This window comes from Daucus carota, chromosome 1 (assembly GCF_001625215.2).
Source record: "Daucus carota subsp. sativus chromosome 1, DH1 v3.0, whole genome shotgun sequence".
NCBI classification, from domain to species: Eukaryota; Viridiplantae; Streptophyta; class Magnoliopsida; order Apiales; family Apiaceae; genus Daucus; species Daucus carota.
In genome coordinates this window covers 36,479,089-36,623,267 of record NC_030381.2, presented here as the reverse complement: position 1 = coordinate 36,623,267, position 144,179 = coordinate 36,479,089, and the positions used below count along the sequence as shown (strand labels likewise).

Genomic DNA, 144,179 nt, shown 5'->3' with positions numbered 1-144,179 from the left:
ACCCATGTTTGCATCAACAATGCCAAACTCTACCGCTTTGTAGAAGTAAAAAAAATAATGATTTCTGTTGGAAAATTCAATTTTACAAGGATATATTAAAAAATACGTTTTATAGCATATTCTGCAATTTCACAATAACTTTTTATTCATAACTTTTTATGATTATATTTTTAAAATCCATAAATTGTTATGGGTGTTTAAAGTGCGGAAAAGCTTTGAGGTTTAAATGGCTAATTATTACTTTTACTCAAATTTAAATATTTAGCTAACCCGGTGGGATACTACAGTGAAACTGAGAATACAAGATACTCCAATTTTTTAATTTAAAAGAAAAAGATCTTCTTAACCAGCACCAAGAGCATTCATGAATCTTTTTTATATTAGAGTCTTCAAACTCTAATATTTACCTCAATCACAAGCATGGTCTTCAAACTTTTTTATCATCATATTTGCCGGGATATAATTTTCCCTTTATTAGTTTTTATGTTTAATTTTGAAACGGGCAATTAATATGTATTGAGTGGGGACAAAATAAAGAATTTGTCAACTAGCTAGCTAGTGAAGGATTGTGGGATAAATTCAAATTTTTTTACAAGATGTTACTTTTGTATTTTGAATTTTTGAACCGTTATGTGTGACAATATAAGAGAGAGGATAAAGACGTTACAAAACAACCGTTAGTTTTTAATTTAATTTTATGGGGAGTTTGTTTTTAAAATTTTTTTGATCTCTTTTATAGAATATAAATCAAAAATAAATAAATATGTATAAAAACATATTGAAAAAATATAGCATATGATAACGTTCATATGTCAATTATGAGCGAGTATCTTTCAAAATTTATCTGAAATTAGGTGCATTTCATCTTAAATTAAGACATTCACTCAAATTAGTTTAAAAAAAAAGACATTTACTCAAATTTAAATATTTAGTTATCCAATGGCATGCTACATGTGAAACCGAGAATACAAGGTAAATCATAAACATAGTAGACACCATTCTTGGGTGAGAATATCCATTTTCTAATTTAAAGGAAAAAGATCTCCTTAACTAGCTAGCACCAAGAGCACTCATGGAATTTTTTTTATATTCGAGTCCATCTACACATCAACCACAAACATGGTCTTCAAAGTTTTTTATCATCGTCTTTGCCTCGATATAATTTTCACTTTCTTAGTTTTTATGTTGAATTTTTGATACTGGACAATTAGTATGTATTGAGTGGGGACAAAATAAAGAATTTGTCAACTAGTAAAGGATTGTGGGATAAATTTAAATTTCTTGACAAGATGTTACTTTTGTATTTTGAATTTTTGAACCGTTATGTGTGACAAAATAAGAAAGAGGATAAAGATGTTACAAAACAACCGTTAGTTTTTAATTTAATTTTTTGTGGAGTTTGTTTTTAAAATTTTTTTGATCTCTTTTATAGAATATAAATCAAAAATAAATAAATCAATTGGAGTCAAATGACATGATTATTTAGTAATATGAGAGATTTAATAAATTTTAAGTAATTTAATGATTTAAAATATTTATAAGATATTAGATTTTTTAGAAAAAAGGATAAGCCATAAAATAAAAACTATACAATTTTTTAATAGTATGATAATAATATATTTTTGAGAATTTTGAAACTTCCTAGCAATATACAAGCATGCATAAAGTCACTCCCCCAATGCCGTTATATACGCCCATTCCTCACTTGTACCATCCCTACACAAGTCTTCTTGAAACAAAACAAGCTCAAATTTCAAAAATTCCCAACAATGTCAGTATTGAACACACCAACACCTTCCCCTCCCAACCACTTCTCTCGAGTCCAAGGTAAAAGGAAGGAGAGGGGAATAACTGATATTTATAAGAGGGCGAAACGAGTTGTGGTGCCACGTGATGATTACAGTGATGTTAGGTGTAAGTTATGCCGGTCTGGGGATAAAGAGGAGGAAATTTTGCTATGTGATGGCTGCGATGATGGGTTTCATGTGATGTGTTTGAGACCTGTTGTTCTTCGAGTTCCGGAAGGATCCTGGTTTTGTGACGCTTGCAGTGATCAGCACTCCACTACCCCAAAAAGTATGTGTCAATTTCACTATATATGTAATATGTATATATGCCTTGTTTGTGTTATTCTATATAATTTGCTGAACAAAATGAAATATATGGGTAAGATATATGCATATATGTTATATATGGTTTAAGGTGGTCAATTGATTAAATTATAATTCATGGGTAGGAGGGTGTTGACATATACTCATGTTTGTGTCTGTAAGAAAATTTTACAATGAATCCTGGTGTTGATGAATGTGATCATTTTTGTTTATATTATTTTGCAGAATACACACACAGCCAGGTAAGGAACAAATTTTTTGGGATCACTGACTCTTCAATGAAGTATATTTCACCTGAAGGTAAATCTGTTCAATTCTATTAATCCATCACCATTATTATCTGTACATGTATTTTGTTAATTGGTGTTAATATCATAACTATTAAATTTGTTGATTAGGCTGTCGTGTTCAATTATGTGTATCAGAGTGTACTCCATGGGATCTGTGATTATTTGCCTGTATGTGTTAGTCTCTCATTGCCATCATATACCAGATTATATTGATGTTTACAGCATTTTTCATATAGTTTCCATCATACAACACCTATTTTGTAAAGAACTATATTTTCTTTCAAAGTTTATAAAATTATACAATCCAAATGTATTATTTTGAGTAGTTATGAAAACTACATTTTTACTAAGGATATGATTTTGTACATAAATCTCTTATCATGAATTTATACAACCATGTAATTGTGGTATTTCTCACACTTAGCATTATGCATTAGTAACATCTTGTTGGATTTCCCCAATTGAGCAGAGTGTATTATAGTACATAGAGAAAAAGATAGGAGTCTCATTTTAGTACTAATCACTTTTGAAAATTCGATGTGTATTAAGAAACATAAATATCATAAATATTTTTATTCATCTCCATTTTATTGTTTTCATTCCTTATGAATGTGAACAACATAAAAATGAGAAGGAAAAAAAGCAAGTAACATCTTAAGGAATTCATCAATATATATTGCCAAAGGGATGAATGTACCTTAAAGAATTTTTGTAAAACTGAATTCGAGAAAGGACAACTAAAATGGGATGGAATGATTTGAAACCTTGATCATTTATCTTGTATGTCATTCCAATCTGATTATGTAGGTAGCATTCTAGTTCCAATGTTTAGAGTATAACTTACTATTCTATCATGTACAAATTGCCCGTCCCTTAATGTACATATTATGTTTTTGTAAACTTCCCACAATTTTTACAAAATTAGGATTTGGCAAAGATATGTCAAATGGATTAAATATTTTAGGTCATAATTGGCATAAAGATGATAATCTCTGAACGTATTTTTTTTTGAATAGAAGGGGCTACATGTGTATCACAGAAATTAATATATAACAGTACCCTTTTTGGGACCTTCCCATAGGCATATGGTTGGTGAATTTCCCACACTATTTTCTTGAAAAGGATTTCCCAAGATTTCTATCCTCGTCTCTGCAAAGACCTTAGCTAGTGTTAGGTGGTGGAAATATCATATGAAAAAGAATTTACAAATTTCAAAAGATGGTAAAGGTTTAAAGAGAGTTTTTCTATCTATTTACAATCCTGTATTGGTACTCAAATCTTTCATGTGGTAGGCTCTTTTGATAGTATTTCTTCTGGTTGTACAGCTTAAATTTACATTGACACGTAGGCCTAGCTTCTTGAAAAAAAAATATTGGTCAGAAGTAATTAAAAATTTTCTACTGCTTCAAGTAATTTTGGCAGGTTGGGTTAAGGACAAATTGAAATAACTACTTATAAAACCCTCATTTCGGTAGAATCCTTTATACTTTCTATTGGTTTTGCTAGTACTGCATTATAAATTGTTCTTTCTTCTACGTTGTCTGATTGCCTGAGACATGCTTAAAAAAATTTAGTCTTCACCTTGTATTTCTTGTTCCAAATATTATTAATTCCAAGATTTGTTATTGGACAGAACTTTAGAAGAACTCCGGTGTATCTCCACTATTTTAACCATTCCTGTCATATATAAATGACATGCCAAAATTAATCTCTTATTTATTATTACATATTGGTCATTGCTTAAACATATAATTAATTAGCTTTCAGATCCAATAGGTTTAATCTAGTGCCAATAACTAATGTGTAATTTCGTTCTTCCCTTGTTTAGAAATTGTTTCATGTCTACCCTTGACATTAATGTCATCATAAATTAATTGAATAGTTATCTAATACATATATTGTTACTATAACGTTCTAGTTGCTAGAAGACCGAGAAAACGAAATTGTTGGCAGAAGACACAAAATAAATGGACAAAACTACTCCCATACATTCCGTCAAACAATCCAGAGCGTAGGAAGATGCAAATGGAAACTCTACATTCTGCTTTGAAAGGAAAAAAATTGGAATTCAGTAACGAACTGACATACCCGCAGAGCATGGCCCCTAGACATGCCAATCAGTCTAAGTTTGAAACCGACAACATGCAGGTGAAAAACATTTAAATTCCCACTCTTGAATTAATAATAAATTTAATATTCTATGTTTAAGTTCTTTTTAAAAATATATCCCCTTGATGAATGTATTTTAATTTTATGACATTTCTGGCGTGGTTAGGTTTTGTCGAAAGAAAATCTTCGGACAATGGCGAAATGTAAAGAGATGCACAAAAGAGGGAAATGTCCCCCACTTAAAGTTGTCTACGATGCACATGAAGGGTATAAATATTTTTTGACAGGTTACTGGCAAGCTATTATTATGCATACTGAATAAACATTATGTTTCTTCTCTAGGTTCGTTGTTCAAGCTGATGGTCCGATCAAGCCAATGACCTTCATCACCGAGTATGTTGGTGATGTAGATTATGTGAAAAATAGGGAGGAAGATGAATGTGATAGCTTAATGACCCTTCTTGTAAACAAAGATGCATCAAGGAGTCTTCTTATTTGCCCAGATAAGCGTGCAAATATAGCTCGCTTCATCAGCGGCATCAATAACCGATCAAAGTAAGTACTGTATTTTGTTTTCTTTAGAATTTATTATATATGCTCCTGTCAACTTAGACATGCACTTGGGTGGTTTTAATTTTTACTCTATTGTATTATTAGTTGAACATTAAAATTGATTTTTAACACATAATCGACATGTTTTTCTACTATATGAATAATGATCTAATACATATCAAGTATTAATTGGTACATCCTTAAAGCAGGGAGGGTAACAAGAAGAAGAACCTCAAATCTGTGAGGTATAGTGTTCATGGAGAATGTCGTGTCTTCCTGGTGGCAATTCGGCATATTGCAGAGGGTGAAAGACTTTATTACAATTATAATGGACAAGAGGACGCATATCCAACGGATCATTTTATTTAAGAGGCATTCCATGTGCAATCATCAATTTTTTAATATACTCATACATGTACTTTTTTCTCTGCTAGATCCTTTTAGTTTATGGTATGTAGCTAGTACCTAGTAACGTTTAATCACTAGCATCACTACCAAAAGATATAATGATGAAATATATTTGTAATGAAATATATTTGTATTAGAGTCCATCTACAACTCAACTACAATCATGCTCTTCAAACTTCTTAACTATCTTTTTTGTGCCGATATATTTGTTCATTGACTAGTTGTAACTTTGGTATGTTAAATTTTTTAACGGTTATGTGTGACAAAGTAAGAAAGTGGAAAAAGACAGCCAAAATAAGGGCTATTTTTGTTTTTCTTTTTGTGCAATTTCATTTCAAAATTAAGTTACCTGCTTCTTTTTTTAGGATTATACGGTATGTGTTCAAAATAAAAAAATATATACAAAAGAATTTATTCAAAAAAATTAGTGTATGAGACGATTGGTACGTCAATTATGAGAATGGTTTAAAATTTATTTAAAATTAGGTGCATGTTATCATCTTTTTCCATAATATTATTTTATAAAACAAAGTATGTCATGTTAAACAATATTTTTGTTGGACAATATTAGTTTTTATGATAATGACTTACGGGTTTAATTTTTTTAGTTTTAGTTCCCATATATGACGTTTATGTTCCCTCTCCTCACAAAGGTAATCCTCTGGTAGATTAATTTATTATGAAGGGCATGGGGACCGAATTAGATATATTTAAACCTTTATAGAACGAAATATATGAATAGTCTTGAAATAGATTAAGAATCTTTTCATAATTTGAAGATTATGTCAATATTCCAATATAAAAATTAGAAAATAACATTGAAGATCTTAGATTCACCCGTCATCCAGATATGTTTTTTTATATGAAAATGAGAGATTTAATAAACCTTAAGTGATTTGATAAATTTATAAATTTTTGAAATAGTAGATTTTTTTGGAAAAAAGATTAAGACATAAAATAAGAAATATTATTTTTGATAAACGCTTTTGACTTTTTCAAGAAGTGTGATTTTGTATTTTCGACTTTTGGTGGTACTGTTTTCTTTTAAGTTTCATACATACCGTTCCATTTCCTAAAAGTGAGTCAATATTAAATTATAACCGTATTAACGGTTTGTTTCATACCCCATGATACCCTTCCATTTCTTGTTATGCTGTAAGAAAAAATGCAGGTAAAAAAAAGCTTTGTTATGGAAATTAGATAGCTGTTTGATAACCTTTTTTTTTAATATTTTCACACTTTCAGTTATAATATAAAAAATAATGTTTTTGATGATTTTCGATCGTGAAATCTATGACAGCTTCTGGTAAAAGCTGAAAAGCAGTTTTTTGCAAAAGTATGGGAGGAATCCCCTTTCCTAAAAACAGCTTTTCACTAAATATGGTATTCAGAAAAACTTATTTTTGGAATTCCTGTTGTACACCTTTTCGGCAAATAGCTTTTACCCATGTTTGCATCAACAATGCCAAACTCTACCGCTTTGTAGAAGTAAAAAAAATAATGATTTCTGTTGGAAAATTCAATTTTACAAGGATATATTAAAAAATACGTTTTATAGCATATTCTGCAATTTCACAATAACTTTTTATTCATAACTTTTTATGATTATATTTTTAAAATCCATAAATTGTTATGGGTGTTTAAAGTGCGGAAAAGCTTTGAGGTTTAAATGGCTAATTATTACTTTTACTCAAATTTAAATATTTAGCTAACCCGGTGGGATACTACAGTGAAACTGAGAATACAAGATACTCCAATTTTTTAATTTAAAAGAAAAAGATCTTCTTAACCAGCACCAAGAGCATTCATGAATCTTTTTTATATTAGAGTCTTCAAACTCTAATATTTACCTCAATCACAAGCATGGTCTTCAAACTTTTTTATCATCATATTTGCCGGGATATAATTTTCCCTTTATTAGTTTTTATGTTTAATTTTGAAACGGGCAATTAATATGTATTGAGTGGGGACAAAATAAAGAATTTGTCAACTAGCTAGCTAGTGAAGGATTGTGGGATAAATTCAAATTTTTTTACAAGATGTTACTTTTGTATTTTGAATTTTTGAACCGTTATGTGTGACAATATAAGAGAGAGGATAAAGACGTTACAAAACAACCGTTAGTTTTTAATTTAATTTTATGGGGAGTTTGTTTTTAAAATTTTTTTGATCTCTTTTATAGAATATAAATCAAAAATAAATAAATATGTATAAAAACATATTGAAAAAATATAGCATATGATAACGTTCATATGTCAATTATGAGCGAGTATCTTTCAAAATTTATCTGAAATTAGGTGCATTTCATCTTAAATTAAGACATTCACTCAAATTAGTTTAAAAAAAAAGACATTTACTCAAATTTAAATATTTAGTTATCCAATGGCATGCTACATGTGAAACCGAGAATACAAGGTAAATCATAAACATAGTAGACACCATTCTTGGGTGAGAATATCCATTTTCTAATTTAAAGGAAAAAGATCTCCTTAACTAGCTAGCACCAAGAGCACTCATGGAATTTTTTTTATATTCGAGTCCATCTACACATCAACCACAAACATGGTCTTCAAAGTTTTTTATCATCGTCTTTGCCTCGATATAATTTTCACTTTCTTAGTTTTTATGTTGAATTTTTGATACTGGACAATTAGTATGTATTGAGTGGGGACAAAATAAAGAATTTGTCAACTAGTAAAGGATTGTGGGATAAATTTAAATTTCTTGACAAGATGTTACTTTTGTATTTTGAATTTTTGAACCGTTATGTGTGACAAAATAAGAAAGAGGATAAAGATGTTACAAAACAACCGTTAGTTTTTAATTTAATTTTTTGTGGAGTTTGTTTTTAAAATTTTTTTGATCTCTTTTATAGAATATAAATCAAAAATAAATAAATCAATTGGAGTCAAATGACATGATTATTTAGTAATATGAGAGATTTAATAAATTTTAAGTAATTTAATGATTTAAAATATTTATAAGATATTAGATTTTTTAGAAAAAAGGATAAGCCATAAAATAAAAACTATACAATTTTTTAATAGTATGATAATAATATATTTTTGAGAATTTTGAAACTTCCTAGCAATATACAAGCATGCATAAAGTCACTCCCCCAATGCCGTTATATACGCCCATTCCTCACTTGTACCATCCCTACACAAGTCTTCTTGAAACAAAACAAGCTCAAATTCAAAAATTCCCAACAATGTCAGTATTGAACACACCAACACCTTCCCCTCCCAACCACTTCTCTCGAGTCCAAGGTAAAAGGAAGGAGAGGGGAATAACTGATATTTATAAGAGGGCGAAACGAGTTGTGGTGCCACGTGATGATTACAGTGATGTTAGGTGTAAGTTATGCCGGTCTGGGGATAAAGAGGAGGAAATTTTGCTATGTGATGGCTGCGATGATGGGTTTCATGTGATGTGTTTGAGACCTGTTGTTCTTCGAGTTCCGGAAGGATCCTGGTTTTGTGACGCTTGCAGTGATCAGCACTCCACTACCCCAAAAAGTATGTGTCAATTTCACTATATATGTAATATGTATATATGCCTTGTTTGTGTTATTCTATATAATTTGCTGAACAAAATGAAATATATGGGTAAGATATATGCATATATGTTATATATGGTTTAAGGTGGTCAATTGATTAAATTATAATTCATGGGTAGGAGGGTGTTGACATATACTCATGTTTGTGTCTGTAAGAAAATTTTACAATGAATCCTGGTGTTGATGAATGTGATCATTTTTGTTTATATTATTTTGCAGAATACACACACAGCCAGGTAAGGAACAAATTTTTTGGGATCACTGACTCTTCAATGAAGTATATTTCACCTGAAGGTAAATCTGTTCAATTCTATTAATCCATCACCATTATTATCTGTACATGTATTTTGTTAATTGGTGTTAATATCATAACTATTAAATTTGTTGATTAGGCTGTCGTGTTCAATTATGTGTATCAGAGTGTACTCCATGGGATCTGTGATTATTTGCCTGTATGTGTTAGTCTCTCATTGCCATCATATACCAGATTATATTGATGTTTACAGCATTTTTCATATAGTTTCCATCATACAACACCTATTTTGTAAAGAACTATATTTTCTTTCAAAGTTTATAAAATTATACAATCCAAATGTATTATTTTGAGTAGTTATGAAAACTACATTTTTACTAAGGATATGATTTTGTACATAAATCTCTTATCATGAATTTATACAACCATGTAATTGTGGTATTTCTCACACTTAGCATTATGCATTAGTAACATCTTGTTGGATTCCCCCAATTGAGCAGAGTGTATTATAGTACATAGAGAAAAAGATAGGAGTCTCATTTTAGTACTAATCACTTTTGAAAATTCGATGTGTATTAAGAAATATAAATATCATAAATATTTTTATTCATCTCCATTTTATTGTATTCATTCCTTATGAATGTGAACAACATAAAAATGAGAAGGAAAAAAAGCAAGTAACATCTTAAGGAATTCATAAATATATATTGCCAAAGGGATGAATGTACCTTAAAGAATTTTTGTAAAACTGATTTCGAGAAAGGACAACTAAAATGGGATGGAATGATTTGAAACCTTGATCATTTATATTATTATGTAGGTAGCATTATAGTTCCAATGTTTAGAGTATAACTTACTATTCTATCATGTAAAAATTGCCCGTCCCTTAATGTACATATTATGTTTTTATAAACTTCACACAATTTTTACAAAATTAGGATTTGGCAAAGATATGTCAAATGGATTAAATATTTATAGGTCATATTTGGCATAAAGATGATAATCTCTGAACATATTGTTTTTTTTGAATAAATCTATCCTCGCCTCTGCAAAGACCTTAGCTAGTGTTAGGTGGTGGAAATATCATATGAAAAAGAACTCACAAATTTCAAAAGATGGTAAAGGTTTAAAGAGGGTTTTTCTGTCTATTTACAATCCTGTATTGGTACTCAAATTTTTCATGTGGTAGGCTCTTTTGATAGTATCTATTCTGGTTGTACAACTTAAATTTACATTGACACGTAGGCCTAGCTTCTTGAAAAAAAAATATTGTTCAGAAGTAATTAAAAATTTTCTACTGCTTCAAGTAATTTTGGCAGGTTGGGTTAAGGACAAATTGAAATAACTACTTATAAAACCCTCATTTCGGTAGAATCCTTTATACTTTCTATTGGTTTTGCTAGTACTGCATTATAAATTGTTCTTTCTTCTACGTTGTCTGATTGCCTGAGACATGCTTAAAAAAATTTAGTCTTCACCTTGTATTTCTTGTTCCAAATATTATTAATTCCAAGATTTGTTATTGGACAGAACTTTAGAAGAACTCCGGTGTATCTCCACTATTTTAACCATTCCTGTCATATATAAATGACATGCCAAAATTAATCTCTTATTTATTATTACATATTGGTCATTGCTTAAACATATAATTAATTAGCTTTCAGATCCAATAGGTTTAATCTAGTGCCAATAACTAATGCGTAATTTCGTTCTTCCCTTGTTTAGAAATTGTTTCATGTCTACCCTTGACATTAATGTCATCATAAATTAATTGAATAGTTATCTAATACATATATTGTTACTATAACGTTCTAGTTGCTAGAAGACCGAGAAAACGAAATTGTTGGCGGAAGGCACAAAATAAATGGACAAAACTACTCCCATACATTCCGTCAAACAATCCAGAGCGTAGGAAGATGCAAATGGAAACTCTACATTCTGCTTTGAAAGAAAAAAAATTGGAATTCAGTAACGAACTGACATACCCGCAGAGCATGGCCCCTAGACATGCCAATCAGTCTAAGTTTGAAACCGACAACATGCAGGTGAAAAACATTTAAATTCCCACTCTTGAATTAATAATAAATTTAATATTCTATGTTTAAGTTCTTTTTAAAAATATATCCCCTTGATGAATGTATTTTAATTTTATGACATTTCTGGCGTGGTTAGGTTTTGTCGAAAGAAAATCTTCGGACAGTGGCGAAATGTAAAGAGATGCACAAAAGAGGGAAATGTCCCCCACTTAAAGTTGTCTACGATGCACATGAAGGGTATAAATATTTTTTGACAGGTTACTGGCAAGCTATTATTATGCATACTGAATAAACATTATGTTTCTTCTCTAGGTTCGTTGTTCAAGCTGATGGTCCGATCAAGCCAATGACCTTCATCACCGAGTATGTTGGTGATGTAGATTATGTGAAAAATAGGGAGGAAGATGAATGTGATAGCTTAATGACCCTTCTTGTAAACAAAGATGCATCAAGGAGTCTTCTTATTTGCCCAGATAAGCGTGCAAATATAGCTCGCTTCATCAGCGGCATCAATAACCGATCAAAGTAAGTACTGTATTTTGTTTTCTTTAGAATTTATTATATATGCTCCTGTCAACTTAGACATGCACTTGGGTGGTTTTAATTTTTACTCTATTGTATTATTAGTTGAACATTAAAATTGATTTTTAACACATAATCGACATGTTTTTCTACTATATGAATAATGATCTAATACATATCAAGTATTAATTGGTACATCCTTAAAGCAGGGAGGGTAACAAGAAGAAGAACCTCAAATCTGTGAGGTATAGTGTTCATGGAGAATGTCGTGTCTTCCTGGTGGCAATTCGGCATATTGCAGAGGGTGAAAGACTTTATTACAATTATAATGGACAAGAGAACGCATATCCAACGGATCATTTTATTTAAGAGGCATTCCATGTGCAATCATCAATTTTTTAATATACTCATACATGTACTTTTTTCTCTGCTAGATCCTTTTAGTTTATGGTATGTAGCTAGTACCTAGTAACGTTTAATCACTAGCATCACTACCAAAAGATATAATGATGAAATATATTTGTAATGAAATATATTTGTATTAGAGTCCATCTACAACTCAACTACAATCATGCTCTTCAAACTTCTTAACTATCTTTTTTGTGCCGATATATTTGTTCATTGACTAGTTGTAACTTTGGTATGTTAAATTTTTTAACGGTTATGTGTGACAAAGTAAGAAAGTGGAAAAAGACAGCCAAAATAAGGGCTATTTTTGTTTTTCTTTTTGTGCAATTTCATTTCAAAAATTAAGTTACCTGCTTCTTTTTTTAGGATTATACGGTATGTGTTCAAAATAAAAAAATATATACAAAAGAATTTATTCAAAAAAAATTAGTGTATGAGACGATTGGTACGTCAATTATGAGAATGGTTTAAAATTTATTTAAAATTAGGTGCATGTTATCATCTTTTTCCATAATATTATTTTATAAAACAAAGTATGTCATGTTAAACAATATTTTTGTTGGACAATATTAGTTTTTATGATAATGACTTACGGGTTTAATTTTTTTAGTTTTAGTTCCCATATATGACGTTTATGTTCCCTCTCCTCACAAAGGTAATCCTCTGGTAGATTAATTTATTATGAAGGGCATGGGGACCGAATTAGATATATTTAAACCTTTATAGAACGAAATATATGAATAGTCTTGAAATAGATTAAGAATCTTTTCATAATTTGAAGATTATGTCAATATTCCAATATAAAAATTAGAAAATAACATTGAAGATCTTAGATTCACCCGTCATCCAGATATGTTTTTTTATATGAAAATGAGAGATTTAATAAACCTTAAGTGATTTGATAAATTTATAAATTTTTGAAATAGTAGATTTTTTTGGAAAAAAAGATTAAGACATAAAATAAGAAATATTATTTTTGATAAACGCTTTTGACTTTTTCAAGAAGTGTGATTTTGTATTTTCGACTTTTGGTGGTACTGTTTTCTTTTAAGTTTCATACATACCGTTCCATTTCCTAAAAGTGAGTCAATATTAAATTATAACCGTATTAACGGTTTGTTTCATACCCCATGATACCCTTCCATTTCTTGTTATGCAGGTAAAAAAAAGCTTTGTTATGGAAATTAGATAGCTGTTTGATAACCTTTTTTTTTAATATTTTCACACTTTCAGTTATAATATAAAAAAATAATGTTTTTGATGATTTTCGATCGTGAAATCTATGACAGCTTCTGGTAAAAGCTGAAAAGCGGTTTTTTGCAAAAGTATGGGAGGAATCCCCTTTCCTAAAAACAGCTTTTCACTAAATATGGTATTCAGAAAAACTTATTTTTGGAATTCCTGTTGTACACCTTTTCGGCAAATAGCTTTTACCCATGTTTGCATCAACAATGCCAAACTCTACCGCTTTGTAGAAGTAAAAAAAATAATGATTTCTGTTGGAAAATTCAATTTTACAAGGATTTATTAAAAAATACGTTTTATAGCACATTCTGCAATTTCACAATAACTTTTTATTCATATATTTTTATGATTATATTTTTAAAATCCATAAATTGTTATGGGTGTTTAAAGTGCGGGAAAGCTTTGAGGTTTAAATGGCTAATTATTACTTTTACTCAAATTTAAATATTTAGCTAACCCGGTGGGATACTACACGTGAAACTGAGAATACAAGATACTCCAATTTTTTAATTTAAAAGAAAAAGATCTTCTTAACCAGCACCAAGAGCACTCATGAATCTTTTTTATATTAGAGTCTTCAAACTCTAATATTTACCTCAATCACAAGCATGGTCTTCAAACTTTTTTATCATCATATTTGCCGGGATATAATTTTCCCTTTATTAGTTTTTATGTTTAATTTTGAAACGGGCAATTAATATGTATTGAGTGGGGACAAAATAAAGAATTTGTCAACTAGCTAGCTAGTGAAGGATTGTGGGATAAATTCAAATTTTTTTACAAGATGTTACTTTTGTATTTTGAATTTTTGAACCGTTATGTGTGACAATATAAGAGAGAGGATAAAGACGTTACAAAACAACCGTTAGTTTTTAATTTAATTTTATGGGGAGTTTGTTTTTAAAATTTTTTTGATCTCTTTTATAGAATATAAATCAAAAATAAATAAATATGTATAAAAACATATTGAAAAAATATAGCATATGATAACGTTCATATGTCAATTATGAGCGAGTATCTTTCAAAATTTATCTGAAATTAGGTGCATTTCATCTTAAATTAAGACATTCACTCAAATTAGTTTAAAAAAAAAGACATTTACTCAAATTTAAATATTTAGTTATCCAATGGCATGCTACATGTGAAACCGAGAATACAAGGTAAATCATAAATATAGTAGACACCATTCTTGGGTGAGAATATCCATTTTCTAATTTAAAGGAAAAAGATCTCCTTAACTAGCTAGCACCAAGAGCACTCATGGAATTTTTTTTATATTCGAGTCCATCTACACATCAACCACAAACATGGTCTTCAAAGTTTTTTATCATCGTCTTTGCCTCGATATAATTTTCACTTTCTTAGTTTTTATGTTGAATTTTTGATACTGGACAATTAGTATGTATTGAGTGGGGACAAAATAAAGAATTTGTCAACTAGTAAAGGATTGTGGGATAAATTTAAATTTCTTGACAAGATGTTACTTTTGTATTTTGAATTTTTGAACCGTTATGTGTGACAAAATAAGAAAGAGGATAAAGATGTTACAAAACAACCGTTAGTTTTTAATTTAATTTTTTGTGGAGTTTGTTTTTAAAATTTTTTTGATCTCTTTTATAGAATATAAATCAAAAATAAATAAATCAATTGGAGTCAAATGACATGATTATTTAGTAATATGAGAGATTTAATAAATTTTAAGTAATTTAATGATTTAAAATATTTATAAGATATTAGATTTTTTAGAAAAAAGGATAAGCCATAAAATAAAAACTATACAATTTTTTAATAGTATGATAATAATATATTTTTGAGAATTTTGAAACTTCCTAGCAATATACAAGCATGCATAAAGTCACTCCCCCAATGCCGTTATATACGCCCATTCCTCACTTGTACCATCCCTACACAAGTCTTCTTGAAACAAAACAAGCTCAAATTCAAAATTCCCAACAATGTCAGTATTGAACACACCAACACCTTCCCCTCCCAACCACTTCTCTCGAGTCCAAGGTAAAAGGAAGGAGAGGGGAATAACTGATATTTATAAGAGGGCGAAACGAGTTGTGGTGCCACGTGATGATTACAGTGATGTTAGGTGTAAGTTATGCCGGTCTGGGGATAAAGAGGAGGAAATTTTGCTATGTGATGGCTGCGATGATGGGTTTCATGTGATGTGTTTGAGACCTGTTGTTCTTCGAGTTCCGGAAGGATCCTGGTTTTGTGACGCTTGCAGTGATCAGCACTCCACTACCCCAAAAAGTATGTGTCAATTTCACTATATATGTAATATGTATATATGCCTTGTTTGTGTTATTCTATATAATTTGCTGAACAAAATGAAATATATGGGTAAGATATATGCATATATGTTATATATGGTTTAAGGTGGTCAATTGATTAAATTATAATTCATGGGTAGGAGGGTGTTGACATATACTCATGTTTGTGTCTGTAAGAAAATTTTACAATGAATCCTGGTGTTGATGAATGTGATCATTTTTGTTTATATTATTTTGCAGAATACACACACAGCCAGGTAAGGAACAAATTTTTTGGGATCACTGACTCTTCAATGAAGTATATTTCACCTGAAGGTAAATCTGTTCAATTCTATTAATCCATCACCATTATTATCTGTACATGTATTTTGTTAATTGGTGTTAATATCATAACTATTAAATTTGTTGATTAGGCTGTCGTGTTCAATTATGTGTATCAGAGTGTACTCCATGGGATCTGTGATTATTTGCCTGTATGTGTTAGTCTCTCATTGCCATCATATACCAGATTATATTGATGTTTACAGCATTTTTCATATAGTTTCCATCATACAACACCTATTTTGTAAAGAACTATATTTTCTTTCAAAGTTTATAAAATTATACAATCCAAATGTATTATTTTGAGTAGTTATGAAAACTACATTTTTACTAAGGATATGATTTTGTACATAAATCTCTTATCATGAATTTATACAACCATGTAATTGTGGTATTTCTCACACTTAGCATTATGCATTAGTAACATCTTGTTGGATTCCCCCAATTGAGCAGAGTGTATTATAGTACATAGAGAAAAAGATAGGAGTCTCATTTTAGTACTAATCACTTTTGAAAATTCGATGTGTATTAAGAAACATAAATATCATAAATATTTTTATTCATCTCCATTTTATTGTATTCATTCCTTATGAATGTGAACAACATAAAAATGAGAAGGAAAAAAAGCAAGTAACATCTTAAGGAATTCATAAATATATATTGCCAAAGGGATGAATGTACCTTAAAGAATTTTTGTAAAACTGATTTCGAGAAAGGACAACTAAAATGGGATGGAATGATTTGAAACCTTGATCATTTATATTATTATGTAGATAGCATTATAGTTCCAATGTTTAGAGTATAACTTACTATTCTATCATGTAAAAATTGCCCGTCCCTTAATGTACATATTATGTTTTTATAAACTTCACACAATTTTTACAAAATTAGGATTTGGCAAAGATATGTCAAATGGATTAAATATTTATAGGTCATATTTGGCATAAAGATGATAATCTCTGAACATATTGTTTTTTTTGAATAAAAGGGGCTACATGTGTATCACAGAAATTAATATATAACAGTACCCTTTTTGGGACCTCCCCATAGGCATATGGTTGGTGAATTTCCCACACTATTTTCTTGAAAAGGATTTCCCAAGATTTCTATCCTCGCCTCTGCAAAGACCTTAGCTAGTGTTAGGTGGTGGAAATATCATATGAAAAAGAACTCACAAATTTCAAAAGATGGTAAAGGTTTAAAGAGGGTTTTTCTGTCTATTTACAATCCTGTATTGGTACTCAAATCTTTCATGTGGTAGGCTCTTTTGATAGTATCTATTCTGGTTGTACAACTTAAATTTACATTGACACGTAGGCCTAGCTTCTTGAAAAAATAATATTGGTCAGAAGTAATTAAAAATTTTCTACTGCTTCAAGTAATTTTGGCAGGTTGGGTTAAGGACAAATTGAAATAACTACTTATAAAACCCTCATTTCGGTAGAATCCTTTATACTTTCTATTGGTTTTGCTAGTACTGCATTATAAATTGTTCTTTTTTCTACGTTGTCTGATTGCCTGAGACATGCTTAAAAAAATTTAGTCTTCACCTTGTATTTCTTGTTCCAAATATTATTAATTCCAAGATTTGTTATTGGACAGAACTTTAGAAGAACTCCGGTGTATCTCCACTATTTTAACCATTCCTGTCATATATAAATGACATGCCAAAATTAATCTCTTATTTATTATTACATATTGGTCATTGCTTAAACATATAATTAATTAGCTTTCAGATCCAATAGGTTTAATCTAGTGCCAATAACTAATGTGTAATTTCGTTCTTCCCTTGTTTAGAAATTGTTTCATGTCTACCCTTGACATTAGTGTCATCATAAATTAATTGAATAGTTATCTAATACATATATTGTTACTATAACGTTTTAGTTGCTAGAAGACCGAGAAAACGAAATTGTTGGCGGAAGGCACAAAATAAATGGACAAAACTACTCCCATACATTCCGTCAAACAATCCAGAGCGTAGGAAGATGCAAATGGAAACTCTACATTCTGCTTTGAAAGAAAAAAAATTGGAATTCAGTAACGAACTGACATACCCGCAGAGCATGGCCCCTAGACATGCCAATCAGTCTAAGTTTGAAACCGACAACATGCAGGTGAAAAACATTTAAATTCCCACTCTTGAATTAATAATAAATTTAATATTCTATGTTTAAGTTCTTTTTAAAAATATATCCCCTTGATGAATGTATTTTAATTTTATGACATTTCTGGCGTGGTTAGGTTTTGTCGAAAGAAAATCTTCGGACAGTGGCGAAATGTAAAGAGATGCACAAAAGAGGGAAATGTCCCCCACTTAAAGTTGTCTACGATGCACATGAAGGGTATAAATATTTTTTGACAGGTTACTGGCAAGCTATTATTATGCATACTGAATAAACATTATGTTTCTTCTCTAGGTTCGTTGTTCAAGCTGATGGTCCGATCAAGCCAATGACCTTTATCACCGAGTATGTTGGTGATGTAGATTATGTGAAAAATAGGGAGGAAGATGAATGTGATAGCTTAATGACCCTTCTTGTAAACAAAGATGCATCAAGGAGTCTTCTTATTTGCCCAGATAAGCGTGCAAATATAGCTCGCTTCATCAGCGGCATCAATAATCGATCAAAGTAAGTACTGTATTTTGTTTTCTTTAGAATTTATTATATATGCTCCTGTCAACTTAGACATGCACTTGGGTGGTTTTAATTTTTACTCTATTGTATTATTAGTTGAACATTAAAATTGATTTTTAACACATAATCGACATGTTTTTCTACTATATGAATAATGATCTAATACATATCAAGTATTAATTGGTACATCCTTAAAGCAGGGAGGGTAACAAGAAGAAGAACCTCAAATCTGTGAGGTATAGTGTTCATGGAGAATGTCGTGTCTTTCTGGTGGCAATTCGGCATATTACAGAGGGTGAAAGACTTTATTACAATTATAATGGACAAGAGAACGCATATCCAACGGATCATTTTATTTAAGAGGCATTCCATGTGCAATCATCAATTTTTTAATATACTCATACATGTACTTTTTTCTCTGCTAGATCCTTTTAGTTTATGGTATGTAGCTAGTACCTAGTAACGTTTAATCACTAGCATAACTACCAAGAGATATAATGATGAAATATATTTGTAATGAAATATATTTGTATTAGAGTCCATCTACAACTCAACTACAATCATGCTCTTCAAACTTCTTAACTATCTTTTTTGTGCCTATATATTTGTTCATTGACTAGTTGTAACTTTGGTATGTTAAATTTTTTAACGGTTATGTGTGACAGAGTAAGAAAGTGGAAAAAGACAGCCAAAATAAGGGCTATTTTTGTTTTTCTTTTTGTGCAATTTCATTTCAAAAATTAAGTTACCTGCTTCTTTTTTTAGGATTCTTTTTTTAGGATTATACGGTATGTGTTCAAAATAAAAAAATATATACAAAAGAATTTATTCAAAAAAATTAGTGTATGAGACGATTGGTACGTCAATTATGAGAATGGTTTAAAATTTATTTAAAATTAGGTGCATGTTATCATCTTTTTCCATAATATTATTTTATAAAACAAAGTATGTCATGTTAAACAATATTTTTGTTGGACAATATTAGTTTTTATGATAATGACTTACGGGTTTAATTTTTTTAGTCCCCATATATGACGTTTATGTTCCCTCTTCTCACAAAGGTAATCCTCTGGTAGATTAATTTATTATGAAAGGAATGGGGACCGAATTAGATATATTTAAACCTTTATAGAACGAAATATATGAATAGTCTTGAAATAGATTAAGAATCTTCTCATAATTTGAAGATTATGTCAATATTCCAATATAAAAATTAGAAAATAACATTGAAGATCTTAGATTCACCCGTCATTCTGATATGTTTTTTTATATGAAAATGAGAGATTTAATAAACCTTAAGTGCTTTGATAAATATTATTATTGATAAACGCTTTTGTCTTTTTATGTGAGAATAAGACATAAAATAAGAAGTATTATTATTGATAAACGCTTTTGTCTTTTTCAAGAAGTGTAATTTTTATTTTTGACGTTTGGTGGTACCGTTTTCTTTTAAGTTTCATACACATGTGATGATACCCTTCCATTTCCTAAAAGTGAGTCAATATTAAATTATAACCGTATTAACGGTTTGTTACACACACATGATACCCTTCCATTTCCTAGAATATAAATACAAAATAAATAAATATGTATAACAAAAATTATTGAAAAAATAGCATATGATACCGTTCATATAATATAATATTTACGAAATAACTGTGAAGATCTTAGATTAAATATTATCAAGATCGATCGGAATCATCTGACATGATTATTTAGAAAAATGAGATATTTAATAAATTTCAAGTAATTTAATAATTTAAAATGTTTGTAAGATAGTAGAAGTTTGGAAAAAAAGTATAAGCCATAAAATAAAAATATTTTTTTTCATAAATACCTAAGTCTGAAATTATTTTTGCAAAAATACATACTACATCATTTTTAAATATTTTGCAAAAATACCAAACTTTTGAAAATATTTGCAAAAATAGTGTATGCAACCCGTTGCAACTACATGCAACAATATCCGCAACCAGATGCAACCACACTCGCAACCCCTGCGGGCCAATCAACTGAAGTTGCATTTGGTTGCATTTAGTTGCATACCGTATTTTGGCAAATATTTTTTAAAAAATTAGTATTTTTGCAATTTTTTCCAAAAGAAAGTAAAATCGCAAAAAAAAAACTTGAAAATGTGGTATTTTTGATAAATTCCCAAATAAAAACTATATAATTTTAAAATAGTATATATGATGATAATATATTTTTGAGAATTTTGAAACTTGCTAGCAATATACAAGCATAAAGTCACCCCCACTGCTGTTATATACGGCCGTTCCTCACTTGCACCGGCCTACACAAGTCTTCTAAAACAAAACGTGCACAAATCAAAATTTCCCAACAATGTCAGTATTGACCACACCAAAACCTTCCCCTCACAGCCACTTCTCTCAGTCCAAGGTAAAAGAAAGGACAGGAGTATAACTGATATTAATTTATAAGAGGGCGAAACGAGTTGTGGTGCCAGGTGATGATTACAATTATGTTAGGTGTACGTGTAAGTTATGCCGGTCTGGGGATAAAGAGGAGGAAATTTTGCTATGTGATGGGTGTTTGTTGTGCATTTGTACATGTATGTATGTGTTGGTCTCTCATTGCCATCATATGCTAGATTATATAGATATTTATAGCATTTTCATATATTTTCTATTGTACAAACCTATTTTGTATAGAATAATTTTTCTTATAAAATTATACAATATATCCATATGTGATATTTAGAATTATTATGAAAACGGATTTTTACTAAAGATATGATTTCGTACATAATTATTTTATCATGAATTTATACAACCATGCTGGTTTTATTGGTATTTCTTACACACTTAGCGCTATGCATGGGTAACATCTAGTTGGATGCCTCTATTAGAGTGTATTCTAGTACATAAAGAAAAAGATAGGAGTTCCATTGTAGTTAATCACTTTTGAAAATTCAATGTGTATTAAGAAATTTTAATATCAAAAATATTTTTATTCATCTCCAGTTTATTGTATATATTCCTTATGAATGTGTACAAAATTAAAAATGAGACAGAAAAATAAAATAGTATCATCTCAAAGAATTCACAAATATATGTTGCCATGAGATGAATCTAATTATGTAAAGTCGTTTGCGGAAAGGACAACTAAAATGGATGGAGTATTAGAAACCTTGATCATCTCATTCCAATCTCATTAATTAGGTATATCATTCTCATCTAATATTTATTGTATAACTTGTTATTTAATCACATGTGCATATTGGGTGTCCCTTAATAAAAATTATGTTTTTTTTAACTTTCCATATTTTTGAACAAGTAAGATTTGGTGAATGTATGTCAAATGAGTTAAATGTTTATATAGGTCATATTTGGCCCATTAAGCTCTTTTTTAAAAAATAACAATAACTATGTGGGCTCTTTTTCTAACTTCTTTTATCTTTTTGGGTAAAAAAGACATTATATTATAGTAGCACTAACAAACACCCATCAATCTAAACCACTACAAGAAAAGCGGCTGTTTTCGACCGGTTATTTTGTTCCTTAATAAAAATTTTGTTATTTCTAAACTTCTAATCATGTTCACTATATTTTGTTCACTTCCTCTTTTTCACGTGTTCTCTTCTATATATTTTTAGGGAATTGATAAATAAGCTCCAAACTTTACTATTTAAGCTCCATTTCAATTTTTTCCTTTACTCAAATAGCATAATCACCTATAATATGGATGAAACATGGGTAGAAAGCATGGGTAAATGTGGTATAAAATATGGAATTGGAGCTTAAATAGTAAAATGTGGAGCTTATTTATCAATTCCCTATTTTTAAGGCCTAAATTTTTAATTGGAAGATGTTGGTTTTACATGCATACCATCTTTTTAATATAATATGCTAATTGTCCAAACATTTTTTCTTTAAACTTAATATTGTTTTGAATAAAAAGGCAGTAGATGTGTGTGCGTATGTATATAACAGAAGAACCCATTTTAGTAGATGTGTGTGTGTAGGCATATGGTGATAAATTTCCCACAGTATTTTCTGAAAAACGATTTCCTAAAGATTTCTATCCTCGTCTGGAAATACCTTCAGGAAAAAGAACTTACAAATTTCAAAGATTTTCTTTCTATATACGATTCTGTATTTATACTCAAATCTTTTAAGTGATAGTCTCTTTTGGTGGTATGTATTCTAGTTAACTACTTAAATTTACATTGGCATGCAGACCTAACTGCTTATAAAGCTCTTTTTCTCAGAAGTAATTATAATTTTCCTACTACATCAAACTTATTTTGGCAGGTAAGATTAAGTAGGGTAAGTCTTATTTCCTGATATTCTATGGTTATCATATTCCTAATAATACAATTCAACAGTCATCGTTTGTGTGCTCTGCTAGATTCGAGCATAGACATATAGGTTTGATGTAAGCTTATCTGCCAAAATAAGTTTGGCAGGTAAGCTTAAGAAATAACTACTTATAAAACCCTTCTTTAGGCTTCCTATTGGTTTTGCTATTTCTGCATTTTTTATATCTTAATTGTCTTAGTAACACTTGTTCTTTCTTGTAAGTTGGCTGATTGCCAGAGACGGAAAAATTCTATCTTCACCTTACATTTCTTGTTCCAAATATTATTACTTCCAAGATTTGTTATTGGTCAGAAATTTTAAGAGAACCCTTGTGTATCTCCGCTATTTCAACCATTCCTGACGTATATAAATGCCATGCCAAAAATAATCTCTTATTCAATATTACATATTGGTCAATATTTAAACATATATCATTAATTAGTTTTGAGATCCAATAGGTTTAATCTAGTGCCAAATAACTAATGTGTAATTTCATTCTTCCCTTCTTTAGAATGTGTTTCCTATTTACCCTTGACATCAATCTCATCATAAATTAGTTGGATAGTTATCTTATACATATATTATTACTATAATGTTCTAGTTGCTAGAAGACCTAGAAAACGAAGTTGTTGGCATAAGGCACAGAAGAAATTATGGACAAAATTACTTCCATACATTCCGTCAAACGATCCAGAGCGTTGGAAGATGCAAATGGAACATTCTGCTTTGAAGGAAAAAAATTTGGAATTTAGTAATGAACTGACATACCCTAGCAGCTGGTCATTTGTTGAATCCAGGAATTAAGGTGGGCTATGCATCAAGCAAGGACTTGTATAAATGAAAAACTTGAAGTTACAAGCAGGCATAAAGCATATAAATAAATACCCTCAAAATAAGGTAGGCTGTAGAAATATGATAGTACACACATATATATATCAGTACTTGTCTTTGGTAGCCTATAAACAAGGCGTTTGTTTGCTGTAATTATATACTACAGTGAAGTGATAAAAAGAGCTGAAGCTCTCTGCATGTGTAAAATATACAAAAAGGCTGTAGCCTGAGTTTGTAACAAGAACGGTAGCTTTATCTACCAGAAAGAGTATGTTGTGTTTATTTTATTATTAAATCAATAATATACAATTTATCACATTTCTAACATTTAACATGGTGAACTCCCAGGGGTTGCTACATCTTTTGAGTTGGTATAGGAACCGCCGCCAGTACTATCTGCTACCCACGGAAACTTGCGGCTTCACTACTGCTCTTTGTCCCAAACACTGTTGCTTGCAGAGGCCAGGCAAGCTTGTTCCTTGTTTTACCAAAGGAAAAGTAAAAAATAAAAATCAAATTGGTGATGCGGAAAACCTGATGTAGGGTAAAAAACTGTTAGTGGAATTGGTTATCCAGCCTCGAAATAACTCCACTAGAATAATGTGTTACAAATTGATTTTTAGAAGATAACTCAAATGTATGCAATGTAGTTATCTTCTTATTCTCCTTTTTTTTTTTGACGAAAAGCGGATAATTTTTTCAAATACTGAAATTCAGCCGGGACAAACTCCCGAACTATCAATTACAACGTGATTGTGAAATAAAAAATGAGCTAAACAAATAACCGTTTTATTTTCAGATCGCTCAACACGTAGAATATTTAAATTCTTCAAACTAAAAAGTATTACAATCATATCTCGAATGCGTTGCAATTGAACTTCAAATAAGCATCATTTGTAGAGCCCGTAGAGCCCAATGTTCAGAACAATCACTTACACATTTTTAGAGTCATATTCTACATCTAACTCTTATTTATTACTCCAATTAGCTCCCCATATGCATGTAACTTCCCACCACCGTTTTCATCTTATCCCCGCTTCTATTTCCTTCGCACCGGTTTAAAGCTAATAATTATAAATTAAGGTGGATCAAAACCCAAATATCGATCATGCAAATTTTCAATATTATGTATTTAACATAATAATATAGTTTTTTAGTTAATTCATATTAAATATAATACTCAATAAAGTTAATTTTTATTTAGATATCGATGTTGTAAAGCCTTACCATTAATATCGTTTCATAATATTGAGTTATCAAAATGATTAATAAAGCCCCTATACTTATATACCCTAATGAAATTTGATTTATTAATCATATTCTCCTGTATTGTATTAACTGGTTGTGACATAATTATTATATTATATATATCAATGTAAATATGTTTTTTCAAAATTTTGTTGCACGTTTAATATGAACTCATTAAAAATAAATGAATATGAGATATTAATTTGTGATTATAGAGCATGATAAATTGAAACTAATAACGAGAGTGGTGGTGGTGGTTTTATTAAAAACAAACACTTGGAAGAAAATATATATTAATTATTTCCTCATTTTCAAAATAAATTCCAAATTTTTTATAATCATGATGATGTCATCACAAACTAGAAATTTGGTTGTACTAGTATTTTGATCTAAATATGAGAATAACTCATGGAAAAATAAAACAAAACCCGACGTTAAAGTTTTTCGAAGAAATTAGAAGAGGAAACTTAAGGAAATTTTCTAACCATAATTATGTAATATGTTTCATCAAATTCTGGTGATTACTTTGTGAAATTTTACCTATATTAGTCTCTGCCCCACCCACACTAACTTAACTTCAAACCTAGCAGCACAAAAACCATGGCCGATGAATTGTAATAGGAATATGGTAACGATAGTATATTAGAAGACGATCTCATTGTTCTCTTGGGGAAGGTAGATCATTCATAGATCGATATTATTGATTTCAATGCAAGTAATATTTTCAGATTAATAACATTCTGATAATTCCTTGAATTTCTATTTTGTTGCAGTGTATTATAAATATTATTTTCATAAATGAAAGAATACCCGTGAAAATCATAACAACGAACTAATTATTATCCTGTAATAAAAAACTTGATCCGTCTTGAATCTTTCTTACTATCCCAGATCATATAATGAATTCCAGCACTTGCCCTTCAAATGCAATTCTTGTTGTTTCCGTCTTCATTTTGTGTTTTGAAAATTCCCCAAGAGCAGATGGTAACAAAGAGATTCTCAGTTTGTGGCCAGGAATGAATCATTCACCTGTCACAATGCTCTGTACTTTTGAAAGATTTCTTCGTGATTTGCTAAATAATGCACCTCCTGAGAGAACAATTGACAACTGCTTAAAAACTACTTCCTAGCTAGTTAGCTAGATGATATAATATAACATACCCATACTCTTTTAGCAGGTTAATTACAAATTGCTTATGTATTATAGTACTTATTTTTTCTTGCCACACCCATACTCTTTCGGTAGATTAATTGCAAATTGCTTATATATGATAATACTTATATGTAAGGTTTAGGATATAATGCTCGATATTAAAAAATATAAGGATGCGAACATCTTAATATACAAGATATATATGATATATTTTGGTGGAACTTTTTATAATAATTTAATAAATTTGAACATTTGCATTAGAATATAATTATATTATATACTATTTTAGAATTATTGGAAAATATAAAAAAATAGAATAACTATAAATCTTTAAGGAAAAACCCTTCCTTTTAGTTATCCATTTTAGTGATAGTTTATATATTTTGACTAAAAAAAATCCATATGAAAGCCTAAGTTCGATTCATCCGGACATTAATTTCAAGTAATGTAATTACATGTAACATTCCAATAATACAATATTATCTTATTTCAAAATTATTAAAAAGATACACGTTAATCATAAATTGTTTGAGAATAATTGATGTTTTGCAAAGATCACAAGTTAATTAGTCTTTTATTTTTGTAGCGGGCTGGTTACTTTTTGTTTAATGTATGAATCTTCATATTCTTGAGAATATATTATAGATAGGACGCAAAACATGTCAATACAATCATTCCAAAGATACAACACCCAAAAGCCTAACCACAGAGAAGAATCAGGAAAACCATAACAACCGGGAGGATGTATCTAGAATCAGATAGCATGAAAACCTAGCTAAAACCAAACTAATAATAGAACAAATGTTAAGTGAAGTGCAAGAATCCCAAAAGATTCAAAAACTAACAATCTTCATGAATTTAGACCCGACAGAGTTCAGCTTTGCATGTTACTTGTTAGGATCTTCAAAACCAGCCATTTCCAGCAGCATTGGATCAACTTCCATCATCTCCTTACCAGAATCAAGATAGCGGTCAAACTGACCTTCAAGAATGAGAGCATCTGGATTTAAACAACTCCTCAGCCTCTTGCTTTTCATCAGGGCCGGCTCAAGACTCTTGGTGGTGTTATACAATCTGTGGAAAAACCAATAATACAATACGTGCGTTTGTGTGTGCGTGACAAAACAAAACCAGTAAGGAGACAAAGCAAAACGAAGGATACAAGAACGGAATCCGAGTCCAGTGCGTAACTGTCTCCTTAAAGCGTATTTCGCCCTCACCGTATGTGATGAACGATCGCCTCCCAGGATAAAACGGATTGAACGATGCAGTAAGCACCTTCGACGAACAAGAACAAGAACTGAAACTATCACCGACGCGGCTAGGGTTTTGGTGCGAGAGGCTGTGTATTTTTCGTGTATACAAACCCTAAACTATAATGAATATATATAGGCAATGCAAGACTTGTGCGCTACGCTTTGTAATTAATTAAAACGCGTTAATTAATTCACACGGTTATAAATTAAATCCGAAATCAAATCGAATTAATTTAAAACCAAACAATTAATCCGAAATCAATCAAATCGGAATTAATTTCTGTCAATTTAATTGAGCCCAAGCCCAGTGGAAAATTAAATTCAGCAAAACTAGTCCGTAATTCTTCGGGCCCAGATTTTGCTGCATTCGTGTCCGCAGGTCGCACACGCGGAAAAGCCCGAGGCTTGCGAAGCCACGAGATTTGCCTCGAAATCCCACAATTTGCACCCCCCCCTGCGCGCACGTAGGTGGTGGAGCATAACACACTAACACAAGTTAAACACTACAAGAGTGTTCTACTATATAAACCCATTAAAGGCCCATATTCTTTTCTATGTGGGATACTAGTTCTCTTTTCCATTTTTCCACTACCAAGGAAGCAACTTTGGATCATCACAACTCATCCATTCCTTAGTCGTTTTGAGTGAATAAACATGCATTGGAAAGTTCTCTCGGAGGAGAACATAATCCAAGCATAACCCGCCACGAGCACGTAGCCGAGCCTCACTCAAATTGGTGCTCAAAATGACAAATTTCCAACAATCTCCCACATGGGTGAGATTGATGATTTTCAGTAGCACACACCAGACAGACAGACACGGGGTTTGACTTTTGGTGATAGTTTCTGCGATCAGATATAGCATACGATAGGTAGAGAATGCTCCTTGAACCTTCGCTCGATTAAGCACATCGACTTTACTGGTAGACAGTGGACGTGCTTGTCCTTGAACTGTTCGACCGTTTGTGTAAACGATGATATACTTATCACTATATCCTTTCTGACTTGTTCAGTTCTCATGAGTATGTCCATTTTGGCCATGGAACATCGTCCTGGTTCTGCAGGAGTTTCTAAAGAATTGTGCCTTGCAATTCTCCTTTGAAGCGGCCCCACTTCTCTCCTACATAGGTGATCTTTATCTTATAGAGTAACCCGCGTTTACTCAACTGAATTCCATGCGTGTACCACTCCATGTATTCACCAAAGATCATTAAAAGCTCAAGGCTTAACCTCGTACCTTACGGGTCTCACTGTTTCTTCATCATAGGAACAGGCCAGGGGTTACCCCCACAGTGATTAGGTCATCATGATTTAGTTGTCCCATTGAACCAAGTTCTTGGGATCTCCAGTCAGCAATGGTTGGGTGTCCACCATGATGCCGTTAAGCTATAGGCTTAAGACCCATTCCTCTCGATGATTTCTCAACCACTTCTCTTGGCAACCCTTTGGTTAGCGGATCCGCAATATTATCCTTTGACGGTATATAGTCAATAGTGATAATTCCGGTTGAGATTAATTGTCTAATGGAACTATGTCGACGTCGTATATGACGGGACTTTCCATTATACATTGTGCTCTGTGCTCTGCCAATAGCGGATTGACTATCACAGTGTATCCCTATTGCAGTCACAGGCCTCGGCCATCTTGGAATATCCTCCAGAAATTGGCGTAGATATTCAGCCTCTTCAGCGCATTTATCTAAAGCCACAAACTCAGCTTCCATTGTGGAGTGAGTTATAACCGTTTGCTTGGAGGATTTCCATGATACTGCTGCTCCAGCTAGTGTAAACACGTAGCCACTCGTAGACTTTAGTGCCTTCTTGCTAGATATCCAGTTTGCGTCAGTATATCCTTCTAATACTGCTGGGTATCTGCCATAGTGCAATCCATAGTCTCGAGTTCCCCTTAGGTACCTTAGTACCCTTATGATCGCTTTCCAGTGATCATCTCCAGGATTACTCGTGAACCTACTCAACTTGCTAATTGAGTACGCAATGTCTGGTCTTGTACAACTCATTAAGTACATCAGACTTCCAATTATCCTAGAGTACTCCAACTGAGAGACCCCCTCACCTTTATTCTTGGATAGATGTAAAGTCATATCCACAGGTGTCCTAACTTTCTCAGTATCATCCTTAAGAAACTTCTCAAGGATCTTGTCAACGTAATGAGGTTGACTTAGTGCGAGACCCTCTGATGTTCTAGAAATTTGGATTCCTAGAATTACATTTGCGAGTCCCATGTCTTTCATGTCAAATCTTGATTTTAACATGTCCTTTGTGGATTTGATCACTTTTTCATTGCTTCCGGCAATAAGTAGATCATCCACATACAATGTCATCATGACATAACCGCTCTCGTCATCCTTGTAATAGGCACAACTATCACATTCGTTGATCTTGAAGTTGTGTGCTAACACGACCTCATCAAATTTCTCATGCCATTTCATAGGCGCTTGCTTCAAGCCATATAGTGATTTCACTAATTTACAGACTTTCCTTTCTTGCCCAGGGACAGCAAACCCTTCAGGTTGTTCCATATAGATTTCCTCATCTATATCCCCATTTAGAAAAGCTGTTTTCACATCCATCTGATGCACTGTTAAGTTTCGCATCGCGGCGATTGCAAACATCATCCTTATAGACGTGATTCTCGTCACAGGAGAATACGTATCAAAATAATCAAGGCCTTTATGTTGCTTGTATCCTTTGATTACAAGTCTGGCCTTATACTTATCAATGGTTCCGTCAGGTTTCAATTTCTTTTTGAAAACCCATTTGCTGCCTAGTGCTTTACAACCAGGTGGCAGGTCCACTAATTCCCAAGTGTGATTCTGTAATATAGAATCAATTTCGCTTTTGATGGCCTCTTTCCACATAGGTCCATCAGGTGAGGTGATTGCTTCCTTGTAGGTTTTCGGATCACCTTCTTCGAGCAAATAGGTCATGAAGTCTGACCCAAAAGATTTCTCCGTTCGTTGTCTTTTGCTCCTCCTCACAACCCCCACATTTTCATCATCACTTTCATCATTCTCATTTTCATCATCTACAGATTCATGAGTTCGTTTAGATGTCGTAGGGTGCTCGTTTCTTGGATTACAAGGAAACGTAGTCTCAAAGAATGAGGCATTTCTTGATTCCATGATCGTATTCTTTTGAATCTCAGGAATCTTAGAATCATACACAAGAAACCGATATGCTGTACTACGCGGAGGATATCCGATGAAGATACAATCCACGGTTTTCGGACCAATCTTCACCTTCTTAGGTGTAGGGATCAGTACCTTAGCAAGGCACCCCCACACTTTCAGGTGTTTGTAGCTCGGTTTCTTTTTCTCCCACATTTCATAAGGACTCACATCCTTATTCTTGCGCATCGTAATATTTAAAATATTATTTGCGCTTAAGATGGCTTCCCCCCACATCGATTGCGGAAGTCCAGAGCTTAGCAACATCGCATTCATCATCTCTTTGAGAGTGCGATTCTTCCTCTCAGCCACTCCATTTGACTGAGGGGAGTATGGTGCAGTGACCTCATGGATTATACCATGTTGTGAACAGAATTCCCCAAACGGTTCAACATATTCACCTCCACGATCGCTACGAATCCTTTTGATTTTCTCAGTTTGTTGTCTCTCGACTTCTTCCTTATAGATTTTAAATTTATCTATAGCTTCATCTTTGCTTTTCAGCAAATATACATAGCAGTATTTTGTACAATCATCTATGAATGTAATAAAATACTTATTTCCTCCTCTTGTTGGAGCGAATTTTAAATCACATATATCGCTATGTATTAGGTCCAGCACCTTGGTGTTTCTTTCCACACGTTTAAAAGATGATCTCGTTAATTTTGCCTCAACACAAGTTTCACACTTATGTTTTGAATCGATAGTTAATTTTGGTATGTATTCTTTTGCACTTAATCTTCGTAAAGTGTCATAATTCACATGTCCTAATCTAGCATGCCATAAATTAGGAGACTCAAGCAAGTAAGCAGAAGAATTCTTCATTTCATTATTTTCCTTAACGGATATTGCATTGAGCTTAAACAGCCCATCACTAGCATAGCCCTTGCCTACATACATACCACTCTTAGACAAAACAACTTTATCTGACTCTATTACAATGCGAAAGCCATGTTTACTCAACAGAGAACCGGACACAAGGTTCTTGCGAATATCAGGCACATAAAGTACATTCTTCAAAGTCAGATTCTTCCCAGAGGTCATCTTCAGAATCACCGTGCCTTCCCCTTCAATGGTAGAAGTCGCAGAGTTTCCCATGTAGAGCTTCTCACCAGCATCAGAAGCTACAAGGCTAGAGAAAGTCGCCTTGTCGGAGCAAATATGCCTAGATGCTCCTGTATCAATCCACCATTCTCGCGGATTAGATCCAACCAGGTTCACCTCAGAGACCGTAGCACAGAGGTCTATATCACCTATCTCCTTGGAGATATGATCAACCATGTTTGCTTCCTTCTTCTTGTTTGTCTTCTTAGGCTTCCTGCAGTCAGCAGACCTATGACCAACTTTATCACAATTGAAGCACTTTCCTTGGAACTTCGAAGGCTTCGAAACTCCTCCTTTGGGTGCCAGTTTAGCCCCTTTCCCGGAACTGGTCTTCTTGGACTTGGAGCTTTGTGCATGCTCCACCACATTTGCCTTTTCACCAACAATAGGCTTCTTTCCGGATCCCCTGTTCTTTTCTTCAATGCGAAGTCTAACAATCAGATCCTCCATAGTCATCTCCTTTCGCTTATGCTTAAGGTAGTTCTGAAAATCTTTCCATCCAGGAGGCAGCTTCTCTATCACAGCAGCAACTTGGAAAGATTCCGTGAGACCCATCCGCTCGGCATGCATCTCATGAATAATCAGCTGCAACTCTTGCACCTGACTATCAACAGTCTTGGAATCCACCATCTTGTAGTCAAGAAAGCGTCCAACAATCCACTTCTTGACCCCGGCATCTTCGGTTTTATACTTACGGTCAAGTGATTCCCATAAGTCCTTAGATGTGACCTTCGAACTGTACACATCATACAGCGGGCCAGTCAAACCATTAAGCACATAGTTCCGACAGATATAGTCGGAGTGCTTCCATGCATCAACGGCAAATACCGCCTGCGTATCGCTCTCAGCAGTGAGCATAGGTGTCTCTTCTCTCAGATAGCGAGACAAATTCAGTGTGGTCAGGTAGAACAACATCTTCTGCTGCCACTGTTTGAAGTTCGTTCCGTTGAACTTTTCCGGCCTTTCAGCGTGAGAGGTAGGCACATGAGGCACAGCTGGCGCAAAGGGCGCAACAGGCGCAACAGGCGCTGTATGCACAGCAGTCCCAATTGTGACAGCCCAAGAATCCGGGGGTCTGGATTCTGACGTCACCACATAAAACCCATTTTCAAACACTTTTGAAAACCCGTATTTTCTTTTTCTTTTAAAAGATAATGAAAATCAAAAGAATTTAAAACCGGGAAAATATTTGAAAAAGAACATAAATCAAATGATTTCAAAACCTGAATTTGTAACTTGAAAGTTATAATAAGAGAATTTCAAGAGAACATTTAAACTTTAATAAATGATTTGAAAGAGAACATTTAAACCCCCTAAAAGCAACAGGATCGCATCCAGGTTACAGTATTGAAATTAGAATCTACCACTATTATTACACAACATCTCTTACCAAATCAGATCATCTTCGATAAGAAGAATCACTGTCAACTATTCCAGCTTGCACCAACCTCATCAACTTTCCTGAACACTCCTCGACCACTGGATCCTCAACTCTGTCTCCTCGCCTAGCATTAGCCTTATTCACAATCTCAATCAATCATCTCATCTTTAAGCCTTTCTGAAATGGTCAAAAAGGAATAGCAAGGGTGAGCAACAAGGCTCAGCAAGTAATAATAAACAATGATAGTTCTGAAATGATATAATAGAAGTTCACGAGTTCAAGATATGAGAGGATTCAACCTGAGTTCATGGTATTGTATAGAATGATTTACAATACCTTGCAGCATTTAAACTGAGAAATTCAATCTTTCCAAAGAATTATTGAATTGGACTATCACATTTTAATTAAAACCAAGGTTAGGCAGCTGATCAGTTCCGCACTAACCCCGAGCAGGCCCCGCCATGCTCTATCACTGGATCCAAGGCACTCATTGGCCTAACATGACCACGAATCTGGTCCACAGGTTTATATAAAAACAATAATCCAATTCTATAATTCAATAACAGGTCAACGTATAACAACAGAACATAAACATAATCAATATCGATGATAGAATAATTCCAAATCAAACTTTGATAATCAACTATTCATAAATCATGATCCATCATTTCATAAATCACAGTTCAGGAAATCCTCAACTATTCAGTATCCTCCATTATCGGCTAAGCAACTGAATTTAGCCTGCTAAACCAGCATGACAATGGCGGGTTGAATAATCAAGAAGATCCCAATTCATTCAAAGCTCTAACTATCACTGAGCAACACATGCTTCAATGACAATCTGAACTTCGAATTAATTTGTAAAACAGGAAATTATTTAGAAACTTGAAGATTAGAAAGAATGGGTCAGAATACTCGCACTTTCGAACATTGAAAAGAAAGGTATGAATACTTGAAACATATATCAAAGGAATGGATCAGAATATTTGCAATATATCCAAGAGAAAGGTTTGGGATACTTGCCTTAAATCTGACTCCAGTCTCACATCTCAATCTCATCTTTCCACTTTCACAATCTATGCCTCTCGTAGTCTCTAGACCATCTCTGGCTATACTCTATCTACCGTACATCTTCGCTTCGCTTACTCGATTCATCCCTTATTCGCTTTGTAACACCACGTGACTTTCTGAACGTCTTCGGGCATACACTTCTCGTCCAAATCCTGTTGAATCTGCACACAAACGGATGATTAAACTAGATTCTACGCGTCGATAGCTTCGTTTTGACTATTCATACGCCTCCATCGGATTCCAATAACACCTTCAAATCTTCGTTTGATTATGAAGAACACGAAGAACACCGCTCGGTTTCTCTCGGTATTCGTGCAGAGAAACTGGTGAAATGATTTTACGGTTGAAAATAAGGTGTAGAAAGGTCTATTTATATTTACAAATAATTGGTACCCCTTTGGATCGTTTATGACATGAAAATACGATATTTACTAGCTTTATATTAATAAAGCGGGGTCCAATCGGTACTGGTTTTCAAGATAATCATCAAAACGGGGCTTTTTAATCAGTCATTAGTATGCGGGCCCTACTGCAATTATTACAAGATAAGGATGAATCAAAATATCTAGTTTCACGTTTATCGAGACAACCAGATAATTATCAACAATTAAAATACCCGAAAAACTCCGCCGGACCGACTACGGGGAAAACCGTACTCCGGGTCGAAAAAGTCAAAACACGAAAAATGTCCGGAATATTCAAATTAGGCTAAAGGTGAGTTTTCTCGAAACTTCCGGGAAGAAAATTTGCTACCTCGTTACGAGTGAACGGTTTTACGGAAGTCAAATAATCAATAAATAAATATAAATATACACAATTAAATCCGTAAATCGATTATAAAATCATCTAACATTCCATAAATCGATATGAAAATATCCAAATAAATTATATTTTCTTCTGAGCATACAGAAATTGAAATCTCTCAAATACGAACACATACGAGCATTCAGCTCAGTAAACTAGATAATACACAAAATTCACAAAATAATATAATAATCACATACTAATCATAAATCACCATAAATGATTAAACGAGCAATACCACAAGTAACACTTAGTCACACACCACATATATTCACATAATTATCATCTAGAATTTTCGAAACAATATATGAAGATCAGTTTTAAAAATATAATCATTTATCAATAACACAATAACCCGGGGTTTAAATATAAAACTTTGAAAACTCATTAAACTGGAATACAATATTAAATCTTATTCCTTTCTTTTTAAGAAAATCATTTATAATATTAACAAAAATATTTTTAAAAATCCGGGTTATTACAATCTACCCTCCTTATAGGGATTCCGTCCTCGGAATCAGAGAAAGAAGGAGAACGCATAAATAGTATAATCCATATTAATCCACAGAACAAGTATAATCATATAGAACTATTCCCATAATCAATTCACTTTTCAACTAAAGCCAACAACAATATCTAGACAAATAGATTTATAATAATCAAATCTAAATTTAATAATATGAGATATTACATTCTACCCCCCTTATAAGGATTCCGCCCTCGGAATCCGCAAAAAGAACTCAAACGTATCACTTATAAGATTCCACTATACGCTTCGTAATAACGTATCATCATTCACCTTTGATCGGCCTTGGCATACCTTTAGCTTTAAAGAAATTGGAGAATCAGCTTTCACAATTGCAGAATTCATTTCCCAAGAATCAATCTTTGGGAATTTTGAATAGAACAAAATGTTTTCAAGGTAGATCACATTTGAATAAAGGAGTGACTGAGAGATCTATATGATCAACGAACTTGGTGTTGCGTGTCCACATTAGACACTACTAAAGGTTGTTAACCTTCTTGTAATCACAACACACACAAGTGATGGCGTCCCATCCAACTCCTATCACACAGACAGGTATACCTTGTGTCCCCTATAAATAGGGTTGTTCATCCCAATCAATTTGAATAAATGTCAAAGAATATCAAAGAATGTCAAGGAATATCAAAGATATCAAAGAACATCAAGGGATATCAAGGAAGATGAAAGGGTATCAAGGAATGTCAAGAAATGTCAAACAATATCAAGGAACATCACTATCTCTTCACAACAAACCTTTATCACACATCTTTGCTTTCCAACTCATACCAATAATCAATATCAATGTCATCTTAGAATTTGAGAAATTGAAGATCTCATTTATCAAAACTTTTATAGAAAAGATATCATGATAATATCTCACTGATGAGAAAACAATCAAAAGAATCTTTAGTTGAAGAGAGGTATTGCCAAGGTCTTCTCAAATTACTGCTCTACTTCAAAAATCGTCGTTCGTTGTATATCTCCTTTTCAACCTTCTCGATAATTGATCGACGTTCAATCGTAATAGCGTTGTAAGATATCATGGTTCGTAATAAGTCTGGCCCCAAGTAGTTTACATTATTTCATCCCAATTGCCTTTGAAGTCCATAGCATGACATGTAACATCTCTTCGATCGTTTGGATCGTCAACCTGTGGGTTATGGGCCCACCTTGATATCGTTTGAAGTCCCAATTAGCTTGAAGCGTCGTCGTCGAGGACTAACGTTCTAACTTACTCGTAGACATCATCTCTAATAACTGGACTCAATTCCACGTACTCTCTATCATTCACTTCTCACCTACCAACCTCTATCTACCAATCTCTCCTTCTAATCCAATACAACTCATACTCTACACTTACTCTTCATATCTTCACTCAAAACAATATACATCTTCCAAATATCTGACATGGTCAACATACTATGAACCATGCATTTATATCATCCTCAAATCAATACAATAATCCAATTTCAAATATGCAGTATAGTCAGAATACTCTGAACTCTGCATTTTCACCATTCTCAACTCAATCATTCACTATCAAACTCTTCTATATAGGTCTAATACTGACCTTTTCCACAATTCACCATCTCAATTAATCAACATACTAGAAATCATATGTCTAAACTTAAGAATCCTAATCTCTTTAAATATCCACACTTAATTTGATCATCTAACTAAACTCTATGCTTCACTCACATTTCTAGACTATTCCTAAATAGTCCGACCATACCTCTATGTGAGGTTACACCACATTCTTCTCTAGAAAACCTATAACTAGGATCTATATTCTAATTCCAATAACTTGTAACCTGTGGCTCTGATACCAACTGTGACAGCCCAAGAATCCGGGGGTCTGGATTCTGACGTCACCACATAAAACCCATTTTCAAACACTTTTGAAAACCCGTATTTTCTTTTTCTTTTAAAAGGTAATGAAAATCAAAAGAATTTAAAACCGGGAAAATATTTGAAAAAGAACATAAATCAAATGATTTCAAAACCTGAATTTGTAACTTGAAAGTTATAATAAGAGAATTTCAAGAGAACATTTAAACTTTAATAAATGATTTGAAAGAGAACATTTAAACCCCCTAAAAGCAACAGGATCGCATCCAGGTTACAGTATTGAAATTAGAATCTACCACTATTATTACACAACATCTCTTACCAAATCAGATCATCTTCGATAAGAAGAATCACTGTCAACTATTCCAGCTTGCACCAACCTCATCAACTTTCCTGAACACTCCTCGACCACTGGATCCTCAACTCTGTCTCCTCGCCTAGCATTAGCCTTATTCACAATCTCAATCAATCATCTCATCTTTAAGCCTTTCTGAAATGGTCAAAAAGGAATAGCAAGGGTGAGCAACAAGGCTCAGCAAGTAATAATAAACAATGATAGTTCTGAAATGATATAATAGAAGTTCACGAGTTCAAGATATGAGAGGATTCAACCTGAGTTCATGGTATTGTATAGAATGATTTACAATACCTTGCAGCATTTAAACTGAGAAATTCAATCTTTCCAAAGAATTATTGAATTGGACTATCACATTTTAATTAAAACCAAGGTTAGGCAGCTGATCAGTTCCGCACTAACCCCGAGCAGGCCCCGCCATGCTCTATCACTGGATCCAAGGCACTCATTGGCCTAACATGACCACGAATCTGGTCCACAGGTTTATATAAAAACAATAATCCAATTCTATAATTCAATAACAGGTCAACGTATAACAACAGAACATAAACATAATCAATATCGATGATAGAATAATTCCAAATCAAACTTTGATAATCAACTATTCATAAATCATGATCCATCATTTCATAAATCACAGTTCAGGAAATCCTCAACTATTCAGTATCCTCCATTATCGGCTAAGCAACTGAATTTAGCCTGCTAAACCAGCATGACAATGGCGGGTTGAATAATCAAGAAGATCCCAATTCATTCAAAGCTCTAACTATCACTGAGCAACACATGCTTCAATGACAATCTGAACTTCGAATTAATTTGTAAAACAGGAAATTATTTAGAAACTTGAAGATTAGAAAGAATGGGTCAGAATACTCGCACTTTCGAACATTGAAAAGAAAGGTATGAATACTTGAAACATATATCAAAGGAATGGATCAGAATATTTGCAATATATCCAAGAGAAAGGTTTGGGATACTTGCCTTAAATCTGACTCCAGTCTCACATCTCAATCTCATCTTTCCACTTTCACAATCTATGCCTCTCGTAGTCTCTAGACCATCTCTGGCTATACTCTATCTACCGTACATCTTCGCTTCGCTTACTCGATTCATCCCTTATTCGCTTTGTAACACCACGTGACTTTCTGAACGTCTTCGGGCATACACTTCTCGTCCAAATCCTGTTGAATCTGCACACAAACGGATGATTAAACTAGATTCTACGCGTCGATAGCTTCGTTTTGACTATTCATACGCCTCCATCGGATTCCAATAACACCTTCAAATCTTCGTTTGATTATGAAGAACACGAAGAACACCGCTCGGTTTCTCTCGGTATTCGTGCAGAGAAACTGGTGAAATGATTTTACGGTTGAAAATAAGGTGTAGAAAGGTCTATTTATATTTACAAATAATTGGTACCCCTTTGGATCGTTTATGACATGAAAATACGATATTTACTAGCTTTATATTAATAAAGCGGGGTCCAATCGGTACTGGTTTTCAAGATAATCATCAAAACGGGGCTTTTTAATCAGTCATTAGTATGCGGGCCCTACTGCAATTATTACAAGATAAGGATGAATCAAAATATCTAGTTTCACGTTTATCGAGACAACCAGATAATTATCAACAATTAAAATACCCGAAAAACTCCGCCGGACCGACTACGGGGAAAACCGTACTCCGGGTCGAAAAAGTCAAAACACGAAAAATGTCCGGAATATTCAAATTAGGCTAAAGGTGAGTTTTCTCGAAACTTCCGGGAAGAAAATTTGCTACCTCGTTACGAGTGAACGGTTTTACGGAAGTCAAATAATCAATAAATAAATATAAATATACACAATTAAATCCGTAAATCGATTATAAAATCATCTAACATTCCATAAATCGATATGAAAATATCCAAATAAATTATATTTTCTTCTGAGCATACAGAAATTGAAATCTCTCAAATACGAACACATACGAGCATTCAGCTCAGTAAACTAGATAATACACAAAATTCACAAAATAATATAATAATCACATACTAATCATAAATCACCATAAATGATTAAACGAGCAATACCACAAGTAACACTTAGTCACACACCACATATATTCACATAATTATCATCTAGAATTTTCGAAACAATATATGAAGATCAGTTTTAAAAATATAATCATTTATCAATAACACAATAACCCGGGGTTTAAATATAAAACTTTGAAAACTCATTAAACTGGAATACAATATTAAATCTTATTCCTTTCTTTTTAAGAAAATCATTTATAATATTAACAAAAATATTTTTAAAAATCCGGGTTATTACACCAATCGGCTGAGGAACATGTCCTGCCGGACAGTGTGTAAGTGGAACACTGAACTGACCAAAGGTCATCTGTCCCGCAGGACCATAGCCCGGAGGCGTAGTCCCAGAACCGTAGCCCGGAGGCGTAGTCCCGAAGCCGAAGCCCGCAGGTGTAGGTCCAGAACCAGAGCCCGCAGGCGTAGGTCCAGAACCAGATGGCACACCCCCATCTGGATTAACCAGTGCGTTGGGGTTAGCCTGCGACTGCTGCGTCTGACCCCCATCTGGATTAACCAGTGCGTTGGGATCAACAGCCGTACCGCTCGTGGGGATAGCATTGTTAACATTCTCCATTATACTCTGAATCAACACGCAAACAAACCAAATCAAATCAACCACAGATGTAAAACAGAATAAAAGTACGCTTTAAGATTGTTATACAATCTGTGGAAAAACCAATAATACAATACGTGCGTTTGTGTGTGCGTGACAAAACAAAACCAGTAAGGAGACAAAGCAAAACGAAGGATACAAGAACGGAATCCGAGTCCAGTGCGTAACTGTCTCCTTAAAGCGTATTTCGCCCTCACCGTATGTGATGAACGATCGCCTCCCAGGATAAAACGGATTGAACGATGCAGTAAGCACCTTCGACGAACAAGAACAAGAACTGAAACTATGACCGACGCGGCTAGGGTTTTGGTGCGAGAGGCTGCGTATTTTTCGTGTATACAAACCCTAAACTATAATGAATATATATAGGCAATGCAAGACTTGTGCGCTACGCTTTGTAATTAATTAAAACGCGTTAATTAATTCACACGGTTATAAATTAAATCCGAAATCAAATCGAATTAATTTAAAACCAAACAATTAATCCGAAATCAATCAAATCGGAATTAATTTCTGTCAAAACTAGTCCGTAATTCTTCGGGCCCAGATTTTGCTGCATTCGTGTCCGCAGGTCGCACACGCGGAAAAGCCCGAGGCTTGCGAAGCCACGAGATTTGCCTTGAAATCCCACAATTTGCACCCCCCCTGCGCGCACGTAGGTGGTGGAGCATAACACACTAACACAAGTTAAACACTACAAGAGTGTTCTACTATATAAACCCATTAAAGGCCCATATTCTTTTCTATGTGGGATACTAGTTCTCTTTTCCATTTTTCCACTACCAAGGAAGCAACTTTGGATCATCACAACTCATCCATTCCTTAGTCGTTTTGAGTGAATAAACATGCATTGGTGTGGCGCCCTCCAAACCCGGGTCAGAAGTTTGGGGTCCACATCTTAACATAAACCTGTAATTAATGATATAATATATATAGTGACCCTTAACTGTCCTTGGATCGCAACAGGTTAAAGTATAAAACAAGCCACAACACAACTTTAATTATTACAAACCCAAATCCCAAAATATAAACTTAGATCTTACAAGCTTACACGTCATTTGTGTCTCATTATTCAAACTAATACATATAACAAAAGTCAAGTGCTGCCGATAGCTCTCTCCATCTCTCAGCCTGGAATCCTGGCCTTACCACTAGCCTGAGGATCATCGTTACCAACCTTCTCTGCTTTCACTGGAAAGAACATAGAGTATCGCAAGAGTGAGCTAACAAGCTCAGCAAGTATAACAATATCCATTTAAACATTTATCAAAAGATGATGGAAATCAATATGTAATAGAATCAATCTCAATATCAAAGTTTCTTTTTAGAGTTTCAATTAGAATTGGATATTAAATTTTATTTTTAAAAACCAAAGGTTAGGCTGCTGATCAGTCAGACACTAACCCCGAGCAGGCCCCGCCATGCTCGTTTACTGGATCCAAGGCACACATTGGCCTAAAGTGACCACTCATCTGGTCTGACCATTCATTTGGTCCATTTAAGAAAAACTATCCAATTCTATTATAAATTAGGATGAATAACAATATAATGCAATAAACAGAATCATTAAGAACATGATTAAATTTTGGAGCAGAAACAGAATTCATTTCAGCAATATCTTTAAGATATTCTACAATAAGAATCAGGAATAATTCCACGAATCAAAGGATCAAATATAACATATCTGGATTTCAAGTGAAACAATAGTCATGGTCTGTATGAAAGAAGGTTTCTGGTTTTATTAAAGAATTCACATGTCAGAAGGGTGTTTTCAAGTCCAAAGAAATTAGGTTCTTGAAAAGGAATCACAGTTGTGGGGTGTATGGTATTCCAGGTATGATTGACTTCCAGTCAATTGGTTTGGATATCAAAGGTGTGTCAGAACATTGAAATAAGGTTTATATGGTAATTATCCAAAAAATCTCAAGGTTTGAAGGTTTACAATTGAATAAGGTTTCCAAAATAGATATCAAAGAATCAAGTTAATGGCTCAAGAATCAATGAATGAATAGTTCAAGTGATAGTCAAAGAATCTGGTTGATGGTTTAAGAATCAATGAATTAAACAATTCATGATATGGCTCAATAAGTGTCATGAGTGAATTAGAAAGCTAGCAAAGCAATCACGTCAAGGATCATATATATATAATTGAAGGAAAGTATCAAGGAAACTTGCCTTATACTGACGATTTCAAATTTCAATCGCTCCTGCTCGATATACTATTCTATATCCACTTGCTTTCCCCCTTTAATACGCCTGGCTTCTCTGCTAATCATCACAACTAATTATCAATATGTGATCTCATACTATTCTCATCATCTTACATTCGAAACGGACTTCTATCTACCCTTCGTTTCACCCAAATCCGATTTACGGATCAAAAGATATGTCAAAAACAATTTTATATCAATCACGTAAACACATAACATATCAATCAGATAGCACATAGCACATATCACATAAAATATTTAATACCATATATTTTTCAAAAGAAGTTTGAAGTCAAACGGATTTTTCTGGTATTTATTATGAATTTTTAAACATTTTTCGGAATTAAAACGGATTAAAGAATCATTTTATAAATAATTAATCACTTTTGGATACTCGAAATCAAGTCCGAAATCATTGGAAAACAATTAACGAGCTTCAATCATATTTTAAAATAATATTTTAAAGCTCGAAACTATTTTTCGGAATTTTAAAATCATTTAAAATAATTTAAAATAATTAAATCTAATTAATAAATCAATTAAAATCAATTAATAATTAATTAAAACAATTAATCAATTAATAATTAAATTAATTGACTAATTATAATAATTAATTACTAATTAAAATTAATTAATAATTAAATCAGATTTATTTTTGAATTAATAAATATTTAAAAACAATTTTTGAAATTAAAATAAATGATTTTCGAAATTAAATTTAAATCAAAAATCATTTTTAAAACTTTTTAAAAGTCCAGGGTTTGAATTGAAAGTTTTGGAAACTTCAAGGTTTGAAAAGTAAGACATGAAACTACAGTGTGGAAACTTCACCATCTCCGAAACTTGGGTGACTAAACGGCACTTTTGCCGCCGCCGTCACCCCAGTCGCCGGAGACGGCGAAATCGGCCACCAACGGCCACCAAATGCTCCAGATAGGGAGTACCCAGCCTCCCCAACTCATTCCTGCAATCACCTTCACCAGAAACGGCCGGAATCGACCGTAATCGATCGAAGAAACTCGCCGTCGCCGGCGAGTTTTCTTTGAATCGATTCGTTCGATTCACGAACCTCAGCTACAATATGAAGGTATGTACAAGTTCCTGGAATCACAACCAACATGATGGTATCACCCAATTTCCCTTCTACCTCCAGAATCAGAAAGCCCCAAATTTCAATTGAGAACATTCATCGCGATTTAGAACCCTAATTTCCAATTTCGAACTTTAAACCTAAAATTAACTATGTTACCGACCTCCAAATCATGCATATAATATACCAAAATGATCAGGAGAACATCATCTACAACATACAATCATCAAATCACACAAACAACTTCAAAATCAAAAAGCCCTAATTTAAGCCTATTTAGTTCGAATTTAAATCTCAAAATCCATACCCACCTGATGTTGCTGCAATGATTTTGATGCTAGATTATGATTCTACTTGTTAAAACCTTCAATTTGAGCCCTTGAACACCAAAATCCGAGTCCGATAACGCGTCCAAATCCTCGTTTGAATCTCAAGAACACGAAGAACTCTCTCGGGAATTTCTCGGTTTTAACTGGTTTTATGATTTTCGTAATAAAATAAAGTACAGTTAAGTATATTTATACTTAAGAATAATTAATACCCCTTTGGATCATATATGGCATGAAAATACAAGGTTTAATAGCTTTATACTAATAAAACGGGTCCAATCGGTACCGGTTTTCGAGATAATCATCAAAACGGGGCTTTTTAATCCGTCATTAGTATGCGGGCCCCACTGTCATTATGACAAGATAAGGATGAGAATAAAATATTGTATTTCACGTTTATCGAGACAACTAGATAATTATCTAATACCGAAAAACTCCGCCGGACCGGCTCCAGAGCAAACCGTACTCCGGATCGAAAAAGTCAAAACATGAAAAGTGTCCGGAATGTTCAAATTAGGCTAAAGGTGAATTTTGTTGAAATTTTCGGGAAGTAAAATCTCGGTACCGTTGTAGGTTGACGGTTTTCGAAGAAATCAAATAATTAATAATTAATTAAAATATACATAATTAAATCCGTAAATCAAATATAAGATCATCGGACAATACATAAATCGATATGAAAATATCTAAATAAACTACTGAAATATAAAATTGATATTCCTCAAATTTAATCAAAAATACATAACTAAATTAATAAAACAGGAACCAATTAATTCACAGAAATTCATATAAAATTCATATAATATTCATCAATCATTCAAATAATTACACGGATAATCCCAGATGTTACATCCTTCCCCCCTTAAAAGGATTCTGTCCTCAGAATCGCTTAGGTAAACAAATGAGGGTACTTTTCACGCATATCACTTTCTAACTCCCAGGTTGACTCTTCAACCTTCGGGTTTCTCCACAGTACCCTTACTAAGTTAACTACCTTGTTTCTTAACACCTTCTCTCTCCTATCCAAGATTTCCACTGGCCTTTCTACATATGATAAATCTGCCTCGAGTTCTATCGGCTCATACTCTATCACATGTTTCGAATCTGGATTATACTTCTTAAGCATCGATACATGAAAGACGTTATGAATGTGCTCCATGTGCGGGGGTAACGCCAATTCGTACGCTACTTTGCCTACACGTCTCAAGATTTCAAATGGCCCCACATATCGGGGACTTAGCTTGCCTTTCTTTCCGAATCTGGATAGTCCTTTCCATGGCGACACCTTCAGTAACACTGCTTCTCCGTCTTCAAATTCTACGTTCTTCCGGAATTGATCTGCATAATTTCGTTGACGACTCTGTGCTGCAATTAGTCGTTTCTGAATAATTTCAACTACTTCCTTTGTTTGTTGTATTAGTTCCGGTCCAAGTATCTTGCGTTCTCCGACTTCATCCCAATATACTGGTGATCGACATTTGCGTCCGTAAAGAGCTTCATAAGGAGGCATCCCAATGCTTGCGTGATAACTATTGTTGTATGCAAATTCCACTAAAGGTAGATGCTCGTCCCAATTACCTTTGAAATCGATTGCACAAACACGTAGCATGTCCTCGATCGTCTGAATAGTTCTCTCGCTTTGGCCGTCTGTTTGTGGATGATATGCCGTACTCATATTCAATTTAGTGCCCAAGCATTCCTGAAAACTTTTCCAAAATCTCGAATTAAATCGTGGATCTCTATCTGATACAATGGATACAGGAACTCCATGACGAACTACAATCTCTTTCAAGTACATATGAACTAGTTTATCCAAAGAGAATCTCTCATTGATCGGAAGAAAATGCGCTGACTTGGTTAGTCTATCCACTATAACCCAAATGGCATCATGGTTTGCTTTAGTCCTTGGTAATCCTACAATAAAATCCATAGCAATATGTTCCCACTTCCATTCTGGAATCTCTAAAGGTTGCAATAATCCACTTGGTCTTTGGTGTTCTGCTTTCACTCTTTGACACGTATAACATTTACTTACCCATTCTGCAATCTCTCTTTTCATATCTGGCCACCAATAGTTCTCCTTTAAATCTCTATACATCTTAGTGCTGCCTGGATGAATTGAATACTTAGAATTATGTGCTTCCTGCAAGATGTCATTCTTTAACTCTGTCACCGGTGGAATCCATATCCTGGAAGAAAACCTAAGAATCCCTTGATCATCTTTCTGTGTACATAACTCTTCTCCCACTAACTTGTTTACATCCTGATCCATTACCTCTTCCTGACACTTCTTAATCTTTTCTAATAGCTCTGGTTGGAAGGTCATGGTATACATTGCTATCTTTGATGGTTCATGAATTCTTACCTCAATTTCCAACTTTTGAAACTCTTTATATAATTCCTCTGGCACAGTCAATACGTTTAACCTCTCCTTTCTACTTAAAGCATCCGCTACAACGTTGGCTTTTCCTGGATGATACTTAATCGTACAATCATAATCCTTAATCAACTCTAGCCATCTCCTTTGTCTCATGTTAAGCTCCTTCTGGGTAAAGATGTATTTTAAACTTTTATGATCTGTATAAATCTCACATCTTTCTCCATACAGATAGTGTCTCCATATTTTTAATGCAAATACAATAGCTGCTAACTCCAGATCATGAGTGGGGTACTTCTGTTCATGAGGTTTAAGTTGTCTTGACGCATACGCAATAACTTTATCATGTTGCATCAATACACATCCTAATCCTTTATACGAGGCATCACTATAAATCACAAAATTCCCTTGATCATTTGGAAGGGACAATACTGGTGCTGACACTAATCTCTTCTTCAACTCCTGAAAACTTTCCTCACACTTCTCATTCCATATGAACTTCTCATTCTTTCTAGTTAACTTGGTCAGTGGGGTTGCAATTCTTGAGAAATCCTGTACGAACCTTCTATAATAACCTGCTAACCCCAAGAAACTTCTGATCTCTGTGGGGGTCTTTGGTCTTTCCCAATTCATTATAGCTTCAATCTTCGCTGGATCTACCTTGATTCCTTCACGACTCACTATGTGTCCTAGAAATTGAACTTCTTGTAACCAAAATTCACATTTAGAAAACTTTGCATACAACTTCTCCTTTCTTAATATCTCTAAGGCTGTTCTTAAATGTTCTGCATGCTCCTCAGCTGTCTTAGAATATATCAGAATATCATCTATAAAAACAATCACAAACTTGTCCAAATACTTCTTAAAGACCCTATTCATTAAATCCATAAAAGCTGCTGGTGCATTCGTTAGTCCAAAAGCCATTACTAAAAATTCATAATGACCGTACCTTGTTCTAAAAGCTGTTTTAGGTATATCTTCAGATTTGATTTTGAGCTGATGATATCCCGACCTAATGTCAATCTTAGAAAAATACTCTGCTCCTTTCAACTGGTCAAACAAGTCGTCAATACGGGGTAAAGGATATTTATTCTTGATGGTAAGCTTATTAAGCTCTCTATAATCTATACATAACCTCATACTTCCATCTTTCTTCTTCACAAACAACACTGGTGCTCCCCATGGGGATACACTAGGTCTAATCACTCCCTTCTCCAATAACTCTTGTAATTGTTTGGCCAATTCTTTCATCTCTACTGGTGCCATCCTATACGGGGCTTTAGATATTGGCTCCGTTCCAGGTGCTAAGTCAATTGCAAATTCTATTTCTCTATCTGGAGGAAGTCCTGGTAACTCATCCGGAAACACGTCTGGAAATTCATTCACTACAGGAATATTTTCAAGTTTTACTGGTTCCTGACTTTTATCAATTACATAAGCAATATAGGCTTCGCATCCTTGTCGTAACATTCTCTTTGCTTGGATCATGGTTAAAAATGTCTTTACTTGCTTTTGTCCTTTAAACGTTATTACCTTGTCCTCTGGTGTCATTAATATTACTTTCTTATTTTTACAATCTATTTGTGCACTATGTTTAGACAACCAATCCATCCCTAGAATTACATCAAACTCCCCCAACTTGAAAGGTATCAAGTCGGCACAAAACTTATTTCCTAAAATCTCAATTTCACAATCAGGGCAAACTCGATTAACAGATATACGATCCTGATTAGCTAATTCCACATTCATAACCTCATTCAACAATTCAACCGGACAATTCAACTTATCAACAAAAGCTTGAGAAATAAATGATCTAGTGGCTCCAGAATCAATTAACACCTTGGCATTTATAGAATTTACATTAAGCGTACCTGTCACCACATCGGCATCCTGAATAGCCTCTTTCACTGACATATCAAAGACTCTTGCCCTAGGAGGTTCATTCATTTCTGGAACAGTTCCCATGATTCTAAGTGCATTGCTAGCAGGGGCTGGTGTCTTACAGTCCTTAGCCATGTGTCCTGGCTTTCCACATTTAAAACATGTATATCCTATGGCTGGAATCTTACTTGTTGAGCCTTTATTGGTCTGATCCTTTATTGCTGGCTGGTTCTGACATTCTCTAGAGTAGTGTCCTTTCTGATTGCATCTAAAACATACCACATTCAGTTTATTACATACTCCTCCATGTCTCTTGCCACACGTTTGACATTCTGACATTGAAAACCTTTGTTGATTGGCCTGACTTCCCGTAAGAAAACGTCCTCCTTGTCCACCACTGCCTATTTTCTTAAAATTAGGATTTCCTCCTGCTTGAAACTTCCCTTTCTTCTGGAACCTCCCTTGATGAGAGGATCCTCCTCTATTGTCTGGCTTTCTCTTCTTATCCTCCTTAGACTTCTGAAACAACTCATTCTCAGCCTCCGCAATCATTGCCTTCTCAACCACTGCCGCATACGTCTCTAATTGCAAAATAGCTAACTTGCTTCTAATCCAAGGCTTCAGACCTTGTTGGAACCTTTTTGCTTTCTGCCTATCGGTCTCTACATACGTTGGCACAAACCTAGCCAATTCCGCAAACTTATTCTCATATTCCACCACAGACATATTTCCTTGTTTCAACTCTAAAAAGTTCAACTCCATTTGATCTTGAAGAAACCTAGGAAAATACTTTTCTAAAAACAATTCCTTAAACCTCTCCCAAGTCATCTCAACTGTACCTTCCATATTCTTCACAGATTCCCACCAATACGTTGCTTCATTCTTTAAGTAATGACTGGCGAACTTTGTTTTCTGATTCTCACTTGCTGGAACTAGTGCAAAACACTTTTCCATTTCTTTTAGCCATGTTTGGGCTGCAACAGGATCTGCTGAGCCCCTAAACTCTGGAGGATTAACTGCCTGAAAAGTTTTAAAAGTTACCCTAGGATTCTCTTGATGTTGCTGTTGTCGGGTAAGATGAGCAGTTTGTTGAGCCAAAATTTGAATGAGTTGGGCCACAGCAGGATCTACTGGGCCTATATTGACATTCTGGTTATCATTGTTATCATTGATGCTGTTGGTGCCTTCAGGATCACTGTTGGCACGAGTATGTCTTGTTGGAGGCATTCTGTAAAGAAGAAACAATTTACTTAGTCGTTTTAAATCAAATTCTCTTTTTAGAAAAGGTTTTTAAGAAAACAGAATTATACATTTTTGAAAACATTTTTGAGATTATTTAACTAAATAAATTGCATGCTTCCTTACAGAATGTAAAGCAATAAAAGAAAGGTTGCAATATTATCACATGAGTTTATGATCGGTACTGAAAGTAAAGTAAAGTAAAGCAAGTGCGATAAAGTAAAGGACAAGACTGTAAAGTAAAAGATGCTGATATATATAAGTCAGTGCTGGAGATACAAGCGTCAAGCGCTTTATCAAAAGTAAAGTACAACAACAGCAACAACAAGGCTATCATCTAGTCATCTCAGCTAGTCTATATATATATGTCAAAATCGGCTGATGACCATCACAACATACCCATCATCTGGCCAGCTCCGCTAGTCTATATGTACATGTCAAAATCTGCTGACCTGATACAACTACTCACTATGCTGCATCATACACACTACTCACTATAGTACTGATCATCTCCAACATCTAATACACTCCAGACCTATGGAAAGTCTGGTCCTCCGAGAATCTCCAGCTGCTCCAGGACCCAATTAGCCCAAACTACAATATCCCTAGGGGTACCAAACTCCGAAGTGGCGCCATGTAGTCTCGCTGCTGCAATCCTCCGGAAAACAAAGATATCCTCTCTCAACTGTCTCTCTCCCCTGTTAGGATCTAAATCCCTCATCGTCTGTGTCAACTCTCTAATCTGGCCCAACAGCTCCTCTCTCTCCATCAAAAGTGCCTGATAGTAGTGATAGGGTACTGAAAGAGGGGAACACGGATAAGAGGGTCCAACACCTGAAAATCCTGAAGACTCATGCTCTGGTGGGGGTCCACGGATAGGAGGTCGCATAATAGGAGCAGGTGGGGGCATCTCAGGTGCAAGTGGGAGTATAGCCCTAAGCGGTACAGCTGCAATAGGGGTCTGTCCACTATGAGGGTATCCAGGTGGACGTGAAGGTCCAGCTACAGGTGGGGGTGTAAGTGCCCTGGGTGGAGATATAGGTACAACTCCTGGACGAGGTGGAAGTCCCTCAACTGTCGACTCTGAATGATCAGAATGAACCGGGGTACTGGGGCCTGACATGTCTGATAGTCTGAGAATCAACATAAACAAACACGTATCAAAATCTGTATCTACTAACAACATCAATCCTAAATCTATTACGAATAATCCTCAACCTCTCAACGTTCTATCTACCTATCACTCATTTCTAATCCTAAACTTCTACCCAACCTAACAATCTAGGCTTGTTTCATTGACTTAAACCTGTCGCTCTGATACCAACCTGTGGCGCCCTCCAAACCCGGGTCAGAAGTTTGGGGTCCACATCTTAACATAAACCTGTAATTAATGATATAATATATATAGTGACCCTTAACTGTCCTTGGATCGCAACAGGTTAAAGTATAAAACAAGCCACAACACAACTTTAATTATTACAAACCCAAATCCCAAAATATAAACTTAGATCTTACAAGCTTACACGTCATTTGTGTCTCATTATTCAAACTAATACATATAACAAAAGTCAAGTGCTGCCGATAGCTCTCTCCATCTCTCAGCCTGGAATCCTGGCCTTACCACTAGCCTGAGGATCATCGTTACCAACCTTCTCTGCTTTCACTGGAAAGAACATAGAGTATCGCAAGAGTGAGCTAACAAGCTCAGCAAGTATAACAATATCCATTTAAACATTTATCAAAAGATGATGGAAATCAATATGTAATAGAATCAATCTCAATATCAAAGTTTCTTTTTAGAGTTTCAATTAGAATTGGATATTAAATTTTATTTTTAAAAACCAAAGGTTAGGCTGCTGATCAGTCAGACACTAACCCCGAGCAGGCCCCGCCATGCTCGTTTACTGGATCCAAGGCACACATTGGCCTAAAGTGACCACTCATCTGGTCTGACCATTCATTTGGTCCATTTAAGAAAAACTATCCAATTCTATTATAAATTAGGATGAATAACAATATAATGCAATAAACAGAATCATTAAGAACATGATTAAATTTTGGAGCAGAAACAGAATTCATTTCAGCAATATCTTTAAGATATTCTACAATAAGAATCAGGAATAATTCCACGAATCAAAGGATCAAATATAACATATCTGGATTTCAAGTGAAACAATAGTCATGGTCTGTATGAAAGAAGGTTTCTGGTTTTATTAAAGAATTCACATGTCAGAAGGGTGTTTTCAAGTCCAAAGAAATTAGGTTCTTGAAAAGGAATCACAGTTGTGGGGTGTATGGTATTCCAGGTATGATTGACTTCCAGTCAATTGGTTTGGATATCAAAGGTGTGTCAGAACATTGAAATAAGGTTTATATGGTAATTATCCAAAAAATCTCAAGGTTTGAAGGTTTACAATTGAATAAGGTTTCCAAAATAGATATCAAAGAATCAAGTTAATGGCTCAAGAATCAATGAATGAATAGTTCAAGTGATAGTCAAAGAATCTGGTTGATGGTTTAAGAATCAATGAATTAAACAATTCATGATATGGCTCAATAAGTGTCATGAGTGAATTAGAAAGCTAGCAAAGCAATCACGTCAAGGATCATATATATATAATTGAAGGAAAGTATCAAGGAAACTTGCCTTATACTGACGATTTCAAATTTCAATCGCTCCTGCTCGATATACTATTCTATATCCACTTGCTTTCCCCCTTTAATACGCCTGGCTTCTCTGCTAATCATCACAACTAATTATCAATATGTGATCTCATACTATTCTCATCATCTTACATTCGAAACGGACTTCTATCTACCCTTCGTTTCACCCAAATCCGATTTACGGATCAAAAGATATGTCAAAAACAATTTTATATCAATCACGTAAACACATAACATATCAATCAGATAGCACATAGCACATATCACATAAAATATTTAATACCATATATTTTTCAAAAGAAGTTTGAAGTCAAACGGATTTTTCTGGTATTTATTATGAATTTTTAAACATTTTTCGGAATTAAAACGGATTAAAGAATCATTTTATAAATAATTAATCACTTTTGGATACTCGAAATCAAGTCCGAAATCATTGGAAAACAATTAACGAGCTTCAATCATATTTTAAAATAATATTTTAAAGCTCGAAACTATTTTTCGGAATTTTAAAATCATTTAAAATAATTTAAAATAATTAAATCTAATTAATAAATCAATTAAAATCAATTAATAATTAATTAAAACAATTAATCAATTAATAATTAAATTAATTGACTAATTATAATAATTAATTACTAATTAAAATTAATTAATAATTAAATCAGATTTATTTTTGAATTAATAAATATTTAAAAACAATTTTTGAAATTAAAATAAATGATTTTCGAAATTAAATTTAAATCAAAAATCATTTTTAAAACTTTTTAAAAGTCCAGGGTTTGAATTGAAAGTTTTGGAAACTTCAAGGTTTGAAAAGTAAGACATGAAACTACAGTGTGGAAACTTCACCATCTCCGAAACTTGGGTGACTAAACGGCACTTTTGCCGCCGCCGTCACCCCAGTCGCCGGAGACGGCGAAATCGGCCACCAACGGCCACCAAATGCTCCAGATAGGGAGTACCCAGCCTCCCCAACTCATTCCTGCAATCACCTTCACCAGAAACGGCCGGAATCGACCGTAATCGATCGAAGAAACTCGCCGTCGCCGGCGAGTTTTCTTTGAATCGATTCGTTCGATTCACGAACCTCAGCTACAATATGAAGGTATGTACAAGTTCCTGGAATCACAACCAACATGATGGTATCACCCAATTTCCCTTCTACCTCCAGAATCAGAAAGCCCCAAATTTCAATTGAGAACATTCATCGCGATTTAGAACCCTAATTTCCAATTTCGAACTTTAAACCTAAAATTAACTATGTTACCGACCTCCAAATCATGCATATAATATACCAAAATGATCAGGAGAACATCATCTACAACATACAATCATCAAATCACACAAACAACTTCAAAATCAAAAAGCCCTAATTTAAGCCTATTTAGTTCGAATTTAAATCTCAAAATCCATACCCACCTGATGTTGCTGCAATGATTTTGATGCTAGATTATGATTCTACTTGTTAAAACCTTCAATTTGAGCCCTTGAACACCAAAATCCGAGTCCGATAACGCGTCCAAATCCTCGTTTGAATCTCAAGAACACGAAGAACTCTCTCGGGAATTTCTCGGTTTTAACTGGTTTTATGATTTTCGTAATAAAATAAAGTACAGTTAAGTATATTTATACTTAAGAATAATTAATACCCCTTTGGATCATATATGGCATGAAAATACAAGGTTTAATAGCTTTATACTAATAAAACGGGTCCAATCGGTACCGGTTTTCGAGATAATCATCAAAACGGGGCTTTTTAATCCGTCATTAGTATGCGGGCCCCACTGTCATTATGACAAGATAAGGATGAGAATAAAATATTGTATTTCACGTTTATCGAGACAACTAGATAATTATCTAATACCGAAAAACTCCGCCGGACCGGCTCCAGAGCAAACCGTACTCCGGATCGAAAAAGTCAAAACATGAAAAGTGTCCGGAATGTTCAAATTAGGCTAAAGGTGAATTTTGTTGAAATTTTCGGGAAGTAAAATCTCGGTACCGTTGTAGGTTGACGGTTTTCGAAGAAATCAAATAATTAATAATTAATTAAAATATACATAATTAAATCCGTAAATCAAATATAAGATCATCGGACAATACATAAATCGATATGAAAATATCTAAATAAACTATATTTTGTACTGAACATATAAAAATTGATATTCCTCAAATTTAATCAAAAATACATAACTAAATTAATAAAACAGGAACCAATTAATTCACAGAAATTCATATAAAATTCATATAATATTCATCAATCATTCAAATAATTACACGGATAATCCCAGATGTTACAATTGGAAAGTTCTCTCGGAAGAGAACATAATCCAAGCATAACCCGCCACGAACACGTAGCCGAGCCTCACTCAAATTGGTGCTCAAAATGACAAATTTCCAACAGGTGGCCTTAGGCGAATCAAATTTTTGAGGCCTATTTTCGCAAAAAATAAAATAAAATTTGACATATGCTTTTCCTTTTAACAATATTATACTATAGTTTTTTAATATTTCATAATTCTTTGTTTCATCCTAAATTTTTTTATTAAAACAATTGTTTATAAATTGGTAGAAAATATATTGTGTAAATAATTGATATATCTAATTAAATATGAAGATAAATATTTTACTATTTAAATAATTTCACTGTAGATAGTTATGTAGTTATAATGAAATTTGTGAATTTAATTTAATTTTGATATTTATTGACATTTTAGCAAAATATAAAAGTTAAATTTTCAAACAAGTACAGAAATTATAAAATTAACTATTAATTAGTTTTAATAAATAGTAATTAGAATTTTACAAATATATTACAATAAAGCAAATTAAGTAATTTTAATTCTATGTTTTATAAATTTAAAATAGCATTAAAACTACAAATATTGAAAACTGAAAATTTGATAATTCATAAATACAATTATATAATTGAAAGTACAACTACAATAGAAAAACCGAACTTAAGAAATTATAATTAGTCACATTAATATAAAAATTTTATTTTTGTAAATCTCATTCATAAATAAAATCATTATTTTTTATAATAAGATATAATTTTAATTATATATATATAACTAGAGGCCTTGTGTAACCAAAATTATATTTTTTGGAGTTTTCAAATATAAGCATATATATTTTTTTCCAATTTTGAAATTACAATGAAAATATATATATAATTTTTGGGGCCTTCAAATATTGGGGGCTTAGGCCACCGCCTAAATGGCCTGTATGGTGCGCCGGCCCTGCTTTTCATTACCTGCTAGATTAAGATCCCCTGGAGATTCCTACGCATCTTGTCCTCAAGCACATTTACAACGTCTAGTTTGATAATGAATAGTATGAATCTTCAGGGCTAATATCTCTTGGCAGCACTCCAGTAATATTGGTTAAAAATGGTTGATTAAATGAATATATAAAATAATATGTGAAATTTGTAAGATAAGCAAGATAGTTTGTTTTGGATCCTCAAGCACATCCTCAAGGAAAACCCCATAATGAATAATCGTATGAATCATCTTCAGCGGGCTAATATTTCTTGATATATAGCACTCCAATAATATTGGTTAAAAATGATTGATTAAATCGATATATAAGATATTATGTAACATTAGTAAAACAAGTAAGATATTTTATTTCGATTATACTAGTTACTAGCTTAATATTGACTAAAAATGGTTGATTAAATTGATATATAAGATATTATGTAACATTAGTAAAACAAGTATGATATTTTATTTCGATTATACTAATTACTAGCTTATGACTCGATTTATAACATTTATAATTTCATTATCTATATTTCAAATTTAATTAAAATACAAACTGATCATGACAATTTTTTAAATATTTTGACTTAATTGATAATAAAAAAGTTTATTAAAACATGTTATATATTAAAGAGACCCGTAGAATAATACCGATCGACTGATAAAATTTCGACCAATAAAATAATTAATATTTCAGTTTTAAAATAATAAAAATAATATAAAGTATAATATAAATAGATAGTATAGATCTATGATATTAGTTTTAGAATGGTAACATGGAGTAATTAATTAAAAATAACATTAATGTATTTAGTTGAAACATATCATCAGTTATATAATAATAATTAATATTTTCTTTTTTACTGTATGATATGTGTTATTTTTAGAAAATCGATTTCTTAGTTAGAAATCTGGAAACGAAAATGACATTTGAAAACTGGAACTTGAAATCAGGAATTCGGTTGCATATGAAGTTGCAAAAGAGGTTGCAACACGGTTGGCGCCGCCTGGAGTTGCAGATGAGGTTGCAAAAGTTGCAAACAGTATTTTTGAAAAAAAAAATTTATGAAAAGGTATTTTTAAAAATAATTCTGAAAGGTAGTATTTTTGAAAACAATAAAAGAAAAGGTAGGTAGTTTTGTAGATTTCCCTTAAAAAAAATGGGCAAAGTTAAAAATTGGATACGCTATTTTTTGTGTCAAGCTAAAAATTGGCGTACTCTATTTTTTGTGTCAAGCTAAAAATTGGCGTACGCTTTCGCTGTGTCCACAGAGGATAATAACTCTGCACCACCACACCACACAACTATAATCTCCTGTTCCCTTAAAACTAATTCAAACATTTCACTATTTATCTTCTCGATAATGGAGACTACTGCAACAATGGCCTCAACTTCCAATCTCCTCTCCAGTTTCCCGATCCGTCCGGCTAAAATTTCCGGCACCGGCACCGGCGCTGCTTCATTGTTTTCTCCGCCGCCGTCGAGGAATTCAATACGGAAGCTTCTATTTCGCAGCAACAACAGAAGCTTCTCGAATTCAGGGTCTCGGAGCAGTAGGAGATTGTCGATTACTTGCGGCGGTGTTATGGAGATCGGCGAGGCTCAGTTTTCTGATGTTGTATTGAAGTCTGATCGTCCGGTTCTCGTTGAATTTGTTGCCACTTGGTGTGGTCCTTGCCGACTGATTTCTCCGGTTATCGAATGGGCGGCTAAGGTTTGATTCTACTATATTTGATTTCATTGAATTAGAGGCTTGTATAAATTACAGTTTTCTCAATTGATTGTCTAATTACTGTGATGATGATATGATAGAGAATGTGTAATGTTGTGTCGGTATGAATTTGATTGAAATGATTAAATTTACCTGAATTTCAAAGTTAGGCCAATTGCTAAATAAGTACCTTATTTTGTTTGTTGAACTAGTATGATTGATCAAAATTGTTGACTTATGTACGATCTCTATCTTAATTTTTTGCTTCTTGTTTGCTTTTGGAAACAACATTCTAATTAAACCATGTCCAACATGTGCGAATATTGAAATGGTGGGTGAGGTGAAAGATAAATGATAATAAGTGAAAATGACATATAGATATTAGGAAGTTTATAGGATATAGAAAGTATTTTGTGAAGTGGTTGATATACGGGTGAAAACATATGTTACTCGAAATCTTCATTTTGCCTTAAAGTACACGTGTTGGACACTCGACATTCGGACATGGACACTTGTATTATGACACTTATTTTAGGCCAAAAACACGTCCATTTTTCAAAATATTACCGAGTCTTTAAGCGAGGTCCGAATAATATAGGTGAAAACTTAAGAGTATATGGTTCTACCCAGAGAAATGTGAAGAAGTGTATAAGTTCTTAAGTTTTGTTATTTTGTAGTTTTTGTATTTTGTATAAAGACAATAGATGATTTTGATTTAATAAAGTACCATTATTAATTGCGATGAAGAACAAATAATATTTACTAGAATTACAATCATACCAATATAACTATCAAGTACTATTTACTAGTCTTTGTGGACAATTTCTTTTCACTGTCTGCGTGGCTTCTTTTTTTCTACATATTGTCTGTTAAATTATGTTTAATGTTCAAAACATAATATTCTCAAGTGAAAATGATTGAAATTCAGTATGCAGACTATATGTCTAATTATATCAGCAACAAAGATGGTCTCAAGTAGAATCATGAGACTCTTAACAAATGTACATGCACGAGTGTTCTTTACTATGATTTTTAGTAATTTTATATAATTTTCAAGATTTTGCTCACAGGATTCTAATCTTATTTATTACTCCCTCCGTCCCCGCCCATTTCTTTACAATATTCTTTCAACTGTTTGACACACATTTTAAGGTGTATATAAAATATAGTTTCATAGTTTAATTTTAAAGTTTCTTTTTTTGTATAAAACTTTAAACATTAAACTTTTATTCAAAAGAAAAAAATTGAAATAATTTATGAAACTATATTGCATAGGAGCATTAAAATGTGTATCAAACTCTTTGCCCCTACTATAAACAATTGGAGGGGACTGAGGGAGTAGTATCTTTTATAGATATTATAATATAAATATTGTAATATGCTCTTGACGGGATTCGAACACTAAACCTTTAATAGTGTCTTAGATAGTGATTTTGTAAAAAAAATTCAATCCAACAGTTCTAATATATTTGATTAAGGGGGCGTTTGGATATTGAGTGTAAATGAGAATGAAGGGTATGGGATTGAAGGATATGGGAATGGATCCCGGTGGAGTGTAAGGAATGATTTACCCTCCAAGTGGGATTGGGGTTTTCATTCCATGTCATAAAATTGCTAATCCAAACACCAACACAGGGGTCATTAACCATAAACCAAACGCCTCCTAAGTAATTTAATGGTTATAATGCACTGTATCGGACTACAAACTAACAATCAAACTTTTGCATGTATAGCTTTAATATTATAGTATAGATAGTATAGTCATATATATAGGGTCCTATCATAATTTGAAAAAACACTAGGAGTCCAGGTTACTTGAGAAGAGGCTTTGTTGAATTATAGGTTACTCACATGCAATGGAATTTATATTAAACTTGTTTAGTGTTTACAATGAGGAACAAGATTGCTTACTGCTGTTATCTTCAACCTTTTCCTCACCTTATTAGGAAGTTATTTTTCTATATTTAGTATTTACACTGTAACACAGTCAAAGGTTTGCCATGACATGTGTATATTATGATGTCAAAACTTATTCTATTATGAGATTCTGTAATCGAACTAGTCTTTGCTCATCTTGCTCGAGTGATTCTTGAGTTGCTAGGTATATTATCATTATCTCCTTGACTCAAAATATAATCTTATAAAGTGAGAACAAATGAAATTGTGGTACGTCTGTCGAATTATATCTACAACAAAAACTGTCTCAAGTGGAAATGTTAGACTGTTAAAAAATATATATTTGTATGGAGTTATATACCTGAGTTGGGAAGTCGGGCTACTGACGCCAACATAAAAAAGTTTTAAAATCGAACATGAGATTTCTACCGGGTACCATCATAATTTAAGAGAACAATCTGAATTATGTAATGCCTAATAATTATGTGATGAAATGTGAGCAAAATGCTAACGTAAACTTGAACTGTTTAGGAAGTAGTAAACTAGAAAATTGTTTGTTGGACGCATATATGGGAAGTAGAACTTCCTGGGTACACAATGTAGGAAGTTGCTTACTCAGCCTTCTTGTGATTTACACTTCCTAGCAAGTTTAAAATTTATAGGTCACAGCCAAACAAATTTGTCTACTTAGGAACTTGATAAAGGAATTAAATAGCTATGTATTGTAACTTCCTATGGAAGTAAATAATTACATGCAACGAAACTAGCACTTAGTATAATCTACAATGCTTTTACGTCAAACCATCATTTTATACATAAAAAGTGCTGTATTTAAGCTATGTAAGCAAGCTGAGGCCTTTGGTTACTGCAGCTAGTATCTCTTGCTAGAGTTTGGAGAGAATATCTTAAAGATACACTTAGGTTGAGAAGAGAATTGAATGAAATTTGTACTCATTCTATTCTCACCAAGTGAACACAACTTTATACCTTGCTACTACTTCCTAAGTATATGAGAGCAAGTTTATATCTAGCTAGTTGCTTCTTGGTCTAAGTTCGGCTAGCATGCACAGATGCACTTTTTAAGTGTTAAGACAGAATATATTAGCTACTTAAGCCCAGCGGATTCTTGGTTTAACCCTGTGCTAACATTGGATTTTTAAACCTTGTGACAGAATATATTAGCTCTTTAAGCTGAAGAAATATATGGATCCAAAGAGAATGGACATTGTTTTAAGTCATCCCTTTGCAACTTTCTCGTATCCTGCTATATGTTTCTTTCAGTTTGCTTTTAATATGCTATTATGCTTCACAAACTCTTGTACAAACTTGACGTTCTTTATAATTTACAGGAATATGAAGAACAGATATTGGTTGTAAAGATTGATCATGACTCGAACCCTCAACTAATTGGAGAGTACAAGGTTTATGGACTGCCGGCTTTGATTTTATTTAAAAATGGGAAAGAAATATCCGAGAGCAGGAGGGAAGGGGCAATTACAAAAGCCAAAATAAAGGAGTATCTTGATGCATTCCTGGAGTCTGTATCAGTACCCTAGTTTTGTTAATATTGTTACAAATAAATATTGAAGCTGGTAAAATATGTTTTGTTTATTAAATTATTCTCACAGTAAAATGAGGCCTCTGGGTAATATAGATATCTGTATATCTTGGTATCAGCAATATGTATCCATGTAAGATTGCATGATCAGAGGAATAGTTTATGCAATGCAAATACGTTCTTTGTAAATCACCGTTATATATTTTCTTAGTCATTCCATTTTGTTTTATAGATCATTTTGACTTTTGACAAATATGTTTAGGTGCTTTGGCCACGTATCAAACATGATTATTATTATTATTAAATTCTCTATTCATGTAAAAAATTTATGTAACACCGCATTGAACACTTCTCAATTATTTATTTTTAAGAATATGATGTAAACTTTTTTTAAGACAACTAAATCCTTATATTGAGAAAAAAATAACACAACACACTCAATGTTATCATTAACGAACTTTGTTTATTTGTCAGAATATATTTTCCATAAAAATGTTTCCTCTCTTTCTGACATTTGTCTACCTTGCACAAGTTAAACAAATTTGGAAAAAATCAGAACTTTTGAAAATATTTGCTTCCAAAAAGTTAAAATATTTGTTGCAGAACTTAAATTATATTGAAAGATGACAAGATATTTTGAAAAATAATTTTATTTTAAATATCACATTTCATTGATTTCATAAACATTCTAATGAAAACTATATTTAAAAAACTCTTCGATGAAGGAGAGATCCCGCCAGGCCAGCGATGAATCTTTAACATTGCTCATCATTAGACAACCTGTTTATCAGACCTTCTCTTCAATGAAATCCCATACAATGGCTCTGATCAGCACTTGCAAGAGCATGAAATCTGTCAAGCAAATTCATGCCAAAATAATTACAGATGATTTATTTTTTCCATATCAAACTTCTATGGCACTCTCAAAGTTAATGAGCTTCTGTGCTATTTCACCACATGGAAGCTTAGACTATGCTAAAAGTATTTTCAATGACCAAAAGAACCCACATATATCATTCTACAATATAATTATCAGAGGGCTGTCATTAAATAAAGAGCCTCTTGAGGCTGTTTTGTTGTACCAAAAGATTCTTGAAAATGGGTTGCAACCTAATAATTTTACTTACCCATTTGTGATTAAAGCTTGTTGTGAATCATCAGTGACTAAGTGTGGTGTTTTGGTTCATACCCATGTTGTGAAATTTGGTTTAGAGTGTGATTCTTATATACAAAGTTCATTGATTTATTTGTATGTGGCTAGGGAGGCTTTGGGTGATGCTAAGAAAGTGTTTGATGTGTGTTCTGGGGAAGATACTGTTTGTTGGAATGGTATGATTGATGGGTATGTGAAATCTGGTGACATGATGCTTGCTAAGGAAGTTTTCGAAAGGATGGTGTGTAGGGATGTGATTTCTTGGAATACTATGATTAATGGGTATGGGATTGTTGGTGAGATTGAAGAAGCAAAGAGGCTGTTTGATGATATGCCTGTGAGGAATATAGTGTCATGGAATACGATGTTGTCAGCATATGTGAAATGTGCGGAAGTTGAGGATGCGCTTAAATTGTTTCATGAGATGCCATATAGGGATGTTATATCTTGGAATGCTATGTTAGCTTGTTATGCACAGACCGGAAAGTCGAATGAAGCTCTTGCGTTATTTGATGACATGAAGAGGGCGGGAATAAGGCCGACTGAAGCTACTGTGGTTAGCCTTTTATCAGCCTGTGGTCATTTAGGTGCATTGGATCAAGGGTTGCGATTTCATTTGTGTATCAGAGAAAATAAAATTGAGATCAACTCCGCTGTAGGTACTGCATTGGTGGACATGTATGCTAAGTGTGGTAGCATTGCTAATGCTTCGAAAGTCTTCTATTCAATGAAATCCAAAGATATTCTTGCGTGGAACACTATTATAACTGGCATGGCTATGCACGGCCATGTTAAAGAGGCTCAACAACTTTTTAAGGAAATGGAAGAAGATAATGTAGCTCCAGATGATATAACGTTTGTCGCAATGCTCAGTGCTTTCCGCCATGCTGGAATGGTAGAGGAAGGCCAAAAGCTATTGGCTAGTATGAGTAATGTTTATGGTATCGAACCCAAGGTTGAGCATTATGGATCTCTTATTGACCTCCTTGCTCGGACCGGGAAGGTGCGAGATGCCTTGGATCTTATTAAGACTATGCCCATGGAGCCCAATGCTTGTGCATGGGGTGCATTGCTTGGCGGCTGCAGGATTTATGGAAATGCTGAAATGGGTCAACAAGTTGGAAAGCACCTCATCGATCTCCAGCCAGAGCATAGTGGCCGGTATTTAAAAATTTTATATGCACTTGAAACAAGTTAAAGAAAATATAATCAGTGAATAGAATTGAAACTTTTAAGTTAATATAGATAACCTGCAAAGAGAATTAACTGAGATAATGTTGCATACTTATAATATTTATGTGCATCATATAAGTAAATGCCATTTTCTGCTCTTGATTTGTAATATTAAAGTATTTTGTTTTCTCTTTGCAGCTATGTACTTCTCTCAAACATATATGCTGCAGCAAAACGTTGGGATGATGTCAAGAAGGTGAGAAATCATATGAAAGTCAAGGGCATTAAAAAGGTTCCAGGAGCAAGTGTGATAGAATTGAAGGGAACTGTGCACAGATTTGTTGCAGGAGATTGGTCTCACCCAGAATCGAAACAAATTCATGAAAAGTGGGTTGAGATATCGACACAGCTACAGATTACTGATGGATATGCACCGGATACAGATCAAGTCTTACTGGATATACAAGAGGAGGAGAAAGAGAATGCTTTATCTGTTCATAGTGAAAAGCTGGCCATTGCATACGGATTTCTACACCTTGGTTCACATGAAGCCATCAGAATTGTCAAGAACCTCAGAGTTTGTAGAGATTGTCACGATGTCACAAAGCTGATTTCTAGACATTATGGCCGAGAAATTATTGTAAGGGACAGGAACCGTTTTCACCACTTTAAAGATGGTGTCTGTTCTTGCAAGGATTTCTGGTAGATAAGGATGTAAAAGAATGATGCCGCTTTTTTACGGGACAGATAGATAACAAGGGAGGTGATGATTTAAATTTCATTCACCAATGAAGTGACAGACAAATAAGTAAATATGTTTCCTACTTTTTGCGAATTATTCATCTTCTTTTTCTTGGTGATGAATATATCTTTAGCAGATTATGCACTGTTTCCCCCCCTTCATTGTCTTATCCTTGCTAATATTCCATCAAGTGTATCTTACCGGAACCTTTAACCAGGTTAACTTTCCCATTGTACACTACCCTTCAATTTCTGTGGTGTTCCTTACATTATTCTGAAACTCACTAACTGATTTTAAATGTCAGCACTTAAGTTCCAGCTGCTGTACCCATGTCAGACACATGAATACTAGCCCGTGACAATCCTATTCTTTGGGTGAAGTTTGTGCACTTTGACAAATAGAAAGACGATGTATGATAAGTTGATGCCAAGAAGAGAAGAACACATCAATTTGGTCTTGATGTAAAGAAGTGTATTGATAGATATTAAGTTGTGAAGGTTTTATAGTATGTCATATGTAGTTTGTAAAGTTTTTACAAAATAATGTTTAACTTTTTTGATTACAGGTTATTACTGAACTTCAGAAGCTGAGCAAGATACAGTGATACAGATATGTTCCTCGATCATGCTGCAAAAGTAACAGTTGTGATAATTATCTTGTGAGAAATCAGTCCCGATCCTATAATGGTGCAATTAAGTTTGTCCATCCCATTTTCAAGGATTTTCAATCCATGCAGTTCATTCTAAATAGAATCATATCCCAGTCTTTCGTTCCAGGTGAGTTTTTTTTAGCATTACATGTATACGGTAGTTCTACTCTTCCAAAAGATGGTGGTGGTCCCAAGGAGCTCACCTGCTAATCACGATTTCTTATTTTGTTTTAGCTTGTAAGCTTATTGAACATTTTCCATCTTGTTCATGGTTTATCTTATAAAAAACCTACCACTCTGCAAGTGCAGATACTTTTTGGATTGTAAAAACTCCTAGTCTGTTCTTTTGATCAGAAGGAAATTTTGTTGATGAGCAGTCTTGCTGCAACAGCTTATTATGTGCTGGTTCAAAGTGGTCAGTCGTTGCATTTCTGGTAAATCCAGCTTCTTAGTTGTCCCCAGCAAAATCAAGCTTGCAGTGGAAGCAAAAGTAAGTAAATTAACGAACTCTAATGTATGACATATTCCATCTGATAGTTATAATTCAACTTAAGGCACCTTTTTGATTATTAACACGATTTTACCATGTCATACTTTGTTACAGCCCACAGTTGACCATTTGCCTTTGTCAAATATAATACAATCATATGCAAGCTGCTACATGCCTGCACAGAATCAAACACTCTATTACTTGGAGCAGGGGATAAGGTATCAGATGCAATTTGTCGAGTTCATGTTTCACCAGCAGTAAGCGACGTCATTCTTTCCTTAGGTGGTGGCTCATTTCTCTACATTTAACCTTTCTGTTATCATTGATGTTTCAGCAGTTGCTTTTTTAAGAACTCATGATCTAGATTCTAGAAACATTATATGTTAAGGCGGCATGCTCCCACCTCATATTTTTGGTCCATGTTTACCCCTGAAACAGTTTATATTTCCTCCTGAAGTATCTATAAATTACTTTAAGGTCTCATTATTATATATCAATACCTTGTAAAACCATGTCTTCACAACTAGCTCTTAGATATGGCCAAACCGCCAAACCAAAAAATTTTGTTACCACCATGTTTATGTACACCATGAACAGCACAGCGAGGAAGCTCATGACGGTGGTAAAGGACACAAACACCGAGAGGTGGAGGGCTGTGGCATACATTAAGTACATGTACATGCTTATGACTTGGATGGCTGCTGGGGTTCTTAGGCCTCTGATGGATTATTTACCTTTCTCCCTTGGCCCTCCTGCTACTTCTAGGCCTTATCTCCTTGAGGGACGTTTTGGCATAGCACCACTTTCGTCATCTTTTACTTCTTTTCCTTCATCAGTACCTTCTTTGGATATGGTTCTGTATGAGGGCTATGATGCAGTCCCGGTGCAAGCACTTGGTGGTGCTCTGTCACAGGTATGCCCTTTAATAAAAACAATAAGATATTTTTATGAATTATCTGCTTATAGTTTCTTAAGCTTTGATTGCTTGATTATTATGGATTTGTAAAATTTTGTTATTCCATTTAGCTCTACCTATATTTTTGGCTAAACAAAATATATATGATTGAAACAAAGTTACTTAATCAAGAAGAGCATATTTTCTCAAGGAAGAATTTCAAAATCCATTTAAAAAAGCTTTATAAATAAAAAGCTACCTATAAATCCCCAAATCTTCTTGAAATAATCAGTTGTAGAAATTTATGTACTGACACGTGAAGGGATTCGTTTTCTGGATACATATGTTTCCTGTGAAAATATGAGCTTTATATATTAAATTATAAGTGGAGATATGGATATCCCCTAGACTAAAGCCAACTTTTAGTTATAACTGAAAATTTCTACCTCTTGAACTTAAAGAATAATAAGAATATCCATGAGACCAAATTCAAAGAGAAAGATATGGGTTTCGATAAGGTGTATGTGTATTCTCTCTCTATATTCTCAAATTTGCAGTCTCATAGTTTACAACAAAATTAAAACAACTTTGGATGTGTTTGCTTTGCTCCATGTTAATATCTGATGTCAATGAACATCTTTTAAGAAGACACCTTGCAGAAATGTAGGACTGAATACAAAATACAAACTATCTAATTATAGAAAGTAATTTTGTTTCCTTGTTATTAAATTTTCAGATACTTTACCTACTAAATGGGTTGTCAGCGACGTCAAGGAAGTACCAATTTGCCCTGACCATGGCTGATAAAATTGTTGATGAGAACCTCAGGGACGGCCACGTGGAGCTCATGCAGCTCAATCGAATGGCTCTCGCTTCAGCTTTCGCACGCACGTCAAACCTCTTATATGGCTCGATCAAGAGCTGTAGCCAAGCTGAAGACAATAGCTCATGGACTACACGGCTTGTTGGTACAGTATTTCCGCTTGGCTTGCGCATAATTAAAAGCCTGGGAACCATTTTTCCTGTCTTGGGTGGTGGCGGCTCAAGCATGAAGCAAGTGGAATTGATTGGCGGTTCATGTGAAGGTCAGGTGTTGGCAGAGAAGCATGCTCAAGAGCTACTGTGGCTGACTAATAAGATGAGGCTGTGTGGCATCGTTGATGAAGCTTTAGTTCAATGGAGCTTAGCCTCGAATTTGGCTTCAGTTGCACTCACAGCTAACCCTCGGGTTCAAGGCCTCATCATTAAAATCTCTGGTAATTTATAGTTTTTTATACTCTAAAGAGTGTCAGACAGAAATATCATATTCTCTTGGCTCAAAATATATAATTCAAAACAAGACCTAGAATATATGTAATCAACATGCTCATCTGTCACGCAATTCAGACATGCATGAAACTTTAAAAAAAATAAAAAAATTGGCATGTGCATTAGTATAAAGATGTGGATCTCGTTAAATGTGGTATAATGGCCTATCTCTTATGTTTTTGCAATAATTTAAACAACTTTAAGCTCAGAGGTTAGCTTATAAGTGAGTAATATTAGAGATGTTCGTTTGACATGTACTATAAAAATGTATGTGCAGCTATATTGTTTGCAGAAATCATCAGGTGCAACATAGATGTAGCAAGAGAAGTGAAGTTCAGGCTGCTAGCAATATGGATACCAATGTTTTGTTATGCAGAAAATGGGGTATCATATCCTATACTGACAGGTTACGAGAAAGCAGAAACAGAGAAAGTAATGGACCAGTTGATCTCTGGTATGCCTGTAGCTGATCAGCATATCATCCTCACCAATTGGCTTCAAGACTTCCTTATTTCCACATCGGACTGGCCTAATCTTCAGTTATCTTATGATCGCTGGTGTCACACTTCTCGCAAACTTGTGGCATAATCATACACTACGCCATTACCAACATGTATCCACTCGTATTGATAATCTTTTCTTAAAAAGGGGATATGTTTCGCTTATCTTTCATGTATAATACGTGTATGTACCAGTCGTAATAACATAAGGAAATAAACAGCCGATGATGCTGTAATAGCGTTGATCTTGTGGTTTCGTGCAGATTTTTTTTTTCTTTGTAAGGTCAGTTTCCTGCATATTTAGTTACTGCAACTATGTGTTTTTCATATGTTTGAAGACCGTAATGACTTGTAGTTCTCGAAAAATTGATATGAAGTCTGATTATACCACATTTTCTAGCTAAGGAACTGCGATTATCATTTTTCGGTAAAATTTGATTGTTTCTATAATTTTGAATATAGAAGTTGGGTATGACATGTTGTATAGGACACGCATTTAGAAATAGAAAAAGAATATTTCAATTATTATTTTTTGTGATATCTGTTATATCATCATATATATATTTGACGCATGTCAAAATATTATATTTAACTGACGTAAGGGTATATATACAATCAACGCACTTTCTGACGCATAAAGATGTATCATATATAACCGACTCACATTTTAGACTCATGAAATTGTTATCATATATAATCGACTCATATTTTAGACTCATGAAATTGTTTCAGACTCATGAAACCGTGTCAAACCAAAATACCCGAATGCTCCTGCCAAAAAGGAGGTGATCCATCTATATCTTAGGTAAAGCCACCTTGACAAAAATAATCATACTATTTTCATTAACTTAACATTAAAATAATATAAAATAAACTAATAGAGTATAATTTATATTAAACCCACCATCTCCTTTCCCTCCATGGTTTAAAAATTAAAATTAATTTGGTTTTGGAGATTTCAGCTCTACCCTGTTACATTCCCCCGTTCAAATCAACCAACATAGCAATGTTAAAAAATCAATCATTGCTAACTTTCCTTGATGAATGCAAATCATTGTCACAACTTAAGCAAATACATGCTCAACTTATTGCAACTGGACTCACTCAATTCCCACCCTTTGCATCAAGAATTCTCTCATTCACCGCAACTTCAAATTCTTGCGATATCGAATACTCGTATAAGTTCTTTCTTCAACTCTCATCTCCTACTATCTTTAATTATAATACCATCATAAGGGGTTATTCTAATAGTAGAAACCCCAATAAGGGAATTTGTGTTTTTGTTGATATGTTGCGAAATGGGGTTGATCCTGATTATTTAACTTACCCGTTTGTTGTTAAGGCGTTAGCTCGGTTATCGGAGTTTGAAGTTGGATTGGGTGTGCATTGTAGGATAATGAAAACTGGGTTTTTGTCGGATAAGTTTGTTGGTAATTCTTTGATTCATTTGTATGGTTCTTGTGGGAAAGTGAAATGTGCTCGGAAGGTGTTTGAGGGAATGATTGATAAGAATCGGGTTTCGTGGAATTGTATGTTGGATGGGTATGCTAAATGTGGGGATGTAGTTTCGGCGAGGGAGGTTTTTGAGGTAATGCCTGAGCGGGATGTTGTGTCGTGGAGTTCTTTGATTGATGGGTATGTTAAGAAAGGGGAGTATAGTGAGGCTTTGGCGGTTTTTGAGAGAATGCAGGTTTTAGGGGTTAAGGGTAATGAGGTTACGTTGGTGAGTGTTTTATGTGCTTGTGCCCATATGGGTGCGCTTGAAAAGGGGAGGACAATGAACATGTATATTATTGAGAATGGATTGCCGTTGACATTAGTATTGAGGACGTCACTTGTTGACATGTATGCTAAATGTGGAGCAATAGAGGATGCTTTGGCTGTGTTTCGGGGTGTTTTAGGTAGACAGACGGATGTATTAATATGGAATGCGATGATTGGAGGGTTTGCAACACATGGATTTGATAAGGAGTCGTTTGATATGTTTACAGAGATGAAGATTGCAGGGGTTACACCTGATGAGATCACATACTTGTGTATGTTGAGTGCTTGTGCTCATGGAGGACTTGTGAAGGAAGCTTGGTGTTTCTTCGAGATTCTTGGTAAAGATGGTTTAAAACCAAAGACTGAGCATTATGCATGTATGGTGGATGTTTTGGCACGAGCCGGTCAAGTAGATGAGGCGTACCAGTTCTTGTGTCAAATGCCAATGCAGCCAACTGCTTCCATGTTGGGTGCACTACTTAGTGGATGCATTAACAATAGAAAACTAGACCTTGCAGAAATAGTGGGAAAATGGCTAATAGAGTTGGAGCCAGATCATGATGGTAGATACGTTGGTTTATCAAATGTATATGCAGTCATCAAACGTTGGGAGGAAGCAAGAGCAATGAGAGAAGTCATGGAGAAAAGAGGGGTGAAGAAGTCACCTGGGTATAGTTTTGTGGAGATATTTGGAACTCTTCATAAATTCATAGCTCATGACAAGACTCATGCCATGTCAGAACAAATCTATATGATGCTAAGTATCTTATTGGAACAAATGACAAGCAATGCTGATTCTGTAACAGACGCTTCCTTGTGTGGTCCAGAATATGTGAGTGCATGCTTTCAAAATCTAATCTAATGTAGCAGTATATCCTTTTTCTTTTGGCTAAATAGTAGTATGACCATTTTAAATACAAGAAAAAATGTTACATATTCATGATGTTTTTTATATATAAATAGATGGAATTTCTCGCTTTCTTTTCTTTTCTCCTGTCAAATGGTTTTCTAATGTATAAAATTTCACTTTTGCAGGATTTAGAGGCCTAGTATTCGTATACTTGAAATTTAATGGAGAGGGTTACTCGGCGTAGTCCCCAACATCTGAAGTTAGTCTTCCTGCACATTTCTAGTTATGCTTCGTGGCAAGTTCAGAAACATTATTCGCATAAGTCTTGTAATCTACAGACCTCTTTAACGACCTTACCATGGGGCTAAGCAGTTAGCTAAGGAATCTACCATACTTCGATTAGCCTTTCGTCAAAAGCTATATTGGCTCAGCTATAAAGTCAAACTTTATGTCTGTGCATATTTGGTGTATGCAATTGCCAGTTTGAAGGCAAGAGCCCACGCATTACGGGTTGCATTACTCTTGCACACAAATCTCATCTGCCAATTTCCACGGTCCAGCTTCTTAAGATGGTGGAGTAATCTCGGTATATTCGTCTCATAGTTAGTGATTTGGTCTGCGATTCACCTCAAATGTAGTCTCTCACATCGGACATCTCGGGTAGTCAGGTATGCTTTTTAGACATATCAAACTCGTGTAAATTCTCTTGTTCCCTACTCGTCACCCATTTTTCAGTTTGTACAGAAGTAAAAAAGCACATTTATATGATGGTAGAATAATAGTTGACTGGATTGCTTTGACTACACTCAATATCGGTTATGACCACAAGTCGCAATTATTTGTTTTTCATATAAATGTGTTTCTTGTTTATGGCTAATTTTTTTCAGTGCATCTTTGACCGTTTCCTTTATCTATGTCTCCTTTCCAACAAAAAACTGAGGGTGTTATTTATCATTGCTTTTCCAAGTTGAAGTAATTTACAAACATTATTTATTCCTGAAAAAATATATAATTGACAATTAGTGTGGCACTCTACTATAATAGTCTTGATACAATTTATAAGACAGGCTCTTTGATGAAGCAGAGAGCCCTTGTAAGCTGTGGATGTCTTTATGTAAAGAAAAATTCCACATAGATTTAGTCAACGGCAAAAATTTACCCATTTAGTGAGAAAATAACCAATATCAGATCAATACCATGTTGTGAAGCTGCCATGTTATAATAATTCAATTGTAGGATAATACGATCTTTAATTAATTGCATAATAATTTGTCAACATGGATATTGGATAGTTCTATTTTCCATGACACTGCTTCTTATAGTCTCAGTCCCTAAAAACATAATTTTATAACGGATTAACTTTGATTGAATGTTGTGCAGGTCTACATGAATATCTGCAACCGAAAGCCACATTTATGTATCGCTCATCTCTGACATACTCTAGTTGTGATGTGTCTTTCTCATCCTCCGACTGTACATTCCTGCTATTGCTTGCCGCTGTACTTGGAAATGGAGAAACCAGAGAAACATCAAAACTTAAGTGATCTTCTAGTGATCTACCATTTTTGTTTCTTCAGCAACATGGATAAACGTAGGGTGAACAGCAGGTTTAGGATGTGATGGGAGTGATGGTTTAAATTCTCCTTCAAGTTGAAGGTAATATTGAAGGTAATATATAGAGGTTACAACTTCTTAAAAAAATGGTTGTTCTTATTTACACAAACAGGTCAAGAAAAACATACTACTAAAAATACAGTCTCAAAATTTTATCAAGAAATAAAATCAACGACCTGTTTTATACCCCTCCATTCTGATATATTTCAGCTAGGCCTGGCAATTTGACACGTAACACGCTAACACGAAACGAAACGACACGAAAATAATGGATATGGGTTTTGATTTTTGATACACGAAACACGAAAGTACAAAAACACGAAAGATTTCGTGTCGGATATGGGTTTTCATTTTGGGTACACGAAATACACGAAAGTACACAAAATATTTGTACATAATTTTTATTATATATATGTTATAATATATTATATATATAATTGTGTAAACTATATATATTTATATGTATATGTAAATATATATTAGAGATACATTAACAAATTTGTAAAGAATTGTATGCAAGTATATATATATCATTCATATTTAGTAAAATTATACAGGAAAATATATATTAAAACTATTTTTTGATTAAAATTATATTACTATTTTTATATATAATATACACGAAAAGTACACGAAAAATACACGAAACGATTCGAATCGGATACGGGTTTCAGATTAGGTACACGAAATCAATAACGGGCGGATACGGGTTTCACCTTCGAGTACACGAAAATACACGAAACGAAAGTATACGAAACGAAACGATTGCCACCTCTAATTTCAGCTTCTCTACCAATTAATTTAAAACAATATACAAAGTAAATAATATGTCATTTCAGTTATTCTAATTGGGAATCCGAATAATTAATTGACCATCAATTCAAAATCTATGAGAAATATTGTAAATTAAAATTTTCTAAAAAAATCATAAAATAAACCATAAATCTTTTTAAGAATAAATTCGAAATTACTACTAATAACTTTTTGCAAACGGGAAGCCTTGAGCAGCGAAGTCAAGCCAACACTATAGAAAAATAAACAGAAAAGTCGAAGAGCACTGAATAATAGTAGTACTTTTCAGACAGTCTGCCCAGCCCCATCGATCACCACCACCACCTTCAACTCAAAAACCCTAAAAACAATTTAAAATGGCTCGCCAAGCTTCTAGATTCATCGCCAATCTCTCCTCCAAACTCTCCTCCGATTCGCACTTGCTCTCTCGCCGTTGTTTCGGCACGGCGCCGCCGCCACCGGCGGTGTTTATCGACAAGAACACGCGCGTTATCTGCCAGGGTATCACCGGAAAAAACGGCACTTTTCACACCGAGCAAGCCATCGAGTATGGCACCAAAATGGTACTCGCGCCTCTCTTTCATTTGCCTAGATCTGTCTTCTCTCTGTTTTTTCACCTTTTTGTTCCCTTTTTATTTTTATATAATTGTTTTACTTATTATTTAGTTATATGTTTTGGATCATATGTCAACTTGAATGTTTCTAATCGTTTTGAGTATAATTAATGGTAGTTTAAGTGTTGGCCTTTTCGGGCATAATTTCGAGTAGAAAAACTGGAAGCAGCACAGAAGTTAAAGCACATTTGAGCATCCAAAAATGTATTTACTTGTGTTTTTAAAATGCAGCTAAAATTGAGTACAAAAAATGTAAGGATGAAGTGGCTCCAAAAAAATTAGAAGACATATATAGGTGCGTTTAAGTCGTGAAGCGATCTCATACTGAATTAAACAACGTTCACTTTCCATAACCAAAATGAAAGCTGCCTCTTTAGTTGCCGCCCTTGCTCATTCGCAATGACTACCACAAGAAAAGGGCCAATTGAGTGGATCAAATTATGCCAAAAGGGCCCTTTCTCTGATAGTTTTAGTGCTTATGGTGTTCAATTTTGTTGGTTCTTCACTAACTACGTAGCTATGTCTAGTCTTATGTAGGTACATGTTTTAATTTTTGTGATTTTTATAAGTCTTCTGTCCAGTATCAAGAGAATTAGTTTATTTGCTTAATTAGGGCACTTTGTGCTTATATATGGATATGTTTTTTTGAATAGGTGGGTGGAGTTACTCCTAAGAAGGGAGGGACGGAGCATTTAGGCCTACCTGTTTTCAACACAGTTGCAGAAGCAAAAGCGGAAACCAAGGCTAATGCATCAGTTATTTACGTGCCTCCAGCTTTTGCTAGAAAAGCTATTATGGAAGCACTAGAGGCTGAGTTAGACTTGATTGTGTGCATCACTGAAGGAATTCCTCAGCAGGATATGGTAAACTTTTTTGTTGCTGCTTAGAATATTAGGTTTGTGATATGTGGGACTTTTATATTTGATTTTGGTATAAAATTTGTTTCATACTTTCAAACTGCAGGTTCAAGTGAAGGCCGCTCTCCTACAGCAATCGAAAACCCGATTAATTGGCCCCAACTGCCCTGGTATCATCAAGCCAGGAGAATGCAAAATTGGCATTATGCCTGGATATATTCACAAAGCAGGGAGGATAGGAATCGTTTCCCGGTCTGGCACACTGACTTATGAAGCGGTGAGAGAAGATTTCTATTAAGATATTATAATTATGATGTTCATTTTACTGTGCACATAGTCACTCAATTATTAGTAACAGCTAAAGAGTCCTTTGACCTGATAAAGTACCTCCTGCTAAGATAAATGGAAAATGCTCATATTTGTTTCAATTTCATTTACCAATTACCACTGGCATGATTTCATGCTGTTTTGATTTGTTTTTAACTTTAATTGTGAAGAAATTTTTCTGGTTAAGTGTTTCATATTTGCTTTTGGTTTGATTCCAGTAATTTCTGTACAGTAATTTTCGTTTGAATTCTAGTCTTGCATCATTTACATTTACATTTATGTATATAGTGGGTGCTGAATTTGGTCAAGGCTAAGGCTGTTGTAGATGCCATTTACACTATGATAATAATGTTGCACTTGTAATATGGCTCTCTTTCTTCATATTAAATTGCTATGCAAAAGAACATGCTATATGTCTAAGGAAGTTTATTTTAACAATTGTTATAGGTTTACCAAACAACCGCTGTTGGTCTAGGACAGTCAACTTGTGTAGGTATTGGAGGAGATCCTTTCAATGGGACAAATTTTGTTGATTGCGTGACGAAGTTTATTGCTGATCCGCAGACAGAAGGTGATTTTTTTTTTTTAATTCAACAAATTGATTTTTCAATGCATTCTCCTGTAATACACTGTAAATGTTTTCTTTATTGGCAACACTGTCCATCCTCTAATATATTGGGAATCAAGCCTAAATGTCTCATGTTTTCAATTATATGTAACGATTATCATCTGATCAGAATATTTGAGAATTAAAGAATGGTCCCCTGTGTTATTGCTGGACTAGTCAGTGGTTCTTATCTTGGATCAAGTTTGTGGTTGGGGGCACCCTTGTTTAGGGATGCAGTTGTTGCCACTTGTAGGAAATGTAAAGCTCAGTTAAATAATTCATGTGTATATGTGCTTTTATATATACGTTGTTAGGCAGCTGCATGTTTGTTTGTTCTCGTGCTCTAAGCAAGCCCCATTTGCATTACAGGTATTGTTCTTATCGGTGAGATAGGTGGTACAGCAGAGGAGGATGCTGCTGCCCTTATAAAGGTGAAAAGTTTGGGAATGTGTTGATCTCTGTAACATGATGGGCTACTTAAGTTCGTTTTTTCTGTTTAATATTAGTTGGACAAATTGAGATGTAATATATTAATTGCATTACACAGGAAATTTATCTGCAAGCTCAGAGTTCAAATATTTATTGCAGAGAAATGTGGACCTTTGTCCTCTTCCAATTTCTAGGTTCAAATTTAAACATCTGTAGAATGAACTAATTATGGTAGGTCGAGCTGTAAGATTAGATTGGTTTTCCCTACAATACGTTTTTCCTTTCCAGAACTATGGCACTCACCAAAGTACAAACTACACCATGATTTTTAATCTAGTACTTAGTTCGCTTGCCCATTTTGGACAGCCGGACATGAAATTTTCCTGTTTGATCTTGTCAGAAATATGGACTTAGTTGCAATAAGAGAAAGAAATGAGGGAAAAGAGGGGAGAAGAAGACAGACTTCGCAAGTCTTCTACTAGAACATGTTTAATTAGAGTTGTAATATTAGACACGTCTCAAAATTTTCTAAAGTTCTGACCCCCAAACTTGGATATGTGTCTTGCCCAACTCTGTACTCATGTCCAAGTACATCTAAGCTCATTATGTTTTTCCCCCCAACACACTCACACGCACATCTTTTCTTTGACATATAAGGAGTAAAGTAGGTACCATTAGACAACGAGACCATTGGTCGGGTATAATGAATGTATGTTTATCTATACTACTGATATTTAGAGTTTTGTTGCATGCAACACGTGTTTTTTCTAAAAGTTATGCTTTTTTGCATGTATGGTTAGTATAGTGCTTCTAACCAAGTATATGTCTATTATTGATAACGTGAAACAGGAAAGCGGGACTGAAAAGCCTATTGTTGCCTTCATTGCTGGTCTCACTGCTCCGCCTGGGCGGCGAATGGGTCATGCTGGAGGTACTATTTTGCTACAAAATCTGTTAAGTTTAGGGTTCATTTGTTAAATCTGAATCAAATTTCTGGATGAGTAAAAAATCTGGAGTAAAGTTTCTGAATAAATAAATTTTTTGTCATTCGTTAAATTTGAATCTAATTTCTGGATGAGTAAAAAATCTGAGTCAAATTTCTGAAGGAGTAAAATTTCTGTATAAATAAATAATATAACCAAAATATTTTGCAAGTATGCAAATAAAGAGTATAAACTATATCTGTATAAAAAATATTATACATTATAAAATTTAAAATTCATAAAAATCAACATGAACATTTAACAAAAAGGGACTGTTAGAAAGGAGAAAGTACAAGTATGCGGTGTTTTTTTAACCATCCAGATACAATTCGATGGCCAGGTCTTCCAGCAGAAATTTAGGCCTCGTCCAGAAACTTGCAAAGTTCAAACAAATGATATGAACCCTGAATCATTCATGACTCGGCTAATTTAGTCTCATACAATAGTTAACAAATGGCTCCTTACAGTCGTCTTTTACATATTTCATTTGGATTGTTTAATAAAGAAGAAACAATTGGAAACATGGTTGTGGTTGTTCCGTACTTTATATGAGTTGATCCACCTACACGTCCATTGTCCAAAGTGCATTTTATTAGAGTCTAGTGATATGTCAAGTATTCGAGTGTTTCCGCTTCCGGTGTTTGGAAGTGCACTTTCACATGCTAAAATAGAATTAAGGATATACTTTAATGTTATTCTGAAAGTCAGGAATCAGGTATATACGAAGTTACGAATAACTTTGATTATAATAAATAATTTTCTTCCCTTCCAGCTTAGATTCTGTGCTTGGAATTTAACGTTCGTTTAGTTAGCTAGATTTGTTTTATCATTTTGTCACGTGTATATGTTTAGTTTGAGGCTGACTTATTACTTAACTATTTGTTTACCCACCCAAACTGTTTCCTTTCCGAATCTGCAGCAATTGTATCAGGAGGAAAGGGTACAGCACAAGACAAAATTAAGACACTAAGAGAAGCTGGTGTAACTGTGGTCGAGTCTCCTGCAAAGATTGGAACTGCAATGCTCGAGGTCTTCAAACAAAGGGGTTTGGTGTAAATCATCTCGCCACTACCCATTTTTTATATCTCATTCATTCTGAACACAAGAGAAGTACTTGTGGGGTGGGCTAGAAATACAATCTCAGAATATAATAACAAGCTAAATACTACAGCATTCTTGTTGCAATATTTCCGGTTTAAGATTATATTATAATGCCAGTTCAGGCATTGCGGTTGGTATTCCCTTAATTTGCTGAGGTCCGGACATGTTCTTAGCTTGTACACGCTAGGATTTTTGAAACGATTGTTACCAAGTCCACTCACTGGATTCTGCCATGTATTTTCTTAATAGCAAAAGGAGTGTACAAATCTGTTTTTTCTAATTTATAAATTTATATTATAGGTAAAATTATCCAAACATTTTTAATAACTTATAAGTTAAGTTCACCTATCACTTCTAATTTTTTTATTTTACGCAATAAGTCGATGCTAAATTAAGTCCTGATACCGTTACATAAGCGAAGTTATATTTGGGTGCATCCTTTGCTCGAAGTACTTGCAGACTATTATCCTCGGACCTTCCGCTTTCACCAGTTAAATTGTAACCCAGTGCAGAATCACCAAGAATATTATATAGTTGTATCCAAATTCTTTTGATCTGGTATGCTGCAGAGCAGGACTGAGCATTCGATTTGGTTAACCGAATATCGAACTGAAATTACCGAAATATTTCGGTTCGGTTAACCGAACTAAGGCTGATTATTCGGTAAAAACCGAACCGAATTACCGAAATAACCGAAATACCTAATAGGCTCAAAAATCATAACCGAATAATGAACCGAATTTAATTCGGTTATTTTACCGAACCGAATTTTTTATTTCGGTTAAAACCGAATACCGAAAAAAAAACCGAAATTTTATAAAAGCGAACAAAAATTACAAAAACAATGGAGAAAAATCACTAAAATAATGAAGAAAAACATCACTGCATCATTTAAACTAGTCATCAATAACAACACTTCAAAGTATCTACATTAACAGTTTGACGCAACAAAACACCCACTCATGAGTCGAACTAAATAACCCATGAGTTCAACTGAACTGGGTATCCCAAAAATCGAAGGTGAAGTTCGATTGAATTGACAGCATACCTTAATCGTCAAACGATTATGGTGAAGAAGATGGCAAGATGGTGTGTAATGAGACGCCGGGGTCGCATCGAAGGTGAAGGTGAATCGTTGAGCGTGTGTAGGGGGCTGGTTTGGGGGTTGTTTGAACTTTTAATTGAACTGCCGAACTGGGTTAGCCATTAGTGTGCCTCAGTAGGGTACAGGGTTACAGAATATGTTATTTAAGATATTAAGGTTTATAAAAAAATAAACTTTTATGTATATAATATTTTATATATATATATATATATATTTATTTATTTATTTATTTTAAATATTTTGGTTATTCGGTTTTTTCGGTTAATTCGGTAAAAAAACCGAAAAAACCGAAATAGCCAGAGAACCATAACCGAATTAGGTACCGAAATATTTCGGTTCGGTTAACCGAACCGAATGCTCAGCCCTAAACCGAACTGATTCGGATTTTATTTCGATTATGGTTTTCTGCGTATTTCGGTATTTTGGTTTTTTCGATTTTTTTACCGAATTATGAATTATAACCCACTACCCAGTTCAATTATGAATTAACCCAGTTCAATAATGAATTAACCCGGCGGCCGACTTCAACTGATACCTTCAGACTTTCGAGTTTCGATGGCATCTTGCCATCTTCAACTAGCTCGTTTTCTTCTGTCTTCTCTTCACCCAACATCTTACCTGTTCACCAGTAGTTTGTCTGATACCTAGTTGCCGCGCTTCTCTTTTTTCTTCTCTATTTTTTTCTTCTCTATTAATTTGTTAGAGTACTATATTGTTTTTGCACACAGTTGCTGTGTGTAGATAATTGCTAGTTGCCGCGCTTCTCTTTTTTCTTCTCTATTAATTTGTTAGAGTACTATATTGTTTTTGCACACAGTTGCTGTGTGTAGATAATTGCTTGAGACAGATTGAGTCTAGGTAGTAGAGTTTGAAGCTTCATGCACCCAGACATTTTTCCATTCTCAGACATACTTGTTTTCCCAGCTTTATTTTTGTGATTTTAGTTCATTGTTATAAAAATTCGGGTTTTTTTTTTCGGTATTCGGTTTTAACCGAAATAAAAATTCGGTTCAGTAAAATAACCGAATTAAATTCGGTTCTCTGTTCAGTTATGGTTTTTGAGCTTATTTGGTATTTCGGTTATTTCGGTTCAGTTTTTACCGAATAATCAGCCCTACTGCAGAGTACGAGATGTTTAACCATAAAAACATCACTTTGTGAACCTTAAAAGCTACTCGACTTGCCAAAGTGCTACTCCCTCCGTCCCATTTTAACTGCTTTTGACTTTTTTACACGTATTTTAAGGTGTTAAAAAAATCACATCTAAACATAATTATTGTTTATAAAATTTATATCAAATAAAAGTTTAGAATCTAAACTTTTATTTGAATAAGAATTAAATCTTTTTATTGAGTGTAGATACTATTTTTTTACACCTCAATATACGTGTCAAAAAGTCAAACATCAGTTAAAATGGGACAGAGGGAGTACTAAATTTTGATACTATATTTTACTGAACCCTGTTCTGCAGATGCCAATTAATTCAAAGAAATATAAAGTTCACTAGGAAAGCATACAGGTTTTTACTATGGAGACATAATCAAGCACAATATCTACGTTTCTAGCAACAGCTAGCTAACTAACACTTCTGCATAGACGAGTACATCACAGGAAAAAAAAAATTGAAACATTCTATTCCAAGCAATTTATAAAGTTTGACATAACTGAACATGGGGTTAAACACAGAGAAGACATACACACACAGAGTAGTCTGAAATGGAACGAGAATAAGAAAAGCAAGGCCAGTACTTGTCAAATATATACAGGTGTCAGCATCATGCCATATACAATCACGAACCACAAAACTTTCTTCAGTAATCTGATCCAGCTTAGAATCCATCTCCGCAGTTAAATATTTCTTCCATTCGCCAACCATGCCACCACACAAATATATATCGATTTTTACTTCCACGTAAATTCCCAGTCTTATTAACCTCACAAGACTGCACATACTTTCAAAACTGCACAGCTTGATGATTTGGTCAAGCATCTGAGAATTCTCTTCCTTTTGCTCGTAAAAATTAAGTTTTACAATGAGGGATCAGGCAAGAACTCTATTCATAGAACAAAATAAACAATTTAGTGCCTATACTTCACAATTGTATTGTACTCCAGTTATTAGTTTACTGCTGCAGTAACTTCTAATTGCTGAAATTTAACGAAATATATAACTACTACTGCAAGTGTTGCATACAATGCGTACAGCTGAAGATAAAAACATAACTTCCATACAAGTATCCAATCCTAGACCTTCTGGTTATATAAAAGTACTATGTGTTTATGTTGTAGGGGCATCTGACAAAACAAAGACCCTCTTGCAATATAGTCCACCTACTAAATAAACAAACTAAATATAATACTGCAATTTCCTTTTCACCAAGTTATGGAAACACGCAGAAAATTATTCCTCCCATGCTACCAAATAATACTGTAGTTTACATAAATTCTTCCAAAAACTGTTAGAGTCAAGTTTGCCATGTCCTCAGCCTCTTTCTCCTATATGTAAAAGTTCCTTTATATTAGAGTCCCCCTAGGCTATCATATACCAAAATCCAAGCAGCAATCACACATTATATATATTTTAAAGGCCAACATTATCAGCATTGAGGACTAATTGTCAGATAACAACAATACAGAATTTCTTACTCCAAACTAAAATCTCACTTCTTGCTATATGTCAAACTACATAAAAACATAACAAATGACAAAATAATATCCAGTGGCTACATGGAGAAATTAACAAATGAACCAGTGAATAGTTATATCAAATGACAAATTAAAAAACTACACCCAGTGAAAGCAGTAGTAAACCAAGCAAATGTACTTAAACAGACTTAAAGGAATTGCCACAAGTATCTTTACAATTATACTCCAAGATAAAAACATAATATCCAGAATACCATAGATTGTTTAACAGCAATTTAAAGGCAAAGTTTGATGCAAACCATTATTTAATCCATCCAAGAAGCCCGTGTTTAATAACAAGGCAAAGCAACTTCGGTTAATAGCGATACTTGGTGGAGTAATCCTTGGGTGCAATGACCAATCCACGACCCTTCCTTGCTCCACGATACACTGTTTCGATAATGTCAATGAACTCCTGCTTGTCCTTCATTGCCCAATTAATCTTATTGTTGTTCCCAGTGCCAAGATCAATCATGATATGTTTGTTTCTGAAAAAGAACATAACAGTAGAAGGATCGTACAGTTCATACATAGTGTTGAAGTCAGGCACCTCAGTAATATCCACGAGATAGATCACAGCAAAATTCTTTATCGTCTCAGCAACAGAAGCTAGTACTTCATCCATCTACAATAAACATTAATCCCACATTAGATAAAAAAGCAAGTATACTCCAGACTTTACTCGAAACATATCAATAGAAACAAAATTTCATGCAATCACACCAACTTTTAGCTGGATGGCACAGTGAACTACAAAACAATGTAATTTTTTTTAACTTTTGATTGCAACGAGTAAATCCAGATAATGAACCCCCCAATCATCTTCACATATCTTTATATGTATTTTTAAACAAAAGCAGAGTCCTCAGATCCTAACTCGATATCTTATTAATAAACTAGAAAAGTGATATCTGTTATGCTACATATGATAGATATATATATCGTATAATTAGAGTTCTTTTATGTGAATCACATATGATAATCTAGGTCACTGGAACAGTAAACACATTATAACAAAATAACGATACAATTTAAAGAAGAATTCGACGACTCACTATCGACCATCTACAACAAATACATACATCTCATAGAAACGATCATCCAGTATAATTAGGGTTGTTTCAAGTGAATTGCATATCATAATCAAGGCAACAAGCAATGAATTAATAAAAAAACAAGATTGAAAGAAAATCGAAAGTGAAATTAGGGTTTAGAGAAGGGGGTACCTGCATACAAGTCTCATCCCAATCGTGACCGAAGCGGATGACAACGAGGCGTTCTTCTTCGGCGAGAATAGCTTGATCTACAGCCCATCCTGAGTGCAAGTGTGGTAGCAAGTACGACATCGTCTCTCTCTCTCTCTCGTTCTCTCTCTCGCGTTGTATATAAGCTAGAAAATAATACGCTGTAGCTATATCCCCCAATTTTAGAGAGATTTGTAGCGACACTTCCATGTATTTATAGGAAAAGGTCGGCATAGATCTTTCTCGATTCTATTTTATTTTTTCTTTCATAAATTAGAGTTCAGTTCCAAATAAAATTGAAATTTAATTAATTGATATTTACGTTTTCTTTTTAAATACGGTTTTGGTATTTACAGCAATAAACTGTTTTACAATTTTAGCGGAATTTATCATAAATTTAATTATCAAATCCCATCAAAATTATTATTTTTAATATTATAATTCAAAATATGTAAATATCAAAAACAATTACATACACCTATCTGATTTTTACGACACTTCTTGAAAATATTCCCCAACAAATCTTTAGCATATCCTAACAAATAAAAAATATTATTTTAATTTAATCATAATATTTTAAAATATTTAGATAATAAAAAAATAGCTAAATAAAAGTATGAAAAATTGATTATCATCACACACTATATGTGGATGTAAACATTGACTTTTAATACAAGTAGACTTGGCGAATTCTATCAATTCTTAAAACCAGGATATTAAAACTAAAATATTATATAAAAATCAAGTCTTTCTCTTCTCTTCGACGTTCTATTTAATTTTGGATAATTATGAGCTATTCATAATGAGCATGTCATTATTGTATAGAAAACTTTTCATTTAATACAATTTTCATGCTTTAGCCTTTTTCTTAAAATATCATAATTGTAATATCATTCGAATCAAAATTTTAAATCATGAAAGTATTTAAAGATTGACACGACGAAAGATTGCGTGAGTATATTTAGAGAGACGAGATAAGTTTGTCATCCATCATGAATAAACGGAATTGTTTAGATAAGTCTCATGTCACCCATCATCAACCAGAAGAAAAAGGCCATGAGCTAAGGTATTATATTAATATTATATATTTATTGTGCATTAAGTCGGGATCTTCACGGAAACAGCCCCTCTACTTTAAGAGCAGGGCATGCCTACATATTACCCTTAAGAGCAGGGCATGGTCTGCCTACATATTACCCTCTTCAGAGCAGGAAGGATATAGTGAGTATGTTTGGTTTGGTTCAGATAAGTTTGTGATCCACGAGTTATTAAAGTTATATATTATATTTTTATATTTGATTATATAAATTTGGACTAGTTAATTATATTTTAAGTTAATATTATATATACTCGTATATGTTTGCCTTGTTTGGTGTGCAAAGAGAAATCAAATCAACAGTGAATCAGTGATTACAGGGTATCTCTGGTGTTAAAAAGAAGCATTCATAAATTATGAATTTTTTCAAGTATGGAAAGGTAAACCATACTTTATATTTGAGGAACTCAAACCAAACAATCGCTTGAATCAGCAAGTTAACCTCAAAACTCAATATTGTGATTAAAGGTTTTTCTTTTAACTTTTAAGCTATCTGATTACGTATTTTTCATGCTCGTAAATCTCCGTCCATCTTCTACTCCTTTTGCTACTTAGAAATGCCTCCAAAGCAGTAAACGAAATCTTAATTAACACACCAAAAATAATTCCTTTCAAGAGACAAATTGTGTGCCTGTTTTGATCAAATATCAGTAGGAGCTTATTTTATTTCATGAGATACTGACATTCAAAATCAACCACCAGTAAAACGTTGTGTTCCGCAATCATGACACAAAATGTGGGGTGAGTTATATTCGACTGGGATTTTAAAAGATTTTAGTATATGAAAGCCCTCCTGCTGTGCTTGTATCAGAGATAATGACATTCCTAACATAAGTGACTATTATCAAATATATGGTATGAATCATTAGTTAAAACACAAAGCCAGACACAAGAGACTAGTTCTAGTTCAGGAAAAGAAATTATGGTGACAATCCTAATAGCAAATCATATAGATGGCAGCATCGTGAAAGATAATCCTGAGTCCCTAAACTTTTTTTCCGTGATCTGATCCAGCTTAGAAGCCATCTCTGCAGTTAAATAATTTTTCCAATCTCCAACCACGCCACTGCGGAAAAATGAGTCATTGCTTATTGCACCCACCAGAGTCCCAGTCTTGTTAACCTCTAGTTTGCTCATACTATCAAAACTGCACAGCTTGATGATTTGATCAGGCAACCCTGATTTTTCTTCCTCCTGGGAGAAGGGTTTTCCAAGAAACTTTGCGAGACGCCTTAGCTGAAGATGAGGCTCCTGCATCATCTCTTCGTACCTCATAAACAGCACCTTGTGTGGCCTTTCTAGGCTTTCCTTCCAGTATCCCAAGATTTGATCCCAAATAGGTCCGGAGAGAGTGACTCCTTTGCAGAACAAGTTGAAGGCATCTTCCAGAGATATGGCTGAGGGTCGAAAATTGGCCTTGTTGGAGAAGTGAAAGAGTGAGACGAAAGTGTCTTTAATGTCCCTGCACAAGTACACTATTTTGCCTTCCTGCATTATGGATTTCGGGAGGCTGACACTTGAAATATGACATGCAAAGATCCTGTTGGAGGAGTTGGAAAACAAGTCGTAATCAGAGGGCTTAAGTAATTCTAGAAAAGGAACAAGCTGATGGGGGGTTTTGTTAAGCAAAGGATGATGGGGATCTTGTGGATGATAAGCTTCGCGGTTGATTAAAGCAAACAGGATGGCTTTTAACCAGGTGGTGCCTGATTTAGGGGAAGTTACAAGAAAGGTATCGTTTTTATGTGCTTGGAAATGTTGTTGACAATCAATTATACCTTGCATGCCTACCGGAGAATACCAGAACCCTTGGTACTGATAGCTGTAGGGTTCAAGTATTCCTTCTTCCTTGGGCAAGGAAGAAATCAAGTCTGTGTATCTTGGTGCAGAGGATGTATTCATCTGCTTGTTTCGGACATAGACAACTACAAGTGCCTATACAGAACAAACTATGCATAGATTATATAGAATTCTCTATTTAACACATTAGATCTTAGTATAGATTTGGAGATTTAAACAAATATTTTACAGTAGTTCCCACATTTCAGGAAAAAGCACACTTCAGAGATCGCGATGTAAATATTATTATAAGCTTAGGAACATGGATGCTGAACCCAAAACATTGGGAGTATCTATTATTAGTCAGGATGGTGCCATATATCAATTACTAGATCATATCTTTACAGCCTTGATTATAACTTCAAAATATTCCCACACATGCTCAGAGTGACCAGAATTGAGGGCTGCTCCAACAAGGCATCCAGCAGTATTATTTAGTCCTTTCATAAGATTTTGGTGGTGTAATACTAGATCTGGTCTGCTGCAAACGTTATCCACACGAAATAAGAAAGGAAGCGATTAGAATAGCTCTACCATTTTATATAATTGATCTCTGCAGATAGCAAGGAAGACATAGGATGTTCACAATCACTCCCCAAGCAACTTTTTACATAAAGGCCTGATTCATGCCCAGAAGCAGCTACCTAATTACATGTTGTCTGTTAGCAAAGAAAAGTTTATATTTTATTAAACGAAGTCAGATTGATCTAGCAAGAAATTGAAAGACGTTAACTAGTGCGACAGCCTAAATGCTAATGGTATACAGTCTGGCATATGAGTGTGAGCATTGAGCAAGGGCCGAGGAAGAGTAAATATATATGATAAATTTGGTAGCTTTTCAAGAAACCTTAAAATTTTGAGAAACTGTGCATTCCATTTTCCATGCCATTTGTGCAGCCGGATAAAGTGGATCAGATTCTGTGGTCTGCTTGTCTTGCAACTTGCAAGGGTTGGTAAATTTACTTTGCTCTGGATCTGCTGCCAAGGGGAGGTCCCCTTCCCGTTGAAGAAATTCACCAGCGCTTTCTGATGATGGTTTTGCGCTTATGCTTATTCTTCTTGATGACTTTGGAGGAGTCATGCTCCAATATCTATACTTGTATAAGTGGGAGACTTGATACTGAACAACATCCTATTAAACTTTTGACTTGGTTTGAATCTTAACCATTCCTAGTATAGTTGTATTTATACTAAGCAATATTCACTATGATGCATTTGCTTTTAGTTGATATTCATAGTTCTGCTTCCTCTTTCTTAATCAGCTAATCCTGATCAGCTAAAATCAGAAGCCGACGTTCTAAAATTCTGTAGTGTCTACAGTGATGATGCATATTAGCAGGAGATATTGAATTTCAATTAAAAGAAACTCATTTTTAGTACAAATATTATGATCGTTGATCTGTAGGAGATACTGAAACATCTTGACTATCAAAATTCTCTTATTAAACCACAAATTAGATAGAACAGACTAGAGGCAGAACAAGCAGGGTGGTTCAGCTACAAATATGATAAAAACACAGCTACTTAAAATCAATATATAGAGTTGGCAGCATCATGTCAAATATAATCCAGAACCATGAAACTTTTCTTCGGTGATCTGATCCAGCTTAGAAGCCATCTCCGCTGTTAAACAATTTTTCCAGTCGCCAACCACACCACTCCTAAAAAACAAATTGTTTTTGACTTCACCAAAGAAATTCCCAGTCTTATTAACCTCTTGTTTGCTCATACTTTTAAAACTACACAACTTGATGATTTGATCAAGCAGACCTGAACTCTCTTCCTCCTGGGAAAAAGGCTTTCCAAGAAAATGGGCAAGACACCTCAACTGAACATGAGGTTCATCCGTTATCTGTTCATAGCTCATGAACAGCACCTTGTCTGGTCTTTCCAGGCTTTCCTTCCAGTATCCGAGGATATGATCCCAAACAGGTCCAGCTAGACTTGTTCCTTTGCAGAACAAATCAAAGGCATTTTCTAAGGAAATGGGGGAGGGACGAACATTGGCCTCGTTGGAAAAGTGAAAGTGTGAAACAAAAGTGTCCTTAATGTCCCTGCACAAGTACACTATTTTGCCAGCCTCTCTTATGGATATAGGGAGGCTAGCTGTTGGAATATGACATGCAAATATCCTAGAGATGCTATTGTCTGAGGAGTTGGAGACGAAGTCATAATCAGATGGCTTAAGTAGTTCCAGAAAAGGAACAAGCTGGTGTGGAGTTTTTTGAAGCAAAGGGTGATGAGGATCTTGAGGACTACAGGCTTCACGATTGATTAAAGCATAGAGGATGGCTTTCAACCAGGTAGTTCCAGATTTTGGGGAGGTTACAAGAAAGACATCATTTTCGTGTGCATGAAAATGCTGTTGACAGTCAATTAAACCCTGCAAAAGTGTTGGACCATACCAGAACCCTTGGTATTGATAGCTGTAGGCTGAATTGATACCTTCCTCTCTAGGCAGGGAAGAAAGCAAGTCTTCTAGGGTAGAAGAGCGTGTCATCATCTATTTCTTTTAGGAGGTACTGTAGCCTATAGGAGAAACGTTAAGATGTTGTATTGGTATAACATATATTTATACCAATACAACAATGTTCTAGGTAAGCAGATCGAGGGATGCTTCAACAATGCATCTAGCAGTTTTATAATATAGTTGATATGCCTCGTTAATAACTTAAAAACGTGCCCACACATGCTCTAGGTAAGCAGATCGAGGGATGCTTCAACAATGCATCTAGCAGTTTTGAGGTTTTGATACATGCATTCCACAACCTATGCCCAGATGCTAGGTACTTAACAAAACCAAATTCTTTAGAGTGAAAAATAATGATGAACAACGAAAATATTGATAAACACTGCACTGGAAATCAGATACAAAGAGATGGAAGCATCATGTCATAGTCTCATAGATAATCCTGAACAAGAAAACTTTTCTTCTGTGATCCGGTCCAGCTTAGAAGCCATCTCCGCTGTCAAATAATTTTTCCAATCACCAATAACACCACTCTGGAAAAATGCATCATTTCTTAGATTATTGATCAAATTACCGGTCTTATTAACTTCTAGTTTGCTCAAACTATCAAAACTACACAACTTGATGATTTGATCAAGCAACCCTGAATTATCTTCCTCTTGGGAGAATGGTTTTCCAATAAAATGTGCGAGACGCCTTAACTGAGCATTCAAGAAGCCTTAAAATTTTGAGAAACTGTCTATTCCACCCCATTTGTGCAGCCGGATAAAGTGGATCAGATTCTGTGGTCAGCTTGTCTTGCAAGGGTTGGTAAATTTACTTTACTCTGGATCTGCTGCCACGGGGTCCCCTTTCTGTTGAAGAAATCCACCAGCGCTTTCTGATGATGGTTTCGCGCTTATGCTTATTCTTCATGATGACTTTGGAGGAATCCTGCTCCAAAATCTATACTTGTATAAATGGGAGACTTGATACTGAACAGCATCCTATTAAACATTTGACTTGGTTTGATTCTTAAGCGGTCCTTGTAGGTATTCATAGTGAGCAAGTATTCACTATGATGCGTTTGCTTTTAGTTTGATGTTCATAGTTCTGCTTCCTCTTTCTTAATCAGCTAATCCTGATCAGCAAAATTCAGAAGATGACATTCAAATATTCTGTAGTGTCTGCGGTGATGATGTATATTAGCAGGAGATATCGAATTTTAATTAATGCAAATTCATTTGTAGTACAAATATTATGATCATTGATCTGTAGGAGATACTGAAAAATCTTGACTCATAATTCTCTTATTAAACCACATTTAGATAGAACAGACTAAAAGCAGAAACAAGCAGAGTAGTTCAGCTACAAATATGATGCAAACACCGCTACTTAAAATCAATATACAGATTTAGCAGCATCATGTCATATATAATCCAGAACCATGAAACTTTTCTTCGGTGATCTGATCCAGCTTAGAAGCCATCTCCGCTGTCAAATAATTTTTCCAATCACCAACGACACCACTCCGGAAAAATGAATCATTTCTTACATTACTTATCCAGTTACCGGTCTTATTAACCTCTAGTTTGCTCAAACCATCAAAACTACACAACTTGATGATTTGATCAAGCAACCCTGAATTCTCTTCCTCTTGGGAGAAGGGTTTTCCAATAAAATGAGCGAGACGCCTTAACTGAGCATGAGGCTCATCTGTCATCTCTTCATACCTCATAAACAGCACCTTGTCTGGTCTTTCTACGCTTTCCTTCCAATATCCCAAGATATGATCCCAAATAGGTCCACTTATACTCACTCCTCTGCAGAATAGATTGAAGGCATTTTCCAGAGAAATGGGGGAAGAACGATGACTGGTAAAGTGAAAGAGTGAAACAAAAGTATCCTTAATGTCCCTGCACAAGTATACAATTTTGCTCTCCTTTATTATGGATTTTGGGAGGCTAGCTGTTGGAATATGAGATCCAAATATCCTACTGCTGCTTTTGTCCGAGGAGTTGGAAACCGAGTCATACTCTGTAGGCTTAAGAATTTCAAGAAAAGGAACAAGCTGGTGGGGATTTTGTTTAAGCAAAGGATGAGCAGGATCCTGAGGATGACAGGCTTCGCGGTTCATTAAAGCATAGAGGACTGCTTTTAACCAGGTGGTGCCGGATTTTGGAGCAGTTACAAGAAAAATATCATTTTCTCTTGCTTGGAATTGATTCTGACAATCAATCAAACCTGGTAAGCTTCTTGGAGCGTACCAGAACCCTTGATATTGATAGCTGTAGGCTGAAGTGATACCTTCTTCTCTAGGCAAGGAAGAAAGCAGTTCTTCAGCAGAAGAGTTTGCCATCATCTAAGTGGTTGTAGGAAAAAGGTCAAATGTTGAATTGCTTTGTTTCTAGCTCAATGATTTCCAATAAGTTGCTAGTTGCTACTACAAAACTTAAATGAATTTAACATAATTTTCCCACCAGATCCATCTATCCTTTTTTTAACATGGGATCAGATGCTACCTTGAGCGGTTGCGCTGTCAGAGGTAGAGACAGTTAAAAATACTTAAGTCAATTATAAGAAGGAATAATCTTCTTTAAACATATTCATTTCATGCATTTTATAGAGTTTATACAACTGATTATTGTCAAATAAATTAATAAACCACATGTTTTGATGAACAACCAAACCACAGAGTTTAGCAGAGTTGTTCTTCACAAATACAATGAAAATCATTAAAACAACCACCAAAATATAACATATGTAGAGGGAAGATCAAAACTTTTCCTCTGTGATATTATCCAGCTTTCAATCCATCTCTGCTGTTTTAAATTTTTCCCTGCCTCCAACAACACGACTCAAAGAAAATGAAAAAAATTTTAGTCCATCAGCCGAATTAGTAGTCTTAATAACCTCCAGTATGCTCAAACTATCAAAAATACCCAACTTGATGATTTAACCAAGCAACGTTGACAATCAACTAATAGTTGAAAACCTATCGGAGAATACCAGAACCCTTTGGCTAGAAGCGTATTATCATCTAGCTTCTCAGGAAGTATTGTAGCAGGAGAAGGTCTTTAATTCAGTTCAAGCTACAAAATACAAAACCAGTGACAGTGTGAGTTTGAAAGAGGACCCGAGACACTTAACTTGATGTTAACTTGATGTATTATGACTTGTATAATTGAAAACATTTAGCTAAAGGGATCTAAAGCACTAGAGATGCATTGTGACTTCTATCTGAAGTAAAACCTCATAAAAGGGATCTAAAGCACTAGAGATGCATTGTTTCTCCCCTGAACTAAAACCTCCTAGAATCTGTCAACTCATAAATAATGACGCATACGTCATTTCTTTTTTGTATATGAGTTCCCACAATCACATTTCATTGTTAACAAAATTGATGTCGTTTGCACCATCATAACACAATAGTCATAACTCAACACGCTCTTTCTTGTCACTGGTTGGTTATTATCCTCAAGTAAATGAAAGCTAGGCTTTCTGCTTATCAGTTCCAAAATCAATTCATATACAGTAATATATATACCTGTCTAGCCTATGCAGATTTTAAAACAAAACTTCCCACTATCTTTCTGTTAGATATTCCGTACAGGTGATAAATTGCAGTAAGTTTCTTAAAAGCATTGCAAACTGGATCATCACTTTTCAAGTCTATCTGGACACCCAAAAGAAGTTTCTTGATCAAACAGCTCACTATCATATGTTTCTTTCACAATGTTTGTCGAACAAACTGTAAACTGTAATCAGGACTTTGACCACATTAGAGAAGGAATTTAAACACTCCAAGTAACACACCTATCCTTAAGGTAGATTAGTCCTACCTAGTACAACGCCAATCTGTTGTTTCTTTGTAGGTTTTCAAAAATTTACGATATAACTAATTGTCCAGAACTGCGAATAACGATTTGACCTAAACTGTAATGAACTGTAAGAGTAAGCATATGCTGGTTCCTCAATCCTCATAAATTTTTCCAACAGTTTCCAATCAGACAAAACATTAATTAGTGTTCCTTAAGCCTTTTAAGAACCATCAATTGCTGCAGCTCACACTCTACAAAACATAATAGTAAAATGCATGAAAAAATGAATCTGCGGCATGATCAAATTTCAAACAATCATCATTGTGAGCCTATTTGATGAAAAAATTTACTACACAAATGACATGGTTTGGAAGATCCTGATATTTAATTGAACGCGGGAAGCATAAAGATTAAGGAAGTGTCGGTTTGGGTACCAGATTACAGGTCAAACAATATTGGCATTCAGGCATAGCCCATATATGTGTGATGAATCTCTGGCAAAATGATTTAATACAGTCAGTGCACCCATTTTTCACATAGTAAAAGAGCTGGTCTGCAACTCCCATATGCAGAGATCAGTCCAGCATTGTAAAACCCCATGATTTCTGACCATCCCATCTACTTACAATTAGTACTGTTACACATGCAATGATCTTAAAGGAGACAATAAGATTCTGGGAAATTAATCATGCACAGAGTTTACTTCTTCCATACCAAGAACATTGACAATAGAGAATAATTTGTAAATTAGATAACGAAAATTCCAGTTTTTTTTTTCTGCGGGGCCATGCTATCCACATGGAAAGTAGTGTTATCTGAGCATGATTTTTACCCTATCTGTTTTCACTTTTACCTTTTTATCTGTCAATTTAAATGTAGTGGTGTCATTGGCCATGATTTTTATACTTTCCTTTTTCACTTTAACCGACAATTTAAAAATAACAACTCATATCAGTCCGTTTTCACTTTTACCCTTTTAGGTGTCTTAAGGCATGATTTTTACGCTATCGGTTTTCACTTTAACCGTCACTTTAAATGTAACATCTCATATGGGTCCTAATCGAGGTTTGAAGAGTTGGTTCTGATACCATATGCGACATCCAAGCCTGTTACTAGAAAATTAATATAAATTGGTTATTTATTCGTAGTTATGAGTGACCCAAACATTTTTTTATCTAACCGACATGAGATGTTACATTAAATCTTGCGAGGTTGTGCGGGTGGTCTCATCTGTAACGGTCATAATTACATAAGAAGCCAGAAGGAACTGTGCTAACTATACTAATCGCGTGTCTAATACAAAAGTGAAGAAATAGTTAACCAACAAGGCAAAAGAGAAGGCGTGTCAGGATTAGTGATATTGGTAATGCTTAGGTTAACAGTCATATCAACTCTTATCCTCCAAACAACAAGTCAACATAAGCTTAATCAAAGAATGTCTTTGGTATTTTGCTTGTGACACGAATAAACACCCTTCCAATGCTGTTCACCAAATAAGCGTATTCATGCACACGCCAAGACACACTCACACAACTCTTACCTCTGTCCTTTTGACACAATAAGTAGCACCCTTAACTAACCATAGCATGCTATACCACATTTTTAGCACCTCAACATCATGAATAGCTTAACAAATTTTACTGGTTCCCCCTCTCTGGAAAACTCCGGGATGCCTATTTTCGGAGAAAGGCGGTTCTTCTTGCCTGATATCCAATTGCTGGAGCTTCTTATGGCCTTTCTGGTTTTCGTGGTAATTTATGCCTTTCGACAGAAAAAACGACAAGGCCTACCTGTGTGGCCTGTCATTGGAATGTTGCCCTCTTTGGTTTTCGGGGTTCGGGCTAACATGTATGAATGGCTCACTGATATACTTATTCGTCAGAATGGGACGTTTACGTTTCAGGGGCCCTGGTTTACTAATCTGAAGTGTGTGGTCACTTCAGATCCGCGGAACTTGGAGCATCTGCTCAAGACTAAGTTTTCTAATTATCCCAAGGGAGAGTATTTCCGAGATGCTCTTTCGGACCTTCTAGGGAATGGAATATTTAATGCAGATGACGAGATGTGGCAGCAGCAGAGGAAGACGGCTAGCATTGAGTTTCACTCAGCTAAATTCCGGAATCTGACCACAGAGTCATTGCTCGAGCTTGTGCACGCCAGACTGCTGCCTGTATTCGAGGAATCGGTGCAAAACAACACTACAATTGATCTGCAAGACATCCTTTTAAGACTAACATTTGATAATGTTTGCATGATAGCTTTTGGAGTCGATCCGGGCTGTTTACAACCTGGCTTGCCCGCGATTGCCTTTGCTCAGGCCTTCGAAGCTGCTACTGAGGCTGCTATAATTAGGTTTGTTACTCCAACACTTGTGTGGAGAACAATGAGGTATCTCAACGTGGCGAGTGAGAAGACGCTGAAACAGTCTATAAAAGGTGTCGACGCGTTTGCTGAAGAAGTCATCAGGGCAAGGAAGAAGGAGCTGTCAATAACAGATGATACTGACCACCAAAGATCAGATCTCCTCACAATTTTTATGAGACTCAAGGATGAAAGAGGACAGCCCTTTTCCGACAAGTTCTTGCGTGACATCTGTGTCAACTTTATATTAGCTGGAAGGGATACCTCATCCGTTGCATTGACCTGGTTTTTCTGGTTACTTGATCGGAATCCTGAAGTCGAGGAGCAAATTCTTTCTGAGATATCGCGAATCATAGGTGAAAGGGAAGATGGAAAAAAAGGCATAGATGGAGATGCTCTCATATTCAGGCCAGAGGAAGTTAAGAAAATGGACTATCTGCAAGCTGCTCTGTCAGAAGCTCTAAGATTGTATCCATCCGTGCCAGTGGACCACAAGGAGGTACCTAATTATTTCAGCTTATATCTCTTCTGATTTATAATATGCCAAAAATTCGTAAAATTATTAAAAATCTTAATCTAGACTCTGTCTGCGACCCTCTTATAAGTTACGCGTCATGTTCAGGTTATTAGTGATGATGTTTTCCCTGACGGGACAATTCTGAAGAGCGGAACAAAAGTAATATACTCAATCTACAGCATGGGAAGGATGGAAGGAATATGGGGAAAAGACTACTTGGAATTCAAGCCTGAAAGATGGCTCAGAGATGGTCGCTACATGAGCGAATCAGCCTACAAGTTCACAGCTTTCAACGGGGGTCCTCGACTGTGCCTAGGGAGAGACTTTGCTTACTATCAAATGAAATATGCTGCAGCTTCAATATTATTCAAGTATCAAGTTAAGGTGGAGAAAAATCATGTTGTTGTGCCGAAGCTTGCTCTGACTATGTACATGAAGCATGGCCTTAAGGTGAAGCTACACAGGCGCCACAAATCCGAGCTTCAGAAGTGTACGAATTAAGATACTTGGTACATGGTTGGCTTCATATATGTTACCTTATCTGTTCTTGTTTTCATATTTTTTATCCTAGTTATATGAAATGGATTGTATTATAACTAAGATGACATATCAGATTGCTGGGGAAGTTGTAAACTTTGTAATAATGTCTAGATGGATTGCTTATTTATACTTTGATTCAATCATCTGTATCATGTTTAATATGTTTACAAAAAGAAGGACCAGTTAGCATAATTCTGAACATGGCCAATTCTAGTCACAATGGTATAGGATGAACCCATCACTCATCTGCAGCATATTAAGAAGCCATTTAATAACATCTGTAGTACTTGCAGGTCCGTCCTGGTGTAGTTGCAGGTCCAAGTTTAAGTGAGATTACAAAGAGAATTGATAGTTATATATATAGAAAATTGCAGCATGTAACTGAAATTGTATGAAAATCCTTGAATCATCACAACTTTCGGTTGTTGATGAAGAATTGAGGGGAGTGTTTGAACAGTAAACAATTTGTTGCCGTAATATTAGTGTTTGATTCGAACTCGATTCGAACTCGACTTATTAAAGTTGAAATCGACTTGTTTAACAGAATATGACCCTATATATAAATTCTATATTTTTAATGTGTACGGGATGATGAAATGTAATATTTTTATTTTCTTATTGATATTTTATGACATCATTAAAATAAATAGATCCTAAAATCCTTACAGTTAAATCATCAAATTTTTTAAAAAAAATATAACATCAATTTGCGACTAGACTTATTTGAATTGGTAGTAATATTATTGGTTAATTATTACAATTTCACATTAACTATATATATTTTTTATATTTTTGTAACATTATAGTAGATCTCATCTGTACGATCGAATCATCAAGATATATTTTGGGAAAAAAAATAAAATATCAGTTCGGGATCCGACTTATTTAGAAGAGTATTAGTTTTAATAATTGACTATTAAAATTTCACATCAAATATTATTTTATCTTTCTGATATTTTTGTAAAATCATTAGAAAAAATAGATCGTAGCTTCCGTACAATTAGATCATCAATAAATATTCTGGGAAAAACATCAATTCAGGATCAGAGTTGTTTAAAATAGTATTCTATTTACTAGTTTACTCTTAAAAATTCACATCAAAAATATGTTTTATTTTTTTAATATCATTAAAATAAGTAGATCTTGATATTCGTACGGCCGTATCATTAAAAAATATTATCAAAATAAAATAAAATCAATTCGTAACTGGAGTTGTTTGAAGTATATGCAATTTGTCCAGTTCACTACTATAATTTCATATTGAATGTGTTTTTTATTTTATGATATTTTTATAACATTATTAAAATAAGTATATTTCAATATCTATAGAATTGGATTTTCAATAAATATTATAAGTTCTTAGATATTAATTGAACTTTTAAGGATTTCTTTTTTAATCTACACCAACATTCAGACCCAACTCGAACTCAAATTGATTCGACTTATTCGCACCGATTCTTTTCCTAACGAATTTGGGTTCAACAACAAAAAATGCTAGATAAGTTTAGTACCATTAATGAACCTCAACCAGTAAAAACTCAATCTGGAACTTGACAAGTAAAAACTTGATTTTTGTTGATTCGTTGACGGCCCTATTCCTATTTTTTAGCTTTTAAGTAGCTCGCTAAGTGAGTTCATATGTTTGGGACGAGTTAATTAGAGAAGGAAAGGAGACTCTTAAAACTAAGCAAACAGAAGATGAACAATAATTGACTACACAAATTACTCTGCGATCTACACAAATTTTATCTCAGTTTTGATGATCGAGTTTTGCCAACTCGATCGATCCATGAAAAATAGAGAATAGAGGATGTTTAGTTCAGTTTATGTTCCTACTTATATAATGGTAAAATAGAAAAATAGCTCGACAGGTTCTTATCATCCGAGAATACATCCAACAAAACAAAATTCAACGAATCCAATCGGATCCGACGTGCAGATAACATATCATTAGACGCACATACAAAATTACAAGTAATTCATTTAGAACTGTTAGTACAAGCTGGCACGTTAAGCAGGTCACACAATGCTATTGTCTTTGTTTCTAGATTTCGAGGAACTTACTTTTGAGTATTGAATATAAATTGTGTTTCATCACTGAAAATATTAATAGAGGACTTTATGATTATTTAAATGATCAGAAAGTTTCCATATCCTTGTTGTATTGTAAAATGATGCGACCCCAGTGGTACTATAAACTAATCATTGCTGACATATTGATAGCTTAGGCCAGAAGGGATATAGTGGGCTCCTTCAAATTACTGACCACCCGGAACAAAATCTTTACAAAACTAACCACCCAAATTTTCGTTTCACAAAACTAACCACCCTAATTCAACACACCTCGGGCGAACATAGCAGAAAACTTTTTTTTCAGCCGAGATCAACCTACGGGCGAACAGTACGAAGCCATGGTGTTGTGTTCGCCCCTGCGACGGGCGAACATGTCTGTGCAGGTGTGACGTGGCCGGCCCAGTCACGGGCGGCCACCTGTCCCTTTAATCACACAAAACCTCCCCAGCCCCTCTTCTTCTTCTTCATTTTGCGACACCAGCCTCAATTTACACACACATTACACACACATTGCACACACATTGCAAGCTTGAATTTGGAGAAAAAAGTGAGATCCGGACAAAGAAAAGGGGAAAAAGGGCGCTTGCTTTGCTACTTTCACCGAATCAATTAATCAATTTCACCCCATTTTCAAGGTTTTTTCACCATTCTCAATCTCATCAAATTGCATGCATGTATTTTTATAAATTTTATAATGATTGTTCTTAGCTTGATTAGTAATTTTGTATGATGATTTATAATGAATGTTGTTAGTTGGTATTTGTTAGTAGATTATGTTAATTTTAGAAATTAGGTTAGTAGATTAAATTTAGAAATTAGGTTAGTAGATTAAATTTGGGTGTTTTACGTTAAAAAATAGAATAAAAATAAGCAATCTCACATTTTCGAATTTAATTTGAATTATTTCGAATTTTGGAATTAAAAAATGGAATTATTTCGAATTTTGGAATTAAAAAAATATTATACCGAAATAGGAATTATTATGAATTTTTGATTTAATTAAAATAATTTTCGAATTTAATAACAAATATTGCATAAAAAATTAAAAATTAGATCTCATATTTTGAATGAATTAAAAATTAGACTTGATTAGTAATTTGTTTGATAATTTATAATGGGTTTTGCTAGTTGGTATTTGGTAGTAGCTTATGTTAGTGATAATTTTAGTTTAGATTAGTAGTTGGTGATGATTGTTGTTGATTAGTAGTGGTAGTGATAATTTTAGTTTAGATTAGTAGTTGGTGATGATTATTGTATTATTTACGTTAAGAGTAGATTAAATATAATAAATTTAATTTTAGCTTTATTGAATTTAATGAAATTAAATTAAATCGAATTTAAAAGTAAACTTGACACCATTAAATTAAATAGATTAGTAGTGGTAGTGCTAATTTTAGTTTAGATTAGTAGTTTAAATTAAGTAGTGGTAGTGCTAATTTTAATTTAAATTATACAATATTATATTATTCCAATAAATAAAAAAAATCAGATTTTTAAAAATAGTTAGAGATAATTATTTCGAATTTAAAATTAAGTAATATAAAATATAATATAAAATATAATATAAAATATAATAAAAAAAAAAATTCAGATTTGTAAAATTAGTTAGACATAAATACATTTACAATTAAAATGAAAATTATTTCGAATATTGGATTTAATGAAACAATTTCAAATTTAATAACAAATATTTTGAATTTAATTTCGCAGATGAATGTCGGTCGTTCTGGTCCCGGACCTTTAGACGGGAGTTTGTTGACATTACAGTCTGTGCACAGGTCTCAGGTTGTGTGGGACAACATAGAGGTAAACTCCTTCTTTAGTGCAATTTTTTTTACATTTGTATGAGTCTGTAGCCTATAGGGACTAATATTTTGTGCACTACAATTATTTCAGCCACCCCCTGATTTCAGATTGAGGACAAACTTTGGGGAGTATTGGAAGGCAGTTCGAGCCCACAGACCGCATCAGATGATCATGGATGCAATCAGGGATTTAGGATTTGATTGCATATTTAGGCTGGGACAGTTCAAGCACGACAGGGGTTTGATTACAGCCTTTATTGAGAGATGGCGTGGAGAGACGCACACCTTCCACCTGCCGTTCGGAGAGGCCACTATCACTCTTGAGGATGTTCATCACATTCTCGGGTTACCCACTGAGGGTGATCCACTGATCCTCCGTGGAGCGAGTAGCAGCGTGGAGGAAAGGCGCGTGCTAGTAGGCGAATTTCTTGGGCTATTACCAGAAGCCAAGGACGATGTTAACCGAGGTGGTTTAAAGATCAAATGGCTTGTGGATAACTTCGGGTCTTGTGAGCGGTTGGAGCAGTTGGATCCAGAGGATATAGGTTATGGTGTACAGCTTACCTACCATATTCGGGCGCACCTACTATGCGTTATTGGATCATTGTTCCCCCACAGCAGCGGGAACCGCGTGCAGCTTGACCTTCTATGGTTAATGAGGGACATGGACCAGCTGCGTCGGTATAGCTGGGGTAGTGCTGTTCTTGGCTTCCTATACCAGAAGCTATGTTCTTCTAGCAGGGCTAACTGTATTGATTTCTGTGGCTACGCCACATTGGTACAGGTAATACTAAACCAACCACAACTTTCTTTCTCGTCTTTATTGTTGCATTATTTATTCATCATGTGCACTTGTACTAACCTTGCCGCTAATTTTTTCGAATTATAAAATTGGGAAAATTAGTGTAGATCTCATATTTTGAATGAATTAAAAATTAGACTTGATTAGTAATTTGTTTGATAATTTATAATGGGTTTTGTTAGTTGGTATTTGGTAGTAGCTTATGTTAGTGATAATTTTAGTTTAGATTAGTAGTTGGTGATGATTGTTGTTGATTAGTAGTGGTAGTGATAATTTTAGTTTAGATTAGTAGTTGGTGATGATTATTGTATTATTTACGTTAAGAGTAGACTAAATATAATCAATTTAATTTTAGCTTTTATTGAATTTAATGAAATTAAATTAAATCGAATTTAAAAGTAAACTTGACACCATTAAATTAAATAGATTAGTAGTTGGTGATGATTGTTGTTGATTAGTAGTGGTAGTGCTAATTTTAGTTTAGATTACTAGTTTAAATTAAGTAGTGGTAGTGCCAATTTTAATTTAAATTATACAATGTTATATTATTCCAATAAATAAAAATAATCAGATTTGTAAAAATAGTTAGAGATAATTATTTCGAATTTAAAATTAAGTAATATTTATTTCTCGTCTTTATTGTTGTATTATTTATTCATCATGTGCACTTGTACTAACCTTGCCGCTAGGTGTGGATTTACGAGCGCTTTCCGTCACTAGCGCCTAGGCACAGGGGTCAACCCTTGTTCGAGTACCCGCTGGCGCTGAGGTATGTTGTCACTCCTTTTGTTGATTAACTTCAATTCATATTTGTTGCATGTATAACCTCTGAGCACTTATGCCAACTTCCACTGTAGGTGGAAGGCGCCACTTAGGCGTTGTCAGGTGCCGCATGCGCAGAGCCGCATGACACAATATGAGTTGGATGCGTTGACACCCCGACAGTTTCGATGGAGGCCATATGCTGATTTACCTGCAGAGCATCACCCGGAGGCCACTGTGTACTTGCGTTGGACGGCTCCCGCCCCCATGATGTACATGTCCTACGTCGAGTGGTGCTACACGGACAGGGTGACGAGGCAGTTTGGTTTTATGCAGGGTGTACCATATTCCTCTCCCTACCCTAATCATCAGGACCTGCACGACCACTACAACGAGCAGGTTGATTGGATGTACGCGAGGGAGCCATTTGTTGATCTTTGGGATACGCGCATGGAGCGTGCCCTCGCATCTCCTCCACTTATGCATGGCGAGGGTTGCACTGCCTCATACCTCCCATGGTTCCACAGGGTCACACGTCGAATCATCATTAACCCCTTACACTGGCCACAGCAGGAGGGTGCCTTCCAGGGAACACAGCTCTCGCCACAGGAACTGGTAAATATACATGCTTAAATATACATGCTTAAATATACATGTTCTCAGCTTGTTTTGCACACTGTTCTGACTTAAATATACATGTTTGTAAACAGGAGGAGCAGTTATCCGCTATGCAGCGTGCCATTGACCCTTATGCTCCTGATTTGGGTCTGGCAAACCATATTTTACAGGATATGGTTACTCGTGTACAGCGTCGACCTACGGAACAGGCCCCTGCCAGACCTAGGGCACGGGCTCCTGCAGGGCGTAGGGGACGACCACCAGTCACACCGGTAGTGCCCGAAGAGGGCACTTACTACACCCATGTGGGTAGCTCACACCTTGCAGGCACCTCACATTCTGCAGGTCATGATGGAGCAGGTACTTTTGAGGCTGGTGGTTGGTCTCCATTCATTCAGCCTTCTACATCTGAGGGGGTTCCATGGCCCCAAAGGAGCAGATTAGGGGATGATGAGGCACAGGACGATGAGGGTCCGTCACAGGATCACTTGTCAGAGTCATATGTATATCGTCCTGACATGTCATTCTTAGAGGATCACACACCTCCCCCATTCACCCAGGACCCGTCCTTTGGGAGCAGTACATACAGATTCGGGAGTCCACCTGTCACGTTCACGCCGATGATGTCCACCAGCGGCCAGGGTTTTACCACACCTTTACCCGCTTTTGCTGCATTTGCGGGGGATAGTAGCCCCTGGGCGTACGCACCTGTGCGTCCACCGAGAGCAGCAGCACAGCCGTCGGAGGTTGAGGATGAGTCTGACGATGAGGAGCCATCCGAGCATGAGCAGAGACAGCAGCCACCTAGAGCTGCGAAGGGGAAGGGTCGTAGATGTCACACTGGAAGTCACTTCTTCGGGCATACGAAGAAGTAGGCTTTTTGGCTTCCCCTCGTATGTACTTTGTTTATGTGTATGCACTTTTATTATGCATTTGATAATGCATTATGTTTATCTTTATGTACTTTTATTCGGGTAGAACGGTTTATGTACTTTTATTATGTTTATGTTTTTTGTTCACTCATATTGTTCTATAATGTTAGCACTTTCCGTTTACATGATAACATAACAAATGACATAACATAATAAATGAGGCTCCTTCAAATTTCTAACCACCCTAAACAACTTCTTTACAAAACTAACCACCTTTTTTTTAAAATACTAGCTTATAGGCCGTGCAAGGCACGAGAGCTTTTTAATTATTTAGAAATTTTTTAAATATATTTTAAATGGTGTGGAAAAATTTAATTTATAAATAATAAATTAAAATTTTCAATTAAATAAAATTTGAAAAAAAAATTCAATTTTTTTTAAAATACTAGCAAAATAATCACGATAGAAAAAACAGATAATCGAGCGTATAGAACAGGTAGTTGCGTGTTAAACATCCAAAACGGTGAGTCACAAGATCCAAATGGGCAAGTCAAGTAGTATGATAATTGAGTTTGTGGTAATTAAAAAAGCGAGGAGTGTAAACGCAAGTGATACGAGGCAAGCCCTTGTATGTTCGCCCGACTGGGGGGCGAACATGAAGTTTTCCACTATTTATAACCCCAATTTCCTAAGTAGGCTCCCTTCATACACATGTTCACTCAGCATTATTGTTGAAGAAAATAATGGAATCTCTGCCAATGTAGTGGCTCACATGGCTACAGCACCCCCCACTATGCCATTTACTTTACTTTTATCATGGTTACAGTAAGGGAATCTATGCAGTTTCACATGGCCGGAAGCATTTCACACACCTCCACCACTTTACTCACATGGGTGTACTGAACCATTAACATGGCTACAGTGCAAAGGGCAGAACACAACAATTTCACATGGCTACAGTGCAAAAGGCCACAATATCATTGCAAAAGGCCACAATAATTTCACATGGCTACAGAGGACGAATCTCTCTGCACCATTTTATCATTGCAAAGTCCAAAACATATTCAAATGGCTACAGTCATTTACTCTCTGTGCACCAAACATATTCACATGGCTACAGTCAAAGGCTACAGAGGACGAATCTCTCTGTGCACCGAAAATATTCACATGGCTACAGTGCTTTTGAACTCTATATTTGCTTTCACATTCTGAACTTATACACATAGAGACACCTGAAAAATTTCAATCTATAATTACACCCACAATGTACTCATCAAGTAGAAAGTGGTTGCTAGTAGAAAGAAATGATGATTACGAGAGTTTAAAATACAGCGATCCGAGAGAGTATTTCGCTGGTGTTCGGCGCGAGTGGGCTCATCGTCTTGAAGAATCCGACCAGTTGAGAAATGATCTTATAGCTCTAGGTGCAAAACTCCCGGCCCGTGACTCGTTAGCTATTTATCCGGAATATAGGTTCCAGGGTAGTTGGGGTGAATATCGAATGAAAGTGATTGCAGGAGTGGAGCAGATCAGGGAAGAGAACAACAGAATGTTGTTGCGCCGATGTCGTATGTACATGTATCAGTTGGCCAGAGACTCGGCAACTGCTAGCGGAAGAGAAATGTCTTTCGAAGAAGAATGTGCACTGCTTCAAAATCCAAATTACAACTCGGATTTCTACATGTCTGACGAAGACTCAACCGGTGCCAATGATTCTGATTGACAAATATCATTTGTATTTTATTCCAATAAATATAAGTACGAATAAATGCATCTTTATTATTTCTTTTGAAAACAAAATTACAACTGCTTTGCATAAGCATCAAAATTTGATTTCTCAATGACTTTTACTTTTGCAGCGTATTCTGCCGAGCTTTCTCTCAGCAAACCTATCCTTTCCTCATCCGTGATCTTTCCTTTCAAGAAGGCATCATTTATATCCCGGTCTTTTCTGTAGTGATATTCACGTAGCGGGCGACCGACTCCATGCAGAACTTCAATATGGGTCTCATCCTTAGTCGGCACCCAGTGTTTGCCCTGTCTCGCTTCTCGATACTCCAACAACCGCATCTCCGTAGCAAACTTCATCTTCTCCGCATCCCTTTCCATGGCAATTGAAACAAGTCTTCTCGTTTTTGTACAACTCCATTCTTCCATCCCGTCGTCAAGCTTTCTAGATTGTTTCTGCTTGTCCATGAGATGTTTTTAGTATGAGCAGATGAGAAGTTCGAGTATGTGTATGGCCTTAGTTCTAACTATATATAAACAAATTTACTCAATTATCACTTCAACTGATGACTAATCAATAAAATAATATCAATTCAATATTTACAAAACAACCCATTATATGTTCGCCCTCTCTTCGGGCGAACATAACTAATTAGCTTCTTTCAAATTATGCGATCAAATTATGTTCCAAAACATGGTTTTTAGGCCCCGAAAACCGGGTCCGGAAAGTCATTCTTAGTAAAACTGGCATATTTTGGTCATTTTCACGCATTACAAAAGTACACTTGTTTACGTTGATTTTTGTTAACCAACAAAATTGGGGGTGAAAGCACTCCAAATTATGATTTTTCGACCCCAGAAAATGGTCATAAAAGTCATTTTTCGACTCAAATTAGCTTATTTTTTGGCGTTTTGACGCATTTACAAAACTCCCTTCCCTATATTTTTTGATGAAATTTTTTGCTTCCCATCCAAATAGGGTGTGAAGACTATGGTAGGAAAAAATTTCATGAAGAAATGGTATCCGAAAATATGTTTTTTTGACTCGTGAAAGTGGTCTGAAAAATCAATATATTCGTGGAAAATGGTAGTTCTTTGCATTTTCAAGAATTTCAAAAAATGCCCTTATCCTATTAAAAAACGATCAAATTATGTTCCAAAACATGATTACAAAACTACACTTGATTTTTCGACCCCAGAAAATGGTCATAAAAGTCATTTTTCGACTCAAATTAGCTTATTTTTTGGCGTTTTGACGCATTTACAAAACTCCCTTCCCTATATTTTTTGATGAAATTTTTTGGCGTTTTGATGAAATGTTTCAACGTGGTGGGCGTTAGCCCTCTCAGTATTGGTTTCCAACATTCTCCTAGCTCGCAGGCAGAGTTCATGACCTTCTTGCATGCTTTCTAGAGCAGCGTTTCTCTCCTTGTTCACCGTCCTTACAGTTTTGTAAAAGAGGAATTCCATCATTGCGGTGACCGGTAGGAAGCGAGCTTGTCGAATGTTGCCATTGAAACTCTCCGTCACGTTGGTAGTGGCCTGGCCGTAACGAGCGTGGCCTGTGTCATGACAGATGGTCCACAAGGCAGGATTTATCTCCCGCAAATATGTCACCGCTTGGTGAGAAATGCGGGCAATATGTTTCATGTAAGCCTCGTGCTTGCTTATTTGTGGTGTTCGGCCTGCTAGCCACATGAACATCTTCAAGTCATTCCCCGGGTGATGTTTGGAGAAGTTGCTTCTCACATGGTGGAGGCAGTATCTGTGAACACCAAAAGGTTCAGTGAAGCCGTTGCGCTCGTCATTCACTGCAGCGAGGATCCCGGGGGAACGGTCCGATATAATACAAACGCCAAGTCTCTCTCGGCATACATGTATTCGTAGAAGGCGTAGGAACCAGGACCAGTTCTCCGTAGTCTCCTCATCCACGAGGGCAAAACAGATTGGATATTGGTGGTTGTTAGCGTCCACTCCCACCGCAACCAGCAACTTTCCATTGTACTTTCCCTTGAGGAATGTACCATCAATTGAAATGACTGGGCGAGCGTGCTGCCAGCCATCAATGATCGCCTTCAGACACCAGAATGCGCGAACAAATACAGATTTGCCAGTCTCAGTTTGATGTGGAACCGCATCAATCTCCATTACGCTCCCTGGATTTGTACTTGCCATGACAGAGAGGAACCGTGGTAACTCATTATAGGTAGTCTGCCAATTGCCATAAAGGGTCTCCATTGCAGCCATCTTCCCCCTCCACGCTTTGCTGTAACTAACAATGTGCTGGAACTCATCGTTCACCATTGTTATAATGTTTGTTACCCTAAGATTTGGGGTTTGTGAAATCTGTTGAAACGAACAAGTATTAACAATCAAAAGGACAAAAAATCAGTGTCAATAAGAGACAATAGGTTGTGCGACTTACGTGTGGAGCAACCAGTGACCCTATCATTTTTGCTGAAATCTTCTTATGATCCTGTGTCGGCCTATCCAACAAGCACGTGTGTGTCTCAGGACATTCTGTGATTTCAAACATACCGTGCTGCTTTTTCTTCGCCGCCCTTAACTTCCACTTACAATCATAGACTGTACACTTGACTTTGTATTTTTGCGTAGTGCTTTTTTGCACAACAAAGTTCCGATTCATTTTAATATGTGCCTCCTTAACCGCCGAGATTAGAACCTCTTTGTTACGAAACATGGCTCCGACGCCTAACTCATCAACGGATGGATTGAACCCGTGGGACATGATAGTGTCCACATTGGACACTATCTCAGTCTCGTACTGCTGAGATCCAAACCATGCAGCCCTTGGTACATAAACAGACATATCGCGCGTCTGCAACGAGGTATTCCCCTCTCGGACTTCATCCGAGTCGGCTTCTGAAAAGTCTTCAGATTCTTCCTCAACCTCTTCGTCTGACAGATTCCAATCCGAATCGTCACTTGTAGTTAATGCTCTTTCCGTGGCATTTTCTTCATCTTCTTCGTCCCCGTGAAGTGCAAGATTCACAGCTGCACTTCTGTCTCGCGTTTGACGAGGCTGCGACAATTGTATGTCCTCCTCAGCAACTTCTGTATGCCCTACGGTCCCGTAGTTGTAGCCACTTTGGAATACGCTATTTGACCATCCGGCCATAGACCCCAACTCGCTTCCTCCATAGTCGCCACCGTAACCCCCACCACAGTTTCCTGCATAGTTCCCATCATATTGTTGGCTATCAAGTAATGTATGCGACTGCCCAGATTGTTGGGTCCATGGGGCTTGATAGGGTTGGCTTTGCTGAGCAACACTCTCAGCTTCAACAAACATCCATACGTCTCCCATCCCATACAAAAATCGTCCGGGGATGCTTAGCATCCTCCTCACATCGTCGTCCGACCTAATGGACTTTACAAAATATCCTGTTACGAGGTTACCGACACCAAGTCTAGGATATTTGAAACTGAGTTTCAAATTCCAGTGATGCCTACTTATGTTCATAACCTCATACACAATATCGTGTAACTCTTCCAATGTAGTGCCGAATTCGATAAACCTCATCTCTTTTGGATCAGCCGTATAGATAACATCGTTATCTTGCTTCACGATTTCACCGCCCCAGAAGATGTTCACGTTTACGTAGCTTGCCATTTTTGTGGTTGTGTGTTTTTGGGTGTTTGTGTGCTTCTCTAATTTTTGAAGAGTTTCAAACTGGGTTTGCTGTGTTTAGATGTGATTCAATATGCATGGAGAGCTGCAACATATAAAGAGAAGCCTACTGTGCATGAATAGTAGGCTAGCTAGTTGAATAATTGGTGCTTCACAAGTGTAATAATGCATAGGAGGTGACTATACGTATACTGTGCATGAGCAGGAGGAGTTATAATTGCTCCTTTGATAAAAGGGGTTTCAAGCACTCGTACGAAACAGAAGCATTTACAAAAACTTATTGCTTATGGTGTTAAAGCAATAAATAAACGGGATAAATAAACGGAATAAAAACTTCTCCTATTTATTTTTATTTAAATCAAATAAAACAATCAAAAAATTAAAAATAAATAGTTGATAAAATTTTAAAAATCTAAAAATATTAGCAAATATTTTTCTAATGAGCCGTAGTCGTATCTGATAATGCAGAGGTTCACATGATCAACAGTAGGGCATAAATTAAAGGTTCTGCAAAAAGAAAAGCTGCAGTTCACTAGTAATGCATTATTTTCAAGGGGAATCAATGAATCCTTCAATAACATATCAAACTGCAAGGACTTGTCATATCAAACTTTAAATATGAGTAGTCTACTCGCCCCTTTAAATTGCAGTTACTGTTCTTCTGTGCATGCATTACAAGTTTGACTGAAAAAGATACAAGAGGTTCTGCAAAAAGACATGGTTCACATGTGTACAGCAATAAGCATGACATGATAGCTTGACAACACACTCCAACTCTACAGTAATATGCATGCTTTGTATAAAGTACCTGCAAAAGAAAGCTGAAGAAAATTTCAAGATACCCTAGACAAAAATGCAGCAGAGACTTGTCATTTCGAAATTTTAAACATGCAAGAAGAGCAGTGCAGGGAGTTGCCATAATACAAATTTTGAATTATGTCATAACTGCAACTACTTTTGAATATACATAATATTACAACAATAATTCAATGTGGAGCTGTCCTATAAATATGTTCTCCCCCATACATTCAACACATACACTTCACTCAATTTGAGTCAATTTGGAAATGAGTCACTCAATTGATACATTTGGACGAAACGAGTCACCAACGTGATATTTATCCCATAAATAAACTTAAAGGAAACAGAAGCATTACATAAACTTAAACGAAACAAAAGCATTACATAAACTGAATTTACATAAACTTAAAGAAAATTACATATTGTTTTCAAATGAGAACATGACATAAGTTCTCAATCCTTGGTGATGTCCACAATATAGTCGGAACCATATTCTTCGGTTTCATCATCATCGTCCTCAGCGTCAACATCTCCCCAAATTGCCCAATAATCAGCTTCATCACGTGCATCAAGTTTAGCCTGCAATGCATCGCATTCTTGCTCAATTCCAGCCATGTATCGATTGTAGCGATCATCAGAAAATGCAACACCCAACGGACGAAGTCTGTCTTCTAAAAGTTTATCAACTTCAGGATAACGTCTGCCCTCATCCTCAACCTCCTGCTCTGTCGGCACCCAATCTTTGCCGTTTCGAGCTCTCCTAGTAGAAAACTTACGTTGCAAATAGTACGCATGATCCCGCTTGATCTCCAACGTCTGTGGTGGTTTGCTTTTAGGAGCTAATGCAGGTCGTTGGTTGTTTAGGTTGCTGCGCATCCCTCCCAACAATAGCTCCGGTTGTTGTCTTCTCTGTTGTTGCCGTTGCAGGCGTTTTTCGTATCCGGGGGACATTGGCCTTTTACCCTTTTCCATCTTGGTGCAGTTGAAGTAATGAAAGAAATATTGTTTTCGATGTATTTTCGTAGTTGAAATGTTGAAATTGAGTTCAATTTATAAGGCAACTGGCCAAGGAATTAATGTTAGGCAAAAATTCTTAGTAATTGGTGCATGGAGACCTGCAACATATAAAGAGAAACATACTGTGCATGAATAGTAGGCTAGCTAGTTGAATAATTGGTGCTTCACAAGTGTAATAATGCATAGGAGGTGACTATACGTATACTGTGCATGAGCAGGAGGAGTTATAATTGCTCCTTTGATAAAAGGGGTTTCAAGCACTTGTACGAAACAGAAGCATTTACATAAACTTATTGCTTATGGTGTTAAAGCAATAAATAAACGGGATAAATAAACGGAATAAAAACTTCTCCTATTTATTTTTATTTAAATCAAATAAAACAATCAAAAAATTAAAAATAAATAGTTGATAAAATTTTAAAAATCTAAAAATATTAGCAAAAATAGTAGGACTCGGAATCTTTCATTTTGGATGTAATACCATTCATAAAAAATGTGTGAAACTCAATATATAATATTTTCAAAATTTCCACTAACGATAGAGTAATATTTTTGATACAAATTTTTCTAATGAGAACAGTCGTATCTTATAATGCAGAGGTTCACATGATCAACAGTAGGGCATAAATTAAAGGTTCTGCAAAAAAAAAAGCTGCAGGTCACTAGTAATGCATTATTTTCAAGGGGGATCAATGAATTACAACTTTGACTGAAAAAGATACAAGAGGTTCTGCAAAAAGACATGGTTCACATGTGTACAGCAATAAGCATGACATGATAGCTTGACAACACACTCCAACTCTACAGTAATATGCATGCTTTGTATAAAGTACCTGCAAAAGAAAGCTGAAGAAAATTTCAAGATACCCTAGACAAAAATGCAGCAGAGACTTGTCATTTCGAAATTTTAAACATGCAAGAAGAGCAGTGCAGGGAGTTGCCATAATACAAATTTTTAATTATGTCATAACTGCAACTACTTTTGAATATACATAATATTACAACAATAATTCAATGTGGAGCTGTCCTATAAATATGTTCTCCCCCATACATTCAACACATACACTTCACTCATTTTATTGTTTGTCATTGCAACACTTCTTCTTTTAATCACTTCAATCACCCCAAAATGGATAAGGGCAAGGCACCAATGACCCCCGGCTATGAAAAACGCCTAAAAAAACAAGAGAGAAGACAACCGGAGCTATTGTTGGGAGGAATGCGCAGCAACCAGAACAACCAACAACCGGTCGTGCAACAAAAGCGTCGCCCACCAATGGGACGGATGGCGACGAATCAGCATCCAGGGGGGGCTCCAATGAGCCTTAAAGAGGAGATCTTACAGGAGAAACGTCGCCAGGCCGAAGAGCACGCTCGAGAGCTGGCCCAGATGAAATTCAACAACTCTTGCCGCAAGTTTACTACTAGGAGAATCCGAAAGGGCAAAGATTGGGTGCCGACATATCAGGAGGTATTAGACGAGTCCGAACGTTATCCTGAAGTTCAACAACTTTATTTTGACAGACTTCGTCGGTTGGGTATCCCATTTTCTGATGCTCGCTACAATCGATACATGGCTGGAATTACGAAAGAATGTGATGCACTGCAGAAGAAACTTGATGCACGTGAAGAAGCTGAATTTTGGGAAGTATGGGGAGATGTGCCAAATTTTCTTTATGATTGCAATGAAAAGCATACCTCGGTGGCCGCTGATGCTGAAGATGATGATGAAGATTATGATTCCGACTATTATGTCGACATAACTCAGGATTGAGAATATTAAAGACCTCGAACTTATCAAATGTACTTTTATTTGCAGTTTTTATTTTTGCAAATCGGAATGATATGAGCAATATCTATTTATATTAACCTAAACAAAATTATTCATATTACCGAAAAAACCACATATTTTAGTGCTTATTTTTTATTATTGTTAATCCAAGCATTACATAAACTGAGGGATGTGTAATTTAAAGGAAACACAAGCATTACATAAAATTAAAAGAACACAAGCATTACATAAAATTAAAAGAACACAAGCATTACATAAAGTGAAAATAAAATTACATTTGATTAAAATAATTCAAATATTTGAAATGACAAGTCTCTGCAGTTCTTGTATCTTTTTGAGTCAAACTTGTAATGCAGTAGAACAGTAGCTGCAATTTAAAGGGGTGAGTAGACAACTCATAATTAAAGTTTGATATGACAAGTCCTTGCAGTTTGATATGTTATTGAAGGATGCAGTTATTCCCCTTCAAAATAATGCATTTACAAGTGGCTAAAAATCTTTCCGGATCTGATTATAATTTTGGATTTTACAAGTCCTTTGGCTTTAAGTCTAATGCAGCCTTACTTTCTGCAGAACCTTTACTTTATGACATACTGTTCATCATGTGAACCTCTGCATTATGAGATACTACTGTTGATCATGTGAATATCAGCATTATGGGATACAACTGTTGATCATGTGAATATCAGCATTATTTCGTTGCAATGTTATGCTGTGCCTATAAATAGGTTCACATACAATATGCACAATGCACACACAACCATAGACCTCACAGAAGATATAGTTCATCATAAATCATGAGTTACACACCAGGTGATCTGTTTGTTGCCATGGGTAGAAAATGGTGGTGTGATGATGACTTTACCTACTCTTTAAACCCTAATTTACGATACTCCCCTCAGTCGATTACCACCATGTTGAATGAGTGGGAGTGGCGTGTGCGTAGGCATGAAGTGTGCATGGAACGTTGTGCACTAGCTGGGATTCCGATTCCTAAACGAAGGGCTCGTACTATGCCTCGAGAAACGCCGCAGCAGCTGGAGGCCGCCCTCTTCAGAGGGAGAGAAGAGGAGAATCGCATGAATCTGCGACTGCATCGTCAGAGTCTATACGATGATGCTAGGATGTTTCGGGAAGAAGGGGACCGGTTTAAGGAACAACAATACCTTGCATTGGTCACCACTCCGGATTATTATTCTGATAGTGTAATGTCGTCCGAGGACGATTAAGTGGTCTGTAGTTTCGTCGTGATTTGTTTTCTGCTTTTCAATTTAAGTCGTGTTATCGTTGTTTGTTTTAATATCTTCTATGAATAAAATTGCTGTGTTTGATCAAATGCATTCGGGACAAGATATTACATGACGTTTTCGGATTAACAAAAATAAAACAATAACAATATTATTTATCTTTTATGAGCTTAAATATGAACTTAAATATTAAAATATTATATTTTAATATAAAATAATTTTGTAATAATATATCATTATATAATATAATATTATAAAATATAATAATATAAATTATCACAATTTTCCCTTTTTTTGAATTTTTTATAAATTAAATAAACGAACTGAAAAGTGAAGAATTTTTGAGCAAACGAACAAAAAATTTCCCCTACTATGTTCGCCCGTGGGGGGGGCGAACATATAAGGAAAATTCTTTGTTGTTCGCCCCTGGGAGGGGCCTCCAGCAAAAATATTTTGTGTGGTGTTCGCCCCTGGATGATTATGAATTAGGGTGGTTAGTTTTGTGAAGTGAAAAAAAAGGTGGTTAGTTTTGTAAAGATTTTGTTCCGGGTGGTTAGTAATTTGAAGGAGCCGATATAGTGCGTGTGTCAATACGGAGTTGTTTTACTTCGCTGTTATTTCATCACCACTTTATCTTGTTTCATTTTCTGTGATGAAATTAATTAAACTTTTATCAAACGTCAAACATATAAGATGTTATAATAATTAATTTATTAAATTTACTCAAAAAAATAAATTAATTTATTAAATATTTTTGAACATGAAAATAAAGAAAATGAGGGAATCAACATGGGCCTGGTTCCTCTGGACCAAAAGCTTTTTTTTTATCTATTACTAAATTGGCCTTTTTTTTATCTATTACTAAATTAAACTGAAAACTAGAAGAAGTAGATCTACTTCTTCTAGTTTTCGGTTGTTGCCGTCTAATTAAATACGAGCACTGAAAATATCTTGTAAGAAAATCGACTAACCAAAAGATTGATACATAAAATGAGTATAATTTAGAAAAATAGTGTACATAGTTAATTTTATATTATTATTTTTGATGAATAAAGAATTGAAAAGGAATCCTCAAAAGTGTAAAGAAATGAAATGATTGCACTGAGTATTTAATTTATTTTAAATTATATATTTAATTTATTTTTTAAAACTTTAATTATAATCTAAAAATATATTAATTTTAGTTATTTTTTTTTGACAAAAATTTTAGTTATGATTTAATCAGCACAATTTTTTTTTTAACAATCTATTGGAGAGGTGAGCATTTGACCATTTGCAACTTCTATCCGGCGAACTCAAAAAACGTGCAACACAAGCTTTTGACGAGGCGAAGTTTACATGGCCTCAACTATAAGCAAAATTGTCTTTTAAATATGTTGCTTATGATGGGTGCGCCGCCGATTCAAAACCCGAGTCCGTCGATTAGAAGCTGAAAATCAAATTTTTTTTTTATAAGCAGGAAATTCATTAATACGAGTATTGGATAAAATATATATTGCAGCCTGAGCTATAACTTGCAAGCTGAAAATCAACTTTATTTGTATGGTTTATATATCAAATTTAGTTGTTTGTGTTTGATTTTATAAATATATATAATATAATTATATTAATAACTAAATTATTATAATTTATTATTATATTATTATGTTTATATCAACTGATAATAATTTATCTTAATAAATTAAAAAATTTATTCCTTATAAATAATCTATATAATTTATAAGTATATATTTATTTTATGTAAGGTAAGCACCCGACAAATTCCAAATGTTTTGGGTTATTTCTATAATTCTATTCCTCGATTGGATGTGAATCTCAGCTACTTGTTGTCCGGAAAGACTGAATGAGTGACGTGTATTTTGTATTTGTGGAATCAACTGGTATACTGATCCGGTTTGGATCAGATAAAAGCAAAGTACTAAAAATATATGAGCAGGTAAGAACTCGAATTTTATATTAAATATATATTATTTCTATGATTTCCTATTGCGATAATATTCTAGTAAATAGATAGGCCGGTGTGAGTTATATTTGGTGCTAATTAGTAAAGTTAAAATCCATATTCGACTCCTGACAAAAAAAAAATTGATATTCGACTATATTAGCAATATCACATATTGACTAAGTTTTTCGGTAAGAGAAATGTATTGAGAAACTCTTTATATTCATTGTAATTCTTATTTATGATATATATATGATTAAGGATTTGAGTAAAGATTTTACAAAATTAATTAAAATATTTTGAAATTAACGAGCCACCATGTATTACAATCCCTGAACAGATAAACTCACATGGAAAATGTATATAAGGAGAGAAACATGTAGAAAGGTGATAAGATTGGGTGGACTATTTATTAAAATGGAATGATAAAGAAGGGAACAGGGATAGTATATGGACTAGGTGAAAACGTGTGGGAACAAGTGTACAAGAACTGGTCCTCCACCAAGCTTTTTCCTTCATATACAATTAATCACTTAGAATAGAACAAACAGAAATTACCACTGTGATTGCTCGAAAAGAATTGTAGCCTTTTAAGAACCAGACAGTTTTTCTTAACAAATCATCATACAGACGCACGCAATAATTAATATATTACACGTGTAAAGCGAATGAGTTTTATACTACACATACCGCAGAAACTTAAAATTTTGATAAGATCGATCATGCGTTATCTTAAATATTTGACATAAAGATGTGCTATAGCCTATATTATTATACGTATTGCAATTCACAATCTGAACTTCTCTTTTCTTATTTTCTGTCATGAATTCACAATCTAAATTAGATATATATATATAAATGGAATATATTTAGTCACAATTTATATTCAACTTATTAGATTTTCAGTTCGCAACTGAGAGGTGTGTATTGGATTAGGAATTTAAATCAATTTTTTTCATTCATGAAATCCGAGGGTATTCGATTGAGATTGTTTGAAATCAATTAAAATCTTGAGGTTTTTAATTGGGATTTCAACTTATGCTACAAAATCTGATAGTATTCAATTGAGATTTTAAATTATGCTTTAAAATCCGATGGTATTCAATTGAGATTGTTTAAAATCCATTCAAATATGATAGTATTCGAATGCTAATGGATTGTTTTAGATTTAATAAAATGATGGATTTTGTGGCATTATTAGTATTTTAAGTTTTTTGAAATCCCACCAAAATCAATGGGATTTTGAAACATTATGTTTAAATCCTATGAACTCTGCGACATTTTATCAAGAATCCACACAAAATTAAAATCACATACAATCCATTAAAATTCATAGACTAAAAACAATCCATTAAAATCCCAATCGAATACAATCAGCTAATTTATTATAAATCATGACATTAATTCATTTATAATATATATCATTTTCATGTATCTTCGTACTAAAAAATTAGAAAAATAACATTCTTTTCTTGTATAAAAAGGCATGATATGATTGGTGTTTAGCATGTATATATAGAATATTGTAAAATCCTTGATGCCACTGTCTACCTAGCTCCCCGTATATGGATGAAACCCTACAAAATTCTACCACTGAATTTCTGCCCAAAAATTGCAGCTGTTTTCCTGCTTGCTTCGGATCTTCCAACAAGAAACTTTCCAAAGACATGAAAGCTGCTCCAAGTAGCTCCAAGAACAACAAGACAACCTCGTTGACATTTTTTTCCAGATTTTGTGCCAATAAATCTACCGTTGAAACTGTACAGATAAAGGCCGCCGTGCCGGAAAAACCTTACCGGAGTACCAAAGAGTTCACTGATCAATCTCCCAAGCTACACAAAATGATATCTCCACAGAAGAATAACAAGCAAGCCGCCGCGATTAACAAGATATACAGCCACAAGGTACGTTTCATATATCGTTACAATCTTTATTATTTAGACATATCTAAGGACACCTGTGTTCGACTCTCGAGTACGAAGACCAACTAGTCAAACTGAAAACAGATGATTTATTACATATTTTTTATTTCAGAAAGATGATTCAGAGATAGACAAGCTCGGTATCGTCGAAAAAAACAGCAAGTTCCACCGATCAATTCTATTAGTGAAGGATCCCAATCGGCAAAACCCGAAAAAAGAAAAAAAGAGAAGCCGGTCTAGCAACTTCGTTCCACTTCAGGTAGAAAATGATGCGGTTCTGTCAACTAAAACCACAAGGGTGCTGCCGCATTCGATATCTCTGCCACCCCCAAATCGACCAAAAGAGACCCCGGTTCGCGGCGAAAATGAGATTAAAAGTGGCGGAGAAAATGAGGGCAAACTTGATCCGATAATCGGGATGACAATCATGATGGGGACTCTAGTGATAATGTTGATCTGGGGAAAGGTCTGCGCGATTCTTTGCACGTGTGCATGGCTTTACATGGTTCCCCGGTTAAGAACTGTGGTGGATTCTAGAGAGAGAAAGTCCGGCGGTTTGGATTTTGAGTCGGTGGAGTACAAGAAAAAGGTAGTGTTGGAGGGACTTCTGAAACGGGACCGCCGCCGTGTGGCCGGAAATTTGTAGATACAACTTATTCATACATTATAACATTATAGTAAAGGTTGCCGCGTCTTCTATATTTTGTGGCCTTTTTTTTTTTACCTTATATTTGAAATATATAATTAGAATTTATAAAAAGCGGAGTAAAGATGCCAGTTCTTTCAAAATCTAAATCATCGGTACGTACAAATTTTAGATCACTCAATTCGGCCATCTTTTATTTTGTTGTGTTGCATCCGACGATGTCAGAAAATTCGTAAAATGATTGTTGTTGCCCTCTATTTTTGGAATGTTAATGTAAATGACATCGGCTTTAGAAAGAGTTGTGTGCAAATTTTTGTCGCATGTTCTACATATCAGTACTTAATTCTTTGGTTAATTATATATAATAATTATTATATCATAGTCTGATTTCTGTCATTCTATAGCAAATTTTAAACTGAACTGATTTTGCCATAATAATCGATAAGAGAGGGGGTAAAAATAAACGAGTGTTCAAATTGAGTCGAAGTCGGTGGTTGCTGGAATACAAGAGATGATCAGAAGAGTAGTAAGACTGTAAGAGTGAAATCAAAATCTTTTTAGAATTAATTATTATTATTATTAATATTATTATTGTTATTTGCATAAATGATTCTTATCATTAGTTAATATGAATATTTTAAATATTTAACTACTGCTAATTCATATTTGTAGTGAGAATTTGGCCACTATTACAAGAAATATAATTATTTAAAATAAAGGCAGGCAGGGCGACTTCTTATTTGAAAAGTGACTTGGGACAAATAGTTGTCAGAATTGGAAAAATGAGGCACAAATAATTTAATTTGTTAGCTTTAGGAAATATCTGCTCTTTGGTCTATTATAATTGGCTGGTTTTGAATTGGACTGGAGTTGCATGTCCGTGGAACTTTTGTAAATTCAATATGCTACTAAGCATAAAAACCCGTGCGAGGAACGGGCCTCTAATTTATGCTGTGTTTTAAATAATATTCACGTGTCATCATATTATTTCGAGCATAATTATTATGTTTTATTTTTTCACAAAATATATAAATATGAAATGTAATATTTGCAACCTAATAGCATTAATAGTAATAATAAATATAAAATTTAAAAAAATTATGGACCAAAAACTACATTTGGCCTGATTTTTCTATATTTAAATTCGTTAGGATATATAGACCACTACCATATTATATACATGTTCAAAATTATATTCGAAATTAATACTGAAACTTTTAGATTTTAAATATAATATACCTCGTTGAAAGTATTTGTAATTTATTGTTGAAAATTATTAAATTATTTCATCTAATGTAATCATGATTTTGATGAAAACTTGTTCTTGATATGTGAATTAGGATATCCTAAATCATGATTAGATGAAGATGCCATGTGTGGTCCGCGTTGTTTTATATTCATTTCTTCTTTTTTGAACGTACGTTGTGTAATATTTAAGTGATACATGATGGGCAGATCATCAACACATTCTTTTTTAGCATATGTTGCACACACTTTGTATAAATAGAAATTGAAACATTTGTTATATATAAAAAGACTCATACCTTATTTTATTAAAATATCATCAATTGAACTACTAACCTTATAATTGTTCTCAAAAAATTCCGACACGTTTGATGAGACTTACCCTTTTAATTTTCATATCAATTATATAGTACTTCAATGTTAGATTTTTATTGTTAATTGAAAAATATTAGATGATTATTACTTTGATACAATATCTTATAATATTGTCTCGTCATAAAATTTTTATTTTTTATCATTAGTTTTCTGAACTTGTTGATTAAGACTTTTAATGATTGTCATGTAATTGTTATAGACCAAATCTGAAAATGATTATATGGTATTTCAAATAGCAAAAATAGAGAAGATATGAGTTAGGCCTGAAATATTTAGTTTAATTAGTCGTGTAGTTACTTTTTTAGTTCTGTGTAAGCTCACATTTTTAAATATTTTGATACTCGTATAGAGGTGAGCAATGTAGCATATCATGTTCAATTGTTAAAGATCAAATCATGTCTTCGATATTCTGGATTATGGAAAACATTCTTGTTCTAGTCCCGTTTAATCTGATATTAGTTTTCACCGTATCGCGTCGGATTATTCGGTTCATAATTAATTATATTTTATTAGTTTAATATGTAATTAATTAATTAATTTAATTGTAATTTGAATCATTTTATTTAAATGGTATGTTATATATTGATGGATGACATATTAAAATTATAGTTTTAAAACTGTAATATATATAACTTACTTCATCTCACATCCACAATGACATATTATTATTTGGTTGACTTTTGATTAACAATAAAGAATTTCCCTAAGTTCACCTTCATATCACAAGTTATAATATTTCAAATTCATGTATCATCAAAATCACATCATTTAGATATATTTTCTAACATCAAATTTGATGTCTATCTCAGTATTCTTATATCTATAATTTTCTTTTAAAAAAATTTAGTTACACATTGAATTCTAAATTCATAAGTTTAATATTAAAAGTAATCTAAATAAGAATATTCTTTCAGTTACTTTATTTCATGCTCACTGAAACCTCAGTTTTTGTGCTTATTTATCACTTCCATGACTTAGAATTTCTATAATATTTTATTGGTACTCATTTAAAATATTAAGTTATATTTGAATTTGTTCATTTTTATTCGAATATGAATTATATATATATTTAGAAATCAGAATCATGGTATGAGCCCGATTATTCAGATTCTTTTTCAATTTTAAATTCATTTACGTAAATAATTAGTTTATAGGTATTATTAATCTATCATGAAAATAGTATATGAGACTTAACTGAAATAATAACTTATCTCAAATAAAGTAAGATATTGAAAAGAATATAAATACAACAGTTTTAATGTACGTAGTTAATGCTTTTGAATAGCAACCTAATCGATTGCGTAGCTCAAGTGGTGGCATCGGCATATTTGTATTTGGGAGGTCTTGGGTTCGAATCTTATCATTAACATTTTTTTATATATATGAGGATGAGTTAGGTTCGGAGTTAGGCTCGGGTTCAGAGCTAGGTAATTTATTTGCTCAGGAGGGAGGCTCAACACGAAGCTGTTGGGCTATCAATATACTTATATAAAGGAGAAGCGAGGGGCGTGTAGGTGGCGCCTCTCACATCGCTCCGTTCTATTTTTCTAATTTTCCAGAATTTTTGGATGAAAAATATCAAAATTTAGAACTACCTTTTTTAATTTCGGATATATTAAAAGCAAGTTTCAAGATCTGATTTTGTTTCAGATTATTTATGGAATATAGTAGCTTGAAAGTTTTAATCTGATTTTGTTTCTATATAAAGGAGAAGCGAGGGGCGTGTAGCTGGCGCTTCTCACATCGCTCCATTCTATTGTTCTAATTTTCTAAAATTTTCAAGATCTGATTTTTTTTCAGGTTATCTATGGAATATAGTAGCTTGAAAGTTTTAATCTGATTTTGTTTCTATATAAAGGAGAAGCGAGGGGCGGAATCTGATTTTGTTTCAGATTATTTATGGAATATAGTAGTTTGAAAATTTTAATCTGATTTTATTTCAGATTATTTAATTATGGGAAATAGTAGCACACAAGTCTCCCTGCACCTATAAATACCCCTGTAGGTCGTAGGGTTTTGGTTCATCTAAACACAACCTCCTCCTCTCTCAATACCACAACCCTACCTCTCTTTGTTGATAGTTCTCTTGCTCGATTTCTAACTCGATGGTGTCGTTCTTCTGCAACGATAAGTGAAAGTTGTTTATACGGTATTAAAAAAAAATAAAGGTTGTTGCAAGCAACGTTAGTTATAGACCGCTATGTGGGAGACGACAAATTCAACACGGGAGAAGAATATAGTCTTGACATAATATTGATGGATGATATTAATAAATTAACTATTAGTGATGTATGTTTGTTGGTTATTATTTTATAATATATGTTTTGTTCATCGGACATGTTTGTTTTGTTAATTTTTATATGATTTACTTTGTATACAGGAAAGTATTATTCATGCATTATCTGTTTACTCCGTTCAAGCAACTTTTAAGTGAAGGCTGTTTATACAGTATTTAAAAATAAAAGTTGTTACAAGTAAGGGTAGTTATAGACTGCTATCTCATGGATTTAAGTTAGATATTTTTATGTACAATCAATCCAAAACAATTGGAAGGTGAGAATGTAAGAACATGATTATTAAAAAAAAACACAAATAAAATTAAGATTCGTCGTGTTTTAAATTGTTAATTACGTGTAGATATTTATTTTTGTTTTTTCACCATGAATTATAGTCCAATTTTGCAATTTTATATATTAGTATTGGTATTATATCAAGATTTTTATAATATAAAATTTATTTTACCCTACAAATATTAATTTTAAATTATTAATATATTTTTTATAGACAGCCATAAAATTATTGCATTTTACAAATATTAATATTGAATTATTAATATAATTTTTATACGCCATCGCAACGCGCGGATTCTCAACTAGTTATATATATAAGTAGATAAGTAGATTAATCTCCTCGTTTCTTTTTAAAAATTCCACCATGGAATGCTGTGAAACGGACGGGTGGTTTGATTTGAGACTTTGAGTTACGCATTTTGAAATTTATATATATTACTCTAATAAAATATTTGATTTGTGTGGTTTAAAGAGAAAAATATTACTAATTGTTTTGATTTGGTATCCTCAGAAATTGTAATGAATAATAGACGTATTTAAAGGTTTCAACTTTCAGTGGGACTTGTAAAGGAAGGTAGGATGGTGATAAAAATTATTACATTAAAGTGATTCAAAGTTCAAAGTGAATAAGTCTCATTCTTTCTCACCAAGTTGAGAGTCTTACGAAGAAAGTATTTTTCTAAAATCATTTTGCAACTTTTATTTCAAAATTAATTTTCTAAATGTAAATTATTTCAGTCTATTATTCTATAAGAATTAAGATATATACAACGTGACTTAAAAAACATGATATTTCTAGAATAAAATCACACAATTCTTATTGCACACCAACAATTTTAACGAAAGAAAAAAAAATAATCAAGCCTCACAACTTTTTTCTAATAAATGAATGATCACCTTCATATTAATTTGAAGAATATTAAATATATTAAGACATCATTGGAGTATTGTTATTATTAATTTTTGTGATGAAATTTGATTCGAACAATTTTATAACCCAAAAGGAGTATGATAATTCATATTAAAAATTAAACATTAACATGTACTTAATCAGTGACGGTGGTACCTTATAGGTTTTGGCTTTTTGGGGGCAGTTGCCCACACTTGTTTCAAAATTTTGGTGTATTTTATATTTCAATATTCTATTCTTACTTTCAATGATCTCGTAATTATGCATATCGTTTATAATCAGTTGAGTGTGAACCTCAGTAACTTTGATATGTTGTATATCTTTTTTATGACAAACTCATATATTAATCTAATCAATTAATTCAAGTCACTTTTGATTGAGTTAAAGCTTGGCCTCCTTTAGAGTTCTTTTTTATGTGATTTTAATTACCTTATTTAACTGAATTTCTAGACCCGCCCTTTATGTAATGATCACTGATCATAGTCAGACTCAGACAAGTCTATCCTAACTCAAGGGCTCAATGGATTTGGTAGCTGGGTACCAACTCTATTGATTAACCGACCCTTTAGTAAAGGGAACTTAACGACTATCAGAATGGATTGAGATGATAATAATATCATATGTTAGTCCCCAGTCTTGTTAACCTTAAGATTGCTATCAATTTTACACAGCTTGATGATCTCATTAAGGAACTGTGTTATTAGTTATATGACATTTGTTATAATCTTTTCTCCGGAGAAAATTGGGTCCAAGACTAAAGAAGATAATTATAAAATATCTTGGACAAAAAAATATAATAAAATTGTAAATTATGATATGAGTTTTAGATGGCATGTTTGTAAATACAGATGAACTTGTTGTCTTTTACAATAATATTCTTATATTTGTATAAATTTTTTTATATGTACATGTGATCAGGCACATAATATTCATTTTTCAGATATAAAATAAAAGCGATATGATATATAGGTAATCCATTCCCTGCTGATTTAAACAGTACGAATGTTGTTCTGATTCCGAAAAAAGACAATGCTGCTTCTATGAAGGATTTTAGACCGATTGCCCTCTGTAATGTTCTCTACAAAATCATGGCTAAGGTGCTCGCCAACAGGCTTAAAGATATTCTCCCAGGACTCATCTCGGAGAATCAATCAGCTTTTGTTCCCGGAAGAAGCATAACAGACAATGTACTGGTTGCTTTCGAGGTCATTCATCATATGAAGAACAAAGCCAGAGGAACCGAGGGAGGAGTAGCGCTGAAACTGGACATTAGCAAGGCATATGATCGAGTAGATTGGTCATTTCTGCAGCAAAGGATGAATTCGATGGGTTTTTGCAAGCAATGGATCGACTGGGTTATGCGATGTGTCACTACTGTTTCGTATGAGTTTTGTCTAAATGGCATGATGGTAGGTCCAGTTTTTCCACGCAGAGGGCTCCGACAAGGAGACCCTCTATCCCCGTATCTGTTTTTATTTTGCGTAGAAGGGCTATCAAATGATTTGGATAATGCAACTACAGGAGGTCGTATTAGTGGCTGTCGGATAAGTGAAACAGCTCCTGAGATCACCCATCTGCTTTTTGCAGATGATAGTTTTCTTTTCTTCAAAGCTACAAGGGATGAGGTTCTTTGTATTAAAACCATCCTGATGTCATATGCTGAGCGCTCGGGGCAGGCCATTAATTTTCAGAAATCAGGAATTTTCTTCAGCTCTAATGTTAGGAGAGATAAGCAAGAAGAATTCTCAGATATGTTGGGGGTCCATAATGATGTGGCTAGTAGCAATTATCTGGGTCTCCCCTCGTTGATTGGAAGATCAAAAAAGAAGGTTTTTGGATTTCTGAAAGAGAAGGTTAGTAAGAGAATACAACAGTGGAAGGCTAAACCAATTTCTAGAGCTGGTAAGTCCGTGTTACTGAGGAATGTGGCGCAATCAATACCCTCGTACTGTATGTCCTGCTTTATGCTACCTCAAACTCTATGCCTCGAAATAGAAAGATTATTTAATAATTACTGGTGGACTTCAGGTACGAATCAGAATAAAGGCATCAAATGGCACTCCTGGACGGCAATGAGTACGTCGAAGAGTAAGGGTGGATTAGGTTTCAGAAGCCTTCATGGTTTCAACATTGCTCTCTTGGGGAAACACATCTGGAAATGTCTGCATAACCCTCAGTTGCTTGTTTCTCGAGTGTTGAAAGCTAGGTATTTCCCTAGCACAAACATCTTGAACTCTAGTAAAGGACAGGGGTCAAGTTTTATTTGGGTTGGAATCTGGCAAGCCAAGGAAGCTTTGGAAAATGGTTTTCGGTGGGTTCTGGGGGATGGAAGGGACATTGTAGCAACAAAAGACAGGTGGTTAAGGGCCAAAAGTAATTTTAAAGTGGATGATCTCCATTTTTATGTGGGACGAAATGATCTTGTGTCTTCACTTTTTTATCCAGGTACCAAATCTTGGGATATCGAGAAGGTGCAACAATCTTTTTCAATTGATGATGCTAAAGCTATTCTGGCAACTAGGGTGCCTCAACAATCTGTTGGTGATCGAGTAGCTTGGTCCAGGTCAAAGGATGGTTTATATACGGTTAAATCTGGATACAGAATGTGGCATGATCTTAATGTTGGAAGTTCTGCAATCTCTCAGTCTAAAGGTTGGAGCAGGATTTGGAGATTAACTCTCCCTCATAAAATGAGGATATTTGTGTGGCGTTTCTGTCGGAACAATCTCCCTGTGAGATACAAACTACGAGATAAGGGAGTGATTCTCCCTATTACATGTCCCATGTGTAACACGGATGTTGAACACCTTCTACATGTTTTCTTTGACTGTTGCTTTGCTCAAAGTTGTTGGCAACATGTGGGGCTTAAATACGACATGAGTGAGGTTTATTCTGCCCCTGAGTGGCTCTTGAACAAGCTACAGGAGTCCGCACAAGATGAGATTCTTAAAATCTGTACCACTTTGCATGGGATCTGGTTTTGGAGAAATAAGAGAATCTGGGAGAACAAGACGACAACAGGAGACATAGCTATGGGAAATAGTTTTTTGCATGTTAAAGAATGGAAAGATGCCAGAATAAACAATTCTGGAGGGGAGACGCAGCAATATTCTGGTACAAAAGACAACTTGCAGAAGTGGACTCCTCCGGAGGTTGGCATGTACAAGGTAAATGTTGACGCATCATGGTTTCCAGGAGCCGAAACGTTCTCTATTGGAATGGTTTTGAGAGACAGTGCAGGTTGTTTTATAGAGGGCAGAAGTCTGACTCTACAACACACGGAAGATGTCCTTGAAGCTGAGAGCATTGGTGTGAGGGAAGCCCTATCTTGGGTGATGAGTCGTACAGAACGAAAGGTAGTAGTGGAGACGAACTCGAAATCAACAGCTGATGCGATAAATGGCCAACTAGAGTACGTGACAGAGGTTGGGCATTCTATCGAGCAGTGTATTCACTTTCTCCGCCTAATGCCAGACGTTAGTGTCAAACATATTCGAAAGCAAGCAAACAGGGTAGCTCATGGATTAGCTAGATTGCCTTGTATGATTAACTGCTTTAATGTTTTTACATTTCCTCCTACTCACCTGGTGGAAATTTGTATGCTTGATGCCTCTTTTGAATGAGAAATTTCAGTTGCTTTCAAAAAAAAAAAAAGCGATATGATATATCTTAGCTGTGCTTCCAGAATCCGTGTTATATTATTTTCTTATACCAAATGTCCAAATCAACCTTCTTCTGATAATAAATTAACTAACTATTAATCAAAATATTTATAGTTTATAAGTACACGTTATATGACAAAAGTAGTTATGATGTCAAAACAAGAGTCGGTTTTCAAGAATAATAAAAACCAAGACAAAAAATTTCAGCCATTTTCTTTAGAAAGAAAAAAACATTGGGGCTTTTGAGTGGGGAGTACAGAGAAGCCCATTTCACTAAAAAAAGGCCTATATCAAAGCCCAAGAAACAAAACCCTAATCGTTATAACTAACCCCTCTCTCGCAGTCTCCATCGTGCTTCTTGGTTTCAACTTTTCAATCTCTCTGCTGCGCTTCAACCATGGTAATTTTCCTTTACACTCAATCTCATTTATACATACATCTATACTCATTTTGCAATACTCTCTCTGTTCTGTAGAATCAAATACTGAAAAATTGTTATACATGATTTTCTTTTCTTTTTTTATGATATTATTTTTATGAAAAATAGCCATTGTGATATTCAATTTTACAAATTAGTGTAATGAGAATTATTGTTAGAGACCTCAATTTTTATCGCCGAGTTGTAACAGATTTGATGTAATTCTCTCTATTAACGAGTTTCAACTCTAAGCTATTGTAAGCTGTTTGAATGTTTGCTAAACAGTCAGGCATAGAAATTTGTGGCAAGTTCAATTGTCATTGAAAGAATTATCCGCAGTTTGTGAATATTTGAAATATTGTTTTAATTAAGTGAAGAACTTGCTATAAAGCTAATCGAAAGAAATTGTTGAGCACCGTAGCATAAAAGAGCAAATTGCTTGTCAGGGAACTACTCATCATGTATTTATATTTTATCGCTTGTGTTGTTTAGTATTGTATATGTTCTATTTGATGGTAAACTTGAGCTTTCTTTATCATTCGAGTTTGGTTCAGTTTATATATGTCGATACTTTGGTGTATCCAAATGTTCATTTGAATGTCGTCCGAGTGGAGTTGCAGTATCTCAGTTGTGTAGATAAAAATTAGCTGCAAGTAGAAGTTGTAATACTTAAGTTCATACATTTAAAAACATTTTCTCTCTCCCAAAGGTGAACGTACCAAAGACTAAGAAGACTTACTGCAAGTCTAAGGAATGCAAGAAGCACACCTTGCATAAGGTGACCCAATATAAGAAGGGGAAGGACAGCTTAGCTGCCCAAGGAAAGAGGCGTTATGATCGCAAACAGTCTGGTTATGGTGGACAGACAAAGCCTGTTTTCCACAAGAAGGTAGCTATTCGCTTTTTATATTCTAAAGTTTGGTTTTGCTGCATTTCTTAGTTCTGAAGGAGTCTCTTTAAAGAAAATTTTTCACCACATACGTGAGCATAAATATAATACCAAAGTTGCCCAGAAAGAACTATATCCACTCAGGGATGTTTTCTTCTCTTTTGTGCCTTTGCTATTTCGACTAATCCTATCAGTGATCTTGTTCTTTCCAGGCTAAAACCACCAAAAAGATTGTGCTGAGGCTGCAATGCCAGGGCTGCAAGCATGTGTCGCAGCATCCTATCAAGGTAAGCTTGTTTTCTTAGTCATCATAGGCCCTTGAATTTTATTTCAGTGGGCATTCTAACTTGGTGCATATGCTTTATGTTTTATACACAGAGATGCAAGCATTTTGAAATTGGCGGGGACAAGAAGGGAAAGGGAACCTCCCTGTTTTAGACGACAAGTGGTTAAAAACTTTATTTTTGTTACTGTACTTTGCCTTTGCAGACTTATTTTGGTTAAAATTTGTTCTCGGTTAACATTGCATTGTTTCTAATGACATTAATAGAATTCTGTTTTAAAGTGTGATATGAAGGATGAATCAGCATTATACATCAAGTTATCTTAATCCTAATATATATATATGGAACCACCCAGTCTGCCAAATAATATCTAATGTTATAAGGGAAGTAGAAGTTAATGATGAGATATTTTGTGTGTATACACGCTTTATTGTTCAGATGAATATGTAGATCACTTAAATTTGAAGTTCACACCCAGTCGTGATGCAAAAATCTGAATTTGGGGCCTCTCTAGCGTTTCAGAGCTTCTTTAATCCCCGAGTTCACAGACTCATTGTCTTTGGTAAAATCACAGCTTCAACTAATTCCGGAGCATCCTTATCCCTTCTGAACTGTTTTTGGTCGCCAGACCAATTCCTGGCTTCCGAGCATCGCTAGATTGACATCAATGATATGTCTAAGGCTCATTCCACCTTTACCTTTACTTTTGCTCATATTTTCCCAACCTTGAAATTGACACATCATTCTCTCCATGCCAGACATTGCAAATTTTCAGCCGTGATAGAAAAATATTCATAGCAAAAGTATTTAAAAAAAGCTCTTATAACTTGAAATATGAATAAGATTATTACAGACAAACAAGTAATAAAACTTATTAAAACCTTAATATTGGACCATACAATAATCGAACGTAATACACAACCAACTAAAATAGCAAATGACTTTGACATAACCAACAAGTAAAACACAAAGTCATTAATATGTAACTTCAATTTTTTGGCCATTGTAACATGATGGTTCGCGCCTTGACCATTGTAACATAATGATGCACGCAGCAACGCCAACACCGAAACTACAGATGGCCTGATGAGGATGCTAATTCAAACATTTCTTTGGCAAGATTGTTAGGCCCTCCGACCATGAGAATGATGAGTAGACGACTGAGCTGTGTCGGTAGGATGAGAAGATTGTGAGGTACTTCTACGACGATAATAATTAGCAAACGACTCAACCATGCCCGTAGGTTGGGAAGATTGTGAGGTACTCCGACGACGAGAATGATGAGCAGGCGACTCAACCATGGCCGTAGGTTGTGGGCGATGAGAAGAATGCCGATGAGCATGTTCAATTCTTGGCTGATCAGTGGTTAACAAAATATTTATTATCTCAACAATATTGGGTTTTATATCACAGTGTCCACCGCTGTTATCAAAAATTATCAAGTGACTACCCAATATTCACGAGGCTCATTTTAATCATTAGAAATATCATTATATATATCACTATGTTAAATCATCAAAAAACAATTTACACGATACTATATATTGATTATAATGGCTTAAATGAGTCTTTTGGAGATATGATAGTCAATTGATAGTTTTTGACGAGAATGGAGGACACTTTAATATAATACCCCAAAAAATTATTCTATAATTCTCTAACTAAAAACACAAGACAAGGATGAATCAAACTGGCTACTTATATCTGAGCACTTGAGCATCATACCTGAGGGACCGGGGGCCGTCGAGCCAACATAGTACAATTGTCCAAGAATTTGGGATGATCACAGGAACCGTGCCTATAATCAGTCCCAGGGCGCCTAAAGCAATCGATGCAGATGCAGTAAGGGTCCGCAGAGCTTTCGAAGCACTTGACACATGCAAAATATTCAGCCGTCACAAACCTATCACACTTCTTACAGAAAGGTCTCCTACTGACGATGATATAGAAGAGAGTCATCACCTCCCAAAAACCCAAACGCCTCTTGCTGCCTAATTCATCGAACAGAGTTCTCTTTGCGTAGTTTCCATGGCCGTTCCTTCTCAGGTATTCCTTGAATTCCACGTAATCAACCTTCCCTTCTCTATCTTTTTTCATGGCATCGGAGAATCTGTTTGCATTTTCTTTAGTGCTCTCAGGTCCTTGACGATAATAAGCCTTTGCAATTGCCTGTAAATGATTCATTAAGCTGTAGCTGATATGTAAAAACAGTTGCTAAAAACTTTTGTATATAAATGTTCATGCTGAGTGAACATATTTATATAGTTCACTTCCAGCATGATGTTATTTTCCATAATAATTATTATGTATTAGAAATATATTTATTTTTCCTCTCACTAATATTGGTATAGTAGAAATGTAACAGTCTGCTTTATACTTTAGGAGACTAGGACCACGCATGACAGCCGAAATAATTGAAATACAAGTCACCGACGACGATATAATGTCCATAATTTGATTAAATATCTATGGTTTTAGTCAAATATAGCAGAATGTATCTTTGATACTGTAGATGCAATTTGGGTGTAATTTCGTTTGGGGCTTATAAGTTTCGTCTAGAATAACGTATAATAGAAGATATATATTCTCATCGATGTCGACTAGTGAACTCAATTAAGGAAGTAGAGATGCTGAAATAAATGTATATAAAGGCGATGGTGGTTGTTATTTACCGGAGAATAAACCTTTCTTTATCGATGATCCAATATGGCAATATATTTTTCTGTTTAAGTAAGTCTAATTATTAAGTTAATCAAACAAGATATACGCCCCCGGATAATTGTAACGGGATTTGATTGATAAATTGAATATAATTATAGTTCTATCTTATGACGTCATTTTGTAAAGAATACCATACCATATTATACATACTCAGTGTTCCCGCTTAGAGCAGGGTGAGGAGGGTAAAATGTACGCAGTCCTGCCCCCTTAAAGTAGAGAGACTATTTCTGTGAAAACCTCCGCTTAGTGTACGATACATAAAATAGTGTGTGATACAATATGAATATAATACCTTAGCCTATGGCATTATTCACATGGGATTTACCCAAACATTCCCCATTGTCGGTGACGAAGTCCGGTGGAGGAAATGAACGGAGAAATCAAGAACCATCCCGAGAATCATATATGGAGGTTTCGTGTTGAACAACGCTGGTTGGACTATCCATGGTGCCACCAAAACTCATGAAACGACAATAACGATAACCGCCATCCTACACTCCAATGTTGGCATTGAAATTGATACCGTACGACAACGTGATAGAATGATAACGGTATGGACATGAATATGAAACCCAAACAGTTCTTGTTGCTATAAATCTATGAATCATTCCCATGTTGATATATGCATGATTAATGTAAATGAAAAAATTTGTAACCGTGGCAGAGCATCGTTGAGAAAGAAACTATGGGGGTCATTTTGTAAAGAATGTAATGTGCAAATTTGATACATATGTAACACGAACGTACATAACATTTACTATAATTTATCCTTCATGGTATGTTGTTTCAAATATATATATTTGGAAATAAAGGTGTTAATCTAATATTTTTTTAAATATTAGAATTAAGAAGCCAATTGTTTGTTGAGGGGGTGGAACACGTGTTATTGGGGAAAATAATGTAGTTGAGAAAAGTAAATTCTCTGTATCGTATATTCTAAGTCGCGCTTTTTTCAAAAACGCCGTATCGTATATTCTAAATCGCGCTTTTTTCTAAAACGCCGTAGGAGGAAAATGATGCAATTGATCAGACATAAAAATTTATTTATTTATCTAATTCATGAACTTCTGACAATCAAAAAGAAGAATAACAAATGATGACTAATAAGATAAAGATATCTATAATCACATGGATCATGATTGTGAAGTATTGTTATGAAATGAAAGTAGGCAAGTAATTAAGCATTGAAATTAAATCAGCAAGAATAGCCCATAAAATAAATCCAGCAGCTTTATTTATGTGTATATATTGATCACATAATCGAACAACCGAAGCCCGAACCAACGCTGGCAACAGTGACTCCCATCTCAAAAGCCTTGTATGCCTTGCTCAGCAGGCTGCTACGACCATCCCTCTGCTGCAAAATCATAAATATGCATGTTATATATGTTTGTTGCCTAATCTTGTAATTAAGCTCGAAGATTAATTGCGATATCACTTATATTTCTTTCTCTTCTTCCCAAGTGTTACTTTAAATTGGGAAAATATTGAAAGCTAAAACTTACACTTCCACTTGGCGCCACAACTATGGCACGAGATGAGGAAGAACGTGATGATGATGATGAACGTGAAGAGGAAGAAGAAGGGGAATAAGTAACCATTGCATTTGACGAAGACCGTTCCACTTGATGTCCTCTTGGCTGCGTGCATCCATATTGCGTTAAGTTTAATCAAACAAACAAAACGTTATGAAACTATACTTTACAGGAGCCTCAAATGCGTGCAAATAGTGAACGTAAACAACCTGTTGGGACGGAGGGAGTCACTTTATTATCCTAATACGAGCAGAGACAAAGTACCTGGTTAACAGCAGACAATCTGTGGGCTTCCAGCAGACTATAATTGTCCAAGAACCGCGGATTTTGGGTGTGCCGATGAGAATGATCATACCCCTGGTCTCTATAACAGCCGGTACACATACAGAAAGGCCCGCTGGACCTGTCAAAGCACTCCACACATGCAAAATACACAGACGTTAAGAACTTGTCACAGCCTGCACAAAATGGTCTCCCACTGATAATATAGTAGAGAGTCATCACTTCCCAAAAATCCAACCCCTTATTCCCGTCCCTGTCCAGTCTCTTGAACAGCCCTTTCTTCGCATATTGTTCGTAGCCTTCTTCTCTCAGAAACTCCTTGAATTCAGAGATATCAACTTCCTCGCTTCCATCCTCATCCATGGCATCGAAGGATTCATGAGCCAATTTCTGACTCTTTTTTGATCCAGCATAGTAATGAGCCTCTGCGATTTCGCGAAGGTAATCCATTATTATGTGACTGAAATAATAACCCAACTTTTCAATTGATATATATAGAATTCGAGTATCTTAATCCCCGCCCATGACCTCATGACAGTGACGAACATACAATGCATGATCAGTTCGAAGCAAAAAGTCTCCATTTTTTTATGAATATTTTTTGAGCAACAATATTCAAAATCTCATGGTTATTTTAACAACCCAAATCAGAAGAACGCAAGTAATTAAACTAACTGTATTACTGGTAAGCGCAAATATTTATTATCTATGTCAAGCTGTACATGTATAGACAGGACCGTTGACATTGTGATAACGAATGCAATCATCTGCACAAATGGATGAATTAATTAAGAGTAATAATGCACGTAATCATTCTTTTGTAATGGTTGTTTCTTACTATAAACAATATTTCAGACGAACCACCCGATTTATCATATGCTCGAATTTTCCTTCTGTTCCTCCTAGACTGCTTTCTCATGTCATGTAATTTATATATACTCTTTGAGTATTGGAATGCTGGATTAATTAGTCATGATCACATAAATACCGGCGAAACCACGTTTCAGTGGAACATCGGTACCAAAGTACCAAAATTTGGTCATCATATATTATATTTAATTATTATTATTATTATTATTATTATTATTATATCATTATTATACTCCAATTAAAAGTATTATACTCCTATTAAAAGATATAAGACATATATATTGGTTAGGACTTTTGTACATAACGATTATGATATAGAATTCTATCCCAAAATAGCTAAATATTTTAATTTTTAAAACCGAAACAATTTAACTTAGAAATTAACTCTATAAAATCCTTATCAGATGAATATGAATTCTCTATAAAATTTCTATCAAATAAATATAGGGAGTTAGCAGAGCTTTTGTGCGGATCTGAGGACATAAAATAAATTAAATATTTAAATAACGAATTTCTTTTATAAAACATATTTAAGTTATTTAACTTAAAAATTCCACTTCTATATTAGTTTAGTTTTTCATACAAACAACTACTACTCCTACATCTAAAATAACTCCAACCCACATTAGAATTATCTATTCTAACTCTAAAACAATTACGGATTATATATACATAACACATATCTATTGTAACTCCAAATTAATTACAAATTATATGTTTATCGAACAATTTAACATAGGAATTAACTCTATAAATTTCCAATCAAATAAATATCAATCAACTCAATAAAATTCCTATCAAATAAATATAAGGAGTCGACAGAGTTTTTATGTGGATATGAGAAAATAAAATAAAAATAGGCTAAAAAACTCTATTATTGTTTTGTTTTATTGTTATTTCATTATTTATTGTGAATTATATTTATAAAACATATTTAAATGATTTAACTTAAAACTTTCTTTCGACTTCTATATTAATTTGTCATACTAACAACTGTCACTCCTAGATGTGCAAGAATTCCAACCAACCAACCTTACACATACCTATCATAACATATGCCCTATGTATTTATCCTTCCTGATTAATGATATTCTTCTTTGCTTTTCAAAAAAAAAAACATACTTATTATAAGTCTAAAACAATTACAAATTAAATAACATTACACATACTTATTATAAATCTAAAACAATTATAAATTATTAATTTAAATTTTAATTCATTCCGTGCTCTTCAGAAGATTGCGATAAAGATGAATAAAGCGGTGGTAACACTAACCTGACAAACAGAAACTCGAACAGAATGAAGCCATTGTCCATATTGCAACATATAATAAAATAATTGAAACACAAAACATTCGTCAAAAAATTTGATATCAAATTAGTTTTGAAAAGTTAATTAACCTTGTCAAACTACAATTAATATTAGTTTGTCAAATAACTACAACACCACTTTTATATCTACAAAAACTCCAAGGAGAATTATATATAAAATTTGCCTATTAGATTGAATATAACAATTACGACTTAAAAATTTGAATTTTATTCAAGATTAAAGACATTATAAACGAACTTATATGTGTTGATCTTGAATATTATTTTCACAATTTAAGGAATCATCAAACAATATAATGATTTTACTAAAATAAAACATATTGCTAGAGTTAAGTTCCATAAAGTCCACATTTAAGCTGTAGTAACTACCAGTCATAATCTTTTAGTTTAGTCGTAAATATTATTTTTAATTATTCAAATTTATATATAATTTATCATCTTTAAGTAGTTTTAGATATAATTATCAATTAATCATTAACATCTTTCAACTCTAACATTCATTAAGATCATTATTCTCCTTATTAGTTATATTTTAGAACATATATTGTAACCTTTTATTCAAAAAAAAAGAACATATATTGTAACACCCCAGTCCCACATCGAGAAGGGTGGAGACTTTAGTTCAGTTTATAAGCATAAGTACTACTACTAATTGCACAAACAAATCATGATCTTTTGGGGGTCTGTGGTGGGCTTGTGGATTACCCAAGTTGTTGCAATTGGGCCAGTTTATTTCGGCTTATTTTCGGATTTGGAATTCGGGACTTGACCCGATTTTCGAAAAAGGCTCGGGATTTGACCCGGGTTGTTTCATATATAGTGTTTAGTGATTTATAAAATAATTGTTTCATTTTTTGATTGCAACGATTATATCGTAGAATATAATCTGCAGATTGTCGGATGTTTACAAATGTTGTAGACTAAAAAAATTAAAATTAAAACGATAGATTATATTTGAATAATTTTAGACTCCAATACTCCTTATTTTGTGAACTCCATAGAACGGGGACCATATTGTTGTGAAATAAATTTATAATAAGATCAAATTTTAATATATAGAAAGTCTTATATCTAAATAACAGTAATTTAAATATCATTTAAAAACAAAAATTCAAATAAATATAATTAAAATATGAAAATGTAATTAAAAAAACATTATCCTTTCAATAAACAATAAAATTAAAAAATTTATTTAAAAACTAGTATGTGTATCATATGAACTGAATTTAGCTAGAGCAGTAAAGTCATATGTTAAATTTATGATGGTGGTATGTTATAAACAATCACATAAACTTTCAATAGTTTACCTAAATTAGCTGCTAAATTCACATTTAAGTAATGTGAAAAAAACAAAAATGTGCTCCAACACTATTCTAATGATTATTTAAATCACTATCACATTCTCAAATTTCCTAACTATTACCTATTTTTAGGTAACCACGGATCATTTCAGTGAAAATAAAAGGATTTAGTGATGATTTAACAATTATATTGAAATAGAATTCTAAATATTACATATATTAACATTGACTCATCTTGAAACTGAGCTATAAAAGGCATCCAAATCATAGTAAATAACAATTTGGATATTTATAATAAATAATTATGTAATATTAAATTAACATGATTTGTTTTATAAATATTTTAAAATGATATATTAATTTTCAATCGGTATTAGCTGATTCTTTCTTATATATCTTTTATTTTTATTTTCATTCCTTTCCTTGTTTAACCATCATAATATTCACTCCTTAAGGTGGTGATAAAATATTACAAGACTCGATATATGACACAAACTCCATTTCAAAAAAGAAAAATGTGGGCCTCGATTTTGTGTTTTCGGTAAGGTTTTGGTTTTAAAAATCTAGTCCAAAATATGGGTTAACGTAGACCCAATATCCAAAACTAGCCCAATTATATAATACCCCTTCGTAATTTCATATATAACCCTAAATCATCACTTCCATACTTCATCGTACATTTCCAAGCCGCCGCTCTCTCAACCTCTTAACATAGAAGCCCTCGCTGCCCAAATCTCTTTTGAGCTTTCTGTCAATTTTGTGAATCTCTCAAGTTCTCGACCCCCAATCATATGTCACTCCCATTAACAACTCTCAAGGTAATCTTAAAATTCTCAAGTAGCTATTAGTCAATTAATTACTCAAGCATGTCATAAAAGGGTGATTTTTATTGATTCGTATTTAATTCTTAATTTTAGTATTTGAGCAATTGTACCCGAGAGTTATTACATTTTTCTTTTGTGATACAAGTCCAACCTTTTGGTTTTTCAATCAAGAGGGTTTTAGTGTTCTGTTTCACTATTCAAATAAAGAGTTTCTGGCAATTTCAAGAAAATAAATAAATAAATGTGTTTAAGGTATACAAGTGGATCTCACGCGACCCATTTATATGTTTCGTCAAATATGTTATAGAGATAATTTGATATTTAATAAATTATCAAGCTGATGGTCAATAATCTTAATCCATTTCTCGAAAAAATTCTAAAATTTGGACTTGGTATAGTTAATCTTACTTTATATGTGATTGTCAGTCGTAAATCTATCTTTAAACTTATAAGCTACACCATTTTAGTTTTTGTGTGCACGCGGTCCATATAGGTTTTTGTATACATCTTTGTGTATACATATTTATTCATGTTTAATAAGTAAGACTGTTAAATATAAATGATATTATATATGCCAAAGTCAAATTGTGTGGTGTTTGACCCCATATTATAACTATTATTGTGGGGATTAAATTGATCTACTTGTATTCAGATTATCAAAATAAACAATGAAGAAAATGCTTCATGAATCATGTGGATGCACCACTCCTACCGAGTCATTATCGTTGACCTTGGTAGCATGGAATCACATTGGGGAACAACTCGTGGAAAGAAGGTTATAATACTGCCTTGCTTATAATTAATTGATGCATCAAATATATCTACATGTCAAATCGATACTGATCTTATTATTTATGTCTATATATTCTATATTTAAGTTCTTTTTAAAAATATATCCCCTTGATGAATGTATCTTAATTTTATGACATTTCTGGCGTGGTTAGGTTTTGTCAAAAGAAAATCTTCGGACAGTGGCAAAATGTAAAGAAATGCACAAAAGAGGGAAATGTCCTCCACTTAAAGTTGTCTACGATGCACATGAAGGGTATAAATTTTTTTTTTTTTGACAGGTTACTGGGAAGCTATTATTATGCATGCTGAATATGCATTATGTTTCTCCTCCAGGTTCAGTGTTCAAGCTGATGCACTGATCTAGCCTATGACCTTCATCACCGAGTAAGTTGGTGATGTAGATTATGTGAAAAATAGGGAGGAAGATGAATGTGATAGCTTAATGATCCTTCTTGTAAACAAAGATGCATCAAGCAGTCTTCTTATTTGCCCATATAAGCGTGCAAATATAGCTCGCTTCATCAGCGGCATCAATAACCGATCAAAGTAAGTACTGTATTTTGTTTTCTTTAGAATTTATTATATATGCTCCTGTCAACTTAGACAAGCACTTAGGTGGTTTTAATTTTTACTCTATTGTATTATTAATTGAACATTAAAATTGATGTTTAACACATAATCGAAATGTTTTTCTACTATATGAACAATGATCTAATAAATATCAAGTATTAATTGGTACATTCTTAATGCAGGGAGGGTAACAAGAAGAAGAACCTCAAATCTGTGAGGTATAGTGTTCATGGTGAATGTCGTGTCAGCTTCCTCATGACAATTCAGCATATTGCAGAGGGTGAAAGACTTTATTACAATTATAATGGACAAGAGAACGCATATCTGCAGAGGGTGAAAGACTTTATTACAATTATAATGGACAAGAGAACACATATCCACAGAGGGTGAAAGACTTTACTATAATTATAATGGACAAGAGAACGCATATCCAACAGATCATTTTATTTAAGGGACATTCCATGTGCAATCATCAATTTCTTAATGTACTCGTTCATCATGTTATTTTTTAATATACTTTTTTCTCTGCTAGACTCATTTAATTATATATGTAACCCGCAGAAAGATTAGATATATGTGCAAACTTGTTAGTGGTTAACATACATTGCAAAAAAGTTCATCATTGACTCAATATGCAACAAGAGTGTTTGTATTTAAGTGAATTTCAGAGTATATATTTCTTTGTCTATAATGTGTTTTGATAGTTTATATCATAAAGAAAATATTTAATTTGTATTAAAATAAAAATTAGAGGTCCAATATATATTGAGATATTGTACATACCCCAAATTGGTTCGCCTAGCCCCTGTTTATTGAATAACCAATGAAAAGATCCTTCCGCGGTAGCATCAACAAATGCTTCCCTATCATCTGGATACCAGAGATATTCTATGTCACTTATCCATTGATAGTGATCGGTCTCAATACTAAGTATCTCACATTCTCATCTTTTTTCATAAGTTAGGTATGACAGATCTGTTCTTTTAGAAATTCATAAGTATCACTTGAAGAAATTGCCTACTCTAAAAAGTGGAAGCATGCTTGCCACTATTAGCTATAACCAATAAGTAAAGTAGTCTATTATCGGAAGTCGATATTTTTGATATTCGTTGGAAATGAAGATTTATAAGACATAGAATATCGTTTTGTCATCTCAGCCAAGTGAATCCCAACATTGTTTAACACAATCATTGTATATGGAGAATTAGTGCAAAGTTTAGTGAAATATTTCTCAGAGATCAATCAAAAAAATAATATTCATATGCACGTGCATATATTGATGGATGGAGTTGAAAGCATTGTTATGATGTTCATAAGTAGCACAGTTGGCAGTGTATCAATCAAACTTAGCTTTTCCCAGTGTCACTACTTTTTGTTGGTTGGGAACCACTATGTGGAGTTTTCTAGATCAAACATATTTAAGCTCTTGATTTAGTGATAGAGTGTTTTTCTTCGGATGAAAAAGAGAGATTATTTTCTGCTTTAGAGGGGGAAGTGAGTTCACGTCACTTGAGAAAACTTGAGACACTCATTAGGGGTGTCTTAAATAATCAATTTGTATACATATTCAATTTCAAAAGTTATTGTTCCACACCTCTTTAAACTGATTTATTATGTGTATATACCTCGAGAGGGGACTGCAAAATTAAAACCCAGATATCTCCATAAAATTATTAGAGATTACAAAACAATCCAAGATTTCATTAGACTTTATCAAACCCAATTTTTTTATTTGGATTTAGAATAAATTCTAAACCCTAAATCAAGTCACTAATGAGATTACTCCGAATCATGTCAATGATGAAAAAGCATAGCATAGTCTAGGTTCAATAAAATTATAAGAACATATATTCTTGTAACACCCCAGTCCCACATCGAGGATTGTGAAAACTTTAGTTCTGTTTATAAGCATAAGTACTACCACTAATTGCACCAACAAATCATGATCTTTTGGGGGCTTGTGGTGGGCTTGCAGTTAGGCCAGTTTATTTGGGTTTATTTTCAGATTTGGAATTCGGGATTTGACCTGATTTTTTTAAAAAGACTCGGATTTGACCCGTTGTTTCACATATGGTATTAGAGAGCCAACTCTAGAAAGCTTGATTCGTCAAGTTGCCGGAGATGGGGACACGGAGGCTGGTGGTATTATCCCGCAAGGGACATAGATCCGGAGGCGGGGACACGAAACCAGTCGGTATTATCCCATAATGGTTAGAGAGGTTCGATCTGGGCCTATGGGCTATCTGTTTCATCCTAACGAGGACGTCAGGAATTTAAGTGGGGGAGTTTATAACACTCTAGTCCCACATCGAGGAGTGTGTAGACTTTAATTCTGTTTATAAGAATAAGTACTACTATTAATCGCACCAACAAATCATCGAGGAGTGTGTAGACAAAGTAATGTAAAAAGCTGACAACTCTGATTCCAAAGCTTGTGCAAGTTGTTCCTATTGATGAACATATTACAAAACTGGAAGTGTTTGTGTCACATGCATCAACAGAAAAATAAAGTTTGCTTTTTTGAAGATATTATTTTTTACTCATTAATATTTTAGGCTTAAGCTAATTTCAGTTATTGCTTTAATCTCCAATAAAAAGACATTTGTTGTCTATTTTGGAGCAGGTAATGGCATATTGTTTAAAAATATTGTGTAGGTAGTAAAATGACCTTAATCTTATTTGAAATTATCTTAGTTGTCGTAGTCTCAATCATCATTTTCACCCCCAGTCCAACAAAAAATAAAGTTGTCTACCTCTGTGAAGTCCTCACCAAGTATTACTATCTTGTATCTAATTCATGAACGAAAAGAAGAATGTGGTTTAGAAGGTAATTAATTTTGACATCTGTATGGATTAGAATCCATATGTGTGTGTGTGTGTATTTGTCTGTGAGAAAGTATATTGTACACGTCAATTTTTCATTTATCCCATAGTAGTTTTAAATATAACCAGAACATTTTTTGGTATGTATTGTTGTTCTTTACTAATATACATCTAGTCTTTTGTTTATATTTGTCATCTAAAGGATTCTTTTTGTTAATCTATCTTTACATTAATAAGTTAATATTTAAAATTAATCTAGTTTTGCTTCAAAATCATTGTCATCAACATCGTCCTTTAGATTGTTGAAATAATACATATTAAATAATATATGATTTTGTTTAGTACCTTAGATTTTACATAGACGGGTTATATATGACAAGACTCGGTATATGACATAGACTCCATTTCAAAAAAGACAAATTTGGGTTTGGATTTGTTTTTTGGGCTAAGGTTGTGGTTTTAAAAATCTAGTCCAAAATATGGGTTCAGGTAGACCCAATATCCAAAACTAGCCCAATTATATTGTATCGGTTCATAATTTGATATATAACCCTAAATCATCACTTCTACTTCACTATACATTTTCAAGCCGCCGCTGTCTCAACCTCTTAATACAGAACCACTCGTTGCCCAAATCTCTTTTGAGCTCTTTGTCAATTGTATGAATCTCTCAAGTTCTCAACCCTTAATCATATTATCACTCCCTTTAAATATAGCTATCAAGGTAATCTTTAAATTCTCAAGTAGCTATTACTCGATTAATTACTCAAGCATGTCATATAAGGGTGATCTCTATTGATTTGTATTTAATTCTTAATTTTTGTATTTCGTATTTGAGTGATTGTGTGAGAGTTATTTCATTTTTCTTTTATGATGCAAGTTCAGTCTTTTGGATTTTCAACCGTTTAGTGTTCTGTTTCGTTATTCAAGTAATGAGTTTCTAACAATTTCACGATAAAAAATTAAGTGTGTTTAAGGTACACAAGTGGATCTCATGTAACCCATTTATATGTTTCGTCAAACATGTTAGTTTAAGATGATTTGGTTTTTGTGCGAAATTAATTGATTTACTTGTATTCAGATTACCATAAACAATGAAGAAAATGCTTCATGAATCATGTGGATGCACCACTCCAACCAAGTCATTATTCTTGAAATAACTGAACTTGGTAGCCATGGAATCACTTCGGGGAACTACTCGTGGAAGAAGGTTATAAAACTGCCTTACTTATAGTTAGTTGATGCATCATATATATCTACATGTCAAATCTAATCTTATTGTTCTTGTCCATATATATATATATATGCTTACATCTGTGTGTATCTTGAATTCAATTGTCTATCGTCTATTTTTATATAATATAAGTATTAAATCATATTTATTTTTTTCTTTTAATGCATCCATACTCATATTTAACTTTATTAAGAGGGATAGGTAAGTAAGTTGAAGGTATTTTTCTTGGTGTATCTTGCATATACATTCGTTGCCCCATTGATTGTTGATCTAGTATATGCCTAAATTTACTTGAAAATTATGAGAAATTTATTCGATTCTACTATCAATGAAAACCTTCATAAATTGCTGAAAATATTTAGTCTAGCTACCAAGTACACTTGTCACTCCGGGATGGGGCAGAAACAGGCTTAAATTGATAGAAATTATAGAAAGCACTAGGGAGTGGCACGACAAACCATTAGCAAAGCCAACAATTTGCGCTCGTGGACGATTATAATTTTCAAATGGGTAACACTAATTCGAAACCACGTTTTATGTTTACAGGAACCTAGCCCAAGGAAATTTCCCCACCACAGATCAGTTAACTATTCGGGCACAAGGAGTAAATCTCAACATCCGACTCTATCGGATTGAAGCAATGGTCTGGTTGTCGCTCGAGAAACCTCACAATCTTATAATCCTTATTTAATTCTCTGGTGATACCCAAATCCAAGCATCACTCTGGTGTCAATTCCAATTGTCGGATGGACAATTGCCCAAGTATTAATAGCTTTATACTTCCTGATAGATGGATTCATCAAATAAATTGGTTCATATGAAAGATCAAACGAAAACAAACACCTCAAATCATTAGCAGAGCTGACAATTTGCGCCGGTGGATGGAAAACATTCGGATGGTACAACGGATTGAGCTGGAAATCATTCACGCTGGTGGGAGCAACATGTTCGCTAGCAATGGCATTCATATATATTTTTAATATTGTAAATAAAGATTTTAAGTTATCATAGATAAATGTAGTCATCTGATTCATTTTCAAAAAAATGGTCTCAATTTTAATGAAATCTTCCAACCACGCCGACCTCATACTTCTTTCTAAAATTCATTTACAACCAATACATATTATATCTATGTAGATCGCAAAAAGTTAGCTTTATTCTAACCCAATTTCATCATTCGTGAATTCCAATCCTTAAGGATCTCATCGCTTATAAAAAATGTATGTGAATTAATAATATTTCTATTATCCATTTCTAAGTAGACTTTCCAATTATATATAATATACTACCCATTTCTGTTGTTGTGCTTCATTCATTCACTCATTTTACAATCAGATCTATTTCAACAATTTTCAGTGCTGGATTTGAGGAAGTGCATCAAGTGCAACAGCACTGGGCCCATGAAAATTTAGGACCCCCAATTTATGACTCCTTCTTTTTATCTGTTAGTATACTTATGATAAATATAATATAATATTAATATCTCTTTAATTTTTACCATTATTTTGTATAAACACTAATCAATTCTTTACTCCAGACTTCTAGTCAACTTCTTTTACTTTAAGAAAAAAACACATTTTTTAAGTTTATCCAACCGGCCTCCTAGATTTCGAGTCCATTTGGCTGAGCTTACGACTTAACGTGACTTATGTGATAAACTGGAAGGTTAAAATATATGTTTGGATAATTTTGATTTATTAATGACTTATGAGTTATTAAAAATAAAATAATAAAAAAGTTATTTATAGGTAATTTAGGTCTTATGAATAATTTTTATAAAAAGAAGGTTTTGAAAAAATAATATACTGAAAAAATACCACAAACTAACTTCTACCTTTAAGTTAGTTTCTGACTTATTTCTGATCTTAAATCGACTTCCGATTTATTACACATACATACATTTTTCAGATTACACTGAATATCGGATTTAAATCCGGACAAATTAACAGGCTTTCTTCGCGTATACGAGAACACATTTTTAACTACATTAAGAAAATAATAAACACCTTTTTTTAATCATCTTCTGTAATACTCGGGAATTTTTTTTCTATTTAATAAAAATAAATAAAGTTTGTGCAATTACATGATGACTCTTTTAATTTTGTGATTAACACGATTATTCAAGCATTTATTTATAAAAAAATTGATTTATTGTTTTCTTTTAAAAAAAAAAAAAAAAGAAGGTTCCTTTTTATTTTTATAAGCGAACTAGAATTTTACGTAAATTAGATAAGGTTTATTTTAGTTTTGAGAATATTTTCGAGCCCCTGAAATGATTTTTGAAGCTTAAATAGCTTTTGTTGTAGTAATCGAGGCCTTAAGTTCTGTTAATATAAACTGATTTCTTTAACCTTTTTACACAGTAAGAACAATAATACATACATCCTGCAGTGTTCTCGAGAGAAGGTAAGGCGGTGGTATTAGGGTTTATCAATTAAGGGTAATTGAGTTTGTTTCTTTTTAATTCACTAGTTAATTATATGAATTACTGTTTGTGCATACTTGTGATGTCTCCTGCTTGTGTATACCTTGTGTGTTGTTGCCGACCGTCGTTGCACGGGGTTGGCTGTTTGAAGTCGCTGGGTTTGGAGTCTGAAAGAGGTGACGTCGGAAGTAGGCTATTACAGCGA

At 34.2% G+C, this 144,179-nt stretch overlaps 16 protein-coding genes across 23 annotated transcripts; 10 read left to right on the top strand and 6 right to left on the bottom strand.

Moving 5' to 3' along the window:
- Nucleotides 1-15,448: 15,448 nt before the first annotated feature.
- On the top strand, nucleotides 15,449-19,095 carry LOC108222011 (probable Histone-lysine N-methyltransferase ATXR5). The gene is made up of 6 exons (XM_064086267.1): nucleotides 15,449-15,755; nucleotides 16,016-16,090; nucleotides 17,984-18,213; nucleotides 18,341-18,441; nucleotides 18,517-18,729; nucleotides 18,936-19,095. Exons 1-6 carry the CDS (start codon nucleotides 15,449-15,451, stop codon nucleotides 19,093-19,095), a joined length of 1,086 nt encoding a protein of 361 aa, XP_063942337.1.
- Nucleotides 19,096-35,704: 16,609 nt separating this feature from the next.
- LOC108209902 (large ribosomal subunit protein eL42) lies at nucleotides 35,705-127,554 on the top strand. The gene is made up of 5 exons (XM_017381113.2): nucleotides 35,705-35,709; nucleotides 126,051-126,075; nucleotides 126,803-126,982; nucleotides 127,195-127,269; nucleotides 127,361-127,554. The coding sequence occupies exons 2-5, from the start codon at nucleotides 126,073-126,075 to the stop codon at nucleotides 127,418-127,420; spliced, it is 318 nt and encodes a 105-aa protein (XP_017236602.1). The 5' UTR covers nucleotides 35,705-35,709; nucleotides 126,051-126,072; the 3' UTR covers nucleotides 127,421-127,554.
- Nucleotides 49,891-53,953, bottom strand: LOC135150871 (uncharacterized). 3 transcript variants are annotated; one of them, XM_064088421.1, is made up of 2 exons: nucleotides 53,717-53,953; nucleotides 49,891-50,766 (listed from the first exon to the last, which is right to left on the bottom strand). In XM_064088421.1, exon 2 carries the CDS (start codon nucleotides 50,754-50,756, stop codon nucleotides 50,169-50,171), a length of 588 nt encoding a protein of 195 aa, XP_063944491.1. In that variant the 5' UTR covers nucleotides 50,757-50,766; nucleotides 53,717-53,953; the 3' UTR covers nucleotides 49,891-50,168. The 3 variants fall into 3 exon arrangements, 1 of the variants encoding a protein (XP_063944491.1); XR_010289317.1 differs by lacking the exon at nucleotides 49,891-50,766 and adding an exon at nucleotides 51,416-52,373; XR_010289316.1 differs by lacking the exon at nucleotides 49,891-50,766 and adding an exon at nucleotides 51,416-52,370.
- LOC108209556 (thioredoxin X, chloroplastic) lies at nucleotides 56,771-60,960 on the top strand. Its single transcript, XM_017380523.2, has 2 exons — nucleotides 56,771-57,278; nucleotides 60,521-60,960. Exons 1-2 carry the CDS (start codon nucleotides 56,928-56,930, stop codon nucleotides 60,725-60,727), a joined length of 558 nt encoding a protein of 185 aa, XP_017236012.1. The 5' UTR covers nucleotides 56,771-56,927; the 3' UTR covers nucleotides 60,728-60,960.
- LOC108221992 (pentatricopeptide repeat-containing protein At1g08070, chloroplastic) lies at nucleotides 61,440-63,941 on the top strand. The gene is made up of 2 exons (XM_017395870.2): nucleotides 61,440-63,043; nucleotides 63,254-63,941. The coding sequence occupies exons 1-2, from the start codon at nucleotides 61,449-61,451 to the stop codon at nucleotides 63,759-63,761; spliced, it is 2,103 nt and encodes a 700-aa protein (XP_017251359.1). The 5' UTR covers nucleotides 61,440-61,448; the 3' UTR covers nucleotides 63,762-63,941.
- LOC108204513 (uncharacterized) lies at nucleotides 64,121-67,968 on the top strand. 5 transcript variants are annotated; one of them, XM_064082042.1, is made up of 7 exons: nucleotides 64,121-64,258; nucleotides 64,363-64,573; nucleotides 64,838-64,936; nucleotides 65,051-65,154; nucleotides 65,534-65,849; nucleotides 66,568-67,087; nucleotides 67,417-67,968. In XM_064082042.1, exons 3-7 carry the CDS (start codon nucleotides 64,844-64,846, stop codon nucleotides 67,725-67,727), a joined length of 1,344 nt encoding a protein of 447 aa, XP_063938112.1. In that variant the 5' UTR covers nucleotides 64,121-64,258; nucleotides 64,363-64,573; nucleotides 64,838-64,843; the 3' UTR covers nucleotides 67,728-67,968. The 5 variants fall into 5 exon arrangements, with proteins under 5 accessions (XP_063938112.1, XP_017229490.1, XP_063938108.1 ...); XM_017374001.2 differs by having other exon boundaries at nucleotides 64,824-64,936; XM_064082038.1 differs by having other exon boundaries at nucleotides 64,801-64,936.
- LOC108214913 (pentatricopeptide repeat-containing protein At5g08305) lies at nucleotides 68,578-71,984 on the top strand. Its single transcript, XM_017387160.2, has 3 exons — nucleotides 68,578-70,235; nucleotides 70,439-70,921; nucleotides 71,634-71,984. The coding sequence occupies exons 1-2, from the start codon at nucleotides 68,646-68,648 to the stop codon at nucleotides 70,451-70,453; spliced, it is 1,605 nt and encodes a 534-aa protein (XP_017242649.1). The 5' UTR covers nucleotides 68,578-68,645; the 3' UTR covers nucleotides 70,454-70,921; nucleotides 71,634-71,984.
- Nucleotides 72,854-77,857, top strand: LOC108222940 (succinate--CoA ligase [ADP-forming] subunit alpha-2, mitochondrial). The gene is made up of 7 exons (XM_017396968.2): nucleotides 72,854-73,222; nucleotides 73,927-74,136; nucleotides 74,237-74,407; nucleotides 74,905-75,028; nucleotides 75,434-75,495; nucleotides 76,343-76,424; nucleotides 77,396-77,857. The coding sequence occupies exons 1-7, from the start codon at nucleotides 73,016-73,018 to the stop codon at nucleotides 77,530-77,532; spliced, it is 993 nt and encodes a 330-aa protein (XP_017252457.1). The 5' UTR covers nucleotides 72,854-73,015; the 3' UTR covers nucleotides 77,533-77,857.
- On the bottom strand, nucleotides 80,295-82,798 carry LOC108204389 (thioredoxin-like protein YLS8). Of its 2 annotated transcripts, XR_001803797.2 has the most exons (3): nucleotides 82,594-82,798; nucleotides 81,628-81,992; nucleotides 80,295-80,736 (listed from the first exon to the last, which is right to left on the bottom strand). XR_001803797.2 is itself a non-coding variant. In XM_017373794.2 (2 exons), the coding sequence occupies exons 1-2, from the start codon at nucleotides 82,711-82,713 to the stop codon at nucleotides 81,684-81,686; spliced, it is 429 nt and encodes a 142-aa protein (XP_017229283.2). In that variant the 5' UTR covers nucleotides 82,714-82,798; the 3' UTR covers nucleotides 81,489-81,683. The 2 variants fall into 2 exon arrangements, 1 of the variants encoding a protein (XP_017229283.2); XM_017373794.2 differs by lacking the exon at nucleotides 80,295-80,736 and having other exon boundaries at nucleotides 81,489-81,992.
- LOC108199645 (cytosolic sulfotransferase 6-like) lies at nucleotides 84,418-85,699 on the bottom strand. Its single transcript, XM_017367567.2, has one exon. It carries the CDS (start codon nucleotides 85,607-85,609, stop codon nucleotides 84,653-84,655), a length of 957 nt encoding a protein of 318 aa, XP_017223056.1. The 5' UTR covers nucleotides 85,610-85,699; the 3' UTR covers nucleotides 84,418-84,652.
- Nucleotides 86,942-88,142, bottom strand: LOC108221984 (cytosolic sulfotransferase 13). Its single transcript, XM_017395858.2, has one exon. It carries the CDS (start codon nucleotides 88,047-88,049, stop codon nucleotides 87,099-87,101), a length of 951 nt encoding a protein of 316 aa, XP_017251347.2. The 5' UTR covers nucleotides 88,050-88,142; the 3' UTR covers nucleotides 86,942-87,098.
- LOC108221975 (cytosolic sulfotransferase 13) lies at nucleotides 89,192-90,513 on the bottom strand. The gene has a single exon (XM_017395850.2). The coding sequence runs from the start codon at nucleotides 90,355-90,357 to the stop codon at nucleotides 89,419-89,421; it is 939 nt and encodes a 312-aa protein (XP_017251339.2). The 5' UTR covers nucleotides 90,358-90,513; the 3' UTR covers nucleotides 89,192-89,418.
- On the top strand, nucleotides 93,324-95,377 carry LOC108215445 (cytochrome P450 86B1). Its single transcript, XM_017387954.2, has 2 exons — nucleotides 93,324-94,676; nucleotides 94,800-95,377. The coding sequence occupies exons 1-2, from the start codon at nucleotides 93,435-93,437 to the stop codon at nucleotides 95,193-95,195; spliced, it is 1,638 nt and encodes a 545-aa protein (XP_017243443.1). The 5' UTR covers nucleotides 93,324-93,434; the 3' UTR covers nucleotides 95,196-95,377.
- On the top strand, nucleotides 99,015-102,321 carry LOC108221965 (protein MAIN-LIKE 1-like). The gene is made up of 5 exons (XM_017395840.2): nucleotides 99,015-99,113; nucleotides 99,204-99,896; nucleotides 100,604-100,683; nucleotides 100,772-101,291; nucleotides 101,387-102,321. The coding sequence occupies exons 1-5, from the start codon at nucleotides 99,018-99,020 to the stop codon at nucleotides 102,167-102,169; spliced, it is 2,172 nt and encodes a 723-aa protein (XP_017251329.2). The 5' UTR covers nucleotides 99,015-99,017; the 3' UTR covers nucleotides 102,170-102,321.
- On the top strand, nucleotides 115,860-117,056 carry LOC108196028 (uncharacterized protein At5g23160). The gene is made up of 2 exons (XM_017363091.2): nucleotides 115,860-116,249; nucleotides 116,380-117,056. Exons 1-2 carry the CDS (start codon nucleotides 115,911-115,913, stop codon nucleotides 116,911-116,913), a joined length of 873 nt encoding a protein of 290 aa, XP_017218580.1. The 5' UTR covers nucleotides 115,860-115,910; the 3' UTR covers nucleotides 116,914-117,056.
- A 3,447-nt stretch (nucleotides 127,555-131,001) lies between the features above and the next one.
- LOC108221948 (uncharacterized) lies at nucleotides 131,002-132,254 on the bottom strand. The gene is made up of 3 exons (XM_017395817.2): nucleotides 131,787-132,254; nucleotides 131,493-131,627; nucleotides 131,002-131,344 (listed from the first exon to the last, which is right to left on the bottom strand). Exons 1-3 carry the CDS (start codon nucleotides 132,252-132,254, stop codon nucleotides 131,240-131,242), a joined length of 708 nt encoding a protein of 235 aa, XP_017251306.1. The 3' UTR covers nucleotides 131,002-131,239.
- Nucleotides 132,255-144,179: the final 11,925 nt, after the last annotated feature.

Coding starts and splice junctions, on each gene's coding strand:
- LOC108222011 (XM_064086267.1), top strand. CDS start 15,449: ATGTCAGTATTGAACACACCAACACCTTCCCCTCCCAACCACTTCTCT. Junction 16,091..17,983: donor GAAGTATATTTCACCTGAAG/GTAAATCTGTTC, acceptor ATAACGTTTTAG/TTGCTAGAAGACCGAGAAAA. Junction 18,214..18,340: donor TTGAAACCGACAACATGCAG/GTGAAAAACATT, acceptor TGGCGTGGTTAG/GTTTTGTCGAAAGAAAATCT.
- LOC135150871 (XM_064088421.1), bottom strand. CDS start 50,756: ATGTCAGGCCCCAGTACCCCGGTTCATTCTGATCATTCAGAGTCGACA.
- LOC108209556 (XM_017380523.2), top strand. CDS start 56,928: ATGGAGACTACTGCAACAATGGCCTCAACTTCCAATCTCCTCTCCAGT. Junction 57,279..60,520: donor TTATCGAATGGGCGGCTAAG/GTTTGATTCTAC, acceptor TATAATTTACAG/GAATATGAAGAACAGATATT.
- LOC108221992 (XM_017395870.2), top strand. CDS start 61,449: ATGAAGGAGAGATCCCGCCAGGCCAGCGATGAATCTTTAACATTGCTC. Junction 63,044..63,253: donor CAGCCAGAGCATAGTGGCCG/GTATTTAAAAAT, acceptor TTCTCTTTGCAG/CTATGTACTTCTCTCAAACA.
- LOC108204513 (XM_017374001.2), top strand. CDS start 64,528: ATGCAGTTCATTCTAAATAGAATCATATCCCAGTCTTTCGTTCCAG. Junction 64,937..65,050: donor AGCTTGCAGTGGAAGCAAAA/GTAAGTAAATTA, acceptor ACTTTGTTACAG/CCCACAGTTGACCATTTGCC. Junction 65,850..66,567: donor TTGGTGGTGCTCTGTCACAG/GTATGCCCTTTA, acceptor TTAAATTTTCAG/ATACTTTACCTACTAAATGG.
- LOC108214913 (XM_017387160.2), top strand. CDS start 68,646: ATGTTAAAAAATCAATCATTGCTAACTTTCCTTGATGAATGCAAATCA.
- LOC108222940 (XM_017396968.2), top strand. CDS start 73,016: ATGGCTCGCCAAGCTTCTAGATTCATCGCCAATCTCTCCTCCAAACTC. Junction 73,223..73,926: donor TCGAGTATGGCACCAAAATG/GTACTCGCGCCT, acceptor TTTTTTGAATAG/GTGGGTGGAGTTACTCCTAA. Junction 74,137..74,236: donor GAATTCCTCAGCAGGATATG/GTAAACTTTTTT, acceptor TTCAAACTGCAG/GTTCAAGTGAAGGCCGCTCT.
- LOC108204389 (XM_017373794.2), bottom strand. CDS start 82,713: ATGTCGTACTTGCTACCACACTTGCACTCAGGATGGGCTGTAGATCAA. Junction 81,993..82,593: donor GGGATGAGACTTGTATGCAG/GTACCCCCTTCT, acceptor TGTTTATTGTAG/ATGGATGAAGTACTAGCTTC.
- LOC108199645 (XM_017367567.2), bottom strand. CDS start 85,609: ATGAATACATCCTCTGCACCAAGATACACAGACTTGATTTCTTCCTTG.
- LOC108221984 (XM_017395858.2), bottom strand. CDS start 88,049: ATGATGACACGCTCTTCTACCCTAGAAGACTTGCTTTCTTCCCTGCCT.
- LOC108221975 (XM_017395850.2), bottom strand. CDS start 90,357: ATGATGGCAAACTCTTCTGCTGAAGAACTGCTTTCTTCCTTGCCTAGA.
- LOC108215445 (XM_017387954.2), top strand. CDS start 93,435: ATGAATAGCTTAACAAATTTTACTGGTTCCCCCTCTCTGGAAAACTCC. Junction 94,677..94,799: donor TGCCAGTGGACCACAAGGAG/GTACCTAATTAT, acceptor CGTCATGTTCAG/GTTATTAGTGATGATGTTTT.
- LOC108221965 (XM_017395840.2), top strand. CDS start 99,018: ATGAATGTCGGTCGTTCTGGTCCCGGACCTTTAGACGGGAGTTTGTTG. Junction 99,114..99,203: donor TTGTGTGGGACAACATAGAG/GTAAACTCCTTC, acceptor CAATTATTTCAG/CCACCCCCTGATTTCAGATT. Junction 99,897..100,603: donor GCTACGCCACATTGGTACAG/GTAATACTAAAC, acceptor CCTTGCCGCTAG/GTGTGGATTTACGAGCGCTT.
- LOC108196028 (XM_017363091.2), top strand. CDS start 115,911: ATGGATGAAACCCTACAAAATTCTACCACTGAATTTCTGCCCAAAAAT. Junction 116,250..116,379: donor ACAAGATATACAGCCACAAG/GTACGTTTCATA, acceptor TTTTTATTTCAG/AAAGATGATTCAGAGATAGA.
- LOC108209902 (XM_017381113.2), top strand. Junction 126,983..127,194: donor AGCCTGTTTTCCACAAGAAG/GTAGCTATTCGC, acceptor TGTTCTTTCCAG/GCTAAAACCACCAAAAAGAT. Junction 127,270..127,360: donor TGTCGCAGCATCCTATCAAG/GTAAGCTTGTTT, acceptor TTTTATACACAG/AGATGCAAGCATTTTGAAAT.
- LOC108221948 (XM_017395817.2), bottom strand. CDS start 132,254: ATGGATTACCTTCGCGAAATCGCAGAGGCTCATTACTATGCTGGATCA. Junction 131,628..131,786: donor GATTGTCTGCTGTTAACCAG/GTACTTTGTCTC, acceptor GGATGCACGCAG/CCAAGAGGACATCAAGTGGA. Junction 131,345..131,492: donor TTGTGGCGCCAAGTGGAAGT/GTAAGTTTTAGC, acceptor ATGATTTTGCAG/CAGAGGGATGGTCGTAGCAG.